The sequence below is a fragment of the Erinaceus europaeus genome, chromosome 22 (genome assembly GCF_950295315.1).
Source record: "Erinaceus europaeus chromosome 22, mEriEur2.1, whole genome shotgun sequence".
NCBI lineage: Eukaryota > Metazoa > Chordata > Mammalia > Eulipotyphla > Erinaceidae > Erinaceus > Erinaceus europaeus.
The window spans coordinates 16,093,895-16,232,011 of record NC_080183.1 but is presented as its reverse complement, the minus strand read 5'-3'; the positions used below and the strand labels follow the sequence as shown (position 1 = coordinate 16,232,011).

Here is a 138,117-nt window from a genome sequence, read left to right as displayed (position 1 = left end):
GCAACAAAAGGGAAAATAAATATAAATTTTTTTAAAAATTTAATAAAGATTCCCAACTCTCCACTCTCCCCCCAAAGCCCTCTAAGATCCATCTAAGAGGGTCCAAGGGGCTCCCCTGCAGCAGGGCTGGGGTGTCCCCAGGGGTGGGAGAGACTTGCGGCAACTGTCTGACTCTGTGGGGGCCAGGGTGCAGCAGGCCAGGGACACTGCCCATCCTGCTTCCCTGCGGGCCTGTGAGGGGAGGGTTTCACAACCAGAGCCCTGTTGCCCTGTGTGGTTGAGAAACCCCGGCTGACGGAATGCCTCTCTCTTTCTCTCTCTGTCTCTCCCTCTCTCTCTCTCTCTCTGTTTCTCATTATGCTCATCAGGGGTCAAAAGTATGGCACCTCAGGAGGCAAGACAAAACCAAACCAGAGCTCAGATATTCCAACTGTTTGTGACACTCTGAAGGTCATCGGACATGGGTATCAGGATAGCAAGGTGGGGGAGGCTTCTGGGGTGGGGGTGAGGGGGACAGGAGTCAGAGAAAAGCCAAGAAATCCCAGTCCACTGAGACCTCCATCACATAGAGGTAGGGTGTCTTCTCACTGTCTCTGCAGCACCCCCAGGTCCTAGCCCCTCTCCCTGCTCCTGACAGGCTGGCCCCTCATCTGGAAAGTGGGCAGAACTGGTCTGGCCTCCTGGAGGGGTCAGTACAGGGAGGAGTGGCCCCACCCCATGGCCCCCAGAACAGCCTGGATGAGAAGCTGGCCTGGCCCCAAGGGGGTGGGGCTGGACACTGGGGGCCTGTGTGTGCAGGGTGGCTAACCCCCCCACCCTACAGACCCTTCCGCCCTCCCCAGCTCTCATGTCCAGTGCTCCTTCCCTTCCCCTCCTCACTCACACCCCCTCCCCGTGTCAGTCCCCAGTGACCCGCCTTTCCCAGCTCACAATGACGGCACTGGAGGGGCTCCTGGAGTGTACCCCAAATGCTTCAGCCCTTTGCGGATCAGACCTTACGGGATTCCGTCTCCGGGAGGGTGACATCCCTGACCTCAGCCCTTGCAGCCTCTCCCACCCTCCCAGTCCTCTCATGGCGCTCCCAGACAGGTGGGCTGCAGCAGCATGGGGCCGGGTGGGAGGGAGAGTCTCTGCACTCACCTGCCCACCCGCTGCCCGCACTCACCTGCCGGGAGCCCCTCGGCCACCCGCACTCACCTGCCCACCCGCAGCCCTCACTCACCTGCCAGGAGCCCCCCGGCCACCCGCACTCACCTGCCCACCCGCCGCCTGCACTCACCTGCCGGGAGCCCCTCGGCCTCCCGCACTCACCTGCCCACCCGCCGCCCGCACTCACCTGTCTGGAGCCCCCCTCGGCCGCCCGCACTCCCCTGCCCACCCGCCGCCCGCACTCCCCTGCCCACCCGCCGCCCGCACTCCCCTGCCGGGAGCCCCTCGGCCGCCCGCACTCCCCTGCCCACCCGCCGCCCGCACTCACCTGTCGGGAGCGCCCCTCGGCCGCCCGCACTCACCTGCCCACCCGGCGCCCGCACTCCCCTGCCCACCCGCCGCCCGCACTCCCCTGCCCACCCGCCGCCCGCACTCACCTTTCGGGAGCCCTTCAGCCGCCGGGTCGAGACCGCGGGAACCGGGGCCAACAGCGCCGCCAGCAGCAGCGCGCCGAGCAGGAAGCGCGCGGAGCGGGGGAACCGAGGCATCGCGGCGGCGGCTCCGAGGCTGTGCCGGCTCCCGCCGAGCCCCGCACATTTGAGGCTCCTCCAGGGGCGGGTCCCGCCGCCGCCCCCGCCTCCCGCTGCGGGCGCCCGGCCTGGCCTGGGGCTGCGACCTGCTCTCCCGCATCCCCAAGGCCCCTCACTGCGCCTCCCACCCTGCACTTCAGCTCCCCCAGCTCAGCCCCCTATCTGCCCCTCACTCCTGCCCCCCTCCCCTGGCAGCCCACACCCCTCCACTACTGAGACCTGTCCTCCAAGACAGTTCCTGGGGGCCATGTGGGGACCCAGCAGCGATGGGAGGCCTAAAAGGCTTTGTCCCACATTTGCCCTGGGGTTGGGTTGTCCTCAGAGCAGACACACAGGGTGTCGCCCCAGGACAGCAAGGGGCAGGGGTCCAGGGGAGGGGGCGCCCCTGAGCCCTGGTTTAATGGGGGAGGCAGACATGGGGGGCCTCCCCTCAGCTAGACTCAGTGTGGGGGGGTCCTCATGGGTGTCACCTCTGGGGGCAGAGTGATCTGGTGGTCTCAGACTTCCAGGACCACCTTGTGTCTGATTTTGGGTGGGAGTTTGTTGTGTTACTCTTGTTGATTTTTATTCTTTACATATTTTTCTTTTCATTTTTCCTCACCTTCCTCATTCTCCATCTTCCTCTTCCTCTTCCTTCTCTTCTTCTAGAAGTTAAAAAAAATCTATTATTTTTATTCCTGTTTAAAAATATTTATTTTGGGAGTGGGGCAGTATTGTAGCTGGTTAAGTGCACGTGGTGGGAGTAATGATCCTGGTTCCAGCCCCCGGCTCCCCACCTGCAGGGGAGTCGCCTCACAGGCGGTGAAGCAGGTCTGCAGGCATCTGCCTGTCTCTCCCTCTCTCTGTCTTCCCCTCCTCTCTCCATTTCTCTCTGTTCTTTTTTTAAATATTTATTTATTTATTCCCTCTTTTTGCCCCTGTTTTATTGTTGTAGTTATTATTGTTGTTATCGATGTCCATGTTGTTGGATAGGACAGAGAGAAATGGAGAGAGGAGGGGAAGACAGAGAGGGGGAGAGAAAGACAGACACCTGCAGACCTGCTTCACTGCCTGTGAAGTGACTCCCCTGCAGGTGGGGAGCCGGGGGCTCAAACCGGGATCCTTAGGCTGGGTCCTTGCGCTTTGCGCCACGTGTGCTTAACCTGCTGTGCTACCGCCCGACTCCCTTTCCTTGTTTTTTTTTAATAGGTGTTGTGGTTATTATTGTTGTTGTTAATGATGTCGTTGTTGTTAAATAGGACAGAGACATGGAGAGAGGAGGGGAAGACAGAGAGGGGGAGAGAAAGACAGACACCCGCAGACCTGCTTCACCGCCTGTGAGGTGACTCCCCTGCAGGTGCCACAATCTCGCCCCTTCCTTCCTTCCTTCCTTCCTTCCTTCCTTCCTTCCTTCCTTTTCTTCTTCCTTTTCTTCTTTCTTTCTTTCTTTCTTTCTTCCTTTCTTTCACCTTTTCTCTCTCCCTCTAGCCTCTCTTTTCCTTCACATCATTTTATTGGTGAAATGCTGCTCTGCAGGACTGCTGATGTCACAGGGTGCATCCCACATCTCCCAAGACAGATGTCCACAGACCTCACCCTCCATAAAGCCACCCCCTTCTCACCAGAGACCAGACCCTCTGAGTCCCCAGGTCTGCCGAGACAGACTGCAGCACTCTGGCCGCCCGCCCCCACCTCCATTTAGCCCCTCGCTGTTTCTCAGGTCCCACGTATGGCTGACATTAACAGGTAATCGTCCTTCTGGCCTTTAAAAAAATTTTTAAAAAGAAGAAAGGGAAAAAAAAGGAAGGAAAAGGAGGAAGGAAAGCTTAAGAAAACAGAGACACTCCATGCGTGGGGACTCATGAGTCAGCGATGCCAGAATCACCTCGGGGGAGACGGCACAGAGTTCAGGCAAGTGACCCTCCTGCCTGAGGCTCCGAGGCCCCAGGTTCAATCCCTAGGACCACCATCAGCCAGAGATGAGCAGGGTCCTAGTAAATAAACAAACAAACAAACATTTATTTAAGAAACATAGGATGGGGCTGGGTGGTGGCTCACCTGGTTGAGCACACATGCTAAAAAACATGGCTTCCCCCAAACAGCAGCCTTTTGCTTCCCTTCTTTTTCCCCTCGCCCCTACCAAGGGCTGAAGGGAAGGGACCCATCTTTTTCAGAGGCACCAATTCCCACCCCTAAATAAGGCTGAGAAGGAAGTAGCCATCTCTAGTTTTTCTTTCCTACCCCAGCTTATATTTTGTTTTCCTCCTGCCCCTACCTCTGAAGCCAACTGTCATGTGTCACTGGAGCCTCCAGTAAAAAAACAGGCCAAAGGGAGTCAGGCGGGCGGGCTGTGGCTCAGCGGGTTAAGTGCAAGCACAAAGTGCAAGGACCAGCACAAGGATCCGGTTTGAGCTCCCAGCGGCTCCCCACCTGCAGGGGAGTTGCTTCACAGGCTGTGAAGCAGGTCTGCAGGTGTCTGTCTTTCTCTCCCCCTCTCTGTCTTCCCCTCCTCTCTCCATTTCTCTCTGTCCTATCCAACAATGACATCAATAACAACAACAATAATGAAAAACAACAAGGGCAACAAAAGGGAAAATAAATAAATATAAAAAAAATTTTTAAAAAGCAAAAAAAAAAAAAGACCAAGAAAAAAATACCGTAGATCTTTGTAAGTTCATTTTGTAACCAGCCACTTTGAGGAATTACTTATTACTCATAGTTGCTCAGTGGAACCTCCATTTTTTTAAATTCATTTTAATTGTGGATAGTATCACTATATTTCCTTTTTTCCTCACCACTCTGGTCACTAAAGGTCTGTGTCCCCATCCTCACCTCCGTAGATAACCGCTATAGTTCTCCCACAGTCTTAGACATAGGTTGACTTTCCCCATGTTCATATGTTCAGTGGTCTATACTCGGCATAGGAGAGAAACCATTCTGTCGTTGCCTTTTACCTCCTCACTGTCTTGACTGAGCATCATCTTCACCAGTTCCATCCACTTTATCCCAAAGGGCACTGTCATCTTTTCGTTGCCGAGTAATATTCCAGTGAGTAAGTGTCCCACAACCTGTTGAAGGGCGTTTTGGTTGTGTCCTGGTTTCCTCTCTTGTGCATAAAGCCACTAGGACACGGGGGTGCCTGTCTCTCCACAGAGTGCTGTTATAGCTTCTGGGTTAGCGCCTAGGACTCCTGTGGGACTATTGGGTCAGAAGGCAATCCCGCTTGTATTTGCTGAAGGAGTCTCCATGCTACTCTCCATGGTGGTTGTACCAGTTTCCATTCCCACCAGCAATACAGGAGAGTTGCTCTCCGCATTCTCTCCAACACTCCTCTCCTGTCGTTTTGTTAATGGACCCGTTTCCACACATGTGAGGTGGAATCTCTCTCAGTGTGGCTTTTACTCGCATTTCTCTGGTGATGAGTGAATTGGAGCTTTTCCACATGTGTATGGCCCATGTGTATCCCTTCTTCTCCTCCTATTTCTTCTTCTCCTTTTAAATATTTATTTATTTTCTCTTTTGTTGCCCTTGTTGTTTTTCATTGTTGTTGTAGTTATTGTTGTTGTTGTTATTGATGTCACTGTAGGACAGAGAGAAGTGGAGAGAGGAGGGGAAGACAGAGAGGGGGAGAGAAAGACAGACACCTGCAGACCTGCTTCACCACCTGTGAAGCGACTCCCCTGCAGGTGGGATCCGGGGGCTCGAACCAGGATCCTCCCACAGGTTCTTGCGCTTTGCGTCACCTGCATTTAACCTGCTGCGCTCCCGCCTAATTCCCTGTTCATTCTTGGTTTTGCTTCCTTCGTCCACGAGGTGGAGTCTCCAAATGTGTCTTTCATGCTGAGGTCCTGACATATTTTACCAGTGTATACTCCTAAGGTCCTGACATATTTTACCAGTGTATACTCCTGTGGTCCTGACATATTTTACCAGTGTATACTCCTAAGGTCCTGACATATTTTACCAGTGTATACTCCTGTGTATCGTACAGTTTCCATTCTGAGTTAATTTGGGACATAGTGTTAGGTAGTGGTCTAGTTTCATTTTTCTTCATGTGGTTGTCCAATTCACCTAACACCATCTATTAAACAGACTTTCTATTCCCCATTGGGCAGTTTTGGCCCAGTTAGTGTGTGTGTGTGTGTGTGTGTGTTTCTCATTTTCTGTCCTCTTCCATTGGTCGTCTATCCATCTTTGTTCCAATACCATGCTGTTTTACCTACTATTGCTTTGTAATTTAAACTGAAGTCAGGAATTGTGATGCCTTCATTTTCCTTCTATTTCTTCAGGACTGTTCCTGTTATTTGTGTGTGTGTGTGTGTTTATGGTTCCAGACAAATTTTTGGATAAGTTGTTCAGTATCCTTGAAATATGTCACTGGGATTTTACTAGGGGCTACATTGAATCTATAGATTGTTTCTGGCAGAATTGCCATGTTAATGATATTTACTCTTCCAGTCTATGAACAGGGGATATTCTTCCATTTCTTTGTGTCATCTTCTACTGTTTTCACAATATCATGTAGTTTTCATTACAAAAGTCCTTCATCTCCTCTGTTAGACTTACTCTCCTAGGTATTGGATCTTTTTGGATTCCCTTGTGTATGGGATTGCTTCCTTGAGTTCCCTGTCTGATGTCGTACATCTTCTGTAGAGAAATCATAGGTTTATGAGTACTGGTTTTGTAACCTGCTAGTTTACTGAATTTATTCATGATTTCCAGTAGTTTTTTGGCAGAGTTTTTGTGGTCCTCCAGGTATAATATCAGATCATCTGCAAATACTGATAATTTTTTTAAATCTATTGCCTTTTTTTTTTTTAAACCGGAGCACTGCTCAGCTCTGGTTTAAGATGGTGCGTGGGACTGAACCAGGGACTTTGAAGCCTCAGGCATGTGGGTCAGTGTACATAACCATTATGCTATCTAACCCTGCCAAAGAACTGATAATTTAACTCCATTCTTTCCTAACTGAATTCCTTTGATTTCTCTTTCTTGCCTGATTGCGATGGCAAGAACTTCTAGGACTATGTTGAATAGAAATGGTGACAGTGTAGCCTAGGTCAGATGTAGCCTAGGTCCTGATTTTAGTGGGAAAGATTTTGATTTTCCCCAGTTGAGTATGATGTTCGCCAGTGGTTTGTCAGATGTAGCCTTCATTATGTTGAGGAATTTTCCTTCTGCTCCCAATTTTTAAAAAATAATTTAGTTGCTTGTTTATTTATGAGAAAGACACGAGGAGAGAAAGAACCAGCTATCACTCTGGCACATGTGCTGCCGGGGATCGAACTCAGGACCTCCTTCCACTGTGCCACCTCCTGGCCCACTTTTTTATATTTTTAGAATTTATATATATATATTTAATTATCTTAATTAAATTAATTTATTTTCCCTTTTGTTGCCCTTGTTTTTATTGATGTTGCTGATGTCGTTGTTGGATAGGGTAGAGAGAAATAGAGAGAGAAGGGGAAGACAGAGAGGGGGAGAGAAAGACAGACCCCCGCAGAACTGCTTCACCACTTGTGAAGCAACCCTTCTGCAGGTGGGGAGCTGGGGGCTTGAACCTGCATCCTTGAGCCTGTCCTTGCACTTCGCGCCACCTGTGCTTAACCTGCTGCGCTACAGCCCGGCCTCCAGTTTGTGTGTTTGTTTTATAGATGGTGAGAGGAGAGACACCTGCAGAAGCTTAAGACCTCCCTGCAGATGGGACCAAGGGCTTGAAGCCAGGTCCTCAGGCAGCATGGTAGCATGTCTGCTCCAGTGGTCTGGGTGAACATTCTCAACTGTAAGATGGGTGTCATGGGCACCTTATGGGAGCAGCATAGATGGTGGCTGAAAAACAATAGCACCTGCTGACCTTGAACTCACACACCCACGTGTTCTCTTAAGAACTGCAGTCAGTCTGGGGGGCAGACGCCAGCTCCCCTGGTCAGCCTTGCAGCCTGGGCTTGAGCCCCAGCACCACATGTAAGTGCCTTGACCCTGGAAAACTGCAGAGCAGTGGCGCCCCGCAACCCCCAAATAAGAATGGAGGAAAGAAAAGGTCAGCCCAGAACTGGTACTGAGACAGGTGTGACAGTCCTGGGGACATCCCCAAGGGAGGTCTACACACCCAGCAGGGTCTGGGCAGCTGCTGCTTAGAGCCCGAGATGCCCCGTGCTGCGCTGGCGACCTTTCTGAGGGCAGCCAGAGACTGGGAGGGAGGGCAGCAGGGTGGCCCAGCGGATAAAAACCAGGGCTCTCAAGCATGAGGTTCTAAGTTCAAGCCCCAGCATCCAATGTGCTAGAAAGACACCCTGGTTCTCTCTCATTAAAGAAGTAAGTATTATAAAAAGGGCACCGGGTGGTTGCATACCCAGTCAAGCACACACAGTACTAAGCGCAAGGACCACACACGAGCAACCAGGTTCAAGCCCAGGGCTTGCCACCTACAGGAGGGACCCTTCACAGGCGTCTGCATGTGTCTCTCTTCTTCTCTCTCTCTCCCCCTCCTCTCTCAATTTCTCTCTGTCTGTATCCAATAATAAATCAATTTTTAAAAGCAGAGGGAAAAAAAAAAGACAGCTTCTGCCAAGTTTAAACACGCCCAAGTGAAACTTGCTGAATCCCGGAGGTGAGGAGAGGCTGCCCTGCGCCCGCTCTGACCTTGTAAGGTGTGGTTGGCACAGTGCTGGGGAGAGGGCACAGTGCTCTGCACAGACGCTTCTCTGGCTGGGGCTCCGTCACCACCAGAAGCCAGAGCTTTAACGAATGTTTCAAACCAACACGAAAAATAATACCATCCAGTGAGATTAGAGTGGGAGAGGGAGACCGAGAGACCCCTGCAGCCCTGCTCCACCACTCACGAAGCTTTCCCCCTGCAGGTGGGGGCCGGGGGCTCGAACCCGGGTCCTCCAGCCGTGCGATGTGTGCACTCTACCAGATGCACCGCGACCTGGCCCCCACCCCCTTCTTCTAGCGTTTGCCCTTCTTCCGCAGCCAGTCAACAGCGTCAGGTTGAGCCTGATGTAAAGTTTCGAGACCTCCTTAGAATCTGGAGAGGTGGCAGTCTTTGACTATGTGGGTCATAGTCTGTCTGGAGCCACAGGGGCAGTTCGGGTCGTCTCTGGCTCCCCAGCGATGGAACATAGCGGCGCACCGGCCATGGCCTGTTTGATAGCGATGGAGGAGGGCCCGATCATAACGTGCCAGGTCAAAGCCGGGTGGACGCTCGCAGGGGTCTGTGATGAGGTGTTTGTTCTTGACCTCAGCTGACTGCCAACTCTGTTTCCAAGAGTCTGGAACAGAGAAGTTCAGTGTAGGCGTAGGGGACCAGATTGGATGACGAGACGTCAAGCATTGGACAGGGTGGGCGAAGATCTCCGCATATGTTGGCAGGTCCGGTCGAGCGTAGACGTGGGAAATGAGCTTAGATGATGCCGCATCCCGACGAATATCTGGCGGGGCGATGTTGCTAAGAACTGGCAGCCAGACAGAACTTGAAAATAAAGTGCTTTATTCTCGGGGATGGCAGAGAAACTCCACCCCAAGGCGGCATGAGAGGCGCCGTGGCCCCCGCCCCGCCCCGCCCCGCCCCGCCCCGCGAGCTCCGTGCACCCGCAGAGCACGCGCCCGGCTGGGTGCTGGCGCTCAGTACTCCTGCGCCTCCCGCAGCTGCAGCAGGTACTCGCGGCGCCCCGGGTTGGCGGCGCAGGAGAAGCCGTTGTTGGGGGGCCGCACGGCGTGGTAGCGGCTCCAGTCGCCCTTGCAGTGCAGCAGCGGCAGCGTGTCGAACTTGTGGTGCAGCTCGGGCGACAGCGCGGACGACACGAGCTGCGCGGTGGCGGCGCCCCGGCCGCGGGTCAGCAGGCGGCGGCGCGCGTCGTAGCAGCAGAGCTGGGCCGCCAGTGTGCGCGCGCCCGCGCCCGGCTCTGAGCGCAGGCAGGTGCGCGCGGGCGGCGCCGGGCGCGCGCTGTCCAGCCGCCACCAGAAGTGCCGCCTGGTGGGCCCATCGCGCACGTGCACCGGGCCGCGCAGGGCGCCGCGCGGCAGCTGGCAGGGGCAGCTGGGCAGGTCTTCGGCCATGAGCTGCAGGTACAGCAGCAGGTAGGGGCTGCGGCACTCCAGCCACTTCTTGCAGCTGTCCACCTCTGCGGGGAGAGGGCGCGAGTCAGGCGGCGGCCGGGGCCGGGAAGGGGAAAGGGGTCGGAGAGACAGAGAGAAGGAGAGACAGAGATAGAGAGAAAGAGAGATGGAGAGACAGAGAGATAGAGGCACCGAGAGATAGAGGCATCGAGAGACAGAGATAGATGGAGAGACAGATAGAGGCATTGAGAGATAGAGAGACAGAGGCATCGAAAGACACAGAGCTGGAGAGACAATGAGATGGAGAAACAGAGATAGAGATGGAGAGACAGAGAGATGGAGAGACAGATAGAGGCATCGAGAGATAGAGAGACAGAGGCATTGAAAGACACAGAGCTGGAGAGACAATGAGATGGAGAAACAGACATAGAGAGATGGAGAGACAGAAAGATGGAGAGACAGAGAGATAGAGGCATCGAGAGATAGAGAGACAGAGGCATCGAAAGACAGAGATGGAGAGACAGGTAGAGGCATCGAGAGACAGGGAGTCGGGCGGTGGCGCAGCAGGTTAAGCGCAGGTGGCGCAAAGTGCAAGGACCAGCATGAGGATCCCGGTTCGAGCCCCTGGCTCCCCACCTGCAGGGGAGTCACTTCACAAGCGCTGAAGCAGGTCTGCAGGGGTCTGTCTTTCTCTCCCCCTCTGTCTTCCCCTCCTCTCTCCATTTCTCACTGCACCACCTCCTGGCCTGAGTGTCACTATTTTAACTACTGGACCCGCTCCCTACTTAAAGATTTATTTACTGAGGCCAGAGAGATAGCTGGCTGGCAGTGCAGAGACACCTCCACCCCCTGCCCCCAGGAGAGACAGTGGCCCTCGGCCCCCACTGACCTGGGTCCACCATGGCTGTGACATTGTCAGACAGTGGATGCTTTTTCCCCAGGTCCAAGGAGCCTTTGCGGAGAGAGGGGCCAGGTTAGTGCCCTGCCTGCCTGGGCCCTCGGTACCCACAGCCCACCTGCGCCCGAGTGCCCTGGGGACCCCGGGGTGACAGACCCACCCTGCCAGAGCAGCTCTCACCAGGGCAGGGGGGCAGGTCGCAGGTGGCCGTCTCCGTGGCAGTGCAGAGGAAGCCACAGTTGCGGGTCCTCTGCTGGGTGGCATTGCCACAGGTGGCGCTGCAAGGGGACCAGGGGCTCCACTGCTCAGACTCTTCCTCTGGGGGAGACAGGGAACTTGGTGAGCAAGGAGGCAGGAAGGCGGCGGGAGGGGGCGGCACAGGGCCCCCTGCAGCAGGCTGTGCCCAGGTCCTCAAAACCCAGGATGACAAGCAAAGTGCCCACTGGCAGATGAGTGGATTAAGAAGTGGTATATGGGGAGTGGGGCCATAGCGCAGCGGGTTAAGTGCAGGAGGGGCAATGCGCAAGGACCAGCGTGAGGATCCCAGTTCCAGCCCCCGGCTCCCCACCTGCAGGGGAGTCACTTCACAGGCGGTGAAGCAGGTCTGCAGGTGTCTCTCTTTCTCTCCCCCTCTCTGTCTTCCCCTCCTCTCTCCATTTCTCTCTGTCCTATCTAACAAGGATGACATCAACAACAATAAAAAAATTTTTAAAAGACACATAAGACTTGCAGCCCTGCATCAACACTCTTGAAGCTTTTCCCCTGCAGGTGGGGACTGGGGGCTTGAACCCAGTTCCTTGTGCACTGTTGTGTGTGTGTGTGTGTGTGTGTGTGTGTGTGTGTGTGTATGTATGTGTTCAACTGGTGTGCGACTGCCTGCCTCCTCCCGCTGAGCTTTCAGTGTGACACCCCAGTCAGAGTTCTGTAGAATAAGGGCTGTGCCATCTTCTATCTGACAGAGAGCAGCTGAGGACAGGAGACAGCAAGGCCCCCTCCCCAAGGCCACTGAGCTGGGAAGCAGCAGACCCGGGCCTCAGCCCCCAGTCTGGGGACAAGGCCAGCTGTGAGCAGTGGATTCACGTCTTTCCCCTGTGTCTGAGGAACCTGTAAGGCATCAGGGGCCAGGCGGTGGTGCACCCGGTTTATCGCACATAGTACTAAGTGCAAGGACCCATGCAAGGATCCAGGTTCGAAACCCTGACTCCCCACCTGCAGGGGGAAAACTTCACTAGCAGTGAAGCAGGTCTGCAGGTGTCTGTCTTTCTTCCCCTCCTTTCTCAATTCCTCTCTGTCCTAGCCAATAACATGGAAAAAATGTCTGCTAGGAGCGGTGGATTTGTAATGCAGGCACTGAGCCCCCATGATAAGCCTGGAGGCAATAAATAAATACATACATAAAGAAATGTGCATTTTCAGAACTGGGCACTTCCTGCCACATCTGCTCTGCTCAGGGCACTTTAGCACTTGGGGGGGTGGAGTCACTGCAGGTGTTTGTTCTATAAGCCCCTTCCCAGCCTCGCCCATAGCGCAGCTCTCCTGCACCCCTGCTTCCAGCCAGGCCAAGAGTGCTGCCCCACTCACCGCTGTCCTCCAGGGCCCAACGACTGAAGATGGACAACCCATCTTCGATGCTCTCCTGCGAGTCCGAGTCCTCCAGGTCCTCCAGATCATCCCTGGCTCCAGAGTGGTCCTGGTCCCCCTCCTCATCCCTCATCCAGGAGAGCTCCTTGGAGTGTGGGTGGTGATTATGCCATGAAGCCAGAAAGCCCTGCTCCTTCTCAGCCTGGGGGTCCTTCACCTCAAGGGTCGCCTGTGAGGGAAGGAGGTGGGCAGCCAGTGAGGCTCTGAGAGGACCCCAGAGGGAGGGGAGCCTCCAGAGCCTCCAAGCCAGCTCCTCTGCGGGCTCCTCTGATGGCCGCCCGCACTCACCTGCCCAGACACCTCCCGCACTCACCTGCCCACCCGCCACCCGCACTCACCTGCCCACCCGCCGCCCGCACTCCCCTGCCCACCCGCCGCCCGCACTCACCTTTCGGGAGCCCTTCAGCCGCCGGGTCGAGACCGCGGGAACCGGGGCCAACAGCGCCGCCAGCAGCAGCGCGCCGAGCAGGAAGCGCGCGGAGCGGGGGAACCGAGGCATCGCGGCGGCGGCTCCGAGGCTGTGCCGGCTCCCGCCAAGCCCCGCACATTTGAGGCTCCTCCAGGGGCGGGTCCCGCCGCCGCCCCCGCCTCCCGCTGCGGGCGCCCGGCCTGGCCTGGGGCTGCGACCTGCCCGGCCCCCAGGACTCACCGCCCCGCAGCCACCAGACCCCCGCCCCCGCCCCCGCCCCGTGCCAGCCCCTCCAGGCCTCCAGCTCCGGGCCCAGCACCCCAGACACCCCTAGGTCACCTGCCCTCCATTCTAGACCCCTAGGCTCGCAGGCCCCCAGCTCGTCCAGGTTCCCAGGCCCCCAGCCCCCTGGCTTATGCAGGCCTCCAGCCCCACCCTACATCTAGCTCCCCAGCTGCCGGTCCCCCCAGCACCCACCCTGGCCCCAGCTCCCAGTGGGCCGCCCACCTGGACCCCAGCCCCCAGTCCACCCTGTCCCCATCCCCAGCCCCCAGTCTTCCCCCCCACCAGGGACCCCAGCCCCCAGTCCATCCCACCCAGCTTCCAGTCAGGCTGCCCCACCTGGGACCCCAGCCCCTAGTCCATTCCACCCTCTCCCAAGGTCCCCAACTCTCAGTGGAGCCCCCACCAGGGACCCCAGCTCCCAGTTCATCCCAGCTCCACCTGGGTCCACAGCCCCCAGTCCATATCACCCCCCTCCCAAGATCCTAGCCATCCCCCCAACCTGGGACCCCAGCTCCCAGTCCATCCCACCCCTGGCCCCCCACCTGGGACCATAGCCCCCAATCCATCCCACCCCCCCTCCCAAGATGCTAGCTGCCCCCACCCACCTGGGACCCTAGCTCCCAGTCCATCCCACACCCATCCCCAGCTCCCAGTCCATCCCACCCCTTTCCCCAGCTCCCTGTTGGCCCCCCACCTGGGACCATAGCCCCCAATCCATCCCACCCCCCCTCCCAAGATGCTAGCTGCCCCCCCCCCACCTGGGACCCTAGCTCCCAGTCCATCCCACACCCATCCCCAGCTCCCAGTCCATCCCACCCCTTTCCCCAGCTCCCTGTTGGCCCCCCACCTGGGACCATAGTCCCCAATCCATCCCACCCCCCTCAAGATGCTAGCTCCCCCCCCCACCTGGGACCACAGCTCCCAGTCCATCCCACACCCATCCCCAGCTCCCAGTCCATCCCCAGCTCCACAGCACCACCAGGCCCCCAGCCCCCAGTCCCCCCACACCAACCCCCCAGCTGTCTGACCCCAGTCCCACAACCTCAATCCCCCAGCTTCCAGCACCCACAGCAACTCCCACTTCCAACCTTCCAGCCCCCCACCTTCAGGTCCCCAGGTCCTCAGCCCCCCCCAGCTGCTACCCCAGCACCCCAGCCTCTTCAGGGACCCCAGTCTGCCCACCCCAGACCACAAGCCTCCCCATCCCCAAGTCCCCAGCCCCCCAGCTCCTCAGCCCCTCCAGACTCCCAGCCCCCTGCTCCTCAGCCCCTCCCGACCCCCTAGCCCTCCAGGTCCTGAGCCCCAGACACCCCCACCTCCCCACCTGGCCTTCTGAACCCAGCCCTGCACCCAGAGTCCTGCTCTCCCACATTCCCAAGGCCCCTCACTGTGCCCCCCACCCTGCACTTCAGCTCCCCCAGCTCAGCCCCCTATCTGCCCCTCACTCCTGCTCTCCTCCCCTGGCAGCCCACACCCCTCCACTACTGAGACCTGCCCTCCAAGACAGTTCCTGGGGGGTCATGGGGGGACCAGGCAGTAATGGGAGGCTGGAAAGGCTTTGTCCTACATTTGCCCTGGGGTTGGGTTGTCCCCAGAGCAGACACACAGGGTGTCACCCCAGGACAGCAGGGGGGGAGGGAAGGGGGCGCCCCTGAGCCCTGGCTGAATGAGAGAGGCAGGCACAGGGGGGGGGGCAGGGGGCACCCCTCAGCTAGACTCGGTGTGGGGGGTCCTCATGGGTGTCACCTCTGTGGGCAGAGTGATCTGGTGGTCCACCCAGCCTGGGGGGCAGCAGGTGCGCCCACCCACAGAGCCAGGCACTAGGACCTCAGGAGTGCATTCCTGTGAGCCTGCTTCAAGTCCCTGTGTCTGATTTTTTTTTTTTAAAGATTTTATTTATTAATGATAAAGATAGGAAGAGAGAAAGAACCAGACATCACCCTGGTACTTGTGCTGCTGGGATCAAACTCAGGACCTCATGCTTGAGAGTCTGGTTCCTTAGCCACCTCCAGGACCACCGTGTGTCTGATTTTGGGTGGGAGTTTGTTGTGTTACTCTTGTTGAGTTTTATTCTTTACGTATTTTTCTTTTCACTTTTCCTCACCTTCCTCATTCTTCATCTTCCTCTTCCTCCTTCTCTTCTTCTAGAAGTTAAAAAAAATCTGATTTTTTTATTCCTGTTTAAAAAATATTTATTTCGGGTATCTGGCAGTAGTGTAGCAGGTTAAGAGCACATGGTGGGAGTAATGATCCGGGTTCGAGCCCCCGGCTCCCCACCTGCAGGGGAGTCACTTCACAGGCGGTGAAGCAGGTCTGCAGGTGTCTCTCTTTCTCTCCCCCTCTCTGTCTTCCCCTCCTCTCTCCATTTCTCTCTGTCCTAACAACAACATCAATAAAAACAATAACAACAACAACAACAAAAAGCAAAGGGCAACAAAAGGGAAAATAAATAAAATACAATAAAAAAATTAAAAGTACTTTTAAAACTGTATTTCTTGTATAGAGATAGAGAGGAATCTGGCCGGGTGGTGGTCACCTGGTTGAGTGCACGTTACGATGTACAAGGATCCAGGTTTGAGCACCCCCCCCTGCAGTGGGGAAGCTTTGCCAGTGATGAAGCAATGTTGTGGGTGTCTCTCTGTCTCTCTCCCTTTCTGTCACTCCTGTCTTCTAGATTTCTGACTGTCCCTATGCAATAAATAAATAAAGATTATAATTTAAAAAAGAGAGATAGGGAGTTGGGCGATAGCGCACACCTGTTAAGCACACGTGGCGCAAAGTGCAAGGACCAGCATAAGGATTCTGGTTCTAGCCCCGGCTCCCCACCTGCAGGCAAGTTGCTTCACAGGCGGTGAAGCAGGTCTGCAGGTGTCTGTCTTTCTCTCCCCCTCTCTGTCTTCCCCTCCTCTCTCCATTTCTCTCTGTCCTAGCCAACGACGACATCAATAACAACAACAATGAAAAAACAACAAGGGCCACAAAAGGAAAAATAAATAAATAAATAAATAAATATTAAAAAGAAGAAGAAGAAGGGATACACATGGGCCATACACATGTGGAAAAGCTCCAATTCACTCATCACCAGAGAAATGCGAGTAAAAGCCACACTGAGAGAGATTCCACCTCACATGTGTGGAAACGGGTCCATTAACAAAACGACAGGAGAGGAGTGTTGGAGAGAATGTGGAGAGCAACTCTCCTGTATTGCTGGTGGGAATGGAAACTGGTACAACCACCATGGAGAGTAGCATGGAGACTCCTTCAGCAAATACAAGCGGGATTGCCTTCTGACCCAATAGCCCCACAGGAGTCCTAGGCGCTAACCCAGAAGCTATAACAGCACTCTGTGGAGAGACAGGCACCCCCGTGTCCTAGTGGCTTTATGCACAAGAGAGGAAACCAGGACACAACCAAAACGCCCTTCAACAGGTTGTGGGACACTTACTCACTGGAATATTACTCGGCAACGAAAAGATGACAGTGCCCTTTGGGATAAAGTGGATGGAACTGGTGAAGATGATGCTCAGTCAAGACAGTGAGGAGGTAAAAGGCAACGACAGAATGGTTTCTCTCCTATGCCGAGTATAGACCACTGAACATATGAACATGGGGAAAGTCAACCTATGTCTAAGACTGTGGGAGAACTATAGCGGTTATCTACGGAGGTGAGGATGGGGACACAGACCTTTGGTGACCAGAGTGGTGAGAAAAAAAGGAAATATAGTGATACTATCCACAATTAAAATGAATTTAAAAAAATGGAGGTTCCACTGAGCAACTATGAGTAATAAGTAATTCCTCAAAGTGGCTGGTTACAAAATGAACTTACAAAGATCTACGGTATTTTTTTCTTGGCCTTTTTTTTTTTTTTTTTGCTTTTTAAAAAAATTTTTTATATTTATTTATTTTCCCATTTGTTGCCCTTGTTGTTTTTCATTATTGTTGTCGTTATTGTTGTTGTTACTGATGTCATTGTTGGATAGGACAGAGAGAAATGGAGAGAGGAGGGGAAGTGAAGGGACCAGTGCTAGGATCCCAGTTTGAGCCCCTGGCTGAGTCCCACCTGCAGGGGGTCACTTCACAGGCAGTGAAGCAGGTCTGCAGATGTCTATCTCCCTCTCCCTCTCTCTGTCTTCCCCTCCTGTCTCCATTTCTCTCTGTCCTATACAACAAGGACAACAACAACAACAATAAAAAGACAACAAGTGAAACAAAAGGGAAAATAAATAAATAAAGATAAAAAAACAAGGACAACAAAAGGGAAAAATAAATATTTTAAATATTTTTTTTAAATGATGATGATTGTGGTCCAGGAGGTGACACAGTGGATAAAGCATCAGACTCTCAAGTGTGAGGTCTTCAGTTCAGTCCCCAGCAGCACATGTGCCAGAGTGACGTCTGGTTCTTTCTCTCTTTCCTCCTATCTCTCTCATTAATAAACAAATAAAATCTTTTTTAAAAAATGATGATGATGGGAGTCGGGTGGTGGCGCAGTGGGTTAAGCGCAGGTGGCGCAAAGCGCAAGGACCGGCGTAAGGATCCGGGTTCCAGCCCCCGGCTCCCCACCTGCAGGGGAGTCGCTTCCCAGGCGGTGACGCAGGTCTGCAGGTGTCTATCTTTCTCTCCCCCCTCTATCTTCCCCTCCTCTCTCCATTTCTCTCTGTCCTATCCAATAACAACCACATCAATAACAACAACAATAATAACTACAACAACAATAAAAAAGACAACAAGGGCAACAAAAGGGAAAATAAATAAATTAAAAAAAAATGATGATGATGATGAGGAGGAGGATGTCACCATCCTGTCCAAAGCACTATACAGATTCAGTGCAATCCCCAAGAAGTCTTAGATGTCGCCATCCTGTCCAAAGCACTATACAGATTCAGTGCAATCCCCAAGAAGTCTTAGATGTCGCCATCCTGTCCAAAGCACTATATAGATTCAGTGCAATCCCCAAGAAGTCTTAGTGCCATTCTTTTCTTATTTGCCTCCAGGGTTATCTCTGGGGCTCCCGCAGCACTACAGATCTGCTCCTGGAGGCCATTCTTTCCATTTTATTGAGTAGGACAGAGAGACATTGAGAAAGGAGCAGGAGATCAAGAGGGAAAGAGAAAGATAAGACACATGCAGACCTGCTTCACCACTGTGAAGCATCTCCCCTGAAGGTGGGGAGCCGGGGGGCCAAACCCAGATCCTTGTGTTTAACCAGATGTTCCAAGACCCAACCCCTCACTGACATTCTTATTTTATTTTACTTTATTTATTTTATTTATTTTTGCCTCCAGGGTTATTGCTGGGGCTCAGTGCCTACACTATGAATCCATTGCTCCTGGGGGCCATTTTTCCCATTTTGATGCTCTTGTTGTGGTTGTTGTTGCTGTCATTGTTGGATAGGACAGAGAGAAATGGGGAGAGGAGGGGAAAACAGAGAGGGGGAAAGAAAGACAGACACCTGCAGACCTGCTTCACCGCCTGTGAAGTGACTCCCCTGCAGGTGGGGAGCCGGGGGCTCAAACTGGGATCCTTGTGCAGGTCCTTGTGCTTCCTGCCATTTTCATTTCACCTTCTGCGCCACAGCCTGGCCCCATTTTTTAAACTTTTATTATTTTTTACCAGGTTATTGATCAGCTCTAGTTTATGGTGGTGTGGGGGATTGAACCTGGAACTTCAGAGCCTCTGGCATGAGAGTTTCTTTGTATAAACATTATGCTATCAACCCCCAACCCCCACTGACATTCTTTAAGGACATGGGACAGTAACTAAAGTCAGTTTGGAACCACAAAATATCCCAAATTGCCAAGACAATCTTGAGAATAAAGAGACAGGAAGGGTGGTGGCATCACACTGCAGACTTCAAGCTATAGTGCAAAATTATGAAGATCAGAATGGTGTGGCACTGGAGTAAGTGTGGGCATGCAGGCTTCAAGCTATAGTGCAAATCATGGCAATCAGAATGGTGTGGCATTGGAGTAAGTGTGGGCATGCAGGCTTCAAGCTATAGTGCAAAATTATGATGATCAGAATGGTATGGCACTGGAGTAAGTGTGGGCATGCAGGCTTCAAGCTATAGTGCAAAATTATGATGATCAGAATGGTGTGGCACTGGAGTAAGTGTGGGCATGCAGGCCAGGGGAGTAGAATGGGAGCGCCTAGACAAGCAGTTAATTTACAACAGAGACAGCAAGAGCATAAAATGGAAAATGTGGAGAAAATTGGACAATCACAAGCAAAAGATGGAGCTAGATCACTGCCCTACCCGGTGCACCGACTTGACTCAGAGGTGAAAGGCTTAGCCAGCCGGTAGGGCTGGAGAGAGAGTTCCTGTGAACAGTGTGCTGCTTTGCTGTGTGTGTGTGCCTGCTTTTAGCCTGGCTCCCACTACATTGAAGGAAGTTGTGGTCTCCTTCATTGTCTCTCTCTGCCTTTCTGCTTCTAAGTAAATAAATGGAGATTTGGGTGTTAGACCCCAAAACCCAAGTGTACTGAAGCAGGTTAAATATACATGGATGTTTATCCTCAGTGATTCAACTCCAGGGGCAAAGGAAACAAAAGCAAGAATAAATAAAGGGACTCACAGTAAACTACAAAGTTTCAGGGGCCAAGGTGTGGCTTACCTGGTTAAAGGCACACATGACAGTGCACAAGGACCCACGTTCAAGCCTCTGGGTCCCCACCTGCAGGGGGGAAAGCTTCAAGTGTGGTGAAACAGGGCTGCAGATGCCTCTGTGTCTCTCTCCCTGTCTCCCCCATGCCTCTCAATTTCTGTGTCTATCCACTAAAAAATAAAGCAAAAAGATTTTAATTTTTTTAAAAAAAGAACTGGGAAAAAGAAAGCTTCAGCATAGCATAGCAAATTGTTGGTAGGATTAAAATACATTCCACTGAGTTGGGGATGCAGGAGAGCAGGACTCTGGGTGCAGGGCTGGGTCCAGAAGGCCAGGTGGGGAGGTGGGGGTGTTCTGGGGCTCAGGACCTGGAGGGCTGGGAGTCTGGAGGGGCTGAGGAGCTGGGGGGCTGGGGACTTGGGGATGGGGAGGCTTGTGGTCTGGGGTGGGCAGACTGGGGTCCCTGAAGAGGCTGGGGTGCTGGGGTAGCAGCTGGGGGGGCTGAGGACCTGGGGACCTGAAGGTGGGGGGCTGGAAGGTTGGAAGTGGGAGTTGCTGTGGGTGCTGGAAGCTGGGGGATTGAGGTTGTGGGACTGGGGTCAGACAGCTGGGGGGTTGGTATGGGGGGACTGGGGGCTGGGGGCCTGGTGGTGCTGTGGAGCTGGGGATGGACTGGGAGTTGGGGATGGGTGTGGGATGAACTGGGAGCTGTGGTCCCAGGTGGGGGGGGGCAGCTAGCATCTTGGGAGGGGGGGTGGGATGGATTCAGGGCTGTGGTCCCAGGTGGGGGTCCAATAGGGAGCTGGGGACAGGGGTGGGATGGACTGGGAGCTGGGGTCACAGGTTGGGGGGATGGCTAGGATCTTGGGAGGGGGATGGTATGGACTGGGGGCTGTGGACCCTGGTAGAGCTGGGATGAACTGGAAGCTGGGGTCCCTGGTGGGGGCTCCACTGAGAGTTGGGGACCTGGGGGAGAGGGTGGGATGGACTAGGGGCTGGGGTCCCAAGTGTGGCAGCCTGACTGGAAGCTGGGTGGGATGGACTGGGGGCTGGGGTCCAGGTTGGGGGCCGACTGGGAGTTGGGGACCTGGGGATGGGGTGGGGTGGGATGGACTGGGGGCTGGGGTCCCTGGTGGGGGGGAAGACTGGGGGCTGGGGATGGGGACAGGATGGACTGGGGGCTGGGGTCCAGGTGGGCGGCCCACTGGGAGCTGGGGCCAGGGTGGGTGCTGGGGGGACCGGCAGCTGGGGAGCTAGATGTAGGGTGGGGCTGGAGGCCTGCATAAGCCAGGGGGCTGGGGGCCTGGGAACCTGGACGAGCTGGGGGCCTGCGAGCCTAGGGGTCTAGAATGGAGGGCAGGTGACCTAGGGGTGTCTGGGGTGCTGGGCCCGGAGCTGGAGGCCTGGAGGGGCTGGCACGGGGCGGGGGCGGGGGCGGGGGTCTGGTGGCTGCGGGGCGGTGAGTCCTGGGGGCCGGGCAGGTCGCAGCCCCAGGCCAGGCCGGGCGCCCGCAGCGGGAGGCGGGGGCGGCGGCGGGACCCGCCCCTGGAGGAGCCTCAAATGTGCGGGGCTTGGCGGGAGCCGGCACAGCCTCGGAGCCGCCGCCGCGATGCCTCGGTTCCCCCGCTCCGCGCGCTTCCTGCTCGGCGCGCTGCTGCTGGCGGCGCTGTTGGCCCCGGTTCCCGCGGTCTCGACCCGGCGGCTGAAGGGCTCCCGAAAGGTGAGTGCGGGCGGCGGGTGGGCAGGGGAGTGCGGGCGGCGGGTGGGCAGGTGAGTGCGGGTGGCGGGTGGGCAGGTGAGTGCGGGAGGTGTCTGGGCAGGTGAGTGCGGGCGGCCATCAGAGGAGCCCGCAGAGGAGCTGGCTTGGAGGCTCTGGAGGCTCCCCTCCCTCTGGGGTCCTCTCAGAGCCTCACTGGCTGCCCACCTCCTTCCCTCACAGGCGACCCTTGAGGTGAAGGACCCCCAGGCTGAGAAGGAGCAGGGCTTTCTGGCTTCATGGCATAATCACCACCCACACTCCAAGGAGCTCTCCTGGATGAGGGATGAGGAGGGGGACCAGGACCACTCTGGAGCCAGGGATGATCTGGAGGACCTGGAGGACTCGGACTCGCAGGAGAGCATCGAAGATGGGTTGTCCATCTTCAGTCGTTGGGCCCTGGAGGACAGCGGTGAGTGGGGCAGCACTCTTGGCCTGGCTGGAAGCAGGGGTGCAGGAGAGCTGCGCTATGGGCGAGGCTGGGAAGGGGCTTATAGAACAAACACCTGCAGTGACTCCACCCCCCCAAGTGCTAAAGTGCCCTGAGCAGAGCAGATGTGGCAGGAAGTGCCCAGTTCTGAAAATGCACATTTCTTTATGTATGTATTTATTTATTGCCTCCAGGCTTATCATGGGGGCTCAGTGCCTGCATTACAAATCCACCGCTCCTAGCAGACATTTTTTCCATGTTATTGGCTAGGACAGAGAGGAATTGAGAAAGGAGGGGAAGAAAGACAGACACCTGCAGACCTGCTTCACTGCTAGTGAAGTTTTCCCCCTGCAGGTGGGGAGTCAGGGTTTCGAACCTGGATCCTTGCATGGGTCCTTGCACTTAGTACTATGTGCGATAAACCGGGTGCACCACCGCCTGGCCCCTGATGCCTTACAGGTTCCTCAGACACAGGGGAAAGACGTGAATCCACTGCTCACAGCTGGCCTTGTCCCCAGACTGGGGGCTGAGGCCCGGGTCTGCTGCTTCCCAGCTCAGTGGCCTTGGGGAGGGGGCCTTGCTGTCTCCTGTCCTCAGCTGCTCTCTGTCAGATAGAAGATGGCACAGCCCTTATTCTACAGAACTCTGACTGGGGTGTCACACTGAAAGCTCAGCGGGAGGAGGCAGGCAGTCGCACACCAGTTGAACACATACATACACACACACACACACACACACACACACACACACACACACAACAGTGCACAAGGAACTGGGTTCAAGCCCCCAGTCCCCACCTGCAGGGGAAAAGCTTCAAGAGTGTTGATGCAGGGCTGCAAGTCTTATGTGTCTTTTAAAAATTTTTTTATTGTTGTTGATGTCATCCTTGTTAGATAGGACAGAGAGAAATGGAGAGAGGAGGGGAAGACAGAGAGGGGGAGAGAAAGAGAGACACCTGCAGACCTGCTTCACCGCCTGTGAAGTGACTCCCCTGCAGGTGGGGAGCCGGGGGCTGGAACTGGGATCCTCACGCTGGTCCTTGCGCATTGCCCCTCCTGCACTTAACCCGCTGCGCTATGGCCCCACTCCCCATATACCACTTCTTAATCCACTCATCTGCCAGTGGGCACTTTGCTTGTCATCCTGGGTTTTGAGGACCTGGGCACAGCCTGCTGCAGGGGGCCCTGTGCCGCCCCCTCCCGCCGCCTTCCTGCCTCCTTGCTCACCAAGTTCCCTGTCTCCCCCAGAGGAAGAGTCTGAGCAGTGGAGCCCCTGGTCCCCTTGCAGCGCCACCTGTGGCAATGCCACCCAGCAGAGGACCCGCAACTGTGGCTTCCTCTGCACTGCCACGGAGACGGCCACCTGCGACCTGCCCCCCTGCCCTGGTGAGAGCTGCTCTGGCAGGGTGGGTCTGTCACCCCGGGGTCCCCAGGGCACTCGGGCGCAGGTGGGCTGTGGGTACCGAGGGCCCAGGCAGGCAGGGCACTAACCTGGCCCCTCTCTCCGCAAAGGCTCCTTGGACCTGGGGAAAAAGCATCCACTGTCTGACAATGTCACAGCCATGGTGGACCCAGGTCAGTGGGGGCCGAGGGCCACTGTCTCTCCTGGGGGCAGGGGGTGGAGGTGTCTCTGCACTGCCAGCCAGCTATCTCTCTGGCCTCAGTAAATAAATCTTTAAGTAGGGAGCGGGTCCAGTAGTTAAAATAGTGACACTCAGGCCAGGAGGTGGTGCAGTGAGAAATGGAGAGAGGAGGGGAAGACAGAGGGGGAGAGAAAGACAGACCCCTGCAGACCTGCTTCAGCGCTTGTGAAGTGACTCCCCTGCAGGTGGGGAGCCAGGGGCTCGAACCGGGATCCTCATGCTGGTCCTTGCACTTTGCGCCACCTGCGCTTAACCTGCTGCGCCACCGCCCGACTCCCTGTCTCTCGATGCCTCTACCTGTCTCTCCATCTCTGTCTTTCGATGCCTCTGTCTCTCTATCTCTCGATGCCTCTATCTCTCTGTCTCTCCATCTTTCTGTCTCTCCATCTCTCTATGTCTGTTTCTCCATCTCATTGTCTCTCCAGCTCTGTGTCTTTCAATGCCTCTGTCTCTCTATCTCTCGATGCCTCTATCTGTCTCTCCATCTCTCTGTCTCTCCATCTCTATCTCTGTTTCTCCATCTCATTGTCTCTCCAGCTCTGTGTCTTTCGATGCCTCTGTCTCTCTATCTCTCAATGCCTCTATCTGTCTCTCCATCTATCTCTGTCTCTCGATGCCTCTATCTCTCGGTGCCTCTATCTCTCTGTCTCTCCATCTCTCTTTCTCTCTATCTCTGTCTCTCCTTCTCTCTGTCTCTCCGACCCCTTTCCCCTTCCCGGCCCCGGCCGCCGCCTGACTCGCGCCCTCTCCCCGCAGAGGTGGACAGCTGCAAGAAGTGGCTGGAGTGCCGCAGCCCCTACCTGCTGCTGTACCTGCAGCTCATGGCCGAAGACCTGCCCAGCTGCCCCTGCCAGCTGCCGCGCGGCGCCCTGCGCGGCCCGGTGCACGTGCGCGATGGGCCCACCAGGCGGCACTTCTGGTGGCGGCTGGACAGCGCGCGCCCGGCGCCGCCCGCGCGCACCTGCCTGCGCTCAGAGCCGGGCGCGGGCGCGCGCACACTGGCGGCCCAGCTCTGCTGCTACGACGCGCGCCGCCGCCTGCTGACCCGCGGCCGGGGCGCCGCCACCGCGCAGCTCGTGTCGTCCGCGCTGTCGCCCGAGCTGCACCACAAGTTCGACACGCTGCCGCTGCTGCACTGCAAGGGCGACTGGAGCCGCTACCACGCCGTGCGGCCCCCCAACAACGGCTTCTCCTGCGCCGCCAACCCGGGGCGCCGCGAGTACCTGCTGCAGCTGCGGGAGGCGCAGGAGTACTGAGCGCCAGCACCCAGCCGGGCGCGTGCTCTGCGGGTGCACGGAGCTCGCGGGGCGGGGCGGGGCGGGGCGGGGCGGGGGCCACGGCGCCTCTCATGCCGCCTTGGGGTGGAGTTTCTCTGCCATCCCCGAGAATAAAGCACTTTATTTTCAAGTTCTGTCTGGCTGCCAGTTCTTAGCAACATCGCCCCGCCAGATATTCGTCGGGATGCGGCATCATCTAAGCTCATTTCCCACGTCTACGCTCGACCGGACCTGCCAACATATGCGGAGATCTTCGCCCACCCTGTCCAATGCTTGACGTCTCGTCATCCAATCTGGTCCCCTACGCCTACACTGAACTTCTCTGTTCCAGACTCTTGGAAACAGAGTTGGCAGTCAGCTGAGGTCAAGAACAAACACCTCATCACAGACCCCTGCGAGCGTCCACCCGGCTTTGACCTGGCACGTTATGATCGGGCCCTCCTCCATCGCTATCAAACAGGCCATGGCCGGTGCGCCGCTATGTTCCATCGCTGGGGAGCCAGAGACGACCCGAACTGCCCCTGTGGCTCCAGACAGACTATGACCCACATAGTCAAAGACTGCCACCTCTCCAGATTCTAAGGAGGTCTCGAAACTTTACATCAGGCTCAACCTGACGCTGTTGACTGGCTGCGGAAGAAGGGCAAACGCTAGAAGAAGGGGGTGGGGGCCAGGTCGCGGTGCATCTGGTAGAGTGCACACATCGCACGGCTGGAGGACCCGGGTTCGAGCCCCCGGCCCCCACCTGCAGGGGGAAAGCTTCGTGAGTGGTGGAGCAGGGCTGCAGGGGTCTCTCGGTCTCCCTCTCCCACTCTAATCTCACTGGATGGTATTATTTTTCGTGTTGGTTTGAAACATTCGTTAAAGCTCTGGCTTCTGGTGGTGACGGAGCCCCAGCCAGAGAAGCGTCTGTGCAGAGCACTGTGCCCTCTCCCCAGCACTGTGCCAACCACACCTTACAAGGTCAGAGCGGGCGCAGGGCAGCCTCTCCTCACCTCCGGGATTCAGCAAGTTTCACTTGGGCGTGTTTAAACTTGGCAGAAGCTGTCTTTTTTTTTTCCCTCTGCTTTTAAAAATTGATTTATTATTGGATACAGACAGAGAGAAATTGAGAGAGGAGGGGGAGAGAGAGAGAAGAAGAGAGACACATGCAGACGCCTGTGAAGGGTCCCTCCTGTAGGTGGCAAGCCCTGGGCTTGAACCTGGTTGCTCGTGTGTGGTCCTTGCGCTTAGTACTGTGTGTGCTTGACTGGGTATGCAACCACCCGGTGCCCTTTTTATAATACTTACTTCTTTAATGAGAGAGAACCAGGGTGTCTTTCTAGCACATTGGATGCTGGGGCTTGAACTTAGAACCTCATGCTTGAGAGCCCTGGTTTTTATCCGCTGGGCCACCCTGCTGCCCTCCCTCCCAGTCTCTGGCTGCCCTCAGAAAGGTCGCCAGCGCAGCACGGGGCATCTCGGGCTCTAAGCAGCAGCTGCCCAGACCCTGCTGGGTGTGTAGACCTCCCTTGGGGATGTCCCCAGGACTGTCACACCTGTCTCAGTACCAGTTCTGGGCTGACCTTTTCTTTCCTCCATTCTTATTGGGGGTTGCGGGGCACCACTGCTCTGCAGTTTTCCAGGGTCAAGGGACTTACATGTGGTGCTGGTCCTTGTGCTCCACCCACTGTGCTAACGCCCAGCCCTCACATTTTCCAAAGCTCCTAATTAGCAGCGCTCACCCAGCCACAGGCTCCAGAGCTGTGCATTTTAAAAATTATCTTTATTAAGCGTATGTACATACAAGAGAGAAACCACCCTTAGTTCCCACCCAGCCCAAACATGCACAAACCCAAGGTATATGTGGAGGGAGGGAGCCCGGGCTCCAGCCCCCTTATCTATAGGTCGATGGTGCGATCCTGTGAGCCGGATCCTCAGCTGGGGAGGGGGCCGGAGGGGAGAGGCCCTGCACTACCCCCTTGCCCTAGAACAAGCGCGCGCCATAGCCGAAGGTCTGCTTGATGCCCTCAAAGTAGTACCGCTGCCAGCCCTGCCGTGTCCGCTCCTCCTCGGGTGCAGGGATGCCGCGGCCTTCCATGCACAGCTCTGTCTCTCCGTTCTTGTCAGCGAAGGTCAGGGTGATGGTGGCGAAGTGCCCTGGGGGAGGCAGAGGGAGAGGCTTCAGGCCCGCGGCTCCCGGCTGGGTCTGAGACTAACAGGAGTGTCGGCAGCAACTGCCCGCTCACCTTCCGGCCAGGTCTTAAACCTCCACTTCATCACGATGTGTTTCTCAGGGGCCTGAAATGACAAGAGGCCGGTCTCTGAGACACACGCCCACCCGAGCGGAGTCCCACAGCCCATCTGTCTGTCTGTCTGTCGTGCGTGGCTGCTCCTCTTTCCCCGGAGCCAGGGCCAGCCCTCCTGCCCAGGTGACATGTCAGCACTGCAGACAGCAAACCACCAGCTACCACTATGCACAATGTCGTCCACTGTGAGCTCTTCAGAAAGGACTAATCAGTCCTGCTGGGGAACCTCTAGAGAATTCTGAACGAGGAGAGGATTCAACCTAGAACACTCTCTTGAACAGCATTCCCTACTTCCCCCACCCCCCAGGTACAAAATGAACCAGGATTCTTCTGACCAGGGTCCAAGCCGGGCCTGTGGCCGTCAAGGACTCACCAGATCCGTGAACTCCCCGGAGACATTGCCGTCCACGAGGTGGAACTTCCCGCCCTTGTCTGCTTCCAATACGGCGGGGGCGTGGGTGAAGGCCTGGACCAGCTGCAGGGAGAGGGCGAGGGAGACGGGGCGCAGGGTTCAGTGGCCCCAGGACCAAACGCCAGCTGGCACCGGCTGCTTCAACGCTCGCTCCCAAAATGTCAGCGTGTATGGTGACCAGGCTCAGGGTCAGCTCTACCACAAACCAACTTTCAACTCTCTGACGAGGAGAGCTGAGCCTTTCTGCATCTCTGATGCCATTACTTTAGGCTTTTTTTTTTTTTAGATTGTGATAGAGATAGAGACACCTGCAGCCCTGCTCTACAGCTCATGAGCCCCCCCCCCAACACACACACTGGTGGGGACCAGGGGCTTGAACCCCCAATCCTTGCACATGGTAATGTGTGCGTTTCACCACCTGTGCCACCATCCAACCCCTCCCCCAATTTTATTTATTTTAATGAGAGCGGTATAGGGAGGAAAGAGCAAGCTAGAGAGAGTTAAGAGAGAGAGAGGGAGACAGAGAGAGAGAATATGCCACTGGAGCCCTGCTCAGCTCTGGCAGATGGTGGTGCTGGGAATTGAACCTAGGACCTCAGATCCTCAGGCAGGAAAGTCTGTTTGCAGAACCCCTGTGCTGTCTCCCCACCCCACACCCATTTTTTGAGTATTTCATATATATATATCTTTTATCTTTTGTTGCCCTTTTTAATTGTTGTTGGAGAGGACAGAGAGAAATGGAGAGGAGGGGAAGATGGGGAGAGAAAGTCAGACACCTGCAGACCTGCTTCACCGCCTATGAAGTGACCCCCCTGCAGGTGGGGAGCTGCGGGCTTGAACTGGGATCCTTACGCTGGTCCTTACTGGGCTCTGCGCCATTTGCGCTTATAACCTGCTGCACTACCTTCTAACTCTCTCCCCATTTTTCCCCCCCTTTAAACAAGGATTCCCAGTGGTTCCAGTGGTTCCTGTTCTGTGACCCAACTGCAGAGGGTAGCAGCTGGGGTCAGCCCAGCTCAGCCCCCTGGAATGAGGGTCCCGAGGCTGAGGCCACACTCACCTCTTGGGTGGTGAGTACCCGATACAGCTCTTCTGGTGAGGTCAGGAAGGTCTCCTTCAGGCTGATCTTACACGTGGGGATTTTGACACCAACAGATTTGGCTTGGGCCTTTGAAGGAGCAGACACGGCCTGTGGAAGCGGCATCAAACTGTCAATTTAAACAGTGAAGGGGGCTGGGAGAGAGCTCACCTGGGAGAGCACCCCCATCACTATGTGCAGGGTCCTAGGTTCAAGCCCCCAGTCATGTCATGGGAGCTACACAAAAGGGGAAACTTGAGGAGTGGTGAAGCCACACTGTGGCGTCTCTTGTTCTCTGCAGCTCTTCTCTCTCCCTGTCTCTCACCTGGGGAGCAGGAAGCTCTGAGGGCAAACAAGAGGGCTGGTTACGCCTTAACTGACATCTCGGTGGAACTGAAGTCCCAGGGAGATGCGAGAAATCTATGCAGATGGGCATTTTGGTCAAGAGGGGAAATTTTCCAGAAAAATCCTCAATTATCACAAAAGACTCCTCCAGGGGAAGAAAGACTGGGGCTGGGCTGGGGCACACCCAGTTCCATGCACACATCGTCATGGGCAAGGGCCTGGGTTCAAGCCCCACTCCCCACCTGCAGAAGCTGCCTGAGCAGCGAAGCAAGACTGCAGGCGCCTCTGTCCCCACCACTCCCTCCCTCTCGATTTCTGTCCTGTTGGGGCGGGGTGGCGGTGCCCCTTCTCAAGCAGGTCCTTGCTGTGGTGGTGCCCAGAGCCCCTCGCCCCACCCGCAGTGCCCCACAGCAGGCTACGGCACGCAACGCAGTGCTGAGTCTGAATCACACAAGTTCCATTTCCAGAAAAAAACAGCCGCTCAGCCCGCAGACGGGGAAAAGGCCCATCAATTTCCTGAAGTTAGCTGCTGTCAGAATATGAACCATCAATACCCCAGCTGGAAACAACACTGGGAGCTGGGTGGGGGCATACACATTACCTAGCACAAGGACCCAGGTTCAAGCCCCCAGTATCCACCTGTGGGGGGGAGCTTCATGAGCAATGCTACAGATCTCTCTCTCTCCTCTCTCAATTTCTCCGTCCTATCACACTAAGAACTTTTTTTTTTTAAAAAAAATAAAGGTCTATTATAAATGAGCACAAAGCCAGCCACAGAGGGGGAGACAAGATGCCTCCATGCTGCGGGTGCTCCCAGGCTGAGAGGCTGGGGTGGACAGGAGGGGCTGGAACGCAGATGAGGCAAAGGAGGAGCAGTGGGAACACTGCCTCCAGGCAGCCCTCCAGGGAGCACCACTCACCTTGCGCTCCTCAGTTTTCAGTGCTGGCTGCACAGCTGGCTCTACTGTCTCTCCATTCACTGTGGGCAAGATCATGCCCTGCGTGAACTCTGCAAAGACAAACCCCCGTCCTGGGAATTTAGTTCCTGGTACCCGAGACTTAAGGCTCTGTGACAGCTCGATGACCTTGGCCAGCTTCACCCGCCGGGGGTGAGGACCAGACTGCACAGGTCTCTCTACGGGTCCCGCCAGCCTGGTGCGTCTACACTGGAGACCGGAACACGCCCTCGGGGGACGTGTCATGCCTCTGACTCTCAGGGGAGCACTACAGCTTGACCAGTGCTTGCTCGTGAGGTCTCCGAGGTGGTTGCTACTTCAGCGGCACCTGAGTGTCTTAAGGGAGGCGAGGGAGGGAGAGCAAAGCAGCTCACGGGGACAGTGTGCTGCTTCGCCATGTGCACAACCTGGGTTCGGGCCTGACCTCCATACACTGGAGGCAGCTTCAGTACGTGATCTCTTTCTCTCTCGCTGCCTGTCTCTATCTTAAAAGAAAAAAAAAAGGGGGGGTGGGCAGGTGGGTTAAATGCACATGGTGCAAAGCCAAGGACATGCGTAAGGATCCCAGTTCAACTCGACCCCCCCCCCCGCCCGAGTCCCCCACTGGCAGGGGGATCACTTGGCAGGTGGTGAAGCAGGTCTGCAGGTGTCTGTCTCTCTTCCCCTCCTCTCTCCATTTCCCTCTGTCCTATCCAACAACAACAGCTATAACAACAGTAACAATAAAAACAACAAGGGCAACAAAAAATGGCCTCGAGGAGCAGAGGATTCGTGGTGCAGACACCAAGCCCCAGCAATAACCCTGGAGGCAAAAAAAAAAAGGTGGTGGTAGTGGTGCAGGGGAAGCTTTGTAAGTGGTGAAGCAGGGCTGCAGGCGTCTCTCTCCCTTTCTTTTTTGCCTACAGGGTAATTACTGAGGCTCGGTGCCAGCACTACAAATCTACTGCTTCTGGGGCCTTTTCCCCCTCTTTTATTGGACAGGACAGAGAGAAATTGAGAGGGAAGGGGAAGATGGGGGGGGAAGACACCTGCAGACCTGCTTCACCTCTCTCCTGCAGATGGGGAACTGGGGGCTTGAGCCAGGATCCTTGTGTGGGTCCTTTTGCTTCATACCCTGTGCACTTAACCCAGTGCACCACTGCCTGGCTCCTTCTCCCTATCTTTCTGTCTCTTCCTTCCATCTTGATTTCTGGCTGTGTCTACCCAATAAAGAAAGACAACTAAAGATAATTAAAAAATAAAGAGGGAATGGAGATGAAGATACCTGTGGTCATACACTTATCAACAGCACCCTTTCTCCACTTTACCTAAGGCCTATCAGACAGCCACACCAGCTGACAGCATCAGACGCCACAAAGCACAAGGACCCAGGTTCAAGGCTGTGGGAACCATCTGCAGGGGAGAAGCTTCAGGATGGGTGAAGCAGTGCTGTAGGTGTCTTTCTTTTTCTCTACCTTCCTCTCCCCTTCAAAATCTGTCTCTATACAATAGTAAATCACACACACACACACACACACACACACACACACACACACACACACACACACACACGGTATCTCTCAGAGCACTTGTTCCGGCAAAACCAGTGAACACCTCCCAGAGGGCTCTGTTTCAAATGGCCACAAGCACCCTGGTCACCGCTGGACATCAGGACTCAGCAGACGTGGGACTCTAAATAGTCCTGGCGGAAGGACGCTTACTCAGGCATGGAGCCTGTGTCACTCAGCAGAAACATGCCACCGTCAAAAGCATCTTCCAGTGGCCAGGTAAACAAGCTGAATGAGCTGTAACAGCATGTTTGACGTGCCGTATCTGAACTACTGTTTAAGGCAACTGATATGTGACCAAATCTTCAAGACTAGTCCTTTTACGCTCGAGACACAGCAGCCGGGACTGACTACACCACAAGAGCTTGTGCTACTGTCATCTTTCAACACCTGCTGACTGACCAGAAGTAACCCCTCCCCCCACTAGCCATAAGAACACTGCCAGGCTCTTAAATCCGAGTCTGACAGGCAGAGAGTGGCCCGGTGAGGCCTCTGGAGGTCTGCTGGGATACCTGTTTTCAGGGTGCTGATGTAAATGCCCACTGCTTCTCTCAGAAGTTTCACCCCTTCTTCCTTCATTAATGCCACAAGGGTCGTGTCAGGCTCATCCTTGGCAAGGCTCACACTGATCTGAGGGAGAGAGCAGAAGGGTGGCGAGTGACTCAAGGGCTGTCGGCGCTGAGGGGTGGCCAGCGAGCAGTTGACAATGTAGAGGCGGCTTGAACTTGACTGCCCGGGCCCGTCTGGGTACTTCCTTCTAGAGTTCTCGCTGCCCAGGCAAAGGTGGCTAACGCTGGAAGCCACGTGATCGGCTGACACACAGGAAGCAAGTGGCACGAGTTGCCGGCAGCTCCCCTGGCAGTGCAGCCCTAGACAGAAAACCAGGTGTCGACCAGAGCCCTGAGTGGCTGGGTCAAGCCTGGGCCTTTAGCCAGTTTTCCTTCTTTTTCCCTTAAAGATTATTTATTTATTTAACTACTGAGAAAGATAGGAGGAGAAAGAACGAACCAGGCATCTCTCTGGTACATGTGCTGCTGGAGATTGAACTCGGGACCTCATGCTTGAGAGTCCAATGTTTATCCACTGCGCCACCTCCCGGACCACTAGCCAGTTTTCCTTTCCTTTCCTTTCCTTTCCTTTCCTTTCCTTTCCTTTCCTTTCCTTTCCTTTCCTTTCCTTTCTTCTTCTTTTTTCCCCCAAAGGCTCCATCCCCCAAAGCCCAAAACCATTGGGTAAGACGAGAAAGCAGTTACTTATAAATAAATAACAAAAATAACCATTACAAATAAGACCCGGACGGTAGCCCTGTCAGGCGGCAGGTCAGATGGCTCCGTCCCCGCTGGGGGTGGGCTGGATCTATGGGGGCTCTTCTCTTTTTAAGCAGCTCACTGCTCAGCAATGGCTGACGGTGCCAGACTGAACCGGGGCACCTGAACCTCAGGCATCCAAGTCTTTCGCAGAACCGCTATGCCCCCTCCCTGGCCCTATCCCTATCCCTTTTCTGTCTTTCTTTCTTTTTTTCTTCACCAGAGCTGGCTCAACTCTGGCTTACGGTGGTGTGGGGGGTTGAACCAGAGCCTCAGAGTCTGTTTGCAGAACCACTATGCTGTCTCCTCCAACCCCATCAATTTTCTTATCTGAGGAAGAGAGAACATGGAAGACTCAGATGAGGAGAAAGCTTCACAAGCGGTGAAGCAGGGCTGCAGGTGTCTGTCTCTATTCCCCTCTATCTCCCCTACCCCCTCGATTTCTGACCACCTCTATGCGATAAGTAAAGATAATAAAACTTAAAAAGTCAGGAAGCACAAACCTCCACTTCGTCGACGCTGTTCTCGTCAGATAAGTTGGGGATCTCCACATGTCCCTTGTACTGTACTCCGGTCTTCGAAGTACCTGTCAAAGCAGAGCAGTGTCGGCAGCCTCTCAAGTTCTGACAGCCACCCCCCCCCCCACACACACACACATCTCTGCGAAGACTGACGTGGCTCTTTGTTCTGGGAGAAAGCAACCTTCTCCCTCAGAAGTCTCTCTTCACGCTTCTTTCCCCTTTCAAAAAAAGACTTGGGAGGGGGAACGAAGGGCAGGAGAAAAGGAATACAGAAGAGAAAGGAACACCAGAGCTTCACTCTGACACATACACTGCCTAGGCCTGAACTCAGGACTTCATGCTTGAGAGTCCAACACACGACCACTGGGCCACCGCCAGGGTCTCTCCTCTCTTTAACCCCCTTTAAGGACAAAAACAAAGACTGACTTATTGTTGAGAGGACAAGAGTGTCCTTCTGGTATATGCGGCGCCAGGGACAGACGTGGGACCTCGTGCATCTACTGGAGGAGACCGTCTGCAAAGTGACCGCTCTGCTACCCCGAGGGCACGAGCTCCGTGAAGGCAGCACCAGAGCGAGCTCTGCCAGGGAGGTCTGGACACTCAGCTGACAAAGTCAAGTTTTACTGGGGAGCTTGCTTTGAAAATGTCAAGTTGCGCTCGACACTAAGGGACACCGATCATAACGTGACTCTCACAATGCGCTCTCTCTCTCTCTCTCTCTCTCTCCTGAAGCAAGCGGGTGTGACAGGCACGTCTCCCTGCCAGCAGTCTCGCCCCATCACTCGAGCCCCACAGTGCTTGCTGTTCGCCTGGATGCATGGGCCCCGTCCCCCACTCCCCAAGCTGCAGCCCTCTTGGTGACCCTGGCACAGGCACACTTCGGGCCTGTTCCGAGGTAAAGCAGCAAGCCGATCGAGTCATCGTTCAGCTTAAGTGCCACCGACCGTCACATTTCTAAATTTTAAAAAGCTGTCGCTGATGAGGCGGCCTGCCTGCTCCACAGACCCTGTCAGCCCGTCCCGCTCACTTGATGACTGCGTGGTGTGGTTTTTAAGAGCTGCTGACAGCAGGCCCGACCTTCTGCCCTGTGCCTGATCTCCTGGGTCCCTTACACGGCAGCATCCTAACTGGGAGGCCCGTCCAAGTCGGGCAAGCCCCTCACCACCACGCTCCTGATCTCTCACTCACAAGCCCCTCACCACCATGCCTCTGATCTCTCATTCACAAGCCCCTGGCTTTCTCCTGACACAGCCCAGAAGGGACGCTACTGAATTAGCCGTGCCAGGCGTCAGCCGCACGGCGCACAGACGAGATCATGGCCAGAACAAACACGTAAGTTCCCCTCCCCACTTCTAAGTCACCCGAGACAGAAGGAGCGGGTCCGAAGAAATGTCACCTCCTTGTCCCAACACAGACGCAGGGGGTCCAGCCGTGCGGGTACCCAGGGCAGGTCCCCACCGGCTCGGAACAGTCGGCCAGCCCAGGGACACTCACCGGTCCAGTTGAGCTTAACGCTCCACTCGTAAAAGAAGATGAGCTTGCCCTTGCGGTTGTTAATCGACGCCTCTCCGTCGAGCTTGTTCACCTCCGTCACCTCGCACTTGCCCTCCTCATTCTGCACCCGCACCGCCAGGAACAGCGTCTTCAGCTTCTCGGTGGACCAGTTGGAGGCATCTCTCTCTGTCCTGCAACAGAGAATAAGTGGCAGACAGACAGACACACACAGACCAGGGTCCCTGCAGGGCCGGGAGCGCCAGGCGCCAGACAGTGGGCACCAGCCTCACTTGGCCAGGGCACCCCCAGTGCAAGGGCTTCCGGGGGCTCAGGAGAGCCGGGCGGCAGGCGGCCCCTGCAACCAGTGCTGCTGGGAGGCTCAGCACCTCAAGCCTCGGCTCCAGCTATCGGTGCCCCCAGCTGTCAAACTAAAAATAATAAATACATAAATAAAAAGAAAAGAGAGACACCCCCCCCCCCCAGGAGGGTGCAAAGTTGGCGCTGGGAAACCAGCAAAAGCCAGATCAGGAAGGAAACCTGCAGCCTGTAGCTGGGAGGGGAGGGGAGAAGAGGAGGAGAGAAAAAGAGAAGAGAGGAGAGAAAGGGGAGGGGTGGAAGAAAAGAAACAGAGGAGGAGAAAAAAGGAGAGGAGGGGAAGATGAGAAAAAGATGAGAAAAAGAGAAGGGCTGCAGCAGAAGGAACTGTGACAAAGGGAGCGAGAGCGGGGTGGGGGGTGGGGGGTCCCGGCCCAGGCCGCTGCGAGCACCTGCCCGGAGCACCGGGAGCATCTGGGTCACCGGGAGCATCTACCGGGAGCATCTGCCGGGAGCAGCGGGGCCACCGGGAGCATCTGCCGGGAGCCCGGGAGCAGCGGGGCCACCGGGAGCATCTGCCGGGAGCCCGGGAGCAGCGGGGCCACCGGGAGTAGCGGGGCCACCGGAGCATCTGCCGGGAGCCCGGGAGCAGCGGGGCCACCGGGAGCATCTGCCGGGAGCCCGGGAGCAGCGGGGCCACCGGGAGTAGCGGGGCCACCGGAGCATCTGCCGGGAGCCCGGGAGCAGCGGGGCCACCGGGAGCATCTGCCGGGAGCCCGGGAGCAGCGGGGTCACCGGGAGCAGCGGGGTCACCGGGAGCATCTGCCGGGAGCCCGGGAGCAGCGGGGCCACCGGGAGTAGCGGGGCCACCGGGAGTAGCGGGGCCACCGGAGCATCTGCCGGGAGCCCGGGAGCAGCGGGGCCACCGGGAGCCCGGGCCGCACCCACGGCGGAGCCCGAGAGTCGCCGACCCCCGCGGCCACGTGGGGCGCCGCCAGGTCCTGCGCTCGGCCGCCGCCCTCCGGGCCCCGCCGCCCGCGTCCCCGGCCGCCCCTGCGCGACAGCCCCGGCAGCCCCGGCCCCCGATCCCCGGCCGCCCCCGATCCCCGGCCCCGCGGCCTGCCCGCCCGCCCGCCCGCCCGCCTCACCAGTGCCAGTTGTTGACGTTGGTGGCGTCCGCCCGCTCCTCCACGATCCAGCGTGGGTCGCCCTCGCCCCACTTGGCCATCGGCTCTCCTGTCGCGCCGCCACCCGCTCCCGAGCAGCCGCCGCCGCCGCCGCAGGCCCGCCCGCTCTCCTCCGCCCGGCAGCGCTGGAAACTACTAGAAGCGGCCCCGACGCGCCGGCTTGCTTTTCCCTCCACCCCCCGCCCCTCCCCGCCGCCACTTCCGGCTCCTCCTCACGCCCTTCGGCACTTCCGCTCCGCGCCGCCGGGCCCGCGCCGCGCCCCCTCGCTGGCCGCGGGACTCCCTGCGGGGACCAGGCCGGGAAGGCGAAGTGCCACGGGCCCCCCGCCACCCCTCCTCCCGCGAAGGGACAAGAGGGGGACGCCTGCTGTGTCCCGGGGGCGCGATGGGCCGCGCGGGGCCTCCTGGGAGTTGTAGTTCCGTCGGCTACCCCGTGGGCAACCCGGGAAGGTCGCGCAAACCGTACGGGACGCGCCCTCCGGGCGCCGCGCGGAGCCTTCTGGGAGTTGTAGTGCACGGACCTCCGAGGCCCGCCTGAGCGGCGCTGGACGGCGGAAGCGGAAAACGACAAGGCCCGGCATGCTTTGCGGCCCCTCCCCGCGACACCTGTGCCGACCGCCGGTGGCTCCCGGGACTCTCCGCTTCCGCCCTTTCAGATGCCGCGGAGCCCGACTAGAGAGGCCGGTCCCGCGGCGGAAGAGCCCGGCGTTGCTCCGAAAGGGAGCGCTCGGCGCGGCGGAGGTGAGGGGGACCCCGGCCCCGGGCGGCGGCGGCGGGGCGGCCAGGCTCTCGGCGTCGCACTGCTGTCCCCTCTCCCGAGCGTCCTCGGGGCGTCCCGGGAAAGCCTCCACGTTAGCTTTGGATGAGCGTCCGCGGGGGAGACGCCCCGCTTTGAGCCCGGGGCCGTGTAGACGGGGCCCGACAGACAACCGAGCCCGAACCGGCCCGGCGGGACCGGGGTGGGGGGCGCGGCGGCGGAGACTCCGCCATCCTTCTCTCCCCCGCCGTCCCCCTCCCCCCCGCCGTCCCCCTCCCCCCGCCGTCCCCCTCCCCCCGCCGTCTCCCTCCTGTCGGGTGCCCGTCCCTCTCTCAAACCTGTGGCTGCAGGGACCCCAGGCTAAGGCGAGTCGCAGCACCGCGTCCCCCACTTCCGGCCAGGGGTGACATGGCCGCCCCTTCACCCTGCAGGTGTCCGTGTCCCTCACTGCAGAGACGGGGCTGTCCGTGTCCCTCACTGCAGACACGGGGCTGTCCGTGTCCCTCACTGCAGACACGGGGCTGTCCGTGTCCCTCACTGCAGACACGGGGCTGTCCGTGTCCCTCACTGCAGACACGGGGGCTGTCCGTGTCCCTCACTGCAGAGACGGGGCTGTCCGTGTCCCTCACTGCAGACACGGGGCTGTCCGTGTCCCTCACTGCAGACACGGGGGCTGTCCGTGTCCCTCACTGCAGACACGGGGCTGTCCGTGTCCCTCACTGCAGAGACGGGGACTGTCCGTGTCCCTCACTGCAGACACGGGGGCTGTCCGTGTCCCTCACTGCAGAGACGGGGCTGTCCGTGTCCCTCACTGCAGACACGGGGCTGTCCGTGTCCCTCACTGCAGAGACGGGGACTGTCCGTGTCCCTCACTGCAGACACGGGGGCTGTCCGTGTCCCTCACTGCAGAGACGGGGCTGTCCGTGTCCCTCACTGCAGACACGGGGCTGTCCGTGTCCCTCACTGCAGAGACGGGGCTGTCCGTGTCCCTCACTGCAGAGACGGGGCTGTCCGTGTCCCTCACTGCAGACACGGGGGCTGTCCGTGTCCCTCACTGCAGAGGCGGGGCTGTCCGTGTCCCTCACTGCAGACACGGGGGCTGTCCGTGTCCCTCACTGCAGACACGGGGGCTGTCCGTGTCCCTCACTGCAGAGGCGGGGCTGTCCGTGTCCCTCACTGCAGACACGGGGCTGTCCGTGTCCCTCACTGCAGACACGGGGCGGCCCGTGTCCCTCACTGCAGAGGCGGGGCTGTCCGTGTCCCTCACTGCAGAGACGGGGCTGTCCGTGTCCCTCACTGCAGAGACGGGGCTGTCCGTGTCCCTCACTGCAGAGACGGGGCTGTCCGTGTCCCTCACTGCAGACACGGGGGCTGTCCGTGTCCCTCACTGCAGAGGCGGGGCTGTCCGTGTCCCTCACTGCAGACACGGGGGCTGTCCGTGTCCCTCACTGCAGACACGGGGGCTGTCCGTGTCCCTCACTGCAGAGGCGGGGCTGTCCGTGTCCCTCACTGCAGACACGGGGGCGGCCCGTGTCCCTCACTGCAGAGGCGGGGCTGTCCGTGTCCCTCACTGCAGAGACGGGGCTGTCCGTGTCCCTCACTGCAGAGACGGGGCTGTCCGTGTCCCTCACTGCAGACACGGGGGCTGTCCGTGTCCCTCACTGCAGACACGGGGCTGTCCGTGTCCCTCACTGCAGAGACGGGGCTGTCCGTGTCCCTCACTGCAGACACGGGGGCGGCCCGTGTCCCTCACTGCAGAGGCGGGGCTGTCCATGTCTCTGGGTGTACGTTGACCTGGGCACCCTGGCCACATCCATCAGGAGCCAGATCACCAGGGTTTCAGCTTCATCAGCGAACCAGTGTGACTGGTTCGGTTCCATTTGCTTTGGGTCTCTTGTTTGGTGTGTTTCTCCAGAACCCTGCTCAGCTCCGGCTGACGGTGGTGTTGGGGATTGAACCTGGGGCCTCAGAGTCTCAGGCAGGAAGGTTTTTTGCAGAACCACTGTGCTGTCCCTCCCCTTGGGAAAGGTCCCCTTGCGGGTTCATCTGCAGGTGGTTCTGAGGATGAATGAGCAGTAAGGTGTCTTGTTTTTATTTTTGCTGGGGCCAAGGCCTGGCGCCTGCGTTGCTTCGCTGCTTGGAGCTGCTTTCTCTTTGTCTTTTCTATTCTTAGTTTATCGATGGAACCTTGAGTGAGTTGGTGCAGGGCACAAAGCGTCGGACTCTCAAGCCCGAGATTGCGAGTTTGTCTGCCCTGAGCAGGAAGCAGCTAGACGGTGCCCACCGCCCTTTTGTCGTCTCTGCACCCCAGAAAGCGGCCGGGAAGTGACTGGGGGCTGTGTCAGGGAGCCTTCAGAAGCTTCCACTAGGGGCCCTTGGCGGTGTAGCCAGTAGAACATCTTGCTTAAGGACCCGCGTGCAGTGTGGCAGTCGTCTCCCTCTCTAGTTCTCTGTCTTTACCAACAAAGTAAAACGGGGTGGGGGAGGAGGAAGGAAGGAAGGAAGGAAGAGCGAGCGGGTCACCAGGAGCAGTGGACTCATCGTGTAGGCACCAAGCCCTGGCAGTAGCCCTGGTAGCAAAAACAAGAATAGGAAATCGAGGGCCTGGGTGGCGCACCTGGTTGAGTGCACAGGTTACAGGGCGCAAGGACCCGGGTTTGAGTCCCTGCTCCCCACCTGCAGGGGGAAAGCTTCACGAGTGGTGAAGCAGGGCTGCAGGTGTTTCTCCGTCTCTCTCCCTCTCTCTCTCTCTCTCTCTACCACCCCCTACCTTCTCTTGATTTCTGGCTGTCTGTATCCAATAAAGATAACAGTAAATTAATAAGGAATAGGAAAGATGGCCAGGGAGATGTCTACACTGATCATCAGACACTGAGCATCAGACTTTTGAGTCTGAGGTCCCTGGTTCGATCCCCTGGCATTGCATGTGCTAGAGTGATGCTTTCACTTCTCTCTATGCTCCCGTGAAATTCTGTTAGACGTCATAAATAAAATACATCTTTTAAGAAAAATACAGTCTGGTGATGGCGCACCTGGTTAAGTGCACAAGTTAATTGATCTTTGTTTAATTTTAATGGGAGAGGGCGACAGCTTTGACCAATGGTGGTGCTGGGGATTGAACACGGGGCCTCAGAAGCTCAGGCAGAAGAGTTTTCAGAGTCCTGGTGCTGTCTCCCCAGCCCACGTAGACCTGTTTTCACTCAGCTCTGGTTAGCATCGACAGTTTGGCCTAGTCTTTTTTTTTTTTTTTAATATTTTATTTTATTTATTTATTTATTCCCTTTTGTTGCCTTTATTGTTTTATTGTTGTAGTTATTATTGTTGTTGTTGTTGTTGGATAGGACAGAGAGAAATGGAGAGAGGAGGGGAAGACAGAGAGGAGGAGAGAAAGACAGACACCTGCAGACCTGCTTCACCGCCTGTGAAGCGACTCCCCTGTGGGTGGGGAGCCGGGGGCTCGAACTGGGATCCTTATGCTGGTCCGGTCCTTGTGCTTTGCGCCACCTGCGCTTAACCCGCTGCGCTACCGCCTGACTCCCCAGTTTGGCCTATTCTAAGGCAACTGTTTCTTTGCATAGTGAAATCTACTTTTAAGTGAGTTGCGTTTCTGACTCACTCTCTACTTCCTTTTCTTGGCCGTTAGCTTAGTTCCTCAATATTGGTCACAAGTTGTCGACGAGTAAGTAATGATCTGACGGACAGGCAGCGTAATTCTATTTTTAAAGATGGTTTTATTTATTTATTTATTATTGGAGAGGGACAGAGAACTTGAGAGGGGTGGGGAGACAGAGAGACACCTGCAGCCCTGCTGTCAGAGGTATGGTTTGAGCTGAGATGGGAGCATCTGGCCTGGCAGAGCAGACCGGGGACGTGCTGTTCCAGACCCTGTGACGCACCCTTAGTTCCTGGGGTCGGGGTGGGGGTGGCGGAGACGGAAGCAGAAGGTCTGGGGGCTTCCGGAGGGAGGGAGGCAGGCAGGAGCTTGGGTAGAGACACACCTGCCTTCCTCTCGCTGCAGATGAATCGCACAAAGGGGGATGAGGAGGAGTACTGGAACAGCTCCAAGTTCAAGGCTTTCACCTTTGACGACGAAGATGATGAACTCTCACAGGTAAGTTTCTGCGCAAGGCTGCTGACGGTCACACCCTCTCGCGGCATGGGGGGGGGGCTGTTCCTTCCCCTCGTACCCGTGGCAGCCCAGAATCTGACTCAAATACTGAGACTCAGGCATTCAGAACTGGAGAGGAGCTTTCAGAAAAGTGTTGTGGGGTGGCTGGGACTCTACAAACAAACCTTCTTGTTCTGTGCTGCAGGCATGATACCCCAGCACAATATTTATTTACTTCTCTTACCAGAGCGCTGCTCAGCTCTGGCTTATGGTGGTGCAGGGGACTGAACCTGGGACTCTGGAGCCTTGGGCCTGAGAGTCTCTCTGCAGAACCACTGTGCTGTCTCCTCAACCTTTCTCCCTCCCTTCCTTCCTTCCTTCCTTCCTTCCTTCCTTCCTTCCTTTCTTTTTCTCCCTCTCCTTCTCCTCCTCCTCCTCCTCCTCCTCCTCCTCCTTCTTCTCACTGCTCAGAACACTGCTCAGCTTTGGCTCACAGTGGTGTGGGGGATTGAACCCGAGACTTTGAAGCCTCAGGCATGAGAGTCTCCATAACCGTTATGCTCTCTACCTTTGCCCTCCCCGCCCTTTCTTTATTTTTATTGTTTTACTCGTTACTGGGGTTTCGCCGCTCCGAGCTGACTTTTTTCAGATAGAGGGAGACAGAGACAGGGAGAGAAACCATAGCACCGGGCTGCTTCCCATGCGGGGACACCTATGCTCAGACCTGGCAGGTGACAAGCACACTGTCACACTGTCCCAGTGAGCTGTCTTGCTGCACCCTTACCCAGTTTTTGCTTTTTTCTTTTTTTTGCATCCAGGGTTATCGCTGGGACTCAGTGCCTGCACCACAAATCCACTGCTCCTGGAGGCTATTTTTTTCCCTTTTGTTGCCCTTGTTGTTTTATCATTGTTGTGGTTATTGTTGTTGGATAGGACAGAGAGAAATGGAGAGAGGAGGGGAAGACAGAGAGTGGGAGGGAAACATAGACACCTGCAGACCTGCTTCACCGTTCGTGAAGTGACTCCCTTGCAGGAGCTGGGGGCTCGAACTGGGATCCTTGCACCAGTCCTTGCGCTTTGTACTATGTGCGCTTAACCCGGTGTGCTACTGCCCAGCTCCCTGTTATTTTTATATTAATGTATTGTGGGTAGAGATCGAAATTGAGAGGGAAAGGAGAGGTAGAGAGGGAGAAAGAGAGAGACTTGCAACACTGCTTTGCCACTCGTGATGCTTTCCTCCTGCAGGTGGGGACCAAGGGCTTGAACCTTGGTCCTTGCACATTCAGCCAGGTGCACCAGTACCCAACCCCTCCCTGATTTATGCTTTTTATAAAGATGGACTTGATTGGAAGGTTTGTCGTCACTGTATCTATTTCACAAGTCGGGAAACAGACCCCTTTTGGAGGGGGAGTTACTCCCCCAGGTTTGTACAGCAGGTCACCACCAGGAACTACTCGGGTCAGAGGTGGCTCAGAGCCCTCACGGCACTTTGGCTGCCAGGCTGCGGAGCCGACGGATGGAGAAGCAGTTTGTTTCCGGGGAGGTCTGTAGCAGGCGAGGCTTTCAGCTCAGAAGGCGGAAGTGTTGGCCCTCTCCAGGTCCCACTTCCTCCGCCGCCTTGGCCATCAAAGCACAGGTAAAAAGCAGGGGTGGACTCAGTGCGTTTGCCGTGTCCTTCCACAGCTAAAGGAATCCAAGCGGGCCGTGAACAGCCTTCGAGACTTCGTGGACGATGACGATGATGACGACCTGGAGAGAGTCAGCTGGAGCGGGGAGCCCGTGGGCAGTGAGTAGGGGAGGCTCAGGAGGGGCACTGCCAGTTGTCCCAGGTCCTTGGCACTGGGGAAGGTGCCAGTGGTTTGCTCTCATGCCTGGGTGGAAAGAGAATGAGCTTAGACTCTTAGGTGAGCACGCCTCTGGAAATTTAACCCCAGCAGAAGAAAATTACCTGGAGAAATACAGCACCAGTCCCATATGTCTGTGGAGGTCTGCTGTCCCAGGGCCACTGCTTGGTTGGCTCTTTCAGACTTCCTGGGATGCCTGTTCAAATTAGTCATTGGGGGCTGAGTGGTGGCGCACCTGGTTAGGCGCACATGTTATAGTACACAAGGGCCCAGGTTCGAGCCCCCGGTCCCCACCTGCTGGGGGAAGTGGTGAAGCAGGGCTGCAGGTGTCTCTCTGTCTCTCTCCCTCTCTATCCCCTCCTCCCCTCTCAATTTTTCTCTGTCTTATCCAATAAATAAAGGTAATACATTAAAAAAAATGTAAAAAAATTAGTCTTTGGCTTTACTCCAGGGACTGTGAGTCAGTGGCCTCAGAGGTGTCGCCATGCACACACACATGTGTCTGGGTTGGTCAGACAGCTCATTTGGGCAGTGCGCTGCTGTGCTGTGTGCAGAATCCAGGTTCCAGACCTGTCTCACTGCATTGGAGGAAGCTCTGATGATAGCCTGCTCCCTGGAGCACATGTCAACCAGAGGGTCAGGATGTCTGGCTTAAAAAAAAATCATGCAGGATTTGTTGGAGTGCTTGTCATCATGGTTTATGTGAGACGAGAACAACTGATCTGATTCTTACTCTCCCGCAGGTATCTCATGGTCCATCAGAGAAAATGCTGGTAACAGCATGTCCAGCCATGAGGGTCGAGAACAGCTCAAGGGCCGAAACAGCTTCTCCTCTTATGCACAGCTGCCCAAGCCAGCTTCCACCTACTCCCTCAGCAGCTTTTTCAAAGGTGAAGCGTGGCAGTACGGGGGAAGGGGCATCTTTTTCTTTTTCTTTTTCTATCCATCAGTTGATGAGTATAAGCAACATAAGAAACACTTTTTTTTTTTTTTTTTTTTTGCTTCTATGAATCCACTGCTCCTGGAGGCCATTTTTTCCCTAAGTTTTGTTGCCGTTGTTGTTGTTATTGATGTTGTTGGATAAGACAGGGGGAGAGAAAGATAGACACTTACAGACCTGCTTCACACTCCCCTGCAGGGCGAGAGCTGAGGGCTTGAACTGGGATCCTTAAGCCGTTCTGTGCACTTTGCACCATGTGCACTTAACCTGTTGTTCTACCGCCTGGCCCCCAAAGAACACAATTTTAATTTTAATTAATTAATTAATTAATTAATTATTTTCCCAGAGCACTGCTCAGCTCTGGCTAATGGTGGTATAGGTGACTGAACCTAGAATCTTGGAATCTTAGACATGAGAGTCTGTTTGCATAACCATTATGCTATCTACCCACCGTCCAGATCACAATTTTTATACATGCTACAATTAACCTTCAGGATTTTGTGCTAAAGGAGAGCTAAGCCAGGCACAAAAGGACAGATGTTGTGACAGAACTCTATTGCTATGTCATGCCTACAATATATAGACACAGCAAGGGAGGGAGGGAGGAGTTACTGAGACCTTGGAGATAAGGAAGAATGGGGTGTGAGTTAGGCACAGAATCTCAGTGTCAGGTAGTCAAGTTCTAAAGATAATGTGACGGTTGAAAAATATGAATATATTTAGTGCCACTGAACTATAGGCTTGAAAGTGGCCAAATGGAAAACAGTATATTTAACAGTTTAAAATCTTTCTTTTCCTGCATTTTTTTTTTAATGGCACCTCAAAATTCTGAATTTGACTTAGAACTTTTTCAGCCTTATGTTCTCTCCTTTGGCATAGAAAAGATTTACCCACCGTGTTCTTCACTAAGCATGACTAGCTCTGACCTCCCCTCCCTCATCTGTTCTTTCCCTCTAGGGAGAGCTCGACCTGGAAGTTTCCAGTCTCTTTCTGATGGTAGGTATTGACCCTCTTGTCCTGGGTGCTGTGGGAGGTGTTACTGCCAGGGGATATAGTCTGGGGAGTCATGAGGACAGGTGACTGTTAGATGACAGAGCACATCCCTTGCCGTACATGTGGCCCAGCCCCTCCATTCTGTTTACACATGGGATCAGAAAAGATGAAAAAATTTGCATGTGAATAAGGCACCACACAGGCAAAGTGTAAGCGTGTGTGCGTACTTGTCCGTACACATGGGATTTCTTCTGAATCAGCCATTTCAAGAACTGCTTATTTACTAAAAAAAAAAATAATAATAATAATATTTATTTATTGGGTAGAGACAGCCAAAAATTGAGGAGGACGGGGATGATAGAGAGGGAGAAAGACAGACAGACACCTGTAGCCCTGCTTCACCACTTGCAAAACTTTCCCCTGCACTTGGGGCCTGGGGGCTTAAACCCAGGTCCTAGCACTTTGCTCAGCAGGCCTCCAAAATATTTATTAATGAGAGCAGTAGAAAGAGAACCAGATTGTCACTGGCAAATTTGGTGTCAGGAATTGGATTTGGGACCTCATGTTTCAGGATCCAGTGCTCTTACCAGCTGCGCTGCCTCTTGGGCAACTGAATCTACATTGAAAAAAGATGTGCTTGTTTGTTTATTTTTATGAGATTTTTAAAATCTTTATTTTACTTGATAGAACAGAAAGAAATTGAGAGGGAAAGAGAGACAGAGAGACATCTGCAGCCCTGCTTCACCACTCATGAAGTTTCCTCCTTGCTGGTAGGGACTGGGGACTTGAACCTGGGTCCTTGGGTATGGTAATACATGCACCTAACTAGGTGCATCACCACCTGGCTCCCTTATTATTATTATTATTTTTTAAATAAAATATTTATTCTATTTATTTATTCCCTTTTGTTGCCCTTGTTGTTTTATTGTTGTAGTTATTACTGTTGTTGTCGTTGTTGGATAGGACAGAGAGAAATGGAGAGAGGAGGGGAAGACAGAGAGGAGGAGAGAAAGATAGACACCTGCAGACCTGCTTTACCGCCTGTGAAACAACTCCCCTGCAGGTGGGGAGCCGGGGTTCGAACCGGGATCCTTATGCCGGTCCTTGTGCTTTGCGCCACCTGCGCTTAACCCGCTGCGCTACAGCCCGACTCTCCCCTTATTATTATTTTTAAAAGATGTGTCTATTTATTAACACGAGAAAGAGGAGGGGGCCGGGTAGTGGCGTATCAGGTTAAATGCACACAGTATAAAGCGCAAGGATCCTGCTTTGAGCCCTTGGCTCCCCACTTGCAGGGGGGTTGCCTCACAAGTGTGAAGTAGGTCTGCAGGTATCTCTCTCTCCCTATCTCCCCCCTCCCTCTCAATTTTTCTTTGTCCTATCCAGTAAAGTGACCTCCAGGAGCAGTAGATTCGTAGGGCAGCCATTGAGCCCCGGCAATAACCCTAGAGGCAAATAAATAAACAAATGAAATAACAAAGATGGACAGAGACAGAGAGACAGAAAACCAGAGCATCACCCTGGCACATGGGATGCTGGGATTGAATTCAAACCTTGTACTTTGAAGTTCAGTACTTGACTCACTATACCACCTCCCAGCCCACTTGTATCTAGGTTGTTGTGTTTTTGCCACCAGCTCGCATGACTCCCAGTAGCTATTTTCCCCTTTTTGACAAAGGAGGAGATGTAGGGAGGGGGAGGAGAGACACCACGATACTGTTCCACTGTTTGTGAAGCTTCCTCTGACTGACACCTCTCCCATGTGGTGGCCAGAGGTCAGCCTGGACCTTGGACTTGGTAATTATTGTGTGTGCTCTGCTGGATGAGCCACCACCTGGCCCCTAAACTCTAAGGTTTGTAAGGGCTGTTCTGTTACTTAGTGTAGAGAGACCATCCTGACCAGGACCAGTGGGAGACTTCTAGTGATGCTGTCTTCAGGAAGGAACCAAGATCTATTTTGTACTATTACAGACACTTGGAGGTGGGGAAGACAGCATAATGGTTCTGCAAAGAGACTCTCGTGCCTGAGGCATTGAGATCCCAGGCTCAGTCCCGTGCACTGCAATAGAGCTGAGCCTGGCTCTGGTGGGAAGATCAAGCAAACAGGCAGACAGAAAGTTGGGAATACCCTCCTTGGCTCTGGCCTCCTCCCCTGCAGAGAGAGCGAGAGAGAGCGAGGGAGACAGCGAGAGAGGATATAAGAAGGAAGCAATAGAGGAAAAGAAGGCCAGGAAGGTGGTATTGTTGTGCAGTAGCTGTCTGCTCTCTTCCAGCTCTGTCGGACACGTCAGCCAAAAGCTACGCTCCTGAGCTGGGCCGGCCCAGGGGGGAGTTTAGGGTAAGTTCTCCACTGGTGTGGTGTTTTTATAGAGTTGGAAATGCTTTGACATATGTTGTCTTATCTGATCTTCCCGACTTTTTGAGTAGACATTACCTTTATCTCTTCCAACAAATAAGAAAACTGCATTTCCAAACCAGACAGGAGGGCCTGCCTAGCATCTCACAGATAGAAAAGGTAGAATCTGGACCCAAGAATCTGTCTCCTGATGCAGTCCTGTCTCCTGCCCGTGACGCTGGCTGCTGAAGGCTGTACTTTGAAACTTTTGGTCACAAGTGTTAACCTGGTAGCATTTTCATTCCATAAGGCACATTAAGAGGGCACATTGGGGGCGGGTGTAGATAGCACAGTGGTTATACAAAGAGACTTTCATGCCTGAGGCTCCGAGGTCCCAGGTTCAATCCCCCTCACCACCATGAGCCAGAGCTGAACAGTGCATACGAGGGACCTGGTGGTGGCACTCATGGTTGAGTGCACACATTACCATGAGGAAGGTCCAGGGTTCAAATCCTTGGGCTCCACTTGCAGGGGGAAAACTATATGAACAAGGAAGCAGGGCTGCAAGTGTCTCTCTTGTCTCCTCCCCTCTCAATTTCTCTCTGTCGAAAGACAGAGGAAAGAGAAAAGTGGCTGCTGGGAGCAATGGATTTGTAGTGCCATCACCGAACCCCAAAGATACCCTAGTGGTCCTTTATTTTTTTTTAATAGTTATTTACTTATTTTCCATTTTGTTGCCCTTTTTTATTATTGTTGTTATTATTGATGATGTCGTTGTTGGATAGGACAGAGAGAAATGGAGAGAAGAGGGGAAGACGGGGAGAGAAAGATAGATACCTGCAGACCTGCTTCACCGCCTGTGAAGCGACTCCTCTGCAGGTGGGGAGCCGGGGGCTCGAACCAGGATCCTTAGTCGGTCCATGTGTTTAGCGCCACCTGTGCTTAACCCACTATGCTACCGCCCGACTCCCCCCTAGTGGTCCTTCACCACTCTGCCCTCACCCCATCCCTCATTGATAAATCCGGGAATACTTCTTAAAAGGATATGATTCATAATGAAGAGAGCACATCGTAAGGCCCCGCAGAGGAGCATGCCTCCATCTTTTGGCAGAGCCGCTGAGTTAGTGACTCGCTGTGTCACAGGGTGGTTGCCTCCTTCCGTAAGACGGCGGCTGCTGGCTTCGCCCGCTGCTGTGCTGCAGCCCCTCCTTTGTGCGCCTCCTCATTCTAGCCCCTCACAAACTCGCAGCAGGATTACCCCAGTCTTCATTGTGCAGAATGCCTTCCTTGCTGCAGAGCATTTCCCCTTCAGGGACCGAGACTGTGCATTTGAGGGGAGGAGCTGGCGCACTGACTGGTAAGTCTGACGCCTTAACGGAAGTCCTGGGACTCACGTGTTGCTCATGTTCCAGGATTACAGCAACGACTGGAGCCTCAGCGACACGGTGCGGCGCCTCCACAGGGGCAAGGTAAGGCCGGCTGGGAAGTATTTCTGGGTCTCTGTCTTCAGGTGTACTGTGAAGCCAAATGGTTTTCAGGAGGAAGGCAGATCCAGTCTGGAAAGTCAGCTACACCGTTTCTGCCTCCCCAGTGTCTCTGCGGCAGGGCAGTGGGGAAGAGTGATGCTGAGAGAACGGCTCGCTCGCTCGAGGCTGAGCAGGGCCGGCAGGGTAGCTCCCTGGGGTGGCGTGCACTCAGGCTCCTCATTCCCTTAGCTGTGACAAGTTACTGGGGATTAGTCACTAATCAGAGCTTACTAGTGCCTTTAAATAGAGCTTTTACTGCACGGAAGTCATACCTCACTGTGAACAAGAGTAAGGTCTCCGCACCCACTGGGACCGGGACGGCGTCCCCAGGCATGTGCTGACCTGGACAGGTGTGACGTGCTGCTGTGCTCCTCCGTGAGAGGAGCACAGCAGCACGCGTGTGGAGAGGAAGAGCTGTCGGGGCCCCTTTCCTCTAAGAGTTCCCACCTTCACTTTCCAGCAGCAGAAATGTAGGAATGGTCTTTGCCATACTCGCTGATTCTGTTCCTCCTCGGCAGGTCTGCTCCCTGGAAAGATTCCGGTCTCTGCAGGACAAGCTCCAGCTTCTGGAAGAAGCAGTAAGCATGCATGATGGGAACGTCATTACTGCCGTGAGTTGTGGACTTTGTTGTTTTCATTCATTTCTGGAATTCTAGCCGGAATAGGCCCTGATGTCATAGGCTCTCAGTGTCAAGTAAAAATGCTCAGTTTGTCTGTGTAGTTGTTGGCACAGGAGGAGTTGTACCGCTCCTGGGCTAAATCTTCATAGAGACAGAAAGTTAAGTGGCGCACCTGGTTAAGCGCACACATTATAGTACACAAAGGACTCAGGTTCGAGTCCCCAGTCCCCACCTGTAAGGGGAAAGCTTTACAAGTGGTGAAGCAGAGCTGCAGGCGTCTCTGTCTCTCTGTAACTATATCTCCTCCCCCCTCTCATTTTCTCCCTGACTCTGTCCAATAATAAATAAATGAATGAAAAAGGAGACAGACCCCGGTGGGACTCTGGTGCTGTGGTGCTGCCATGGAGATAGATTTACATGTTTGGGTTTTTTCTCTCTCTTTCTATTATTATTTTTTAACCAGAGCACTGCTTAGCTCTGGCTTGTAGTAGTGCTGGGGATTGAACCTGGGACTTTCTGGACTTCAGGCATGAGAGTCTCTACATAGCTAGTATGCTATTTCCCTGCCCCTAGATTTACATTTTTTTTTAGTGCTGCCAAGAAATTCTGCATTTTTCTTTTCTTTTCTTTTTTTTTAGTTTTTCTGGGGGGGTGCCAGGCAGTAGTAGCACAGTGGTAAAGAGCACATGGCATAAAGCGCAAGAACAGCGTCAGAATTCTGGTTTGAGCCCCTGGCTCCCCACCTATGGGGGGGTTGCTTCACAAGTGGTGAAGCAGGCCTGCAGATATCTATCTTTCTTCCTCCCCTCTGTCTCTCCTCTTCTCAGTTTCTCCCTGTCCTATCCAATGACAACAACAACAGCAATAATAATAACAAGGACAACAAAATGGAGGAAAAACTGTCCTTCCAGAGCAGTGGATTCATAGTGCAGGCACTCGGCCCCAGTGGTAACCGTGATGGCAAAAAAAAGGGGGGGTGGAGGGGAGACGGCATAATGGTTATACAAAAATGGTTATACAAAAATGGTTCCCAGGTCCTAGGTTCAACCCCCTGCCCTACCATAAATCAGAGCTGAGCAGTGATCTGGTGTCTCTCTCCTCCTCATTGAAATAAAATTTCTTCTAGCGTTTGCCCTTCTTCCGTAGCCAGTCAACAGCATCTGGTTGAGCCTGATGTCAAGTTTAATTTTAAATTCTCTTTATTTATTGGATAGAGACATCCAGAAATCAAGAGGGTAGGGGAGGTAGAGAGGGAGAGAGACAGACACCTAGAGCGCTGCTTCACCACTTGCAAAGCTTTCCCCCTGCAGGTTCAAGTTCCCGGCACTGCTTCACCGCTTGCAAAGCTTTCCCCCTGCAGGTTCGAGTTCCCGGCCCTTGTGCATTATTACATGTGTACTCAACCAGGTGCGCCACCACCTGGCCTCCCTAGACTTACTTTTGAAGTGTAGCATTCTTCGAAATTCTGTTCTGTGGCTCAGCTGTCAGGACATGTGTTAAATGCAGAACTTTTGATTATGGCCAAGAAGGAGCAGGGCTGCCCTGGATGTAGCACTGTGGATAAAATGCTGTGTTCACAAGCTGGAGGTCCCAGGTTACATCCTTGGCATTGAATGTGCCGGAGTAATGCTCTGCTTTCCTCTCTCTCTCTCTCTCTTGCCTCCAGGGTATTGCTGGGCCTCGTGTTGGCACCATGAATCCACTGCTCCTGGTGGCCTTTTTGGTTTTTTTTTTTCTGTTTTATATAGGATAAAACAGAAATTGAGAGAGGAGGCGAAGATAGAGAGGAGGAGAGAAAGACACCTGTAGATCTGCATCACCACTTGTGAAGTGACACCCCTGCAGGTGGGACATGGGGGCTGGAACCAGGATCCTTTCATGGGTCATTGCACTTAGTACTATGTGCGCTTAACCTGGGGCACCATCATCCTCACCTCCACCCTGCTTTTGTGCTGGCGTGCACTGTCCCATTAACAAATAAATGTTTTTTTTCCCTTTTTCCATAGCACTGAGCAGCTCTGGTTTATAGTGTTGCAGGGGGTTGAACCAGGGACTTTGGAGCCTCAGACTTGAGTCTCTTTGCGTAACCATTATGCTGTCTACCCCTGCCCATAAATAAATCTTTGAAAAATGAAAGTTGTATTTTAATTCAAGAGATAGTATAACACCCTTACTTAAAAAAAAAAAAAAAAGCAAGAAACAGTAGACTGACTACTTTTTTCTGAGAAATAATCTGAGGGAGGGAACTCTCTCCTAGAGAGAAGTGTCTCGCCAGTACAGGCATGGGATATGGGCAGTCAGAGCTCAGCTCATAATGCCATCATCATATGGAAGTCTGTTTCATGACCCTGAAGAACTAAATCTTCCAAAACCTCATCAGAGCACAGCTGGGACTTCTGCACATAGCCCTGAAGCGCTTCCTTGGGCTGCTGACCTCACTCCCTCACAGCAGGTGCTCAGGGCGGAGCTTGCACAGAGAAACTCACCCTCTGCTCTCCTTTCCTCCAGGTTCTGATCTTCCTGAAGAGGACACTGAGCAAAGGTGAGCTCGGAACTCCTTCAGTGTCTGCTCTGTCTGAAGGGAGGCTGGCCCTGTGGCTTTCATGCCGGAACTCAGCAGCAGGAAGTCTGCCTTAGAGACACTGCGGCTGGCCCGAGACTGCAGAGGACGCATGACTTCTCTGAGGACTGTTGTCCTTTGGGGTGGTAGAGAGATGACAGTGTTGGTTTGAGGAAGGCACAGTCTATGTGAGATGCCTGCTGTCTAGGTTGGTGAGGACTGGGGACGGGCTGAATGGCCGGCCGAGAGTTGCCCTGGGCGGTAGGTATGCTGATGGTGGAGTGAGCCATAGGGACAGGCACCTTAGGACCCCCCCCAGCCCTTGGTAGTCGGGCGGTAGGTATGCTGATGGTGGAGTGAGCCGTAGGGACAGGCACCTTAAGATCACCCAGCCCAGGAGCAGAGGCGGCAGCCTCACAGGAGGGGTGGGCTCCAGTCTTTCCCTGTGCAACTGCTGCTTCCTGCTCGCCAGAGATCCTCTTCCGAGAGATGGAGGTGCGGCAAGTGGCCCTGAGACACCTCATCCACTTCCTTAAGGAGATCGGGGATCAGAAGATGCTCTTAGACCTCTTCAGGTGAGAACTCATCGCCTGGCCACAAGAGTGCTCTGCGGGGTAGAAAGTAAAGAGAAGACATGGGGGCGGGTGGTGGCGCACCTGGTTGAGCACATGCTACAGTGCACAAGGACCCAGGTTCGAGCCCCTAGTCCCTACCTGCAGGGGGAAAGCTTTGCGAGTGGTGAAGCAGGGCTGCAGGTGTCTATCTCGCTCCCTCTCTATCACCCCTCCCCTCTTGATTTCTGGCTGTTTCTATCCGATTAGTAAATAATGAAAAAGAAAGATAGCTTTTTTTTTTTTAAATAGAAATAAGATCTGAACTAGGAGGGGATAGTCGTAGTGATAGAAATAAGAGCGGAACTAGGAGGGGGTAGTCGTAGTGATAGAAATAAGATCTGAACTAGGAGGGGATAGTCGTAGTGATAGAAATAAGATCTGAACTAGGAGGGGGTAGTCGTAGTGATAGAAATAAGATCTGAACTAGGAGGGGGTAGTCGTAGTGATAGAAATAAGATCTGAACTAGGAGGGGGTAGTCGTAGTGAAGTTTCACAGCCTTTGGTGAGGTGACAGCAGAGCCAGGGCTTTGCAGTCAAAACACTTGAGATCTTTTCTACCAGACACTTTAGCAGGTTGGTCATTTTCAATAATTAAAGTATATATGTGCACATTTGTATACATATAGAATCATTTTACAGGGAAGCTGATTTCCAAGGTCGGTGTTTCCCATGTGGGCAGTTCCTTATCTCCTCACAGTAGCTGCAGCACACCCCTCCCTCCCTCCCTCCCTCCCGACCGCCCTCCCGACCGCCCTCCACCATCGGAGTGTGCGGATCTCTTTGCACCTGAGACTGGAGCTGATGGTCCCTGCCTACAGGGCCCTGAGAATGAGAAGAGTGTGTGTGTCAGAATGCTCTGCAGTAGTGATCCATACTTATTGCCAGTTTCATAAAACACCAGGAAGGGTCTAGCGCTAGTGCAGTGGGTTAAGCGCACATAGCATGAAGCTAAAGGATCCTGGTTCAAGCCCCTGGCCCCACCTGCAGGGGAGTCGCTTCACAGGCGGTGGTGAAGCAGGTCTGCAGGTGTCTGTCTTTCTCTCCCCCTCTGTCTTCCCCTCCTCTCTCCATTTCTCTCTGTCCTATCGAACAACAATGACAGCAATAACAATAAAAGTACCAACAACAATGATAAGGGCAACGAAAGGAAAAAAACAACCTCCAGTAGCAATGGATTTGTAATGCAGGCACCGAACCCCAGTGATAACTCTAGGAAAAAAAAAAATGGGACTAGGAGTCAGGTGGTGGCGCAGCGGGTTAAGTGCAGGTGGCACAAAGCACAAGGACCGGAGTAAGGATTCTGGTTTGAGCCCTGGCTCCCCACCTGCAGGGGAGTCGCTTCACAGATGGTGAAGCAGGTCTGCAGGTGTCTGTCTTTCTCTCCCCCGCTTTGTCTTCCCCTCCTCTCTCCATTTCTCTCTGTCCTATCTAACAATGATGACATCAATAACAACAACATTAATAACTGCAACGATAAAACAACAAGGGCAACAAAAGGGAAAATAAATATTTTAAAAAATCAAGAATAAAAGCTTTTTTTTTTTTAAATTTTTTATTTAAGAAAGGATTAGTGAACAAAAGCATAAGGTAGGAGGGGTACAACTCCACACAATTCCCAACACCCAATCCCCATAACCCACCCCCTCCCATGGTAGCTTTCCCATTCTCTATCCCTCTGGGAGCATGGACCCAGGGTCGTTGAGGGTTGCAGAAGGTAGAAGGTCTGGCTTCTGTAATTGCTTCCCCGCTGAACATGGGCGTTGACTGGTCGGTCCATACCCCCAGTCTGCCTCTCTCTTTCCCTAGTAGGGTGTGACTCTGGGGAAGCTGAGCTCCAGGACACATTGGTGGGGTCTTCAGTCCAGGGAAGCCTGGCCAGCATCCTGGTGGCATCTGGAACCTGGTGATTGAAAAGAGAGTTAACATATGAAGCCAAACAATTTGTTGAGCAATCATGGATCCCAAGCTTGGAATAGTGGAGAGGAAGTGTTAGGGAGGTACTCACTGCAAACTCTAGTGTAGTCCTGCTTTCAGGTATATATTTTGCAGTAGTTTATGGATACGTGTGCACATAAGCTCTCTCTCACAGAAATTGGTGTATATCTAGGTCATGGGACTTTGTTGGAAAGTGAACCACCTGAGATGAAATTAGAGTGTACTATTAAAGGAAAGGTCTCACCCGAGTAATGAAGCTGAAGGGTTGTCATTCCACACGTGAAGTCTCTGGATACATTCTGAGGTGAAGCATGTTGAGGTAGCAATCGTTGCTTTGAAGAATAAAAGCTTTTTTAAAAAATATTTTATTTTGCTTTTTGTTGCCCTTGTTTTATTGTTGTAGTTATTATTGTTGTTCTTGATGTCATCGTTGTTGGATAGGACAGAGAAATGGAGAGAGGAGGGGAAGACGGGGGTGGGGGAGAAAGACAGACACCTGCTTCACAGCTTGTGAAGCGACTTCCCTGAAGGTGGGGAGCCAGGGGCTGGAACCAGGATCCTTACACGGTCCTTGCGCTTTGCGTCATATGCTTTTAACCCACTGCGCTACTGCCCGACTCCCAAAAGTATCTTTTTTTTTGTTTCCAGGGTTATCACTGGGGCTCCGTGCTGGCTGACAGTACAAATCCGCTGCTCCTAGCAGCCATTTTTTCCATTTTATTAGATAGGACAGAGAGAAGTTGAGAGAAAACAGGATGATAAAGAGGGAGAGAGAAAGACGCCTGCATATCTGCTTTGTGGCTTGTGAAGCTTACCCTCTGCAAGTGGGGAGCTGGGAGCTCGAAGCTGGATCTTTATGCAGGTCCCTGCACTTAGTACTATGTGCGCTTAACCAGGTGCGTCACTGCCTGGCCCCTGCACTTAGTACTATGTGCGCTTAACCAGGTGCGCCACTGCCTGGCCCCTGCACTTAGTACTATGTGCGCTTAACCAGGTGTGCCACTGCCTGGTCCCTGCACTTAGTACTATGTGCGCTTAACCAGGTGCGCCACTGCAGGTCCCTGCACTTAGTACTATGTGCGCTTAACCAGGTGCGCCACTGCCTGGCCCCTGCACTTAGTACTATGTGCGCTTAACCAGGTGCGCCACTGCCTGGCCCCTGCACTTAGTACTATGTGCGCTTAACCAGGTGCGCCACTGCCTGGCCCCTGTACTTAGTACTATGTGCGCTTAACCAGGTGTGCCACTGCCTGGTCCCTGCACTTAGTACTATGTGCGCTTAACCAGGTGCGCCACTGCAGGTCCCTGCACTTAGTACTATGTGCGCTTAACCAGGTGCGCCACTGCCTGGTCCCTGCACTTAGTACTATATGTGCTTAACTAGGTGCGCCACTGCCTGGTCCCTGCACTTAGTACTATGTGCGCTTAACCAGGTGCGCCACTGCCTGGCCCCTGCACTTAGTACTATGTGCGCTTAACCAGGTACGCCACTGCCTGGCCCCTGCACTTAGTACTATGTGCGCTTAACCAGGTGCGCCACTGCCTGGTCCCTGCACTTAGTACTATGTGCGCTTAACCAGGTGTGCCACTGCAGGTCCCTGCACTTAGTACTATGTGCGTTTAACCAGGTGCGCCACTGCCTGGCCCCTGCACTTAGTACTATGTGCGCTTAACCAGGTGCGCCACTGCAGGTCCCTGCACTTAGTACTATGTGCACTTAACCAGGTGCGCCACTGCAGGTCCCTGCACTTAGTACTATGTGCGCTTAACCAGGTGCGCCACTGCCTGGCCCCTGCACTTAGTACTATGTGCGCTTAACCAGGTGTGCCACTGCAGGTCCCTGCACTTAGTACTATGTGCGCTTAACCAGGTGTGCCACTGCAGGTCCCTGCACTTAGTACTATGTGCGCTTAACCAGGTGCGCCACTGCAGGTCCCTGCACTTAGTACTATGTGCGCTTAACCAGGTGTGCCACTGCCTGGCCCCTGCACTTAGTACTATGTGCGCTTAACCAGGTGTGCCACTGCAGGTCCCTGCACTTAGTACTATGTGCGCTTAACCAGGTGTGCCACTGCAGGTCCCTGCACTTAGTACTATGTGCGCTTAACCAGGTGCGCCACTGCAGGTCCCTGCACTTAGTACTATGTGCGCTTAACCAGGTGTGCCACTGCCTGGTCCCTGCACTTAGTACTATGTGCGCTTAACCAGGTGCACCACTGCCTGGCCCCTGCACTTAGTACTATGTGCGCTTAACCAGGTGCGCCACTGCCTGGCCCCTGCACTTAGTACTATGTGTGCTTAACCAGGTGTGCCACTGCCTGGTCCCTGCACTTAGTACTATGTGCGCTTAACCAGGTACGCCACTGCAGGTCCCTGCACTTAGTACTATGTGCGCTTAACCAGGTGCGCCACTGCCTGGCCCCTGCACTTAGTACTATGTGCGCTTAACCAGGTGCGCCACTGCAGGTCCCTGCACTTAGTACTATGTGCGCTTAACCAGGTGCGCCACTGCCTGGCCCCTGCACTTAGTACTATGTGCGCTTAACCAGGTGCGCCACTGCCTGGCCCCTGCACTTAGTACTATGTGCGCTTAACCAGGTGCGCCACTGCCTGGCCCCTAAGGTAGCTTTTACTACTTAGTCCCCAGTGCAGCTAGAGAATATTACCATGAAAACCAGAGAGAGCAAATAAAGATGTCCTTTGTCAGGACAGCTGGGGAAAGTGTCAAGGACTGAGCTGGACCTCTGGGGTGGCACGGGGTTCTGCTGGGGGGCCGTGGGGTCAGAAGGGCGTAGTCTGCCATCACATGCTCCTTCCCCGTCTCACTCCAGTTACTCCTACCATTAGATTAAACTGTGTGTGTGCTGAGTGACTTCTCCAGTGTCAGAGAAGGGTGGAGCCTCTGTTCAGGTGGACACGTAGCCTAGGGTACCAGATTCCTCCTGACCCAGCCAGGCGGCCCCAAAGGCATAAGAGGGAAAGCCGGCCACCTAGCTGGGCCAAGGTTCTACAGATGGAGAGCTGGGGATTTTAGAAGGTGTGTCCGTGAAGGAGTGCTCCCTCCCACCCGCCAGTGCTCTCTCCTTTCTTCCTTAAGTGTCAACTCCATGCCAAGGCAGGGGTGGTAATCATAGCCCTCCACTTGGAGAAAGGCATCAGAAGGCCGATGTCCTGGTGCTCCAAGGCCTTGTTGGAGAGGTAAAAATAATTTATATGCTGTATAAACAACAGAACAGAACAGAACAGAAGAATCTGTTGACAAGACTATATTGACAGAAATTCATGAATCTGTTTATTAAAAGTCCCTTGGAGTGCTGTGGGCTAAGGCTTTGTGGAAACAGCCTTTCTGTCAGCCCTGCTAACACACAGACACACAGGCGTCAGTGCCCTGCTCTGCCTTCTCGGCCTTGCTGGTTTTTTCCTTTGCTTCCAGGGTTGTTGCTGGGGCTCAGTGCGGGTACTGTGAGTCTACTCCGGGCGGCCACTTTTGCATTTTGCTGGACAGGAGAGAAAAATTGAGATGGGGAGGTAGGGAGAGAGACAGAGAGACATCTGCAGCTCTACTGCACCACCTGTGAAGCGACACCCCTGCAGGTGGGGAGCCGGGGGCTCGAACCCGGATCATTTCGCTGGTCCTTGCGCTTTTTGTTATGTGCACTTGTCCTGGTGTGCTACAGTGCCCGGTCCCGCAGCTATGCTTTTGTCTCAAAAGGATCAGAGGAGCAATGACAGATCTTTCCAAGAGACTGCTGATGGTAAAAAAGTAAAAGAAAATTAAAAGAAGACCTTGCCTTGTGCATGAAGGGAAACGGGTTTGCATTGTGCGTCTTGTAGAGTGGGCGTCCAGTTTTGTGAGGTTACACTGCCACCGTCACTAGATAAAAATGCCCTGCCCCCTCTGCTTCTCTCCAGGTTCCTGGACAGAACAGAAGAGCTTGCGGTAAGTGTGGCCTACGCTTCAGCTGGGGATCTGCTTAACGGAAATCTCCACTCGCCCTCGGCCTCCAGACGCCAGTCTGGCTAACCCCTCTCTGTTCCTTTGGGATTGATTATAGCCCGAGAGGAGAGACGTCTGGGGAGCACGAGCTTGTGAGAGGAAAGATAGACTGTATTGTTTCTGTATCTTCTTTTCACTGCACTTGTGAACTAATTACTTTCTTTTTATTTATTTTTTAAAATTAATTTTTAAACTAAATTGAGCTCTGGTGGCTTCTAGTGGTGCTAGGGATTAAACCTGGGACCTTTGGCGCCTCAGGCATGAAAGACTTTTTGCATAACTATCATGCAATACCCAGCCCAGTTTTTTAAAATAAACCAAATGAAAACAGGCCTGATAAATATATCATTGTTATTTTTTAATTTCTAGCTATTTCCAACTCCTGGTTTATAGGAATTTCTGGATTTTGGCTCTATTCATAGTAGCTGAGAGGGATGAGAAAGTGCACTTAAGGGCCAGGTGGCGGTGTACCTGGCTAAGTGCCCGCACTAAGTGCAGTGCACAAGGACCTGGGTTCAAGCCCCTGGTCCCTACCTATAGGGTGAAAACTTCCTGAGTGGTAGAGTTGCAGGTGTCTCTCTCTCTCTCCCTATGTCCCCTTCCGCTTCAGTTTTGTCTCTGTCCAATAATTAATAAGTAATTAAAAATGAGACAGAAAAGGAGGGAAGGAAAAACGAGTGAAAGAGAGAGGGAGGAAGGAAGGAAGGAAGGAATTAACTTTAGCAGCCTGGGAGTTGGCACTGTGGCAACATGCTGGGCCCTCAAGCTTGAATCCTGACTCCAGTCCCTGCATCACGTGTGTTAGACACTCCAGTGTTCTCTCCTTTCTATTGTATATAAAGGAATCTTTAAAAAAATGCTTTTACATAAAATTCCTACAACACTCTAATGTGGGTAAAAAAGGAAGAAGGTGAAACTGATGGTTAACAATTGAGTGTTGAGTGATGGTCAACCTTTCGGCAGATTTTCTCCGTTATAGAATTAACACCTTGTATACAAACATAAATCAGAACTTTTGCCAAAGGTGTAATCACTCCACTAAATCCTCAGTGACGCGCTCTGAAGAGTGGCATAGGAGCACAGGTGCCCGCGTCTCGGAGTGCTCTGGCTCCAAAACTGTCTCCTCCGTCACCGCGCTGCAGCTGTGGCTGAGCGCGCAGTGGGCGCATTGCTGGTGTCCCCTTCTCTGCACTTCATAATGTACTTCAGGAAAAGGGGTTGCTCAGGTGGTCCACAAGGTGGCGCAGTGGATAGGGCGCTGGATTCTTAAGCATGTGGCCTCAAGTTCAACCCCTGGCAGTACATGTACACATGTACCATGTACCGGAGTGATGTCTGGTTCTTTTGCCTCCAGGGTTATCTCTGGGGCTCGGTGCCAGCACTACAAATCCAGTGCTCCTGGAGGCTATTTTTCCCATTTTGATGCCCTTGTTGCCCTTGTTGTGGTTGTTACTGTTACTGTTGTTATAGCTGTTGTTGTTGTTGGACAGGACAGAGAGAAATGGAGAGAGGAGGGAAAGACAGAGGTGGAGAGAGAAAGACAGACACCTGCAGACCTGCTTCACTGCTTGTGAAGCGACTCCCCTGCAGGTAGGGAGCCGGGGGCTCAAACTGGGATCCTTATGCCGGTCCTTGCACTTTGTGCCATGTGCGTTTAACCCTCTGCGCCACCACCCAGCCTCCAGTGTCTGGTTCTTTCTCTCTCTCATGAATAAATAAAATGGAATCTTAAAAACAAAAAAAAGGAAGAGGGATTGGGGAGGGAAGATAGCATAGTGGTTATGCAAAGAAAAGAGACTCTCGTGCCTGAGGCTCCAAAGTTTCAGGTTTAATTCCCTGCACCACTGTAAGCCAGAGTTGAGCAGTGCTGTGGTTAAAAAAAAAAAGGATCTTCAGTAACAATTTATATAAGCAACTTGTACTCAGTATTTAAGGCATGGAAAAAGATCTTAATTAAGAAAAATTCTTGTGGGCCAGGCAGTGGTGCATCCAGTTAAACGCACATATTATCAAGCACAAGAACTGGGGTTCAAGCCCCTGTTTCCTACCTGCAGGGGGTCAAGTTCACAAGTGGTGAAGCAGGGCTACAGATGTCTGTCTTCTCTCCCTCACTCTATTTCCCCATCCTCTCTCAATTCCTCTCTGTCTTATCTAACAAACAAAAAAAGTGGCCACAGGGACCGGTGGATTCATAGTGCCAGTACCAAGCCCCAGCAGTAGCCCTGGTGGCAATTAAAAGAAATTCCTTATCTGGGCCAGGAGATAGCTCACTGGAGTCTGAGACCCCAGCCACTATAAAAGGTACTAGAACTAAAGCCAGATTTCAGAGCAAAGCTTTGTCTGCTGAGTGCTTCACCATAGATGAACATGGTCCAAGAGAACTTCTGTGATGGACTCACATGTTCATTGAACACTTGAAAGATGACTAGTATAGCGAATGACCAGGCTTTTTAATGTAACTAACTTAATTATAAACAATCAAATGGGGGTTAGTGGCTGCCATATTGAGTATTGCTGCTATAGATGAACAAAATGATTTTGAATCTCCCCTTCCCTACCCACATCCACACCCAGAGGGAATCTCTCTCTGGTCATGAAGAATTTTACTTTTTATCATGGCAAGTCTACTTATGAAAAGAACCTTGACCTTCTAAGACAAAATAGCTCAAAATCTTTCTCTATTTTTATAGCTATCCCACTACCGAGAGCACTTGAATATTCAGGACCCTGAGAAACGAAAAGAATTTCTTAAAAGCTGCATTGGGTAAGTATAGGGGAGAAAGAGTTTTAAGACAAAAATGTCTTTTTTTTTTTTTTTTTAAGATTTATGTATTAATGAGAGAGGAGAGAGAACCAGAGTATCACTCTAGCACACAAACTGTTGGGGATCACATTGAAACCTCATGCTTCAGCTACTGTGCCACTTTCCAGGCCAGGTGGGGACCAGGGGCTTGAAGCCAGGTCCCGGAGCATGGTAAAATGTGTGCTCTGCTCAGTATACCTGTAATTCTTAATGTCGTGCAGCCTCTTGCACACACAAAACAGAGTCAGAATGGTGCAGTAGATGGAACCATTTGCTCCTGTCTCTTAACCTCTTCTAAAAGTTGGCTGTTGTTCACCCTTAAACCTAGGACACAGTAATTTACTTTCAGGATTTTTTCTCATTTTTTAATATTTATTTATTGGATAGAGACAGCCAGAAATCAAGAGGGAAGGGGTGATAGAGAGGAAGAGAGACAGAGACACGTGCAACACTGCTCCACCACTTGCAGAGTTTTCCCCCTGTATGTGGGGACTGGGGGCTTGAACCCAAGTCCTTGCATGCTGTAACAGGTGCTCTCAACCAGGTGCAGCATCACCCCACCCCTAGTTTCAGGATTCTTCCTGGAGCGAGTGAGGCAGAAGGTGAGGTGGCACTCTGTAAAGATAGCTTTAGGCCAGGCGGTGGCGCACTTGGCTAAGCGCAGACACTAAAGGCTAACTTTGGAAACTGGAGCTTCAGTGAAATCTGCTTTCTATTCCTGGCCTCACCCGTGTGGCTCCTTGTCAAGTCATTGTTTTTGCCTCCACTTTTTCATAACTCCTATTTAAAAGCCTACTCCATTCCCTTCATTCCCTGCCTTTTTGAGGCTAATCTACAGGTAAACCGAGGATGGATACTTGAAGCACCGTGAGCCTCTTACAATGGTGCTTTCATTGAATTTGTCTCCTCTGAGTAGAGAAAGTAGTGACTCTGTGACCCTCTCCCAGTTTGCCATTTTCAGGAGAAGATTCTGCACACATTCAGGACCACTACACACTCCTGGAACGTCAGATTATTATTGAGGTGAGACTGTCTCTTTCTTGCTTCAGTGCCAGCACTCAACACCATTCAGTCTCTGTGAGGTTTCGGTGTCCTGCTCCAGTGTTCTCGCGATGGCTTCTCTCTGTCTTCCCCTGCGGCTGGGAGGAACCATTTATTTTTGCTCTCTGGATGATGCCTCTTTCCCTGCGCTTTTCCTCACCACCTGTTCACCTGTTTGCCTCTTCATCCAAGAATTCCTGCCTTAGCCTCACTTCTGGTCTTTCTCCAATCCAACTTGAGTCCAACATCATTACATGTTTTTTTAACTCCCCTGTGGTCACCGTAAGCAATTTATTTCCTTTTTTGCCTCAGTCCTGCATTAGGAAACACAGCTTCTGGAATATTAAAGGTCTCTCTCTTATTTTAACTCCAAGAACATTGTTCTGTTCTCTTTCCTCCCATTCACTCTTCCCACCACAGGCAAACGATCGACATCTCGAATCAGCAGGACAAACTGAGATCTTCCGGAAGCACCCCCGCAAAGCCTCCATCCTCAACATGCCACTCGTGACCACACTTTTCTATTCCTGCTTCTACCACTACACAGAGGCTGAGGTACTGGCTAAGTTTGAAAGAAAGACCCTGCACACTCCCACTGCACAAAAGAAACAGTCCTGTCAGGGTTGTGGTGAACTGTTAGCGGCAGGTGCGTGTAGCTCTCAGAATCCCATGTGCTCTCCTGCCTGAGCCATGAGCGGTAAGGGGGCCGCCCAGCTCACATGACTTCCGGTGGCTTGGCACATGGGACGTCACATTCCGTCTCACCAGAGCTGGTCCCATAGCTCTGTCCAAAGGGTCATGACTTCTGATGTCATGGCACAGTACGGAGAAAAGCAGGATACTAGGTAGCGTTGGACACTTAAGACATTTCCGAAGAGGGTTAAGTTTAATGACCACTAGATTAGCATAAGCACGGGAAACACTACCATGCTTTTAATCTGTCCCATTGAGAGGGGTGGGAGCGATAGACCAGTTAGACCCGCTGGAGCTTCTGTCTGGAAATAATTTCTGGGTAAGGTGACTAAAGTGTGGACTGTTAAAGTTGTGGAAAAGAAAACGGGAGACCAGGAGAGTCAGTAACTCTGGAATTCCTTCTCCACTTGTAGGGGACATTCAGCAGCCCCGTCAACCTGAAGAAGACATTTAAGGTAGGTATGAGATGGTCAGTCCCCTCCCCACCAGCTCTTTGGTTTCACTGCTCCCTGGCCTACTCTTCCAGTCAGAGTGTGGAGAGACAGCACAGCACTAGCGTTTTCTGGTGCCATGGCTCTAGCCTGGGCTGTGCATGTGACAGAACACCTGCCTTACCCGGTGGGCTCTCCCGCCCCGGCATTATTTTGATAAAAAGTACCTGCGGGTAACTGTATGGAGGAATGTTGCTTGTGACCCCACCAAGTATGTCCTTTGGTCCCAGGGAATTCTTATTTCTGCCTGTCTTCTCCAGAATTCTCAAGCAGCTCCCCATATCCACTGCGGCTTCCCTTGACTTTCTCTGCTCTCTGCTTCCTAGATCCCTGACAAACAGTATGTGCTGACAGCCCTGGCTGCCCGAGCCAAGCTCCGAGCCTGGCATGATGTGGATGCCCTCTTCACCACCAAGGTGGGTGCTGCCGACGCCTCGGCCTTGTCACCTCTGGCCCTGTGTCGTGGGAACCTCACATTTCTCGTTACTGGGCAATAGTTTCTCTCCGACTCATGTTCCAGAATTTCAACCTAAAGAAAAGCTAAATGACCAGTATAATACGCACTTACGGTAGTTCATTTCTTTTTCTTTCTTTTTTTTTTTTTTTAATTTTTTATTTAAGAAAGGATTAGTGAACAAAAGCATAAGGTAGGAGGGGTACAACTCCACACAATTCCCAACACCCAATCCCCATAACCCACCCCCTCCCATGGTAGCTTTCCCATTCTCCATCCCTCTGGGAGCATGGACCCAGGGTCGTTGTGGGTTGCAGAAGGTAGAAGGTCTGGCTTCTGTAATTGCTTCCCCGCTGAACATGGGCGTTGACTGGTTGGTCCATACCCCCAGTCTGCCTCTCTCTTTCCCTAGTAGGGTGTGACTCTGAGGAAGCTGAGCTCCAGGACACATTGGTGGGGTCTTCAGTCCAGGGAAGCCTGGCCAGCATCCTGGTGGTATCTGGAACCTGGTGATTGAAAAGAGAGTTAACATATGAAGCCAAACAATTTGTTGAGCAATCATGGATCCCAAGCTTGGAATAGTGGAGAGGAAGTGTTAGGGAGGTACTCACTGCAAACTCTAGTGTAGTCCTGCTTTCAGGTATATATTTTGCAGTAGTTTATGGATACGTGTGCACATAAGCTCTCTCTCACAGAAACTGGTGTATATCTAGGTTATGGGACTTTGTTGGAAAGTGAACCACCTGAGATGAAATTAGAGTGTACTATTAAAGGAAAGGTCTCACCCGAGTAATGAAGCTGAAGGGTTGTCATTCCACACGTGAAGTCTCTGGATACAGTCTGAGGTGAAGCATGTTGAGGTGGCAATCGTTGCTTTGGTTAGGTTGTGATCGGCGGATGCAATATTATTTGGTTTGGATTGGGAGATGCATACGGGAAAGTGGGCCCTATCCAAGGGTTCCAGGACTGGGGGAAGTAGGGGCTCTATAGTGAAGATGTGAGGTTCCTGCTGTCTTAGGGTTCAAAAAGACAATCAATAGTTAATATTATCATCACATTATTTGTTAATTGGGTTAACTTTGAAAAGTCCCTTTGTTATGGTTTGCTGGACAGTACCCGGTATCTTGTATATAGCTGTGCTATTGGAAGCTTCTAATCTACTTGGTCTAGGCTTTTGAGAGAGTCCGCATATCAAATACATAGCCTATATATTAAAAAGATTCAGTTTGTCTTTTGAGAAACTTTGAGACATACAATTGATTTCCCCCTCTCATATTAATTAGCTCCTGATTTATATGTCTACGTTTTGCTAGGAGTGTACATAAACACCATTCCCACCACCAAAGGACTGTGACCCATCCCTCCCGCCCACTCCCACCCCCCACTGGCCCAGGAAGCTACATGCCTACCCCTCACCACTGGGTTTTTACTTTGGTGCCCTAACGGTAGTTCATTTCTTACCCGTGCAATATCAGAACGTTTGTTAACATAGTGCAGTAAACTAGCTACTTGACTCCCATTGGGAAACAGTGAAAGCCGCTGTGCTTGCTTCTTTTAGGAAGCCTTTTGCTCCTCTTAAATACTTAAGCATCTAGCTCCTCAGAGTGTTTTTCCTCTCGAGAAATCTAATATTTGCTAATGAGGTATCGAAGGGAGCCTTTTGGAGCTGTTTTGTTTCTGTTTGCTGTTAGTCCAGCCAAGGACCTGGCATTGCATTTGTGGTCACTGACTTTCTGGTGTGGGGACTGAAGCCAGGCCCTCATCCAGGAGAGGGGTGCCTTCTGCCACTGAGCTGTGTTCCCAGTCCCTGGCTCACACTTTGAATGGCCTCTTTTTTCATTGTGAGTTTGAGAATTTCTCTTATTTGCCCCTTTGTTGGTTATTTAATTAGCTGTATCAGCTATCAAAACAATACAAGGCTGTCAAAAGCAAACACTGTGTTTTCTGTTTAAAGACACAAAGAATGATGGCGGGGGAGACAGCACAGTGGTTCTGCAAAGAGATTCTCATGCCTGAGGCTCCAAAATCCCAGGTTAAACCCCGCGCACCCCTGCCCATAGCCGGAGCTAAGCAGGGCTCTGGAAAAATAATAATAATAATAATAATTAATAATAATAATAATAATAAAATAGCTAAAACAAAGCAGGCCTAGGCAATGAACCTTTTGAGAGTAAATTGTAGACTCAGGATGACTCCTGTTGGTCTCTATCCAATAATAAATAAATAAAGTATTTAAAATAAATAAAAACTATTGAACAAAAACGTAGATCTTGTTTCACATCTCTGGCTTCTTTCTGCCCTGTAAAGTGTCTCAAGTTTAGATTCATTTCCAACCTCTCCCTTCCTTGGATTTTTCTGAAAATCTTCTCGCTCTGTCTCTACCACCCACCCCATCCATCCACCATGTTACTCTGGCCTGACTGTAAATGCAAGAAGCCTTGGCCGGAGTGCACTGCTGCGTGTGTCTGACCTCTGCTCTGCCCCACCTCCCTCTCAGAACTGGCTGGGCTACACCAAGAAGAGAGCACCCATCGGCTTCCACCGGGTCGTGGAGATTCTGCATAAGAACAGCGCCCCTGTGCAGGTACCGGCTCCCACAGACAGCTGGCTGCCGCCTCTGCCGGGAGACCTGACTGCTGTCTGCGCGAGACCCGTCCCGAGGCTGACCTCGGGTTCGGAAAGACTGAGGAGGGAGGGCTGTGGGGGCGAGCACAGTGCTTATGCAAAGAGGCTCACGTTTGAGGCTCCGGAGTTTAGTCCTCACCAACACCCTCAGCCAGAGCTGAGCTATACTCTGGCTATGAAAAGAAGAAGAAAAAACAAGAGAGAAAGAAAGGGGGAGGGGTTTGGGGAAGGCTGGAGAGGGGAGTTCTCTGTTAGCCTGTTCTCTGGAGGACCATCTGTGCCAGCCTGTATAGAGTGTTGCGGCGCTCATATACCCCAAGAGGAGGCTCACTGAGAAAGTGCCCTGGGGGACAGTGGGCAGAGCACTGGAGCAGGTGCACAGCAGCCTGCCGCTGGCACGAGCACGGGGCTGTCAGATAAGAAGGAATGTGCCTGCCTCCCTTCCTGCTGGGGAGCTTAGAACCTCCCTCGTCTCCCACCTCCCACCGTAGAAGCTATCCTGTGACCGTGATGGGAAGCACAGATGCTAGATGTCACAGGCAAACCCTTGGGTACTTACAGAGCTCTGCTTTATGAGGCCAAGGAAAATTAATCGAAGCGCCTCCTCCCACAGGTCCTGCAGGAGTACATCAATCTCGTGGAAGATGTGGACACAAAGTTGAACTTAGCTACCAAGTTCAAGTGTCATGATGTTGTTATCGATGTGAGTCCTCAAGCAGTTGACCCTGAGTTTGAGTTGCAGTGCAGAGTGGGGAATCTCTGGGTCCTCGATCCCGAGAAACTTCCATCAGCTTTGACTGAGAGGCAAGATGTCCTAACAATAGTTAGTTTAGAGAACAGCTATCTTGTATTGCTTTACCAATCTTTTTATTTTTATTTTATTTTTGGTCATCTCGGGCCTCATTGCTATTTTCAGATAGAGACAGAAAGAGAGCGAAAGATTCACAGCACCAAAGCTTCCTTCAATGTGATGGGGGCCAGGCTTGAACCTGGGTCATGCACATGGCAAAGCAGTGCACTGTCTAGGTGAGCTGCCCCCCCCCCCAGCCTTCTTACTAGTTTGTCTGCTTCTGTAAATTTGGTGCGTTAGAATTCGTAGACCTGAGTCAAACCACCGAAACTCTGCAGAGTCTTCTCCTGCACTAGAACTTGCAGTCCTCTGCAGCCTCCCCCTCTCCCCAGACCTCGGCTCAGAGTGGGCGAGAGAAAGGTAGAGGCCTCATGGAGGCCGCTGTTGGGGGCTGGTCTCATCTCTTTGTCTCGCAGACCTGCCGGGACCTGAAGGATAGACAGCAGCTACTGGCATACAGGAGCAAGGTGGACAAGGGGTCCGCCGAGGAGGAGAAGATCGACGCCGTTCTCAGCAACTCGGTGAGCAGCCCCAGCCCCCGCACCCCCCAGCAGCCGCGGGAGAGAACTGATCACAGATGGACATGAGAGGGCATCCCCGCAGCCTGGGCAGGATGCAGAGACAAGCAGCACTTCCTCCTAGACGTGGGGTCAGATAAGCGTGACTTGCGCACTCGCCACCTGAGCACTCTGGTCTGTGTCTCTCCTGGCAGGTGGCAGGAACTAGCTAATGGAAGCTGCAGGAGCAAGCGGTTAGATTCCAGATGTCTGGGCAGTGGGGACAGGCCTGACCTGCCTGTCTGAAATAAATGTGTAAGAAAGATTTCAGCCATAGGGGAGCGTGACTCATGTCTCTCAGTGTGACACTGCTGAGCTCTTAATATGCGGAGACCTACCCTGGGTCATCATCTAAAACAGCTGACTCTCCAGGGGATGGACACCGGCACCGTGTGGCTGACACAGCAGCACGATGCTCTGGCCTCTCTTTTTAATCAATGTATTATTCGACAGAGACAGAAATTTAGAAGAAGGGGTCATTGAGAGAGGAAGAGAGAGAGAGATACCTGTAGCCCTGCTTCACCACTCAGAAAGCTTTCCCCCTGTAGGTGGGGGCCAGGGGTTTGAACCCGGGTCCTTGTGCAATGTAATGTGTGCTCTCAACCAGGGGTGTCGCCACCTGGCCCCTGATCTCTCTCTATAGAGCTGCTTTGAGGGGGCTGGGAGGTGGCTCACTTGGTAGAGTACACACGTTGCTATGCATGAGGATCTGGGTTCAAGCCCTGAGCCACCACGTGGGAGCACCTGCAGGGGGAGCTTCACAACTGGTGGAGCCCTGCTCTCTCCCTCTCTCTCCCTCCCTCAATCTCCCTTTCTGTTTAGAGGAAAGGAGAAGATAGTCACCAGCAGCATGGAGTCATGCAGGCACTGAGCCCCTGTGATGCTACTGGTGGGAAAAAAAATGTGTAAATAGTATTGACATCAAAATATTTAAAGGGACTGGGAGGTGGATCCCAGTAATGTGCATCCCTTACCCGTGCGCAAGGCCCTGAGTGCTGTGGGCTTCACGCAGATGCTGCCTGAGAGCACCGGGATATAGAGCACATGGGAGTGGGCTGTGCTGTGGTCTCTCTCTCTCTCCCTCTCTCTCTCCCTCTCCCTCTCTCCCTCTCTCCCTCTCTCCCTCTCTCCCCCTCTCCCTCCCCCTCTTCCTCTCCCTCTCCCTCTCCCCCTCTCCTCTCCGGGACAGCACCAGCTGGAGGCCCACAGGAGTAGGATGTGCTGTGGTGTCTCCTCTTTCTAGCCCTTTCTCCTCTCCCTAAAATAAAGAATGGAAAAAAAAAGAGAGAGAGAGACTTGGCCAGGGGAAGCTGCTCAGTAGTGAAAGGCCCTGGGTTCATTCTCTAGTGTCACACCCAAGTGAATCTTGGTTGAGTCAGACTTGTGGGATACAGAATAAATGAATTCCTCCACATACTAGAAGAGAGATACAGACAGACAGAGAGACAGACTTCTGACTTGGGAGATAGCATAATGGTTCTGCATGCTTGAAGCTCCAAGGCCCCAGGTTCAATCCCCAGCACCACTATAAGCCAGAGCTGAGCAGTGCACTGGTATCTATTTCTCTGTCTAATTAAAATAATAATAATTTTTTTTTTCTTTAAAAAATCATTTATTTATTTATTTTAAAATAATTTTCCTCCCTGTCATCTCTGGGGCTTCACCACTCCAGGCTGACTTTTTTTTATTATTATTTATTTTCCCTTTTGTTGCCCTTGTTGTAGTTAGTGTTGTTGTTGACGTCGTCATTGGATAAGACAGAGAGAAATGGAGAGAAGAGGGGAAGACAGAGGGGGAGAGAAAGACAGACACCTGCAGACCTGCTTCACCATTTGTGTAGTGACTCCCCTGCAGGTGGGGAGCCAGGGGCTTGAACTGAGATCCTTACACCAGTCTTTGCACTTTGAGCCACATGCGCTTAACCCGCTGCGCTACAGCCCGATCCCCTAAAAGTAATTTTTTTTATTCCTCCTCCAGGGTTATTGCTGGGCTCGGTGCCTGCACCATGAATCCACCGCTCCTGGAGGCCATTTTTTTCCCCCCTTTTGTTGCCCTTGTTGTAGCTTCGTTGTGGCTATTATTATTGCCCTTGTTGACGCAATTCGTTGTTGGATAGGACAGAAAGAAATGGAGAGAAGAGGGGAAGACAGAGAGGGGGAGAGAAAGACAGACACCTGCAGACCTGCTTCACCGCCTGTGAAGCGACTCCCCTGCAGGTGGGGAGCCGGGGGCTCGAACCGGGATCCTTATGCCGGTCCCTGCGCTTTGCGCCACATGCGCTTAACCCACTGCGCCACCGCCCGACCCCCTAAAAGTAATTTTTTAAAAGTCTTTTTAAACAAAGTAAATAAGTTAAAACTCCTCCTCTTCCTGCTCCACTCTTTTTAAATTTTTTGTTTGTATTAATTTAATAAGAGAAATACAGAGAAAGGTAGAGAGAGACCAGAGCCTTGCGCATCTTTGGCTGGGGACTGAAGCTGGGACCTCAGAGCCTTAGGCATGGGAATCTCTTGTGGGATCACTGTGCTGTCTCCCAGCTCACCTCCATTCTTTATATGACCTAGCTATGTGTCTTTTTAATTTTTTAAAAGTTATTCCTTTATAATGATAGAGAGGAAGGACACAAACCAGAACGTCACCCTGGCACATGCAGTGCCAGGAACTGAGCTCAGTAGCTCATGTTCGGCAGGCCCGTGGCTGTACCCACTGCACTCCCCAGCCCACCAGGCTGCACCTGAGCCTGTGTTCCACCCCTCCTGCCTCTCAGGGACCAGCCAAACTGACCATCATTTTGTTCTTTCCACAGCAAATTCGATGGAAGAACTGAATGATGTTAGCCCCCGACACTAACGCATCATCGCACCCTTTCCTGCCGTGAGAGTGGGCAGAGGGCTCCTCCGGGAAGGCCCGGCATCTCCTCAGCCACGCCAGGCATCGCAGCCTGGCCTCTGTCCAAGGGCCAGGACTCACGAGAAAGAGTTTCTCCACCTGGTGCTCATGTGACGGTGGGAGGGATTTCTTAATGGGGCCTGTATTGGGCAAGATCTCTCCTGGCCTGACAGAAGTGACTGCTGCCAGAAACAGGTGTCTTGGACTAAGGCCGAGGGTCACAGCGCGGCTGCTCCCTTCCTTCTGAGCTGCGACCATGGACCCTGTGCTGGATGTTGGCATTTCTGCACTGAAGGAAGTCAGAACAGACAGCCATGGCTGTGTATCTGCCGGAGGCCTTGCAGAAGGGGCAGTGTGTCCAGGACACTGGGCGCGCCTCGAGTCTTCTGCATGCTGACAGGGGAGGCCTATACGCTGAGTTTTTCCTGCCAGCGTCCCTCTGCTGCCCCCATCTCCTCTGACCAAAAGCGTGTGGCTCCTCTGTCTGCACATTGAGGGCACACACACACACACACACACACACACACACACACACACACCCTTCCCTCCACTACGCGAACCCAGGACCCATCACCTTAGATGGAACTGGGACTCAGCAGTGCTGGAGAGCGGTCGCTTTCTGCACACACCTTGTTATTCCAGGAGCAGACTCCAGAGGGCCCACCCACTCACCCTGGCATTAGCCCCAGCCTTGCTTTTCACGGGGATGTCCTGTAACGAGAGGTCCCCACGCGTGTCGATATCACCTCCTTTCTCTGGGCCTGGTTTTCCAGTTCTGCCTTTACTCCCAATAAAGCTGTTTCTTCTCTCTCCCTGCTGGTGGCTGTGTGCAGAATCGTGAAAAATGGCTGTGTCTCAGGACTTCTGTGAACCTAGCTCAGAGATATGGTCTGCCCAGCTCTACAACTTACAAACTAGCCACATGTGCCGTGCCAGGCACGTCCCTGAAAGGGAATTCTGCCCATATCTAACAGGAAGGCAGGACAGGCTGAGCTCTGGAGAATCCTCTTCTGTGGCTGGAGGGGTGGAGTGGTGGGAAGGGGAGAAGGCGCTTGCTCGGACAGATTCCCACATAGGCTCTAAAAAAAGGGGCTCTTAGCGAGGCCATTTTGCCCCCAGGAAGCAGGTGTCAGCACCTACAGGTCCTTGTACCAGGACTGAATGACGCTGCGGGCCCCCAGCGGACAGAGGCGGCTTGCTGCTAAACGCCCTAGAATGCGCAGGTTCAACCCACAGCCGATGACTCTGCCCAGATCAGTGATGCTGGCACCTGCTTTAGGGGCATCAGATTCCACCTTTTGCTCCCACTTTGCAGAAACCTCATGCTTGGCTCCTATCTGTGAGTGCATTTGCATTTCCCTGATCATAAATGATGAACAGACTTGTCATGGTACCATTTCCCCCCCACTATTTTTTAAAATTTTATTGCAAAATTTAATATTGTCTCTAATTGAAGCTTCACAATGGAAATATGAATTTAGTTCATGACATTAAGATGAACACTGAGAATGCTAACAATTTATTTTAAAAAAATAGGTGCAGAGGAGATAGCATAGTGGTTCTGTAAAGAGACTCATGCCTGAGGCTCCAAAGTCTCAGATTCAATCCCCTGCACCTATGGTGATAAGCCAGAGTTGAGCATGCTCTGATAAAAACAAACAAAACCCACCTGGCTCCCTTTTAAAAGCCACGTTAACCTTTTTATTTAAAGGTAAATTATGAGTGCACTGGTGTTTCTTCATCTCTCTCAAAAATAAATATATTTTAAAAAGGTAAACTATTTTGTTGGTTTTCTTTTAAAGATTTTATTCATTTATTAATGAGAAAGGAGGAGAGAGAAAGAACTAGACATCACACTGGTACATGTACTGCCAGGATTTAACTCAGGACCTCATGCTTGACAGTCCAGTCCCCTATCCAGCGCACCACCTCCCGGACCACTTCTCCCTACTTTTTAATTGGCTTACTCAGTTTTCTGATGTTGAGTTGCATGAGTCTTGTTTTGCATACCTAAGGTATTGGATTCTTTTCAGCTGTATAGTGTGCAAATATCTTCACTCATCCAGTTTTTAAAAATCTATTCATTATTGTACAGAAACAGAAATTGGGGGGGAGGAGATCGGGAGAGACACCGACAGTGACAGAGACACCGATAGTCCTGCTTAACCGCTCATGAAGCTTTCCCCCAGCAGGTGAAGACCAGGGCCTTGAACCTGGGTCCTTGTGCACTGTAATGTGTGCATTCAACCAGGAATGCTACCACCTGGCTCCTCTTCTCCCATTCGGTAAGCTGCCTTTTCTTCTGCTAATATTTTCATTTGCTGTACAAAAGCATTGTAATTTGTTATAGTCCTATTTATTTTTGCTTTCATTTCCATTATGTTTTTGTTTTTCTTTCTCCTACTATTCTGTGCCTCCAGGGTTATCACTGGGGCTTGGTGCCAACACTACAAATCCACTGCTCCTGGAGGCCATTTTCTCCATTTTTTTACTGGATAGGACAGAGAGGAGGGGGAGACAGGGAGAGAGACATCTGTAGACCTGCTTCACCACTTGAGAGACCTCCCTGCAGGTGGGGAGCTGGGGGCTCAAACCGGGATCCTTGTGTGGGTCCTTACACTTTACTGGTGTGCCAGCGACCAGCCCCCCATCTTATTATTTCTTGAGCACAACAAGAAGGGGTTTGAAAAATTATTTAATAAAAGATGGCAGGATAGTTCATCTGGGGAGGTGCCTGGTTTGAAGCTAGACCAATACTCTGGGGGCAGCTCTGGGGTGCTGTAGTGTTGTTCTCTTTTAAAGATTTATTTGCGGGTGGGGGCAGATAGCATAATGATTATATAAAGAGACTTTCCTGCCTGAGGTTCCAAAGTCCCAGGTTCAAGCCCCCACACCACCATAAGCCAGAGCTGTGCAGTGCTCTGGATTTAAAAAAAAAAAAAAAAAAAAAGATTTACTAGGGGTCTGGGTGGTGACTTACCCAGTTAAGTGGACATAGTACTATGTACAAGGGCCTGGGCAAGGAACTGGGTTTGAGTCCTCACTCCCCATCTGCAAGGAGATATTTCACAAGTGGTGAAGCAGGTCTGCTGGTGTCTCTCCCCTACTCTCTCCCCTCCCCTCAACTTCTCTCTGTCCTGTCAAATAAAATAGAAAGACCAAAAAAAAAGAAAGAAAAAAAAAAACAGGTCACTGGGAGCAGTGGATTCATAGTGCAGACACCGATCCCCAGTAATAACCCTGGAGACAACTAAAAATGAAATAAAAGATTCATTTATTTATGTGAGAGAACCAGAGCATCACTCTGGCACATACGATGCCAAGGATTAAAGTCAGGACCTCATGTTCTTAACTTCAATGCTTTGGCCACTGTGCCACCTCTCTTCTCTTTTTTTCCCCTAAAGGTTTTTATTTATTTGAAGGATAGGAGAGAAAAAGAACCAGACATCACTCTGGTACATGTGCTGCTGGGGATTGAACTCAGGACTTCAGGCTTGTGAATCCAAGGCTTTATCCACTGAGCCACCTCCTGGACCACCCTCTATGTATCTATATGTCAAAAGAAGTCAGGGAGGTCCCAGGCAAACGCTAGAAGAAGAAGGGAGGTCCCAGTGACAGAAAATTGAAGGAAGGAAAGAAAGAAAGGACAAGACTTCCTAACAGTATTACAGTCCATATGCTATTCAGTCTGCAAAAGGTAACCCAGAATTCTAGAACTTTCTGCTGGAAAGAGAAGTGTCCCACATTGCCTTTGTACGAAGTGCTGAAGGGAATTCATGTTCTCACTTTGCAGGCTGGGCAAAGTGGGTGGGCAGGGCCCTTTAAGAGTCAGGCTGAAAGTGCCCTGGGAGCTAGGACATCACAATGCAGAAAATCAGGCCCATTATCTCCATTTGGTTGGTGAGAGATATCAGTAAGTGGGTCTGTTCATCTCTGGCTTAGCTGTTTTTTTTTTTTCCCTTTTGTTGCCCTTTTTATCGTTGTAGTTATTGTTGTTGTTACTGATATCATAATTGTTGGATAGGACAGAGAGAAATGGAGAGAGGAGGGGAAGACAGAGAGGGGGAGAGAAAGACAAATACCTGCAGACCTGCTTCACTGCTTGTGAAGTGACTGCCCTGCAGGTGGGGAGCTGGGGGCTCAGACCAAGGTCCTAACGCCGGTTCTTGCGCTTTGCGCCACGTGTGCTTAACCTGCTGCGCCACCGCCCGACTCCCTCTGGCTTAGTTTTATAAGCTCTTAGCACGAGATAGGACTGTGGTGTTGAATTGGGCTTTTTCCTACCTTGTGGGGCAGGGAGAGTTGAGTGAAAAGGTGTTTGTCTGACACATGGTCCGTGTTCTGCCCTCTTTCTAAAAGCTTGGAGAGGATGGAAGGGAGGTGCTGGCCTGCGGGTTGGCGTGAACTCCACTGCTGACAGATACCTGCACACCCCATGTGAAGGATCATGGCTAAAGACCTTTGCTCAAGTGTTTCTTGACTCTGATCCTTGGTCTGCCCTTCCTTCCCTCCTCCCTCCCTTTCCTTTTTCCTCTGTTTTTTTTTTTTCCTTTTCTTTCCCAGAGGGTCAGCTCTGGCTTATGCTAGTGGCTAGTGGTGGGGATTGAACCTGGAACCTTTGGTACCTCAGGCATGAGAGTCTTTTTGAATAATTACTGTCTCCCCAGCGGTTCCAAGTATTCCTAGTGCATGCTCAGCTAGTGTTTGGAAGTCTCCAGGATGCAGACCCTGGAGGACAGAGGAGCTGAGGCCTCCATCACGAGGCCCAAGACCTGGACCCTTCCCTTCCTGTCAGCTCCCTCTCCCTCTGGGGTAGGGGGCCAGGCTGACCCTCCCATCCTTGCAGGAAATGGTGACTTAGCGATGGACTTGCTCGAGGGCCTCAGGTCCTTTCAGTTTGAGTCTGAGACTGAAGATGAGAACTACCCGTGGCTCTACTTGAAAGGCCGCTGCCGCGGCCTGATGATCGAGGGCTGTGCCCATGCCGTCTTCTTCTGCAAGCTCATCCAGAACCTGAGGTGAGCGCCGTCTGTCTCCACAGTCAGGCTGCTCAGGAAGGGGCCGCGGAGGAGAGTCTACAACCTTGAGGTGTTTATTCTCCCCACTGTGTTCATAACACTGATCAGCTGATTTTGTTGTCACCAGGGCTTCACCACTGCGGGCTGACTTTTTCAGATAGAAAAGAGTTTGAGTGCTCCCCTCACTGCAGGGGGAAAACTGGGGGAGTGGTGAAGCAGGGCTGCCGTGACTAGTGACTCTCTTTCTCCCTCTCTATCTCCCCCGCCCCTCTCGATTTCTGACTGTGTCTATCTAATAAAGATAATTAAAAACATGTTTTAAAGAAAAGAGAGACAGGGGTGGGGAGATGTCCCGTCCTGCGGGACCTTCAACGTGGGTTAACCTAGGAGAGGGAGTGAGGACAAGGAAAGAAGGGAGAGGGAAGGGGACAAGACGCGCAGAGAAATGAGACAAGTCAAGATTCTGATCAAGTCTGTTTATTAGCACCAAAGATGCTGCTTTTAAGGCCAGGGCAAGGGGGGGAGTTAGCAGCTGGGGGCTGTTGATTGAAGTGGTGTGTTGTCATGGTGATCAGCTGTTATCTGGAAGGTCCTGGGTGATTCATGGGGAGGTGGAATTGGGAGACAGGAACTTATCTGTGAACAAAGACTCTAAGGTGTAATGAAGCAGGAACTTCACTTTTAAGCAAGGCTTCTGTGAACAAAGACGCTGTGGTCATGCCAGTAGCAACCTGGAGGGCACATGTGGCTCCCCACAGGGAGACAGCACAGCAAAAGACTTCCCTTGCCTGAGGCTCACTATCCAGGTTAGCTATTTTGCCGCTCACAATAACCTGAATTCATCTCACAGCTTATAGACATCTATGGCGTTTTTTTTTCTCTTCCTTTTTCTTGACTTTTTTTTTTTTAATAAAAAAATTTTTTTGGCCTCCAGGATTATCGCTGGGGCTTGGAGCCTGCACTATGAATCCACTGCTCCTGGAGGCTATCTTTCCCATTTTGTTGCCCTTGTTGCGCTTATTGTAGTTGTTATTGTTGTCATAGCTGTTGTTGTTGGATAGGACAGAGAGAAATTGAGAGAGGAGGGGAAGACAGAGAGGAGGAGAGAAAGACAGACATCTGCAGGCCTCCTTCACCGCTTGTGAATTGACTTCTCCCTGCAGTTGGGGATTCGGGCTTAAACCAGGATCCTTATGCCAGTTCCTTGTGCTTTGCACCATATGCGCTTAACCCACTGTGCTACTGCCCGACTGATGCCCATATGAAGTTTTTAAATTTTTTAATTAAAAAAATATTTATTTATTCATTTTCCCTTTGTTTCTGCCCTTGTTTTATTGTTGTAGTTATTATTATTGTTATTGATGTCATTGTTGTTGGGTAGGTCAGAGAGAAATGGAGAGAGTGGTTTTGCAGTGGTGCAGGCCCCAGCATTAACCCTGGAGGCTACATATACATATATATTCACAAGACAGATACATAGAGAAAGACACACAGCTCTGGCTAACGTTAATGCTGGGGGTTAAACCTGGTTTCTCAGAGCCTCAAACAGGAGAGAGTCTTTTGCAAAACCACTGTGTTGTCTTCCCAGCTCCCTCCAAAGAAACACTTTTAATGTTTTAAACAAGTTTTAGGCGTGGTCCAGGAGGTGGCGTAGTGGGTGTAGCATTGGATTCCCAACCATGAGGTCCTGAGTTCAGTCCCTGGCAGCACATGCACTAGAGTGATGTCTGGCTCCCTCTCTCTCTCTCTCTCTCTCTCTCTCTCTCTCTCTCTCCTCCTATCTTTCTCATGAATAAATAAATAAGTTCTTTAAAAAATAAAATAAAAAACGAGTTTTGGTCCCTAGAGGGTATGCCACTGCCAGGCAGGACTGTGTGCTCACTCATGCCCACGGGTCCACTCTCCAGAGAGCAGGTCAGGGAGCAAGAATCTCCCAAGTACACCTGGGCCGCGTCGAGTGAAGAACAGCCTGAAGACAAGGACTTGAAGCTGGGCATCATCGGAGGCGGGCACCTGGGGAAGCAGCTGGCCCTCACGCTGCTACAGCTCGTGCCCGTCGCCGCAGAGAACTTGCGCATATCCACCCGGAGGCCCGAGACCCTGGGTGAGCGGAGGGTCTGGTGGGCCCTGCAGAGACGGGAGCTCAGGCGGGGTGGCTTGGAGAGGGTCCCTGCTCGAAGGGTAAGGTTCTCAGGATACTCCATCTCAGGACAACTACAGAGATGGCCCTTCAGTGAATTCCTTAAGGGACCGCAGTGGTGGCACACGTTCCCATGCACGTGGACCCAGGTTCAAGCCCCCAGTCCCCACCTGCAGAGGAAACTTCACAGTGGGTGGAGCAGGGCTGCAAGGGTCTCTCTGCCTTACACTCTCCCTCTTAGCTCTTCCTCACTCAATTTCTCTCTGTGTTTATCAAATAAAAGTAATTCATTTTGAAGACTTTGAAGAATAATAAATAATATCACTTCCTGGCTTTTTTTTAAATCACACCAATTTTTTTTTTTTTTTTTTGTCTCCAGGGTTATCGCCGGGGGCTCAGTGCCTGCACTATGAATCCACTGCTCCTGTGGCCATTTTTTCCTTTTTTTTTTTTTATAGAACAGAGAGAAATTGAGAGGGGCAGGGAAGAAGATAGAGATGGGGGGAGAAAGATAGACATCTGCAGACCTGCTTCACCGCTTGTGAAGTGACCCCCCTGTAGGTGGGGAGCCAGAGGCCTCAGACTGGGATCTTTGAGTGGGTCCTTGCATTTTGTACTATGTGTGCTTAACCTGGTGTGCCACTGCCCAGCCCCCTCAATCCTTTTTTTTTTCTTTATTGGGGGATTAATAGTTTACAGTTGACAGTCAAATATAATAGTTTGTATGTGCCTAACATTTCCACATGACAATACAACCCCCACTAGGTCCTCCTCTGCCATCATGTTCCAGGACCTGAACCTCCCCCTACCACAGAGTCTTTTTTTTTTTTTTTTAAAAAAAAAAGTTTTATTATCTTTATTTATTGGATAGAGACAGCCAGAATTCAAGAGGAAGAGGGAAATGAGGAGAGAGACAGACACCTGCAGTCCTGCTTCGCTTGTGCAGCTTTCCCCCTGAAGGTGGGGACAGGGGGCTTGAACCTGGGCGCTTGCACATTGCAACATGTGACAATAAAAACAAAGCTTGATTTATTTGTAAATCAGTGGGGAAGCCAGGAGAGAAACAGCATGATTCTGGCACATGTGATTGAAAGGCTCGAACTCGGGCCCTCCTGCTTGAGGATCCAGCACTTTGGGCGCTGTGCCACCTCCCAGGCCACTCAGAGGCCTGTCTCCTTCACCCCTTAGAGGCGTTTCAGAAGCTGGGAATCCACTGCTTTTACCGCAACACCGCCCTGGTGCAGTGGGCTGACGTGATCTTCCTCTGCTGCCTGCCCTCCCAGCTGCCGAACATCTGTGTGGAGATCCAGACCTTGCTGGCCAAGGAGTGCATCGTGTACAGCTTCGTGGCTGCCGTCCCCATCTCCAGGTAAAGTGGCAGGCTGACAGACCCTCTGGGAAGTCGCCTCAGCCTCCTCCTCTCTGCCTCCCGCTTCCCACCTCTGCCCCGGCCCCTTCCTCTCTGAGCTGGCTGTGTGAAGGAGCCCCTTCCTCTCCGGCCTGTCTGTCTGATGATCTTCCCGACGCCCCCACGAAGAGCACTGGTGGTGAGTCCTTTCTCAGACGCAGGAGCGTCAGACTGCCCCATGACCACTGGCCACCCCCCTCAGGCGTTAATGAGAAGGGAACCACCACCCAGTGTAGGAAGATGACAGTGTGTAACAAATATTTCTGAAAAAATTTTTTTAATTGCCACCAGGGTTATCATGGGCTCAGAGCAGGCACCACAAATCCATAGGCCCTACTGCTTCTGGCAGCCATTTCCTCCCCCCCCTCCCCCTTCCCCTCCCCCTCCTCCTCCCCCTCCTCCTCTCCCTCTTTCTCTCCCTCTTTCTCTCCCTCTGTTATTGGATAGGACAGAAACTGAGAGGTATGAGGGGAGATAAAGAGGGAGAGACCTGCAGACCAGCTTCGCCGCCTGTGAAGAGTACCCCTACAAGTGGGAAGTGAGGGCTTAAACCCAGGTCCTTGAGCATGGTAACATGTGCCCTCAACTGGGTGCACCACTGCATAAACCCCTCTGAAATATTTGAAAAATATATTTCATTTGCTTAATTCAATGAGAGAGATACAAAAAGACACAGAGAAAGACCAGAGCCCTGCTCAACTCTGGCTGATGGTGGTGCTGGGGCTCAAACCTGGGACCTCAAAGTGTCTTTGCAGAACCGTTCTGCTATCTCCCCCCACCCTGGATTGATTTATTTATTGCACAGGACAAAGAAAAATTAAGAGGGGAAGGGGAGATGGAGAGGGAGAAAGAGAGATACTTTTAGCACTACTTCATAGTGAACTTCCCCCACTGCAGGTGAGGAGGGAGGTTGAGTCAGGATCCTTTTGCACAATGACGTGTCCACTCCCCACTCGTTTGTTTTTAGACAGAGAGGCGGAGGGAGAGAGAGGGGAAACACCACAGCACCTCAGTGCAGAGGGGACTGGGCTTGAACTTGGGTCACTCATGTGGCAAAGCAAAACACTAGCCAAGTGAGCTATTTTGCCAGCCCTCTGCTCTTTCTCTTTAAAATTTTGCTATTATCTTTATTTGTTGAATAGAGACAGCCAGAAATTGAGAGGGAAGCGGGTATTAGAGAGGGAGAGAGACAGAGAATCACCTGCAACACTGTTTCACCACTGGTAAAGCTTTCTCTCTGCAGGTGAGGCGGGGTGGGGGGGTCGAACCCGGGTCCTTGCTCACTGTCACATGTGCACTCAACCAGGTGCACCACTACCCGGTCTCTCTCTCTCTCTCTCTCTCTCCTTTTTAATGTTCAATTTTATTTTTCTTATATTAGAACAGAGAGAAAGGGGGAGACAGAGAGAAAGAGAGACACCTGCAGACCTGCTTCACCTCTTCTGAAGCTTCCTCCCTGCAGGTGGGGACCGGGGTCTTGAACTCGGGTCCTTGTGCGTGGTAATGGGTGCACTCTACCAGGTGTACCACCATCCAGCTCCCTTGCTCTTGTCTCTTTTATTATGGGGGTGTCAAGGATGGAATCCATGACATCACGCAGGCAAGGCCCATGCTCGGCCACTGAGCCAGCGCCCTTAGTGCTGAGCTCAGTGTTGGGCACAGGATGGCCCTGGGGAACTGTCTGCTGACTGGCTGAAAGCAGCGCCCAGAGTGGGGGCTGGATCGGTGGTGGACTGTCCCAGTCCTGACTCGCCGCCCCTCCTGCCCCGTGGCCTTTCCGCCAGGTTGAAGATCCTTCTGAACCACACCAACATCCTGCGGCCTCAGTACCGTTGCACCAAGGAATTCGAAGACTTGTGGGGGGCCAATGAGGACATCGTCACTTCTCTCCGCAACCCTGGCATCATCCAGGCCACCTGCCCCTACAACCCCGCTGGTAGTGGCGTGGGAGATAGGGGCACTCTGGAAACTGGCTGGACTCAGCCCAAGACTTGGTCGTTGCTGGGGCTCCCAGCAGCCTTTTTTTCCCCTTTTTTTTTTCTTTTATTTGATAGGACAGAGAGAAATTGAAGGTGCAGAGGAGAGAGAGAGAGGGGCAGAGACACACCTGCAACCTTGCTTCACTGATTGTGAAATGTCCCCCCTGCAGGTGGGAACTGGGGACTTGAACCCAACTCCTTGTGCTTGGTAACATGTGCACTCCATCAGGTCCACTGATGCTGTCTTATTAACCGTGTGTGCGTGTGAGTCTTGTGGTGGGTCTGGGTGGGGGTAAGGCCAAGCTATATATATATTCTTGACTATTAATTTATTTAGGTAGAGACAGAAGGAATCAAGAGGGTGGGAGAGAGGGACAGAGAGAGAGAGAGAGCCCTGCAACCCTGCTTCTCCTTGTGGGAAACTTTCCCCTTGCAGGTGGTGACTGTGGGCTTGAGCCCGAATGCTTGTGCACTGTGACGTACATTCAACCAGGAGAACCACCGCCTGGCCCCGACATTTTATTTACTTTATTGTCACCAGGGTTATTGCTGGAATATGGTGCCTACACAATGAATCTACCAGTGGCCGTTTTTTCATTTTCCTTTCTTTTTTTCCTTTCCTTTTATTTCTTTTTTAAAAAAAATATTTATTTATTCCCTTTTGTTGCCCTTGTTTTATTGCTGTAGTTATTATTGTTGTTATTGATATCACTGTTGTTGGATAGGACAGAGAGAAATGGAGAGAGGAGGGGAAGACAGAGAGGGAGACAGACCCCTGCAGAGCCACTTCAGCGCCTGTTCCTGACGCCGGTCCCTGCGCTTTGTGCCGCCTGCAGAGCCGCTTCAGCGCCTGTTCCCTACGCCGGTCCCTGCGCTTTGTGCCGCCTGAGCTTGATCCGCTGCCCTACTCCTTTTATTTCTTTTTTCTTTTCTTTTTTATAATCCAGAGAGAAACTGAGAGAGGAGGGGGAGGTTGAGAAGGAGAGAAAGACACCTGTAGACCTGCTTTACCACTCTCCCTCTCTCTCTCTCTCTTCCTCCCCTCTTGATTTCTCTGTGCTGTCAAATCAAAGGAAAAAATGGACTAAACCCAGGTCCTTGCCCAGGGTAACGAACAGTATGTTCTGCTATAGTTAGTGGTATACACCGCTGCCACTCTCCCCCCTCTTTTTGTTCACTTAGTTCTGACTTGTGGGGGACTGAAGCTGAGACTTTGGAGCCTCAGGCATGAAAGTCTTTCTGCCTCATGTGCTACTCTCTCCCTCCCCTTCTTGACTATTCAGGTCCTTTACAGGCCTCTTCCCCAAACTGGTCTTTGCTAGGTACAAAGCGACCTTTATCAGGGAAGATGGGGACGTGATTACTCAGACCCTCTCAGGATTAATTAGAAACCACTGGGGGCCGGGCGGTAGTGCAGCAGGTTAAGTGCACATGGCGTGAAGCACAAGGATCGGCTTAAGGATCACGGTTCGAACCCCTGGCTCCCTACCTGTACGGGGGTTGCTTGACAAGTAGTGAAACAGGTCTGCAGGTGTCTGTCTTTCTCTCCCCCCTCTGTCTTCTCTTCCTCTCTTGTTTTCTCTCTGTCCTATCCAACAACAACGACAGCAATAACAATAATAAACAACAAGGGCAATAAAAAAGGGGAAAATGGCACCAAGCCCCAGCGATAACCTTGTAGGAAAAAACAAACCAACCACCAATGGGGGGAAGGGAGGAGGGCAGGCGGGGCTGGGTGGTGGCACACCCAGTAGAGCGCACACAGTGCCATGCTCATGTCTGAGCTCGTGATTCCCAACTGCAAGGCAGAGAAAGAAGCTTTACAAGTGGCGAAGCAGTGCTGCATGTGTCTCCCTCTCTCTGAAATCAGTAAATCAGTGAATACAGTCCTGACCGGGAGAGCCTATTCAAGCAGGAAGCAGTATCTGGGGCAAAAGTAGCCTTTCCCTCTCTCTAACCTAGAATATTCTCCAGTCCTCTCTCCTTATGGACAAAGGGCTTCCCACGGTGCCCTGTCTGCCCTCCTGTGGCAGGGCCAACGCAGGCTGGGTGAGAGGCTAACATCCCTTTGCCCGGGCGGCGGAGAAGGCCAGCTCGCTTTGTCTTGCTCACTGCACTTTGCCTTGGCCCTGCAGGTGGGATAACCCTCAGCAGTAAGTGGCTGGAAGGCATCGTCTACGCAGTCCTGAACATCTGCACTAGCAGGGGCATGCCCACCTCCCACGCGCTGCTGCTTGTAAACAAAGTCTTCCTCACTTCGCACTTTGCAGACTGCGGGAAAGACAGACAGGCTTGCCCGAAACTTCAGCTACTGTATTTTGTCAACAAGATCTATGCCAGGAACGTATCTCCACGAAGGTAAGGTCTCAAACAGCTCTGCCTTCTGACAGGTGCTGCCCTTGTTACCACTAGCGTCCATGCCGCATGTTCACTAGATGGTTTGTTTGTTTTTTGTTTCTGCATTATTTGGCCAGGAGATGGTACACCTGGTGGAGCACACACTTTACCATGTGTGAGGAACTGGGTTCACGCTTCCTGCCACCATATGGAAGCTTCATGAGTGGGTTTTTGTTTGTTTGTTTTTTGCCACCAAAGTTATCTCTGGGCTTCTGATTGTAAACTACACCTGCCTCCTTTTTGGTGGCATACTTCCCCTTATACCCCCTCTTTCCCCCCCTTCCCACTCTTCCCCCTCTCCTCCCTTTTCCCCCTTGAATTATGTCATTGGGAATTTAATAGGAATTGTACTGAATTTATAGATTGCTTTTGGCAGAATTGCCATCTTAATGATATTTATTCTTCCAGTCCGTGCACAGGGGTTGTTCTTCCATTTCTTTGTGTCATCTTCTATTTCTTTAAGAGTGTCACAGTTTTCCTTAAAAAGGTCCTTTAATCCTCTGTTAGATTTATTCCTAGACATTTAATCTTTTTGGACTCAATTATAAATGAAATGGTTTCCTTGAATTTCATTTCCTCTGGCCCATCTTTTGCACAGAGAAATGACACAGATTGTGGGTACTGATTTTGTGTCCTGCTACATTACTGAAATTATTGATGATACCCAGTAGTTTCTTGGCAAAGTTTCTGGGATCCTCTAGGTTTTTCAACATATCATGGTATGTTAAAATACCTATAATGATAGTTTAACTTCATCCTTTCCAATTTAGATTCCTTTGATATCTCTTTCTTGCCTGATTATGATGGCGAGTACTTCTAGGACTATGTTGAATAGAGTGTCTCTCTCTAAAAGGTGGAGGGAGGGACCATGGGATGGCCCAGTAAACAGGAGTCTACGTAGGGCATCTAGTCTTAGTGTGTGGGGACTGGAATGCACAGCCCAAGCATGAGGTCCTGAGTTCAATCCCCTGCAGCACGTGTACCAGAGTGATATCTACTTCTTTTTTTTTTATTCTCTCTCTCTCTCTCTCTTCCTATCTTCCTCATGAATAAATAAAATCTTTATTAAAAAATCAGATGCTTTGAACAGATATACAGCAGGAGCATTTTTCTCTTCGTTTTTCTCTTCATAGGCCTTTCCCCTGGTTCGAGCTGACCACCATTCAACACAAGGAAAATCCCTTCACGCAGTGTCTGTCCGGCAGCACTGCTCTCCAGGAACACCTGACCTGGAGATACTGTGACTTACTGGGCATCCCCCTGACCAGAGAGCATCTCCCAGAATGCTCCCCTGGCTCTTAGTCCTAGTAGGAGACTCAACCCTGGGAGTCAGTAGCTCTGCCTTCCTCTCCAATGCAGAGCTCCGCCCTGACTGTGCCCCATCCACTCAGTGAGTGAGTCACATGGCCACACTAGGTATAAGGAAGCTGACACTTCTATTGCTGGATCTTTAAACTATAAACTGGAATAAGCAGTCCGTTACACTGCTGTCTTTGAGCATGTCTGGCTCCATAACCTGACAGTTAAATAAGTGACTTCCTCGGGGAAGCCTCCCACTGCCCTCGACCCCCTTCTGAGTGTGACCCTCAGTTGTGATGTCACTGTCAGATGGTTGGCTGCTGCTGTCCCTTTGCTCTTGTAGTTTGAGGCTGACAGGTGACATCATGCTTCTTCCACCATTTTGGATACAAAGGTCAAGTGTACTGTAAATAACCTTCACTGGAGTACGACTCATTCAGTACTTATTATCTTTATTTATTTATTTATTGCACAGAGACAGCAGACATTGAGAAGGGAAAGGTAGAGAGGGAGAGGAACAGAGAGACACCCGCAGCCCTGCTTCACCACTTGTGGAACTTTCCCCCTGCAGGTGGGGACCGGGGCCTTGAACGTGGGTCCTTGCGCATTGTGATATGTGCGTTCAGCCAAGTACAACACCATCCGGCCCCTTCATGATAGATTTCTGTTCTGGAACTGTTCAAATGGTTCCCATTTAAACCGCTTTAAACTGTAAAACTGTAAGTAAGGGGCGTTCATGTGAAATGACTACAAATAATCTTGCTAAGGCAGATTGTTTCCCCACACTGCCGATTCTTCACCTCTGTGCATCTCTTCTGTTCTGTACTTACTCATGTTATAAGAGTAGAAACTAGCAACAGCAGATTCATGCCGGTGAGAAAGGAGGCCGCTGCTCTACACAGGACAGGACCGTTGCTGAGCACAAAGGTGCTTCTGAACCGCACTGTCTACTCCACGCGTTGAGGACCAGGGCTTCAGGGCATGCACGTGCACCCTGCACAGTTATGGGTCAGGCCAACTTAACGGTGTGGAGTTAGTCTTTGCCACTTTAGCCCTGGCACCCAAGCTCTGCTAACTAGTTTCCTGGGACAAGATGCAAGTCAGCCAAAGGGCAAACTCTGGCGGCCTGGGAGGTGGTACAGAGGATAACATGTTGGACTTTCAAGTGTAAGACCCCAAGTTCAGTCCCTGGCATTGCATGGGCCAGAGTGATACTCTAGTTCTCTGTCTCTCTGTCATTAATAGATAAATCTTTAAAATGATATTCTTAAGGCTGGGGAGATAGCATAATAGTTTGCAATAAGACTTTCATGCCTGAGGCTCCAATGCCCCACGCTCAATCCCTTGCACCACCATAAACCAGAGTTGAGTAGTGTTCTGGTTAAAAAAAAAAGTAATAATAATAAAAAGAGCAAGTTCTGAAGAACTCCTTTCTTTTCTGGCCATACTTTGTAACGCATGGAGTCATACTGCTTTGATATGTGTGTGTGATGTGATGTGATGTGATGTGATGTGTGTGTGTGTGTGTGTGTGTGTGTGTGTGACAATGAGGATACCAAGTCAAGTGCTTCAAAAGGCAAAGAAAAAATTTTTGTCGTATTTGGGAAGAAAATTAGCTTTACATCAGATGTTGACACTTGGTATCAATGCTAATTTGAACCACAATTCTTTTTTATAGCAATTTAAAAAAAAAGGAAAAGAAGGCTGGTGAAACAGCTCACTGGGTAGTGTGCTGCTATGCCGTGGAGGTTTGAGCCACCCAGGTTTGAGCCAGGCTTCCACAGCACTTGAGGAAGCTGCAGTGCTCTCTCTCTCTCTCTCCCCCCTCCTTTATCTGTCTCTGAAAAAGTTGGCCCATAGCAGAGGATTCCCTTTGATAATGAAAACAAAACACACAAATGACTCCTCTGACCACTGCTTTGGGGGCAGGGAACAGAACTGAGTCATCCTGGCTTCCTTGGTGACGCTGTACTGTAGTGGACTTGGGCTTAGAAGGACCACTGAGAAAGAGTGGTCGTGAGACTACAAGTAGAGAGGAACACCAAGTGCTTCGTGACTTCTGGGAAGTTTAGTCATGAGCTGGCTCTGGTCTGATTCTCTTTTTTTTTTTTTTTTTCTCCTCCTCCAGGGTTATTGCTGGGCTCGGTGCCTGCACCATGAATCCACCGCTCCTGGAGGCCATTTTTCCCCCTTTTTGTTGCCCTTGTTGTAGCCTCGTTGTGGTTATCATTATTGCCCTTGTTGACGTAATTCGTTGTTGGATAGGACAGAGAGAAATGGAGAGAGGAGGGGAAGACAGAGAGAGGGGTAGAGAAAGACAGACACCTGCAGACCTGCTTCACCGCCTGTGAAGCGACTCCCCTGCAGGTGGGGAGCCGGGGGCTCGAACCGGGATCCTTACGCCGGTCCCTGCGCTTTGCGCCACATGCGCTTAACCCACTGCGCCACCGCCCGACCCCGCTGAGTCTCATTTTATAAAGGTTTGGAAAGGATCACATAGAAAAGTCTTCCTAGGAAGTTGGGCAGTAGCGCAGCGGGTTAAGCACATGTGGCGCAAAGCACAAGGACCGCGTAAGGATCCCGGTTGGAACCCCCGGCTCCCCGCCTGCAGGGGAGTCACTTCACAAGTGGTGAAGCAGGTCTGCAGGTGTCTGTCTTTCTCTACCCCTCTCTGTCTTCCTCTCCTCTCTCCATTTCTTTCTGTCCTATCCAACAACGATGACATCAATAACAAACAATAATAACTACAACAATAAAACAAGGGCAACAAAAAGGGAATAAATAAATATTAAAAATTAAAAGAATCATTTAGGATCAGAGACATGCTCACTAGATAGAGGGTATGCCTTGCTGTGCACGCAGCTTAGGTCTGAGCTCTGGCAGCACATGGGAGCTGCTGTGGTGTCTCCCTCTATCTGAATGAAAAAGCAGCTCAGAGCCATGGACACACACACACACACAGGAGATTTAGCTATTTTGTGTAAGAGAGAGGGCAAGAGCACTGCTGTCATATGCTCTGCTGAAAATCAAACCCAGGGCCTCACTGCAAGTCCAGGCCCCTACCCCCTGGCCACAACAACAAAAGAACAAATTTAGAAATTTTCTCTGAGACCAAAAGGGAAAGAGAAATCTCCCTTTTCTCTTTCTATAAAGCGTTTCTTTTAGAAACTTGTGATTCAGAAAGATCCCAGGCTCAATCCCCAGCACCACCATAAGCCAGACCTGAGCAGTATTCTGGCTAAAACAAGAAAGAAGGGGCTGGGCAGTGGCGTAACAGGTTAAGTGCACGTGACACAAAGTGCAGGATGGGCACAAGGATCCTGGCTCGAGCCCCCGGCTCCCCACCTGCAGGGAGTCGCTTCACAAGCGGCGAAGCAGGTCTGCAGGTGTCTATCTTTCTCACCCCCCCCCCATATTCCTCTCCTCTCTCTATTTCTCTCTGTCCTATCCAATAACAATGACAGCAATGAGAACAACAATAAACAGCAAAAGGGAAAAATTGGCCTCCAGGAGCTGTGGATTTGTAGTGCAGCCATAATCCAAGCCCCAGCAATAACCCTGGAGGCCAAGAAAAATGGAAGGAAAAAAAGCTTGTGATTCAAAACCCCATCTCCACGTTTCTGCCGTGTGTGTAAGCCATCAAGAAAGTGGAATTAGCCTCTTGCCAGGCTCAGACCTCAGAACTTTCTTTAGTGGGGTCTGGGAGCCATCTCTCTTGTAGGGAAGCATGCAGGTGACTCTGGGAGGTAAGCCCAAGGGACGGGCTCCCAGCAGTAACTTCCTGCCGGGCACAAAGCTGTGAGGAGGTTTGTCTCCCTTTGCTGGAGTGGTTAAGGTGCCCGTGGGAGGCCTGTGGTCCCTGGCTATGCAGTGGGGTGAGAAGTCCTTGTCTCTGCAGGCTCTTCAGCCTGTCGCTGATGGTGTACGCTAACCTGAACTGCCGCCTCTGTGATGAAACCACTGTCCTCTTTCTGCACTTGTGGAGAGGACTGTCCGGGTTGACAGATGTTTCTTACTTTTAATTTGACTTCCCCAAATGCTCATTACCAGATGCATTGCTGTTGCAGAATGATATTTTTTTAATATTTTATTTTTGAGAGAGATGGAGAGAGAGACAGACAGACAGACAGACACTGAGACCACAAGACCAGAGCACTGCTCAGCTCTGGTGGTGGTGGGGGTGTTGAACCTGGGACTTTGGAGCCTCAGGCATGAGTGTCTGTTTGCATAACTATTACGCTGTCTCCCCCACCCTGCAGAGTGAATTTATCAGGAACTTGTTTGCTTTAATGAGAACACTGCTCAGCGCTGGCTTTTGGTGGTGCTGGGGAGTGAGCTTGGGGCCTTTAGAACCTCTGGGTTTTTTTGCATCACGATTCTGCTGTCTCTCCAACCCTACTCTTACACTCACTGAGAAGGAGAAGCACTGTTATGTCTTACTGAGGGACTAGAGAAAGTAGGGATCATTCTAAGCAAAGCTTCAAAGATTTAAGAACCAGCTGGGGGGTTCTTAAAACAAAAACCGGCACACACAAGGCATGCACTCTACCACTGAGCTATCTCCCCCCCACACACAAGGCATGCACTCTACCACTGAGCTATCTCCCCCCCACACACAAGGCATGCACTCTACCACTGAGCTATCTCCCCCCCACACACAAGGCATGCTCCCTACCACTGAGCTATCTCCCCCACACACAAGGCATGCACTCTACCACTGAGCTATCTCCCCCCACACAAGGCATGCTCCCTACCACTGAGCTATCTCCCCCACACACAAGGCATGCACTCTACCACTGAGCTATCTCCCCCCACACAAGGCATGCTCCCTACCACTGAGCTATCTCCCCCACACACGGCATGCTCCCTACCACTGAGCTATCTCCCCCACACACAAGGCATGCTCCCTACCACTGAGCTATCTCCCCCACACACGGCATGCACTCTACCACTGAGCTGTCTCCCCCCCACACAAGGCATGCTCCCTACCACTGAGCTATCTCCCCCCCACACAAGGCATGCTCCCTACCACTGAGCTATCTCCCCCCACACACAAGGCATGCACTCTACCACTGAACTATCTCCCCCACACACAAGGCATGCACTCTACCACTGAGCTATCTCCCCCCCACACAAGGCATGCTCCCTACCACTGAGCTATCTCCCCCACACACCAAGAGTTTTATGACCTACTTTCTTTCCCCTTGACTTCCCAGAATAACTTACAGACCTGTTCCAGGAAGAGATCCCTCCTACAGATAAGTGCAGAATTCTAAGAGCGAGGTGTGTAGCCAGGGAGGAAGCCAGCAAGGTCGGTCAGTCACAGCTGCTTTCAGTGTCCTTTTGTTTCTGAGTGACCCAGCAAGGGGGTGTCCCCACCATCTTCCCTTCTTTTGAAGTCTCTGAGCCCTACCTACTTCCCCTCAGCCCAGACTGGTCTACATACTTCATTTTGCCTGAATGTCTTCAGGCGCCTCTTATCATGATGAGACCCCCCCCACACATGCTTAATTAAGTCTGTGTCCTCCTACTGAGCTGCTAATTATCTGGCCAAGCATCAGAACTAGTAAAAGCAGGAGGGACTAAAAAGAAAAGGGACTCGGATGGCACTAGCCAGCAGTTTTTTTTTTTTTTTTTTTTTCCTTTTTGCCTCCAGGTTTATTGCTGGGGCTCTGAACCGGTACTGCGAACCCACTGTTCCTGGCAGCCGTCTTTCCCCATTATTGTTATTGATGGATAAGACAGAAATTGAGAGGAGGAGGAGAAGACAGAGGGGGAGAGAAAGCGAGAGACACCTGCAGACCTGCTCCATCGCCTGGGAGCTGGGGGCTGGAACCAGGATCCCTGCTCCAGTTCTTGGTCTTTGCACTATGTACGCTACCACCTGGCCCCCACTGGCCAGCAGTTCTAAAAAGAGGAAAAAGAAAAACCCGCAGAAGACCACACTTCTTCCCCCAAGGAGTTTAGTTTCATTTCCCGGGTGGGCAAGATGGCTTTTCCCTGCCGGTCTCCTCAGGGGTCTTCCTCCTCCAACCCAGCTGCCTCCATGAACTCAGACAGGGTCAAGGCATCAGACTTGACCCCAGTGTGGCTTTTCTGCTCTAAAAACAAGCCAACGTTGTCCCTGTGGGGGAGGCTGATGCTGCGGCTGAACTGCGGCTCCTCAACCCCCAGCAGCTCCCGCGTGTGCCAAGAAATCACCTGGAAGGCAGAGAGGGTTTTTACTGGGTCTAGTCGGAAAATACTCGAAAGGAGAAGAGGCAAAAAGTTCGTGGGGGCAGGGCAGTGGCGCACCTGGTTGAGCGCACATGTTAGAATGTGCAAGGACTGGGGTTCGAATCCCTGCTCCCCACCTGCAGGGGGAAAGCTCCACGAGTGGTGAAGCAGGGCTGCGGGTGTCTCTCTGTCTCTCTCCCTCTCTATCTCCCCCTTCCCTCAATTTCTGACTGTCTCTATCAACTAAAGATAATTTTTTTTTAACAAGTTCACTAAGTTTTGCAGATATCTAAGGAGTGTTAGGAACAATTTAAAGTGATACATGGCTTTATCAAAACAAAGTTCTTAACAGAAATGCCATGTGATTTGTTATCCTTAAAAAATCATTTGGAGAAGTTTCTAGGCCCATGGGCCAGATGTTCATGGATTTGTTCATTCATTCATTCATTCATTTTTTTTTTTTTTGCCACTATGCTTGGTGCTCACACAACTAATCCAGTGCTTCAGGAGGCCAGCTTTCTCTCCCTTTTTTATTAAATTTTTTTATATTTATTTATTTCCCCTTTTGTTGCCCTTGTTTTTTTTTTATTGTTGTAGTTATTATTGTTGTTATTGATGTTGTCATTTTTGGATAGGGCAGAGAGAAATGGAGAGAGGAGGGGAAGACAGAGAGGGGGAGAGAAAGACAGACACCTGCAGACCTGCTTCACCGCCTGTGAAGTGACCCCCCCCCCACAGGTGGGAAGCCGGGGCCTCGAACTGGGATCCTTACACCAGTCCGTACACTTTTTGCCACCTGCACTTAACCCGCTGTGCTACTGCCCGACTCCCTCTTCTTTCTTTTCTTTTAATTATATTTATATATTTGATAGAGCCAGCCAATCAAGAGGGAGAGAGACACAGAGAGACACCTCCAGCACTGCTTTGCTACTTTTGAAGCTTTCCCCCTGCAGGTGGGAACCTGAGGCTTGAACCTGGGTCCTTGCGCACTATAACATGTATGCTAGACCAGGTGTGCCACCACCTAGGCCCTCTTTTTTTTCTTCCAGGATTATCTCTGGGGCTTGGTGCTGACACTTCAAATCCACAGCTCCTGGGGGCCATTTTTGAATAGGACAGAGAAAAACTGAGAGAGGAGGAGGAGCCAGAAAGGATGAGAGACAGACAGACACCTGCAAACCTGCTTCACCGCTTGTGAAGTGACTCCCCTGCAGGTGGGGAGCCGGAGGCTTAAGCTCGGGTCCTTAATGTTATGTGCACTCAACCAGGTGCACCACCGTCCGACCCCCACTCCTTTTATCCTCTGGTCAGCAATAGGGAGAGGAGAGATTTGCAACACAGCTGCACTGCTGGTGAAGCTTCCCCCATACAGGTGGGGACTCAGGACTTGAACCCAGATCTTTATGCCTGGCAACGTGTCTGTTCTACCAGGCTACCTTTATTTGGCTGAGCTATCTGACCAACCGTATGAGCAGATGATATGTTTAGATTAGGACCCATGGCTATCTCTGGGGAGGTTAATACATAACGTGTGTACAAAGGGCTCAGTTAATGTGTAACAAGAAAAAAGCAAGATCACCACCCAAATAGTTATTCAGTTCATTCGACTGAAAATCTCAAATACAGAAAATCAGATATTAAAAAAGTTCCAGAGGGCTGAGTGGCGGCACACCTGTTTAAGCGCACAGTACTCTGTGTGGAAGAATCCACTTAAGGACCCAGGTTCAAGCCCCCTCCCCACCTGCAGTGGGGACGCTTCACAAGTGGTTTAGCAGGTCTGCAGGTGTCTTTTCCCTTCTCCCTATCTCTCCATCTCTCTCAATTTCTCTCTGTCTTATCCAATAAAATAGATTTTAAAAAGTTCCAGCTGTGGGGCCGGGTGGTGGCGCACCTGGTTGAGTGCCCATGTTACAATGTGCAAGGACCAGGGTTCGAGTCCCTGGTCCCCACCTGCAGGGAGAAGCTTTGTGAGTAGTGAAGCAGGGCTGCAGGTCTGTCTCTCTCTCTCACCCTCCTCTCTACCACCCCCTTCCCTCTTGATGTCTCGCTGTGTCTATCCAATAAATAAAGATAATAAAAATAAATTTTTAAGAAGTTGGGAGTTGGGTGGTACTGCGGTGAGTTAAGCAAGCGCACATGGCGCAATGTGCAAGGACCGGAGTAAGGATCCTGGTTCGAGCCCCCAGCTCCCCACCTGCAGGGGAGTCGCTTCACAAGCGATGGAGCAGGTCTGCAGGTGTCTGTCTTTCTCTCCCCCTCTCTGTCTTCCCCTCCTCTCTCCATTTCTCTCTGTCCTATCCAACAACATCAATAACAAAAACAATAACTACAACAATAAAACAAGGGCAACACAGGGAATAAATAAATATTAAAACATCTTAAAAAAAACTTGCGGCTGTTTTTCAGTATCCATATTTGTATATTCTTTTCGTTCCCCTCTCCCTGACACCCACTTTACATTCCTTTTTTTAAAAAGATTTTTAAAATATTTACTTATTTATTCTTTTTTGTTGCCCTTGTTGTTTTATTGTTGTAGTTATTGACCTTGTTGTTGTTGGCTAAGACAGAGAGAAATGGAGAGAGGAGGGGAAGACAGAGGGGGAGAGAAAGACAGACACCTGCAGACCTGCTTCACCGCCTGTGAAGCGACTCCCCTGCAGGTGGGGAGCCGGGGGCTCGAACCGGGATCCTTACGCCAGTCCTTGTGCTTTGTGCTACCTGCGCTTAACCCGCTGCGCTACCACCCGACTCCCTCTACATTCTTTGAGCTACCAAAGTTTTCACTATCTTTAAAACACAAGTTGCTTTATCAAAGGAGAATGAGGTCAGGCTGGAAGATTCTACTATTTCCTTGGGAGCCACTAGTGAACATTTTATACCCCAGTGAAATGGTCACTGATAGGCTTCAGAAACTTTCTGATCACAACTTCCTGAGATTTCTAGATGGTGCCCAGTCATAAATGCATCATTCATTGTTAATCAAAACAGCTGTGTGTTTGGAATTTTCCTTTTTTTTTTTTTTTTTTAAACCAGAACACTGCTCAGCTCTGACTTATGGTGGTACGGGGGATTGAACTTGGGACTTTGGAGCCTCAGGCATGATAGTTTCTTTGCAGAACCATGATGCTACCTCCCCTGCCCCAATAGCTATGCATTTGCTGTGTTGTCTAGTTTAAAATATAATGCAGGAATTGAAAGTGTTAATAAAGGCTCATCAGTGGATTGTGAGGCTTATAAATCAATGAAGAACTTTCATTCTGATGAATGAATAGCAACTGAGGGATTTTATTTTTTGCCTAAGATTTAGAGAAACTCATTAATAACTTACTAGTAATAAAGATGAATGAAATAGATGTTTGTAATGAATATTGGAATTTTTTTATTATCATTTATTGGATTGAGATGGCAAAGCTTTCCCCCTGAAGGTGGGGGCCAGGGACTTGAACCCAGGTCCCTGCACATTGTAACATGTGAGCTCAGCCAGGTTTGCCGCCAGCTGGGGCCCCCAAGTGATTAGAATTTTCTGAGGGCACTTAACTCTACATCCTGGGGTGCTGGCCCACACTCAGTGCCAGTAGGCGGAGCACCTGCCCCAGGAGCCTCCAGCTGGTCCTTGTGATGCCACAAGGTTTCCAAGAAGCTCTATCGCTACTGTGTCATCATTGAACCTTGTGTCTCAAGGTTTCCAAGAAGCTCTATCGCTACTGTGTCATCATTGAACCGTGTCTCAAGGTTTCCAAGAAGCTCTGTCGCTACTGTGTCATCATTGAACCTTGTGTCTCAAGGTTTCCTGGGGCTTTTTCTTTTTTCCCTTCAGTCAGTGTGTATTTAATTCATGAATGAATACAGCCAGCCCTTGACTTTCATCGACTCAGTTTATATGTGCCTCTCCCATACCAAAGTCTGTGCATAGGCAACAGACAGTAAAATATTTATCATGGGACTTGGAGCACATTGAAATCATAATGAAAAAGGGGAATTTGGCCATTATATTAGAGATTAACATAAACATTTAGAAAAATGGGTGGTAGGGGGAGTCGGGCTGTAGCGCAGCGGGTTAAGCGCAGGTGGCGCAAAGCACAAGGACCGGACCGGCATAAGGATCCCGGTTCGAACCCCGGCTCCCCACCTGCAGGGGAGTCGCTTCACAGGCGGTGAAGCAGGTCTGCAGGTGTCTGTCTTTCTCTCCTCCTGTCTTCCCCTCCTCTCTCCATTTCTCTCTGTCCTATACAACAACGACAACAACAATAATAGCTACAACAATAAAACAACAAGGGCAACAAAAGGGAATAAATAAATAAAAATAAATATTTAAAAAAAAATTAAAAAAAAAAAAAAGAAAAATGGGTGGTAGGAAGCACACACATGCTCAAGGACATGCTCAAGGACCCGAGTTCAAGCCTCCTATCCCCACCCGCAGTGAAGCAGGTCTGCAGGTGTCTTTCTCTCTCTTCCCCTCTTTACCTATCCCTCCCCTCTTGCTTTTTTTTTTCTTGTTCATAAACTTATAAGTTACAGAAAATTCTCCAATTTCTGTGCCACAAAATGACAAGTTAGAATTTAAAACCCTAGTGGTCCGGGAGGTGGCGCAGTAGATAGGGCATCGGACACTCAAGGATGAGGTCGAGAGTCCAGGTTCAATCCCCGGCATCACATGTACCAGAGTGATGTCTGCTTCTTTCTCTCTCTCCTATCTTTCTCATTAAGAAATAAATAAACTATTTTAAAAAATAAACACTATCATTAAAAAAACCTAGTTTTGTTTTGTTTTACCAGAGTACTGCTCAGTTCTGGTTTATGGTTGTGTGGGGGGATTGAGTCTGGGACTTTGGAGCCTCAAGCATGAGAATCTCTTTGCATAAAAAAAAAAAATCTTATTTTTTTAAAATTGCAACCAGGGTTATCACTCAGACTTGGTACTTATACAATGAACCCACTGCGTCCAGCAGCCATTTTTATTTCTTTTGTTGACAGAGACAGAAAGAAATTGAAAGGGATTGAGGGTGGGGGATAGGGATGGAGAGAGAGAGACACCTGCAACTCAGCTTCACTGATGGTGACGCTTCCCTCCGTGCAGCTGGGAACTGGGGGGTAATGTGTGCGCCCTGTTGGGTGTACTACTGCCTGTCCCCCGAAACTGAGGTCTTATGGCAGTGACAACATGAAGCTAGTGCGGACAGGCTAGACTAGAAACTATTCTAAGTACTTGTCAACTATTGGCTTATTTCAGCCTTTCTACAGTCTTTTTTTTTTTTTACTTTTTTCTTTTTGCCTCCAGGGTTATCGTTGGGGCTCAGTTCCTGCACTACAAATCTACTGTTCCTGGAGACTACTTTCCCCCCTTTTGTTGCCCTTGTTTATTGTTGCTGTTGTCATTATTGTTGTTATTGCTGTCACTGTTGGATAGGACAGAGAAATGGAGAGAGGAGGGGAAGACTCAGAGGGAGAGAAAGACAGACACCTGCACACCTGCTTCACCGCTTGTGAATCGACCTCCCTGCAGGTGGGGAGCCGGGGGCTCAAACTGGGATCCTTACGCCAGTCCTTGTGTTTCACACCATGTGCGCTTAATCTGCTGCACCACTGCAAGGCACCTACCTTTCTACAATCTTTTGAAGGAGGTTTCCTTTGTATCCAGAGGAGGAAACTGATGTTGTGGAACCTGATGTCATGCGGCCTGTGGTCACAGATGAGCACACACTGGGCCCAGTTTTTGCAGCAGCCTATCTGACCATAAGCTCGGCTTGGGTGCTGCACATGATGCCCCTCTAGGGAGCTCTTATGGCCAGTGGGCTAAGTGCTGACCATTTCTTGAGGTCCATGAAATCCCAGCATTCCTCTGTGAAGATTAAGGCTGTTTTGAATGCTTTTTTTTCTTTTCTTTTCTTTTCTCTTCTTTTTACCAGAGCACTGCTCAATTCTGGCTGATGGTGATGTGGGGGATTGAACCTGGGATGAGTGGTGAAGCAGGGCTGAAGGTGTCTCTCTGTCTCTCTCCCTCTCAATTTCTCTCTAATAATAAATGAATAGACAAAAATAAAAAAATAAAAAAGAAAAGGAAGCATAGGGAACTGAGGCCCAGGAAAGTGAAGGAATTTGCTTCAGAGTTAGGCAGTTAAGTCAGTCAAACACAGATTGTGTCATAAAAGTACCAGGGAGATGTAAGACGCATACAGGGATGAGAGCTTGGGAGCAGAGGTTGTTATGGGCTGCAAAGTCAGGAAAGAAAGGAGAACTGACCTGGTCCTGAGAGTGACTAGGACCCATACTAATCAGAGAGAGAGAGACTGAGGGTCTGAGTCTGACTGAGAGGCTGGCACGCAGGTGCAGTCGAGGAGAGGCCAGGGAAGATTAGTGGCTGAACATGTGGGTAACACCTTGAGGCCTAAACTAAGTAGCTGACACTGTCAATTAAGTTAAATTAAATTAATTACTGGATAGAGACAGAGAATTTGAGAGGGGAGGGAAAGAGACAGAAAGACATCTATAGCCCTGCTTCACTACTCATGAAGCTTTGCCCCACCTGCAGGTGGGGACCAGGAGCTTGAACCCAGGTCCTTGTTCACGTAATGTGTGCACTTAACCAGGTGTGCCACTGCCTGGCCCTTCCTCTCCCTGTCTCTCCCTCCTCCTCCCTCTCAATTTATCTCTGTTCTATCAAATAAAATAAAATTTTAAAAAAACTTAAAGTGAAAAGAGGAAACTACTGGAATGTTCTAGTTGTAAAGCGATAAAGGTTTGCGCGAGTGAGAGCAGAGAAAGCCGGACCCTGGGACTGACTGACGGGGGAAAGCGCGAGTGAGAGCAGAGAAAGCCGGACCCTGGGACTGACTGACGGGGGAAACTGACAGTCCTAGGATCTTCGTGGGAATCAAAGAAGACTGTGGGGCTGGGCTCCCAGGATACCAATGCTGACAGGAAGCAGAGGGCAGGCTGGAAGGAAAGGAGACTGATGAGAGACAGAGGGCCGAGTTCTTAGCGTGTCCTCCACAGAAACCCCATACAATACTCACCTTCATGTCATTAAAATCTGTTACGCCTATCTGAGGGAGGTTTGAGCAGTTTATATGGATCAGCTTTCGACCACTGATGAAGTTTGTCGTGAAACACTCCTGTGAAGATGAAGTGCAAGTAGCAGGGGAATTAGTCACATTTGTTTATGCTTCTAGAAAATTCTTACTTGAGGGGGCTGGGTGGTAGCACACCAGGTTAAGCGCACATAGTACGAAGCGCAAGGACCCACTCAAGGATCCTGGTTTGAGCCCCCGGCTCCCCACCTGCAGGGGAGTCGCTTCACAAGCAGTGAAGCAGGTCTGCAGGTGTCTGTCTTTGTCTCTCCCTCTCCTCTCAATGTCTCTGTCCTATCCGATAAAATGGAAAAAAATGGCTGCCAGGACCAGTGAGTTCGTAGAGCAGGTGAGTGCCAGTGAGTGCCAGCGATAACTGTGGAGGCAAAGAGAAAAAGTTCTTGATTTTAAATGAAAGAATTTATAATTATTTTAATAATGCCAGATTTCCCCCTAGCTCAGCGTAAAGGAAGAAGAGATGGAATGATGAAATAGATTTTTTTTGAAATGTTGTATTTGTATACCTTGTATTGTGGGAAGCCTAGCTGGCCAATCCACTCTGCAACATTGTCTGGGCTCCAGTTAAGAAACTCAAAGTGTGAATCAGTCTGTTTGGGGGGTTTCTTTTCCATATCTTCAGGTACAAGTTTCTTCGACTCTGAGGACAAATCCTTGTCCTCGTCCTCATCACTTAGAGACTCTGTTAAATCACCCTGAGACTCATGCAGGAGGTTCACCGAGTCTACTCGACTTCTTGGGAGAGACCACGACACAGAATCTCTTGGAATTTGCTTTCTTTCTTTTCCTGATATCCCTTGAAGGGGGAGGGACTCTAGTTTGTCTCCTACAGAATCCAGATGTTTGAGTGGTTTTGGCTCATCCTCTCGGGCAAAATGTTTGTGTGTTTCTCCCTTTTGCCTTGAGATGGCAACATCTGGCAAGCCTCTTTCTTTCCTAACTGGCTCTGTCTGGATCTTTTGTTGAACCTCTGGCTTGATTTCCAGCTGGGGCAACTGACTTGTTTTCTCAACTGAGTTTCTTCGTTCTTTCATGGGAACCTCTGCCTTAGGCTGTTTCGGTGGTTCTGGACCTTTCCCTTCAGTTGACTGTCTTCGTGTCTCCTTTCCTGTGAACGTCTGTGGTGGTGGCAGCCTTGTCTCTGCCTCAGCTAATTTGCTCTGCTTTTCTTTCTGACCTTCAGAGTTAATGTCCTCTGGTGGTGCTAGAACTTTCTCTTCAGGCAATTTTCTTTCTGTTTCCTGTTGGACTTCTAGAGTGGTCATTCCTAATGGCTCAAGACGTGTCTCCTCTGCTGGCTCTCTCCATTTTTCTTCAGGAAGCTCTGTTTTTTTCTCTTCCAGTGGCTCTGGAACGTTCTCCTCAGTTGACTTCCTGTGAGCTTCCTCTGGAATCTCTAGATCTATCTTTCCAGTAGATTCTCTTGGCCTCTCCTCTGGTAACGCTGGTGTGACCTGCTCTGATAACTCTCCTTTTTCTTCCTCTGGTGGCTTTCTTTGAGTTTCTTCGGGAACTTCTGGTGTGACCATCGGGGGTGGTTGTTGATCTACTTCTCCAGCTAACTGTCTTGGGGATTCTGATCTGGTCTGCTGGAGAGGTCCCCGCCCAGTCTCACTGATGGTGGCTTCCAGAGCCTTTGACTCAGTTGCCTCTACTGCCTGTGGCTCTGCTTCCCTGGGTGTCTCTATGGGGGCACCGTCTGCATCATGTGGTGTGGCCTCTGTCGGTGCCTCATGGTTGTCATCCACAGTGAGCTCTGAGTCCTTGATAAGCTCTTCTTCTATTTTTCTGGCCTCAGGGGTTTCTGTCACAAAAAACTCCAAGTCTTTGAAAGAGTCTTCTTCCTTCTCTCTGAGTTCAGGGGCTTCACCCCTAGAGGGTTGCAAGTCCTTGGAAAAATCTTCCATCTCTGTGGGCTTAGCGGCTTCCTCTGGGAGCAGCTCCAGGTCTTTGAAGAGCTCACCTCCCATCTCTCTGGGCTCCTGAGCTTCTGCCTCTGAAGGCTCCAAGTCCGTGAAAAGGTCTCTTTCCATCTCTCCGGGCTCGTGAGTCTCTGTCACAGAAGGCTCCAAGTCCGTGAAAAGGTCTCTTTCCATCTCTCCGGGCTCGTGCGTCTCTGTCACAGAAGGCTCCAAGTCCCTGAAGAGCTCACCTTCCATCTCGCTGGGCTCCTGAGCTTCTGCCCCTGAAGGCTCCATGGCCTTGAAAATGTCCCCTTCCATCTCTCTGGGTTCATGAGCCTCTGTCCCCGACGGCGACGGCTCCACGTCTTTTAAGATGTCGCTTTGCACCTCCCCGGGCTCCTGAGCTTCTGCCCCAGAAGGCTCCATGCTCTTGAACATGTCACCTCCAACCCCTCTGGCCTCATGTGTTTCTGCCCCTGCAGGCTCCAAATCTTTTAAGATGTCGCCTCCCATCTCTCCGGTCTCATGTGCTTCTGTCCATGCAGGCTCCGAATCTGTTAAGATGTCGCCTCCCATCTCTCTAGCTTCATGTGTTTCTGTCCCTGCAGGCTCTGTGTCCTTGAAGATGTCGCCTTCCACCTCTCCGGGTTCCTGTGCTTCTGTCCCTGAAGGCGCCATGTCCTTGAAGGCTATTTCTTCCCTCTCTTCGGGCTCCCGGGCTCCTTGCACAGAAAGCTCCACGTCCTGGGGCAGCTCGCCTTCCTCCCCAAGCTCCTGGGTGCCAGGCACCCACGTGGGGAGCTCAAGCACCTGGGGAAACTCAAGCCCCAGGCTTCCCGGGGCTCCCGGGGCCTCGTCGGGGGGCCCAGCCGCCTCTGCAGGCAGCTGCGGGCCGCCATCTCCTTCCGAAGGAAGGGACTGCCGTCTCTTAAGCTCTTCTTCCGAATCCGAGTGGTAATCCTCCGGGACATCAGCCATCACGCAGCCTCCAGGACTCGCCCCGGCTCCTAGCAACCCCAGCTTCCGACAGCGTCTCCATGGCTACCGCGGCTTCCGGTGTTCTGTTGGCATAGTCCACGCTACGAGTCGAAGAGCCTGCCAAGCACAGAGGCAGCAAGCCTCCCCGCGGCCGCATGGCCAACCTGGGCCCGCCAGAACTCTGGCCAGCTCTCGGCGGGCCAAGAGCGGCCACTTCCGGCCCCCGGGCTCCGCTCTGCTGGTCCCCGCGCCCGGCCGCAGCGCTCGGCTGTTTCCGGAGCTGCCCTCGGCAGTCTCCGCACGCTCGAGCGACCTTCGGCTGTTTTCGGAGCTGCCCTCCTCGGGCGGCAACCTTCGGCTATTTCCGGAGCCGTCTGTGGCTGGCCCCGCCGCTCTCTAGCGACCTTCGGCTATTTCCGGAGCCATCCTCGGCTGGCCCCGCCTCTCTCGCTCCACCTTCGGCAGTTTCCGGAGCCGCCCGCTGCGGGCCCCACCGCGCTCTCGCCACCTTCGGCAGTTTCCGGAGACGCCCTCGGCTGGCAGCGGAGCGCTGCCCGCGCGGGCTGCAGATGTCGGACCTGCGGGCGGCGGAGGGGCCGGGCTTCTGGAGCCCCGCAGCCGGCGGAGGGCCGGCGGGCGGCGGCGGGGACGGCCCGGAAGGCCCGGAAGTGGAGGGGAGCCAGGTGGCCGGCTCAGGTATGCAGGGCCCGGGCGCCGGGTTTGGGGGGCGCCCCTGTCTGGGCCCCGCGGCTGCCCCGCGCCTCTCGCTGAGCCTCCGCGGCCTCGGGGCCTGGACTCCGAGCCCCGCCCGCACCTGCCCGCATGGGTGGGGGTCACCCCCTTCGTGTGGGGGCCGGGGGCCGGCCTGAGTGCTGACCAGCGCCGCTGTCACCGCGGGTGCGAGTGACCTGCAGTCGGGGGCCCTCCACGTGGCCCCTGTCTGGCGGGAGGCCCCCCGCGCTCTGCAAATGGGGGGCAGCTCCCCTCTGCCGCAGGTGGGCGCGGACCGTCCAGGTGACACGGGGACCCGTGTGGCTGCCTCCTGGGGGCCGGGGGGGCTGGGGGCCTGGGCCCCTGTGCAGGTGTCACCCCGTTACTCTTACTCCGAGGCCCCTGGACCTCGCTCCTCCACCCGGCGCTGCTCCGGTCTCCGCACACACCTTGGATCATGCAGGTTTCCCCCTTTTGTGACTTTATGTCTCTGACTTGAAAGCATCTGACACTTCTGTGCCACCCATCGCCTCCCTGTGCACGTCGGTTCACGCTTCGCATTACACTCGATCTTGACAGTTTTGACAGTGGAAACTCCAAGCCCAGTTTGCTAACTGACATTCAGGAAGTTTCACTTGCCCCCTGCGCTTATCTCTATTTGTAAAGTTGAGAGGGTTTTTTTTTTTTTTTTGCCTCCAGGGTTATCGCTGGGGCTTGGTGCCTGCACTACAAATCCACTGTTCCTGGAGGCTGATTCTATATTGTTTCCAATTTTTTAAATGGATAGGACAGAAATTGAGAGAGGAGGGGGAGAGAAAGACAGACACCTGCAGACCTGCTTCACCGCTTGCGAAGTGACCCCCCCTGCAGATGGGGAGCTGGTGGCTCGAACCAGGGTCCTTGCGCGGGTCCTTATACTTTGCCAGGTGTGCTCAACCTGGTCCACTCCCCTCCCTCATTTCTCTCTCTCTCTCTCTCCCTCTGGTTCTGTGCCTTCTGTCTCTTCCTCTGTCTCAAGGAATCAACCGGGAGTACTGAAGCCTCGGAGTTGACCAAAATAGCAATAATAGTAACAATATTACTACTACTAATTTACATAGAATGTTTTCTTTAATCTTTTTTTTTAAATATTTTTTTTTTTTTTTTTTATTTTTTATTTTTATTTATTTATTCCCTTTTGTTGCCCTTGTTTTATTGTTGTAGTTATTATTGTTGTTGTCATTGTTGGATAGGACAGAGAGAAAAGGAGAGAGGAGGGGAAGACAGAGAGGGGGAGAGAAAGATAGACACCTGCAGACCTGCTTCACCGCCTGTGAAGCGACTCCCCTGCAGGTGGGGAGCCGGGGTTCGAACCGGGATCCTTATGCCGGTCCGGTCCTTGTGCTTTGCGCCACCTGCGCTTAACCCGCTGCGCTACAGCCCGACTCCCTCTTTAATCTTTTTAACAGGATAGAGACAGAGAAGTTGAGAGGGTAGGGGAAGATAGGGAGAGAGGCACCTGCAGCCCTGCCTCACCACTTGTGGAGCTTCCCCCCTGCGGGTGGGGACCCGGGGATTGAACCCCGTTTTTGAGCATGGGACACCAGTGTTTACTCTGTGCTAGCATGTGGAAGAAGATGGACTTGAATTACCTAACTAGTCTTATCAACAACCAGTTTCTCTCCCCATTTGTCACAGGGACAAACTAGAGCTCAGAGAGGTCAGTGTATTTACCCCACTGCCTTGTTATGGTAAAGCTGGCAAGAGGTTCTTTTTATTGGTGCCCCAGGGCAGACTGTGGGCTTTGCCTTGAAGGTGTTTTTATTTGGTAAGAAGAAAGTGCCACCAAGTGGGTCCAGGGTGCTGCTGGACAGTTACCCCCACCCCCATCAGTGCCTTACCTGACCCCCCAGCACCAGCAGCTCTGTTGCTGAGAAGCCTTCACTTGGTTTGGCTCAGTTGTATAATTTGGAGTTGACCAAAAAATTGCTTCAAATAAGGATTTAAAAACAAACCAAAAAAAGAAAAACTGGATTTTTCCACCACCAAGTTTTTTTTTTTCTTTCCTTCTTAACGAATTGACTCTTCTACTTTCTAGAAAATGATCCAGTGAGTAAGAACTAGAGACCAAAGAAAGAGTGAGATTGAAAGGCTTCTGGTCCCCTTATTTGAGAGGGAAATTGCTGTCAGAAATGAGGTGGAGGGTGAGATGTGGCTGAGTCAAGGCTTTTGATCTTCCAGGCCCTGGCCCTTCAGAGCAGGGGTTTGTAGTAGTTCAGAATAACTGTCATTTAAAAAGTCTGCTCTACAGAGAGTATTTTTTGAGAGCCTTCATGTTTGTCCACTAAGGTTTTGGTGAAAAGTACTCATGTCCTTCGAAACTAGACTTTTTTTTTTTATCTTTTTGCCTCCAGGGTTATTGCTGGGGCTTGGTGCCTGCACTATGAATCCACTGCTCCTGGGCCATTCCCCACCCCCCCACTTTATTGGACAGGACAGAGAGAAATTGAGAGAGGAGGGGGAGGGAGAGAGAAAGACACCTGCAGACCTGCTTCTCTGCTTATGAAGCACCCTCTCCCCCTGCTGGTGGGGACCAGGGCCTCGAACCCGGATCCTTGAGCAGGTCCTTGTACTTTGTGCTATGTGCTTGTAACCAGGTGCATCACTACCCAGCCCCACTGAACTAGATTCTTGAGCAGTGAGTCTTCTGTGTTATGAACTGGAATGGTTTCCCTTTGCTTCTCCCCTGGGGCTTCACTGCCCCAGGATGTTTTTGTTTTTGTTTTCCCCCAGAAAGACAGACAGAAATGGGAAACCCCAGGACCAACTCTTTCTTTGATTGTAGCAGATGTGGAGCTTGATCCTGGGCGGCACGCATGACAGAGTAAGCACACTAAGAGGAGCTGTTCTGCTGGCCCTGTAAATTGTTTTTTTAGGATTCCTTATTTATTTAGGGCACCTGGGTTCTTCAGTTCCCAAGAGGAGGAAAACATTGCTCTTTCCAGAGTTCAGCCCTCTAGGGCATACGTGTTGCATCATCTAAAAGTAGGCCTCTAGAAAATCAAGGACAAGTTCTGTTCTGACCCTGATGCCAGCACTCGGAGGCATTTGACCGTGAGAGCTATCAGTGCATTTACATGTTAGCAAGCAGACGGGTCTGGTGTGACCTTGTCGGTGATTTTTACATGGACCTCGCAGTAGTGCAGCCTGTCAGAAATGGAGAAGGAAGTGGGTGATACAGAGACAGAGAGACTCCTACAACGCACTGTTTCACCACCTGCAAAGCTTTCCCCTGCAGCTTGGGACCAGGGGCTCAAACCTGAGCCCTTGTGCATTGTAACATGTGTGCTCAACCAGGTGCCGCCACCCGACCCCCAGTCTGTCTTTCTGTAGGGCTGGTAATGTTACATACCTGTGGCTCTGCCAGCTAAAATGAAAGAATTGTCGGATACTAGATTGGATGGAACAAAAAAATGGAAGCGACTTTGACAGAATGTGTTGTTTGGTTTTTCTGTGAAAATGGAATAATTTGCTTGCCTGTGGTGATTCTTTTTTTTTTTTTTTCCCCCTTGCAGTTGGTTCTGTCTTCTCGGGGCTACTTAGTCTTGTTATATCAATAATTCAGGCTGTGACAGTGCAGCCCAAGGTCTGTAATCTGAGTGACGATTGAGTATGACCCACGCAGAAGGGAGGGCTGAGGGGAAGTTAGATGGGGTGGGCTCTGTATTGGGTGGACTATATACTCAGCATTACGTTTTTTCCGTTTGAACCTCGGGGCTTGCTTTAGGCTTATCGGCCCTTGAATCTGAAAGGCCAAGCTACGTGGTTGAAATTACAAGAAGCGTAGTAGAAGGAACATCCCATGACACCCATTATAAAGAGCTCTGCTCTGATATTCAAATGCCTCTGAAAACAACTTGCTTCTTTATTCTCTTTGCAGAGGAAGTAGATGGTCAACTTAAACCTCTTGCGTGAGTGGAATATCTTGAATAGGCATTTTAGTATTACAGAAAGAAAACATATTAAAATACCTTTATTTTTATTTTACCTAGAGAATTTTACCTATAGAAATATATATATATATATATATATATATCTGGTAGAAGAAAAACACAACTAAATCTTATTCTGAAAATTGGAATTTATCATGATTACAATACATCTAACAGTGTTATTAATTTTTACCTACTGAATATTAATTTTTCTTACTGTCAGGAAGAAATATTATGACAAAATTATTACAGACAAGTCTGTCAGATACTTTCTGAGCCTTTTGAATTTTATTTTATTTTTTTGTTGGGAGATTAATGGTTTCCCTTTATTTTGAAAGGGCTTCTTTCCTCCTCTCTTTGCCTTTGTTCCTCTAGAATGTCCATGCACCTGCTCTGCTCCTTGTTTTCAAGCCTCCTTCCCTCAGGTGTCCCAGTGACTTTTTTTTCATGACTTCACCACATACCTGCATGATTCCACTGCTGCTGGCTGACATTTCCCCCTTTTAAACTCCAGGTAAAAAAGAGAGAGAAGCAGAGACAGAGAAGGAGAGATAGCATAGTACCTCTCCTCTGTCCACAGAGCTTCCTTTCGGTGCCATGCTTGGAACTCCTTGGTGGTTCAAACCTGGGTCCTCGTCCCTGACAGAGTGTGTGCCCTGCTGGAGATGCTCTCTCCCAACCCACAATAATGATTTCTACCACATTCAAGATCCATTTCTCATGTTAATTTTTTTTTTTTTTTTTTAAACCAGAGCACTACTTAGCTCTGGCTGATGGTGGTGCTGGGGACTGAACCCAGGACCTTAGAGCCTCAGGCAGAGTCTCTTTGCAGAACCACTATGCTGTCTCCCCCGCTCATGTTATTGTTTTACCCAGCATTTAAATTTTTGTTTCACTCTAAATACTTATCAACTATGTTGCTAGTTTCATATATTAGCATACACATTAAAAAAGCTACCTATCCATTAAAACTAAAAACCTAGGGAATCGGGCGGTAGCGCAGCGGGTTAAGCGCACGTGGCACAAAGCTCAAGGACCGGCATAAGGATCCCGGTTTGAGCCCCCGGCTCCCCACCTGCAGGGGAATCGCTTCACAGGCTGGTGAAGCAGGTCTGCAGGTGTCTCTCTTTCTCTCCCCCTCTCTGTCTTCCCTTCCTCTCTCCATTTCTCTCTGTCCTATCCAACAACGACAACATCATCATCAACAATAATAAGTACAACAATAAAAAAAATAACAAGGGCAACAAAAGGGGATAAATAAATAAATATTAAAAAAACTCCAGGGTGGGGGTAGATAGCATAATGGTTATGCAAAGACACTCTCATGCCTGAGGTTCTGAAGTCCCAGGTTCAGTCCCCCGCACCACCATAAGCCAGAGCTGTGCGGTGCTCTGGTATTTCTCTCTGTGTCTTACTCTCTCTGCATCTCTCTCGAAAATAAAATAAATAAAATACTTAAAAAAAAAAAACCCAAAAACCTAAAAACCTCTCAGGACCCAGCCTGGAACCCCCAACATTACATGGGTGCACCATGCACAGTACCAAAGGAAGCTTCATGAGGGCAGAGCAGTGCTGTGGTGTCTCTCCTCCCCCACCCTGTCTATGCCGTTAAAAGGAGTGGTGAGACTATGTTGGCATAAAGCCCCGGCAGGCAATAAAATAAAACGGAGCATTTCCTGTCTCCTGTCTACATCTGCAGAGTTTGTCCTGGTTTCTGGTCTCTTCTAGGAATACTGTGGAGATAGTCTATGCTTGGCTGACATATTAAAAGCTCTGCTGTGGAGAAATAGGCTGGTTCTAGTCTAAATTTAGACTCTAGTCTTTTTAGCCTAATTTCCACTAAATATATGTAGGAGATCTAAAAAGCTATGCTCATGATTGTCTTTTCACTCTCTAAAATAGAAATGTGCCCTCCACACTTCATGCTTCTGTAAATAAATTTAGATATTTACTACTTCCTTTTTTCTTTCTTTCTACCCCCAGGGTGGTTTTTCTTGTTGTTGTTGATTGGGGCTCAGTGCCAACACTTCGAATCCACCGCTCTTGGCAACCATCTTCTCCTTTTTTTTTTTTTTTTTTCCTTCTAATTTATGTTAGGACAGAGAAATTGGGAGGGGAGATAGGGAAAGGGGGAGAGACACCTGCAGTAATTTTGTAAATCAATATTAAATCACTAATAAAAAAGAGAGATACCTGCATACCTGTTTCACTGATTGTGAAATATCCCGCCTTCAGATGGGGACCGGGGTCTTGAACCCTGGTCCTTGCACTTGGTAATATGTGCACTTAACTAGGTTCATCACCACCCAGTTCCTACTATTTCTTTTCTTTTTTTTTTATTATTTATTTTCCCTTTTGTTGCCCTTGTTGTTGTTATTGATTTCATCATTTTTGGATAGGACAGGAGAAATGGAGAGAGGAGGGGAAGACACAGGGGGAGAGAAAGACACCTGTGGACCTACTTCACCGCTTGTGAAGCGACACCCCTGCAGGTGGGGAGCCTGGGGCTCGAACGGGGATCCTTATGCCCATCTGTGCGCTTCATGCCACGTGCGCTTAACCTGCTGCGCCACCGCCCGACTCCCCACTACTTCTTTTCTTCCTGCCTCTAAATCTGTTTCCAGATTGTCTTCCTAATAGTCTTGGCATCATTAAGTGTATACCTTTTACCTTAAAAATCAAATGCCAGGAGCCAGATGGTGGTGCACCTAGTTGAGCGCATATGTTACAGTGCGTAAGGACCTGGGTTCGAGCCCCCAGTCCCCATCTGCAGGAGGAGAGCTTTGTGAGTGGTGAAGCAGGGTTGAGGGCGTCTCTCTGTCTCTTTGCCTCTCTATCTCCCCATTCCTTTCAATTTCTGGCTGTCTTTACCCAATAAAAATGGAGATAATAAAAAATCAAATGCCAGATCTCTCTTTCCTTTTTTCCCTGCACACATCAGGAAATGGTCCTTGACAAAGGAAGACACTCCACCTGGCTCACAGTGAGGGGAATAGGAATAGAAAGTCTTCTCTGGGTGGTACAGTAGCTCACTGCCTGTCAAAGACAGATAGGAACCAACACATTTGTGCGCTGCTGGTAGGAGCGGACCGTGAATTGGTACGAAGACCTGTGCAGAGTAACTTGTGGGTTGCCGTCAGACCGTCACAATGCCAAGTGTGTGCCCTACTGGCCCCCGTTGCTCCCAGGATCTTCCCCTGTAGATTCATTCATTTACGTCAATATGAGGTTATTAGAGCACTGAGGGTGATGGTGAAGATTACAAAGGAGGGGCCTGCAGTGACACCAGGTAGAGCACACACATCCCCTCTCAAAAGGACACAGGGGTTCAAGTCCCCTGGACCCCATGTGCAGGGAGGCAGCTTCATGAACGGTGGAGCAGGGCTGCAGGTGCCCCCCCTTCTCTCTTCCTCTCCTCCCCCTTTGCCTCCAGGGTTATCACTGGGGCTCCTTGTCTGCACTAGGAATCCACTGCTGCGGGAAGCCATTTTTTTTCTTTTGTTACCCTTGTTGTTTATCCTTGATGTTGTTATTGATGTCATTGTCGTATAGGACAGAGAGAAATGGAGAGAGGAGGGGAAGACAGAGGGGGAGAGAAAGACAGACACCTGCAGACCTGCTTCACTGCCTGTGAAGTGTCCCTCCCCCCGCAGGTGGGGAGCTGGGGGCTCGAACCTGGGTCCTTACACCTGTCCCTGCACTTTGCACCACGTGCTACTACCTGATTCCCTCTCTGCTACACTATTGGGAAAAAAGAAAGCAAAAGCAAAAGCGACAAAGGAAAGGTAGCCCCCAGGAGTGGTGGAGTTATATTGCAGGCACCAAGTCTCGGTAATAACCCTGGCAGAATTTTTTTTTTTTTTAGAAAGAACATAAATATCCACTGGTAGGGGAATAGTTAATAAATCGTGGAATATCTATCCAATGACATATTAACCAGCTGTAGGAAAGAATGAAGAAGCTTTTCATATATGCTTACACAAATATCTCCGAGCTATAATTAGAGGGGGAATGAAAACAAAGTATTGTAGCAGGTATCGCATGCTCATTATTTGTTTACTTTTTCTTTTCTTAGCTAGAGACAGTGAGGGGCCAGGTGGTGGTGCACCTGTTTGAGCTATGGTGATTATGGACCCAGGTTCGAGCCCCTGGTCTCCATCTGTAGGTGAGGAAGCAGTGCTACAGGTGTCTCTGTTTCTCCCTCTTCAAGACCATTCTCTGACCTATCAAACAAACAAACAAACAAACAAACAAACAAACAAACAGGTGGTGAGGCAGGGAGAGAGTGTAAGAGATCACAGCACCAAACGTTTCCTTCCGTGTGGTAGGGTCGGGTTTGCACCCAGGTTGTGCATGTGGCAGGGGAGCTGTCTCACTGCCCTCTTTCTCTTTCTGAGTGCTGTCTGTCTTCCAGTGAAATTGAGTCTTCCTCTTAAGACTGGAAATAAGACAAAGTACACCACTTCTGTTCATCATCTTACTGAATATTCTAGCTTGCACATTTAGGGAAGAACAATAAAAGACGAGTTAAAGAAAGAATTCTTGAAACGTGTTGTTTGTAGATGGTGACTATGTATGTGGCCAATCTCAAACTAATAAACTTCTCGAATAGTAAATAGTTTGGCCAGACTGCTGGCTACCGAGTCACTGTGCCTAATTCCCGTGCATCTGCATCTGAGCGGCTGTGAAGCGAAAGAAGCAGCACGGCCGGGGGGTCTGCACTGTCGCGAGGCTGCTCCGCTTGGCAGTGAGGCCTTGACCTTGATCCCCTGCGTCCATGCTCCAGAGCAAGGCTCTCATTACTGCCCTCAGCCATCCTGTGTTAACAAATAAATATGGTCTTTTAAAAAAAGGAGGGGGGGTCGGGCGGTAGCGCAGCGGGTTAAGTGCACGTGGCACAAAGCACAAGGACCGGCGTAAGGATCCTGGTTCGAGTCCCCGGCTCCCCACCTGCAGCGGAGTCTCTTCACAAGCAGTGAAGCAGGTCTGCAGGCGTCTGTCTTTCTGTCTCTCTGTCTTCCCCTCCTCTCTCTATTTCTCTCTGTCCTATCCAACAACATCATCATCAACAACAATAACTACAATAACAATGAAAAAACCAGGGCAACAAAAGGGAAAATACATATATATATATATATATATATATATATTTTTTTTTTTTTTTAAAGTAGCTTAGGATATTATGTACCATAAATAATTCAAGTTCGGTAATTGATGAAAAGCTGTCTGTGGGTATTCTAGTTGGATCGATCAGCTCACAGTGAAGCACCACCCAGCAGAGTGTAGGCTCCCCACGAAGTTGTTGGCTGGGTCTGGGGGAGGAGGTAGATGCCTGTATGTACACACACACACCTCTGTAATTGTGTGTACGCACAAATATATTTCTGAAGGGTGTGCACCAAGCCAATAGGAGTGTTTTTTTTTTCTTGAGATTATTTAATTAGAGAGAGGGAGAGAGAATATCACGATAGCTGTATGTGGTGCTAGGATCCAAACCCAGGGCCCCAGGTCTACAAAGCATGCCACCTCCCTAGCCACTCTGGACTTTATGCCAGTTTAAGTATCATTTGTATATCAAAGTCCAGAAATGCAAAAGCGAAGTGTTTCCTTCCCTGTATTTACTTTGCCCTACCACAAATGAAAGCAGATGTTAGTGTAATTTCACAAAGTTCATTGGAAATAACCCCAGCGGACTTGTAAAGTCCAGCATTTAAGTTAAAAGGTCAAAAACTTCCCCAAAATCTTGTTTTAAAAATAGAGCATAGAGAGCCTAGGCTTGGAAAAAAGTTATTTTTGTAAAAGCCTTGAGAGCTCCTGACTGACTTATTTAGGCCAACAGGTTAAGTTAAAAAAAATAAAAAAGCCTGTAGTGCTTGGTTAGGGGAGGCACTGTGTCCTTAGTGAGAGAGAAGTCCTAGTGTGTGCCGCGGGGCCTAGGACACACCTGAAAGGCTGTTGAGCGTGTGACAAGAACAAGGCCAGTGTGGCCACACGTTACCTAACGGATGACGGAGAGCCTGCGACGGTCAGCTGGCCAGAGACTTGCCAGAGATGCGGGAAGTGCAGGTCGCAAGTCTCTGTCAGCAGATGGAGGGAGGGGTGATCACAGAACAGAAGGGGGATTAAGAAGCAGGTGTTGTTTTGCCTCCAGGGTTATTGCTGGGGTTGGGTGCCTGCACTACAGATCCACTGCTCCTGGTGGCCATATTTTAATTTAATATAATTTTATTGCATAGGACAGAGAAATTGAGAGGGCAGGGGAGATACAGAAGGAGACAGACACCTGCAGACCTGTTTCACTGCTTGTGAAGCAACCCCCCTGCAGGTGGGGAGCCGGGGGCTTGGACCAGGATCCTTGCACTTTGCACTATGTGCCCTTAACCCACTGCGCTACCGCCTGGCCCCTGAGACCAATATGTCTGTGCTTCCTGTTATATCACAAGAGGACAAGTAGGTGGCATATGCTCTGAGGTCTTTCTGCCCACCCATATGAACAAGTTGACGGAAGTGGGAGGATTGGCTGTGACACACCTGGTTAAGCACACACGCTACCAGGCGAAGGACCCAGGTTCAAGCCCCTGGTCCCCACCTGCAAGGGGGGACGCTTCATGCTGTGAAGCAGAGTTGCAGGTGTCTCTCTGTCTTTCTTCCCCTCTACCACCCCTCTCCTCTTAATGTCTTAATGTCCCTATCAAATAAGGAAAAATGCCTCCAGGAATGGTGGGTTTGTCATGCAGGCACTGAGCCCCTGCAATAGCCCTGGTGGCCAGAACTCCCACCTTCTGCTCCCCATAATGATCCTGGGTCCAGGCTCCCAGAAGGTTAAAGAACAGGAAAGCTTCCAGTGGAGGAGATGGGATACGGAACTCTGGGTGGGAACTGTGTGGAATTGTCCCCCTATTATTCTACAGTCTTGCCTATCCTTATTAAATTAATTTTAAAAAAGAGAGAGAGAAAAAAAGAGAAAGAAACATAGCGAGGCACCATACAGAGGAACAATACAACATGAAAATACAGGGCAGGGGAGACAGCGTAACGGTTCTGCAAAGAGACCCTCATGCCTGAGGCTCTAAAGTCCCAGGTTCAATCCCCTGCACCACCATAAACCAGAGCTGAGCAGTGCTCTGATAAAAAAAAAAAAAGAAAAAATACAAATTACAAATACAGAGGACAATACAAAAGGAACCTGTCATCTATTTCAGGATGCCGAAGCGGAGACAGGAGAGGGCTGATGGGGTCTGGGGGTAACTCTGTTGGAGGGAGGTGACTGACTTTATGAGGTGTGAAATTACACCCTGGGAGAAAACAGTCTTTATTTCTTTCTTTATTTATTTTTTAAATTGCTGGGGCTCAGTGCCAGCACTACGAGCCCTCCACTCCTGGAATCCCCCCCCCCCACTTTTATTATATAGGACTGAGAGAAATTGAGAGAGGATGGAGAGATTCAGGGAAAGACAGACACCTGCAGACCTACTTCCCTGCTCATGAAGAGTCCCCCCTGCAGGTGGAGGGTAGTGGGGGCTCGAACTCCGGTCCTTGCCCTTGGTAATATATGCCCATAACCAGGTGTGTCACCACCTGGTCCTGGGAAAACGGTCTTGTAAATCATTCCCTCAATAAAAACAATGAATAATTATAGACTTGCGGTGATAATACCAGCTAGCTGTGGGCTTGGGAACTTGAACTTGTGTTAATTTCACCTGGACATTTACTTGAGGCACCTCTTTCACAGTTAATAAATAAGTCACTGGAGCATGAATGAGTGAGTGGAAGGGATTTGAAAACTACTTCACCTGGCTTTCTCACCGGCTCCGTGAGCTGTCTGAGGGTAGACTGGAATTACGTTTTGGTGCTGGGCTTCAGTTCATTTCATTCTGTCGGCCCTGCGTGACTTAGCCTCTTGCTTTCTGGGAAGTGTGACTCTTGAATTAAGATTCTGATGAGTTCTGTGGGAACTTATTTTAGAAAAATGACTTTTTTTAAAAAAAAAAAAAAACCAGCAGGTTATGACTATGAGAATCCTTGAATCCAATGACAAATACTCTCTAACTGGCTCCCAGAGCATACGTTAATGCTGGGAGTATTTTTGCGAGTAAGAAGTTGGTCAAGTGCCAGATTTAAACAAATCTATATGAGGCCATTCTGCTTGTGTTTCCTCTCAGACACTGAATTTTTCTCTCCATGATTTTCTAGAGAATGAAGATCTGGAAAACACCAAGGTTTCCCCTCCAGTGGCTTCTGCCTCAGATCCAGAACCCCAGTCCTCACCCTTCAGGTAGGGATGGCAACAGTTTGGGACAAAATGCCCTGTCTAAGGTGTCAGGGAAGTGGATGGCTTTGAAGGTGCATCTTGAAGATGGTGTGACAGCCCTTCAGTTGTGGCTGGGAGACAGTGTCAGATGTATGTCAGGCTTCCACAGCTTTTAAAGCCTGAGAGCACAGAAGTAAGAAGCAGTGTAGTGTCTTCATTTCTCTTCTCCTGAAGGACTAAGTTCAAGTGTGAGAACAGCTACGGTGGATCCCACGTAGACTTTCAAAATAATGTGTGTTTGGTCTCTACCCATGAAATCTTGAGCACGCACAGATACACAGATAGACATACACTCGCGCGCGCGCGCACACACACACACACACACACACACACACACACACACACGAACACAATACTGGAAGCAGTTTTATTATGCATACATTTTAGATTGAGCTACTGTTTTGATCCCTAGGCCGTCATTCCTTTTCCTTTCCTTTCCTTTTCTCCCCCCTCCCCCACCTTCTTTCTGTATTAATGAGAAAGAACCAGGTTGTCTCTCTTACACATGTGATGCCCAGGGTCAAACTCAGGACCTTGCGCTTGAGGGTCCAACTCTTGATCCACTGTGCCACCTCCTGGACTGCCAGGCCTGCCTTGCTCTATGGTGATCTTCCTGTTTGCGGTCTGCATGGAGTCAAACCCAACAGCTCTCAGTGGGAGTTTCCTCCACGCGGTTTATCATCAGCATCAAGTGACTCTGATTCCTCAGAGCATAAAACCCTAATGAGAAAATTCACTGTAGGGGCTCTTGTAGGTCCTGTTTGAAAAGAATTTGTATTAGCAGAATCAAACTTGTGCACAGTGGCACTAGGACAGAGAAGGGGCTGAGCCGAGATGCCTTTCTCAGGCCAGCCAGTGAGGAGGCGAGCTGCTGTGTCCTCCCTCCCAACTGTCACTGCTAGTCTGAGCCAAAACAACAACAACAAACCCAATTTATTTATTCAGTACATATTTACTGGGTGTCTACTATTCATCCATTCAGCAGATACTTGTCTACAGCCTGCTAGAGATAGCCAAAAGAAGCAACTTTCCATGTCCCCTGTTTCATGGAACTAACATTCTAGAGGGAGAGACATTGGCGGGGGAGACAGCACAGTGGTTCTGCAAAAGACTTTCATGCCTGAGACTCTGAGATCCCAGGTTTAATCCCCAGCACCACCATCAGCCAGAGCTGAGCAGGGCTCTGCTCTTTCTCATTAAAATAAAATAAGTAGGGGGTCGGGCGGTGGCGCAGTGGGTTAAGTGCATGTGGCGCAAAGCGCAGGGACCGGTGTGAGGATCCTGGTTCGAGCCCCCGGCTCCCCACCTGCAGGGGAGTCGCTTCACAGGCGGTGAAGCAGGTCTGCAGGTGTCTTATCTTTCTCTCCCCTTCTCTGTCTTCCCCTCCTCTCTCCATTTCTCTCTGTCCTATCCAACAACGAATTGCGTCAACAAGGGCAATAATAATAGCCACAACGAAGCTACAACAAGGGCAACAAAAGGGGGAAAAAAGATGGCCTCCAGGAGCGGTGGATTCATGGTGCAGGCACTGAGCCCAGCAATAACCCTGGAGGAGGAAAATAAATAAATAAATAAATAAAATAAAAAAATAATAAAATAAAATAAGTATGGCATATGGATCCCGGTTTGAGCCCCTGGCTCCCCACCTGCAGGGGAATCGCTTTACAGGTGGTGAAGCAGGTCTGCAGGTGTCTGTCTTTCTCTCCCCCTCTGTCTTCCCCTCCTCTCTCCATTTCTCTCTGTCCTATCCAACAACAACAGCATCAATAACAACAACAATAACTACAACAATAAAACAAAAAGGGCAACAAAAAAGAATAAATTTGAAATAAAATAAAATAAGTAAAATATTAAAAAAGAAAGAAAGAAAACAGTTATGTATAAGGTGCCATTAATTAGAGGGTATACTGATATCCTCTGATATCCTCTCCCAGATCAAGCAAGGAAGAGACTTTAGTGAAAGACCCTCCCTGTAGAGCTGGTACCCCAAGAGCCTGCACTTCAAGGAGTGATAACCAAGTGATACCCCCCCCCCCAAATAATAATAAGACAGCGAGGAGACTTGACTGTCTCAGCCTGGATGGTGTCTTCCCCAGGGCATGACTCACAAGTCTGCAGCTGCCAGTTTGCTGTCTTCTCTGCCAACGTGGTCAAAACAACACCCAGCGGGGGGGACTGCAGCTCACGCTGTCACAGTTGGTAGCCTGCCCACTGGGGCGCTGGCAGCGGCAGAGGCAGACCTTCTGAGAAGGACTCCAGCAAGGCCCCTGGCGGTCTCAAGGCCCCAGCAATTTTGGGACATCCCATATTCTAGCTGTGTTAAGAACTGAAAACAAATCTGTATCTTGCAGTCAACAAGTTGTAGGCGTGGTCCGTCAGGCGGGAGAAAGTGCAGGGGGTGTGTGTGGGTGCCTGCTGGCAGAGGCTCCCACTGGGCCCCGCCACCCAGCACCGCTCTTGATAGAGATGACGGAGGCAAAAACAGACTGTGATCACTATGCTTAAGAGGATGAAGTAGGCTTATTGCCTGGGCCTGTTTGCAATTTACTCATGCTACCCAAATAGCTACAAAAATCAGCAGCTTCCATTTTTTTAAAAAAATATATATAACATTTTTTAAAAAGATTATTTATTAGCATGAGAGAGAGAAAGAGCCAGAACATCACTCGGGCACCTGCAGTGCTGCGGGCCCAGCTCGGGCTTCCTACACACGAGCCCACTGCTCGGCCCACTGCTCGGCCCTCTGCAACACCTTTAACTTTTATACTGAACCAGCTCTTGTGTATTCTGAGGTAGATTGGAGTCACTTGAATATTCTAAAAGATGCCTCTGTTTTATTTGAAGAAGAGATCATTTATAAAACAAGACGTGTTTTTTTTTTTTCCCTTCTTGTTTATGTTAAAAGAAAGGAAAGTGAAAATGAAAAGAAACCACAGTAGTTAAGAGTCATTAGGGAAAATGTTTGACTTAACATGGTGCTCTGAAAAGGGTGCTGGAGTCCTCTGGGGACCCCGCAAGACAGAGAAGGAGGAAGACCAGAAGGGGCTCCAGAACAATCCCTCTACTTCCTCATGTGCTCATAGCACTACCAGCTTTGTAAGTCCACGTCGTCCAAAAGCAGAAGTTCAAGACCAGGCGGTGGTACTCCTGGTTGAGCAAACATGTTACCTGGGTTCAAGCCCCCAGCCCCCACCTGCAGGGGGAAACACTTCACAAGTGGTGGAGCAGGGCTGCAGGTGTCTTTCTCTCTTTCCCTCTCTTCTCAATTTCTGTGTCCTGTCAAAGAAAAATAAAGGCTACCAGGAGCAGTGGATTCGAAGTGCCAGCACTGAGCCCTAGTGACTGTAGGCAAAAAAAAAAGAAAGAGAAAGAGAACCTCAAAGAAGTTGTGTTTATGTAGATTCTACTTATCAGTGTTTACCATTAGAAAATATAACTGAAGAATTAAAAATTAGTTACTGATTTTAAAAATGACAATAACAGACTCACTGCATGTTAATTTTCTAATGTAACATTTCGTACATTAGGAATAACTCTAGGGGGCTGGGCAGCCCCAAAAATAACCCTTGTGGCAAAAATAAAATAAAAAGAAAGGAAAGGAGAAAAGCAACTGTATTTATCCTCCCTTGGCCTCTAACCTGTCACTCTCTCTGTGTAGAACCCAACAGGGATTTGAACACATCTCTTGTTGAAAAATCTAGGTGGGGGGCCTTGTAGTGGCGCACCTGATTGAGCACACATTGTAGAGCACAAGGATCCAGGTTCGACCCCCTGGTCTCCACCTGCAGGGGGAAAGCTTTGCGAGTGGTGAAACAGGGCTGCAGGTCTCTCTCTCTCTCTCTGTGTATGTATCACCCCTTCCCTCTAGACTTCTGGCTGTCTCTTTCTAATAAGTAAATAAAGATAAAATAATAATAATAAAAAAGAAACAGTGGGTTATTTGGTTTAACAAAAAGAAAAGAGAGGTCTATATGGATCAAGTAGAGTACATCCCAGAATTCGGAGTCAATTTTTATTTTCTTGTAATTTTTTCCATAGTCCTGCTCAGCCCTGGCTGATGGTGGTGCTGGGAAGTACACCTGTGACCTTTGGTGCTTCAGGCATGAAAATCTTTTTTCAGAACCACTGTGCTCTCTCCCCAGCCCTCCAGAATTGGGAATGATGCCAGGCCTGCAGTCCGTCTCAGATGACGGAGCTGGGTATTGGTCACTGACTCCAGGGAGACCGTGGGTCAGTTTGGTTGAAGGGACAGTAGGCCTGGGTGCCGAGGAGGGGTGTGTGAGACTAGGACTGGCCTGCCTTTGCAGAGTCCTGGGACTGACACTCTTTCTTCCCCTGAGAGGCCACAGATGGTGTGCCCGGTGAGTGAGGATGCCACAGAAGGCCCGCAGAGAGCAGCCGGTGCCCAGGAGGCCCAGGCCCTGGAGGAAGAGGACTCACTGCCTGCAGACCGAGCCCGGGTCCTCAACAAGGTGGGGTACCCACATCCCCTGTCCTTGGGAAAGGAGGTGTCCGTGTGCCCGCTGTAGAGGGCTAGAAGTTGCAAAGCACCATGGGGGCTCCCAGAATTCTCTTGACTCTTTAGGATGTCTCATATTTAAAAATTCAATTATTTAGGACTTAGAACAGAGAGGGACTGACATGAGACAGAGATGGTGGGACACACACACACACACACACACACACACACACATATGCCAGAACACCACTTTGGCACAGGTGGCACTGGGAATCAAACCAGAAAGCCTACTCTACCAGCTGAGCTATTTCCCTGGCAGCTGAGTTTTCCTTCTTTGGAAAACGGCCATTTGTGTTGCCCACAGGGCCCGTCCTGTCCCAGCACCCAATGAGCGCCTGTTCAGGACACGCTGGGTCACTACTTCCTAGACGCTCCCTCCTATGGGCACCAGCCTGTGCTTCAGCCTCCCCCTACTTCTGTGTTAGCTCTCACTGGGGGCCAGTGGGAACGACCCCACGGGGCTCATGAAGCTTCCGCCCTGCACGTGGAGATTGGGGGCTTGAACCCTGGCACTTGTACACCGACGTGCGCTCTACTGGGTGCACCACCACGGGGACCTTTTCTTTATTTTTTGCGGGAGACAGGGAGGGAGGGATGCATAGACAGCACTGCCTCACTGCTGTGGAGCTCCCATGTGGAGTCTCAGACCCTGGAAGGCGTGTGCTCTACCTGGCACACTATCTCCCAGCCCCTAGTTCTTGTTTCTGAACCGACTGTCGTGTCACTGATGTGCTTTCCCGTGGGGGTGGTGGCTGCACACTGCTGCCTGAGCTCCCCTTAACTGGGGTGCTCTTGTATAGATGGCCAAGTACCAAGTTCCGCAGAGATCGGGGGACATGGTGGTGATCCAGTCCGAGCACACCGGAACCGTAGACATTCTTTCGGCTGATCTGGAGTCTGCAGACCTCCTGGGGGACCACAGGAAAGGTGAGGCCTTTGGGGGTGTGGAAGGCCCCCAGCGTGTCTTTGAAAGGCAAGCGGGGAGGCAGGAGAGACGGGGCCGGATGGGGAGGCGGAGGAGCCAGTAGAAAGAGCCGGCAGCTCCGAGTGAGCCTGCCAGCCGTGGCGGCCTCCCCTCTGGGTTCTCGGCCCTCAGCTGCCTGTCCTTGCAGTCTCCCCACCTCTGATGGCGCCTCCCTGCGTCTGGACCTTTGCCAAGCTGAAGGAGTTCAAAAGCAAGCTGGGCAAAGAGAAGAACGGCCGCTTGGTGGTGAAGAGGGGTGAGGTGGTGACCATCCGCGTGCCCACCCACCCGGAGGGGAAGCGTGTCTGCTGGGAGTTTGCCACCGACGACTATGACATCGGCTTCGGCGTTTACTTTGACTGGACACCCGTGACCAGCACGGACATCACCGTGCAGGTCAGTGACTCCAGCGAGGATGAAGACGAAGATGAGGACGAGGATGAAGAGATTGAAGGTATGTGTCGTGCTGAGGTAAATCGTGGTTTCCCTTTCTGACTCGGCCTGCTGCCCGCGGCCACTTGCTGGGCTGCACCAGCTCCTCTGCCTCCAAGCTCGGCCAGAGAGGCCCTTTCTGTGTCGTTCGTGAGCTGATCTGAGTGAAGAGGCCAGAGCAGCCCTCAGAGAACGCTCTGGTGGACTTAGTATCTGTTCCCCAGTGGGTCCTTTTCATCCATCCGCACCTAGCAGTTTCCTCAGTGTCTCCTTGGAGACGGGTGGCCGGGGTGGGTGCTGGGGGAGGGACAGGAGGGACAGGAGGGTCCGTGCTGCCCTGCAGAGAAGTATTTTTCAGCTCACAAATCAATCGGAAATTGTTTTTCACGTCTCTGGCCAAGTTTGGGGAGTTGCATGTTTATTCTTGACCTGGAGCCAAGCCAAGTATTTTCAGTTGACTAACTGTACCCTTCTCTCCTTCCCTAATCGGACGCACTGACGGCTGCTGCCGTCTTTTCTGCCTCATTCCCAGAGCAGTTTGCTCTGTCCTAGTTGTTACTACAGACTTACCCGGAGAGGCCCTGACGTTTGGGGGTGGGAATTAAGTCAGCACTAGCCTGTCTTCCCTGGTTTGCCCACAGGATCCTGAGCCAGTCCCTTAGTTTGCTGCCTTGTGGAGAAGTAAGCCTGCAGGGAAATCTTTAGGAGCCGAGGGAGGAGGGCCCCATGTCTTGTTTGTTGTTCTTCCAGAGGCCAACTCAGAGTGCTAGGTCAGTCCGTGCAGTGTGTGTGTCTGCGTTCCCCACGCCCAACAGCTTTTTGTTTGCTTGTTTGTTTGTTTTCAAGATTTATTTATGATGAAGAGAGGGAGAGCGAGCCAGAGCCTCACTCTGGCACATGTGCTGCTGAGGATTAAACTCAGGACCTCAGGCTGGAGAGCCCGACGCTTTATCCACAGTGTTACTTCCCCAGCCACATACCACCACCTTTTTCTTTTTTAATGTGGGGTCAGAGATTGGACTGAGGGCCTGGCGTTTGGAGTCATGCACTCACCACTGAGCCACCTCAGTGGTGGGAAGATTCCGAAGGCAGCTTCCCTTCGGAATGTCTTTCTCCCCCCTGGGAGTGAGGCCCCCGCAAGGCCAGCTCAGTGTGCTCAGCATCCCTGTGTGGGCACTTGGTGTTGTCCTGATGTGGGGCACGCCTGTCCCTTGGCACTAAGTGCCAGCACCACCCTCTTGTCTCTGAGGGTCTGGAGGCCAACCCTGGGGGTCGGGGTTCGGGGGTCGGGGTAGGGGTCGGGACCACAGCTGCCCCCACCCCTGGGAAGCTGCTGGCTCGCCTGGCCCACCCCCTCACCTCGGGGCAGACCTGGCCTGTCCCGCCCTGCCCAGGCTCACCTGCACACTCTGTCACTCTGCCCGCAGACATCGTCCCGGTCGGCGACGTGGAGCGGGGCTCGCGGAGCTCGCTGCGGGGCCGCTATGGGGAGGTCATGCCCGTGTACCGGCGGGACAGCCACCGCGACGTGCAGGCCGGCTGCCACGACTACCCCGGCGAGGGCATCTACCTGCTCAAGTTCGACAACTCGTACTCCCTGCTACGGAACAAGACGCTGTACTTCCACGTCTACTACACGGGCTGAGGCCCTGGCCGGTGGCGGCCTCCAGCGCTGTCTCAGTCACCCGACGGCTGAGCGTGGGCTCCCGCCTGGCGTGCCTGCTGCCGCCCCGTAGCTTTGCCCCCTCCTTGGCTTCTGCGGGTGGTCCCCGGCTCAGCGCTCCTCTTGCTTCAGACTCGGTGGATCTCTCTTTGAAGGAACCGTCAGGCAGAAGCCGAGAGGGAACCGGGTGTCGCTTACTTTTGGGACCAGGAGTATTCTTCCCTTTGCTGCTCTCTCTTCTCCTCCTCCCAGAGCCTTCACTGCAGACGTGGCCAGTGACAGCCAACTCACTCCACGTTCTGGAGGTGCCAGAAGAGGGAAAGCATGCTGTCCGGGGGGGTCCCCGCCCCTCGGGTGGAGAAAGCTCTGGCCAGCCTGTCACCACTGCCGTCTTTCCGCCTGTGGGGTCCCCCTGGTCTCTGGCCAAGGCTGAGAGCCCTCACTGCCTTCAGAAGGTGTGGTTGGCTCTGCCCATTTGACTTCGCCGCTGCTCCTCCTCTCTTCCCTTCTTCCAAAAGCTGTGTGTGCCGTGGAGCCAGAGCCCCACGCCGTCCAAAGTGCTGGTTAGTGTCCCGGAGCCTCTGTCTCTCCTGGGGTCTGGAGGGAGCTCTTGGCCCAGGGCACTGAGGTGGGGGCTGTCAGGCATGGGGTCGAGCTCCGAGGCCACATCTTTGAAAGTCGAGTGTTGCTGAGTTATTTCTTCATTCATGATCAGAGGAGAAGGGGTGTAATCTGAAAGAAAGTTAAAAGAGAGCAAAACAAACAAAGAAACAACAACAACAAAACAAATCCAACAAAAACAAATCCCAACCCGGATTCCCTGTCACATCTTCCCTAAGAGTAGTAGCATTCCTTAGAAGCTTTTCTTTGGAGCCACTCTGGTTTCCAGAGTTCCTTGACTTAGTTTTCTCACATCGAGGGTGTTAAGCTTCCGGTGTGCAAAGGCTCTTGGGAAAGGCGGGAAGAGGCCTCACTGTTGCCGCTGGTCAGATGTGCTCTTTCACAGCCATGTTTCCCTGGCAAGGGCCTTTGCCCTCCTTTCAGCCCTGAGGTGCTCCAGGCCGTTGGGGTTATATGCTCTCCTCTTGTCTTGTCTTCTCAGTCTGTTACTGCCTTAGAATTTTGAAAAAGTAATTAGATTTATTTATTACCTTATTTATTTTTGAAGCGCATTTCATTTTGCCTTCAAAACAGTCTCCCTCTGTTTCTCAGAAGGCTCTGAGCCACTGCGGCCACCTCATCTAAGAGTGAGAGTGAGAGGTGATCATTTGAGGAGGACTTGGGAAGTGATATGGTTCCTTTCCTGCTGGTCATCCTGTGGCGTTCTGGGAGAAGAGGCTGCCCCTTCTCAGCTGGATGACACTTGTGAGGGTATCTGGGGGGTGAGGGGACCTGCCTGTTTGCCAGGATTGACACTCCGTGAGGGCGTCTGGGAGGTGAGGGGACCTGCCTGTTTGCCAGGATTGACACTCCGTGAGGGCGTCTGGGGGGTGAGGGGACCTGCCTGTTTGCCAGGATTGACACTCCGTGAGGGTGTCTGGGGGGTGAGGGTACCTGCCTGTTTGCCAGGATTGACACTCCGTGAGGGTGTCTGGGGGGTGAGGGGACCTGCCTGTTTGCCAGGATTGACACTCCGTGAGGGTGTCTGGGGGGTGAGGGGACCTGCCTGTTTGCCAGGATTGACACTCCATGAGGGTGTCTGGGAGGTGAGGGGACCTGCCTGTTTGTCAGGATTGACACTCCGTGAGGGTGTCTGGGAGGTGAGGGGACCTGCCTGTTTGTCAGGATTGACGCTCGTGTGTCTGGGATTAAGAGCAGAGAAACAGACTAGCCAACCCAGGTGCCCCGGGGCTCTGGAGTGGAAAGGCCTTGGGCTTATCCCTTCTTAGTATGGGGACCTCACATGGAGGAGGAACCCAAAGGACAGGACCTCACAGCAGATCTGTGGGAGTAGCTTGTGAAGAGAAAGGGAGACACAGCCTGGGAGCAGGGTCCTGGCTGACACAGCACCCCCCCCCCCCCATTCTCTTGGGGAATCAGGCCTCCATTACTTTATATTTGAGTAAGTTTTGTAGAGGATGACACTGGCCAAAACGTACATACCTTGTAAGACATTAGAAATTATCCTAGTGACAACTTGAGATAATGACAACTGTCTCGCCCATCAGGCAGCCGGACGACCGGCCTTCCGCCACTGGTATTGGACTGTGTGTCCTCTGGCTGTGTCGAGTCTTTATGAAGGGATTATCTGGGCCTTGCTTATGCCCCTGATTATTACTGTCTGACTTCCTCGTGGGGAAGAAGGTGGGCCCTAGCAACTGCTGCCCGGGGCGACGTTTCTTTTTGCGGTGAGCTTCTGTCCTTGTTGTCTCTGTCTCCGGACTCCTCTTTCTGGTGCCTCAGGAAAGCCCGAGGGACTTGCCTCCATTGCCTCCTTGTGCCTCTGACTGGCGGTCACTTGAGTCCTGGACATGGCGATGGCTTTTTCTGTGCTGCTGTCCCCTGGCAGTCGGGATGTCTTCGTTCCATGAGTGCAGAATCCCCCAGAGATGTTTTCATGTCTCATCCATTCATTAGTCTTGAATTAAATTTCTTAAACAGTTGAGCTCTAGGGACAGAATAGTATTTCCTGAGGCATCAGTCAGTTCTGAGAAGTTCATCTTCCTGCAAACCCCAAGACACTGTCATTTCCTCAGTCTGTCTCTCCGTCTGGGCTTATGGAGCCAAACAACCAAATGAAGCCACTTGCCTTCACCCTCACCTGTTCTGGGGAACAGAAATAAAAATTCACTCCCAAGATAATACTTCATAGCGGGAGGGAGACCGTAATAGGAGGGGGGCTGGAACCCCCTTTGCCTGGTGGCTGAGTTCTAAAATGCCATTTGTTTGCTTAGCTTTGCAACTTGGTTGGCACAGAGAGGGTACTTTTAAGAAAAGGAGAAATATTGAAAATAAAATTTCCTCAACATTTTATTACAAAAAGATTTCAGTCTGTTATAATCTTTTAAATCAATATTAAATCACTAATCAAAATAATACATTCAGGAAGCTGTTAGGGACTGAGTTGGACAAGAAAATAAACATTTCTTAAAAATAAAAAAAAAAAGAAAGTAATTTCGGGGCCAGTTGGTGGCGCACCTGGTTGAGCGCACATGTTACAGTGCACAAGGACCCGGGTTTGAGTCCCCAGTCCCCACCTGCAGGGGGAGAGCTTTACGAGTGGTGAAGCAGGGATGCGGGTGTCTCTCTGTCGCTCTCCCTCTCTATCACCCCCTCCCTCTCAATTTCTGGTTGTTTCTATCCAATAAATAGATAGTTGTTTTTTTTTTTAAATTCAGCCAAGTGAAAACTTAAAAGAAGTAAATAGCAAACATCCATGTATGTACCACATGGATTAAAATATTTACAAACTGCTAATTTTTAAACAAAGATGCTTCCCCCACTCTGCTATTTGACAGGTGTCCAGTTAGAATGTGTTGCCTGCACAGACATCAGCCCTCTGAGGTCAGACAGTCCGGGTTTTTTTTTTTTTCCCAGGAGACTTGTCTCATTCCACAGGGTTCTCTGGCAGTGGTCCGCAAAGAAACCCATCTCTCCCCGTGTGCTCCCGCTATGTTTCCCTCCCGCAGGCCTTGGTTTCTGCCATTCTCTTCTCTAGCTGGCGTGTTGGAGTCAGCTGCTCTAACCCCTGCTGCTTGATGACACATTCTCAGATGAGAACTCAGTCCTCAGGTAATATGTCACTTTAGAGTGGAAGCAGGTACGTAGCAAACTGAAATTAGACCACCTTTAGCTGTTTTTCTCCCTAACTGATTGGTGCACTTTGAAAATGCATTTCCTGCTATTTAGAGAAGAAAATCTTAGACTTTAAAAAAAAAGTCTTGATTGTCTCTGATATTCATTTGGAAGAGTTAATCTGAATGTTCAGTGTCGTGTGAATCACAGGGGTTCTGTCATGACATTTATCATTTACAGAAAATGACTGTCTGTCTGGCAGGCATTGTGCAGTTCCTTTTTGAAAGAAATATGTGACACGCAAGCCCTAAAGTCTGTATATATATTTTTTGAAAAGATTTTATTTATTCATGAAGAATAATAGGCAGAGAGGGAGAAAGAACCAGACGTCACTCTGGTACATGTGGTGCCAGGGATTGAACTCTGGACTTCACGCTTGAGAGTCCAACATTTTATCCACTGCACCACCTCCCGGACCACTAAAGTCTGTATTTTTAAAAGGTCACTTTTCTGCAAACACTTGCCTTTAAGCCCAAAGCATATAGTTCTAAGGGTGAGTTAAGTAACCCTGATATTTCCTTAAGAGACCCTACTATGTGCTTTTGGAGACAGATGAGGGTGGGGTATGGATGAAACCATTCTGAGTAGCTTGAGAACCACTTTTTAAAGATACCAAGGAATAAAATCAGAATAAAATGAATAGAACACACACAAAAAAAACAACTACTAAGTGTGTCTCAGAGTTTTGCTCCTACCCCAATTCATTCATTCATTCATTCATTCATTCATTCATTCATTCATTCATTCATTATCTCCCTCCTTCTTTTACCGGAACGTTGTCCACTTCTGCTTTATGGTGATACTGAGAATAAAACTTAGAACTTCAGAGCCTCAGGCATGACATTCTTTTGTAAAACCGTTATGCTGTCTCCCCAGTTTTACTTTTTAATTTATATTTTATCACTTGGAACTCTTCTTTAAGCTGGAAAGTTGACTCGCTTTCACTGCTAGTTGGAGAAACTCTGAGCCTTAAGCTGTCGTTTCCCACAGTGGCTTTAGACATGCAGTCCAGTCGGTCTCTGCTCTGTGTGACCTGTAGACATGCAGTCCAGTCGGTCTCTGCTCTGTGACCTGACGTGACGGTCGAGTCCTCTCTGCACGCCGGGGCTCAGGGTCAAGTGTTGGGAGCTTGGTGGGGTGACTTGTGTCCCTGAGGCTTTGGCTGGTCCTGATGACGGCTGAGAAGGGGATGAAATGGGTTAGTCCAGACCAGAGTCATGGAAGAGCCTCCAGCCACAGGAGTGAGTGTGTGTGTGTGTGTGTGAGTGTGAGTGTATGTGTGTGTGTGTGATTGTGAATGTGTGTGTGTGAGCGTGTATGAGTGTGAGTGTGTGTGTGTGAGTGTGTGTGTGAGTGTGTATGTGTGTGTGTGAGTGTGTGTGTATGTGAGTGTGTGTGCGAGTGTGTGTGTGAGAGTGTGTGCGAGTGTGTGTGTGTGAGTGTGTTTGAGTGTGTGTGAGTGTGTATGTGTGTGTGTGTGAGTGTGTGAGTGTGTGTGAGTGTGTGTGTGTGAGTGCGTGTGTGTGAGTGTGTGTGTGAGTGTGTGTGAGTGTGTTGATTTTTGCCCCCTCTTAAGGCTGACCCTCACCCTGAGGTGTGGGAATTGCATCTCCTGTAGCCTTTCTCCCAGGCTAGAGGTGCAGCTCTCCTGGGAAATGGACTCTGTCCTTGGGGGTCTCGGGTGTCTGTTTTCTCGCTGTCAGTAAGGGATCTGCACTGTTGAGGTCAGGCCATCATGGTCACTGTGCTCAGGGTGTCTCGATGCATGGCCCCTTGGGGTGTCAGTGGGGATGGGGTGCCTAGACCTAGTCCCAAGCCTGGAGTGTCTCCAGAGGAGTCCCTGTCTGGTCTAGTCTCCCTGCACCTAGGACGCTACCCTGAGGTCCTCACAGCTGAGAGACAGAGAGGGACTAGCCTCCCTCCATTTCTGTTCACGGCATCGTGTCACACTCACAGCATGGGACCCTCGGCCGGCCAGAGGTGAGCAGCCTGTGAGCTGAGTGAGGACCGCAGCCAGGCCTGGCCAGAAGTGCACTGGGGGCTGGGGCTGGGCCTGGGCCTGGGGAGGTTTCTACTTCTAGCCCTTTACTGGGGCAGCTGGCTGGCTTGTGTGTATGACTGCTGCCGGACACCGAGGGCAGGGAGGAAATGGAGCAGGTCTCCACAATGGGAATTTCAGTCGGTCGCTCACTGATGGCAGTTTCGCTGTGAGTTGGCGGCTCTTCACATGCGCTCAGAGCCTGGCCCTGCTGGTGGTGACTGAGCTTCCTCATGCTGGAGTGGCTCCTGGTGGCCTCTGTTCTGGCAACATGAAAGGCACGCAGGAGAGAAGTCCTCTGGCTCAGCTGGCCCCTAGTTATGGTGACCATCACTCTTCTAGGTCTTTCTAACTTGTGCAACACCTGTGACTTGTACCCAGTTATTTCAATAATGAGACCAGGGACTCCAAGAGTGAGAGCAACTTTGCTGTGTATTCATGTGGTCAAGTACCTTGGAAGACCCCGCACTGTCACTGCCTGAAGCAGGAAGGCTCACACAGCCCCTGCTGTTTGAATCTCTCACCCCTGAGCTCAAGGAAAGCCTTGCCTAACACCTTGACAGGGTTAACTCACAGAGACCAAGTCCATAGGTGAGATCAGATGTCGGCTCTGAAGTTACTTGTGGTCCAGATCAAGGTTTGAAGTTGTGGTCTGAGTTGTGTTGGCTGTACCATCTGAAGAGGTAAAAATGATGTATGTGAAACAGTTTTCAAAGTCTATTTTCTGAGAGTCCTGATACAGGGCTGTGAGCAGTTGGAAAGATTTGGTTGAAATCTGGCAGCATATAGGGTGACGAGCCCTCAGCTCAGTTTCAGGAAGCTTCTGAGCTCTCTTCCTCACTCAGGTTCTGTAATGTTCCTTGTGACAGATTCATTACTGTGATGTTGAACTTCAGGCCAAGAATCATCTGGAAAACATTATCTTCCGCTTTTTGTCATTGCCTCCGCTACTGTGAAATTCCACGTGTAAAACTCTGCTAATATCCCTTCCTGGGATTATTGTCACACAGATAGTTTTGTTTTCATCTTATCAGAATCATTTCTACTTAAGTATGTTGAAGAGCATAAGGTCTGGAGAAATCCATCTCTCAACACACGACAGCTTCACCGATGTTCTCTTACCAGTGGAAGACGTGATTCCCAGAAGGAAACTGCTCTGTAATCAGTGAGTTAAAAAAATAAATAAATAAAAAGCCAGAGTCTGGCTACCAAGAATTGAAACGGAGGAAGGAGGAAGGCACTTGCAGATTCTCTAAATACTTCCTACCCTCAGCTCCTGTTTCTGAAACGTTTTGGTGCTATGCGCTGGAATCTGTCAGTTGATGATCGGGAGATGATCCTGCTTTCTTGGCATTCTTCCCTTCTTGTTTCAAATCTTGTCCTGGTACTAACACTGGGGGTGGGGGGGTAGGGGAGAGAGAGGGAGGGAGGGGGATGTCTCAAAGGAAAAGTGAGTATGAAGTTCCCCAGCAAACCTGCCCTACAGTCACCATTTTCTATGTCCCTCCTTGTGACAAAATGCTGTCAGTGTCTGCTGTGACTTCTAAGAGCTGGGTACCAAACTGTCACTTAATTCTCCTGTCCTGGTGAGTGATCTTTCTTTAACGATACCTGACCCTCCCCCCCCCCCGTGGCCAGTGTGTGTTGCTGAGACACAGGGTCCTGAGCTGAGCTTCTGTGAAAGCTTCGCTCTGTGTCTTCACACTGTGGAACTGTTTCGTGATGCTTTCGTGTACTCTTTGTCTTCTGAGTTTTGAAACCTGTCATAAATAAACTTTTTCACTATGCACCTGAAACGTTTTGAGATCTATTCTAGTGAGCCTGGCTTACATTAATTTTTTTTTAAATCTCTCGTCTCTCCTCTGCATTTTAAGAGGGACAGCTTTTGCATCTGCATGAATCGTTTTTGATCTATTCGGGTTATTGACATCAAGAGACAATGACAAGAACACACTGAGGCTGAGATTAAATTCATGCCGGAGGATGGTGAGGGGGCTGGGCTGGGCTCACAGCCAAGAAACTGGGGCACAGACACTGCTCAGCTTTAAGCCATTACTTGATCTCCAGCACTGCCCATTTCCCAGGGAGCACACCTACTCTGTTCACCTCTGGAGCCCGTCCTTTGGACACCAAGGTGATCAGTAAGTCAGGGTGCTACTCATTCAGCTGGTTTACACAGACCGTAGTGACACCCTAAGATTTAACTTCTCAGCAGCCTGGAAAGTGGTGCCACGGGTGGAGTGTTGGTTCCTCACACATGAGGTCCTGAGTTTGATTCCCCTGGGTTGAACTTGGAACCCCATGCTTCTTGAGAGTCCAGTCTAATGCTTTCTCCACTGTGCTACCTGCTGAGCCACAGGGCCCATTTGTTTGTTTACCAAAGCAGTGCTCAGCTCTGCTCCATAGTGCTGGGATTGGACCTGGGATCACACTACCTCCTAGGCCCTGGAAAACGGACCTGACACAGAATTTTCCAAAGGATTACTATAAGAGAAAAAGTCACTTGGAGAGTTCATTCTCAAAAATAATAAGTGGGGGCTGGGTGGTGGCACACCTGGTAGAGCGCACATGTCACAGTTCACAAGGACCCAGGTTAAGCCCATGGTCCCCACCTGCAGAGGAGAAACTTCCATGAGTGGTGACGCAGAACTGCTTCTCTCTGGCTATCCATCCCTTCCCTCTGAGTTTCTCTCTGTCTCTATATTCAACAAATAAAATAGTTTTAAAAATAATAATTGAAAGTTGTAAGTTTCTTTTTTAATTTGATTAGTGATTTAACATTGATTTGTAAAATTATGAAATAACGCGTATAATTCCACACCATTCCCACCACCTGGTTAAGTGCACATAGTAGAAATGCAAAGGTTGGGGTTAGAGTTCCTGCTCCCTAGCTGCGGGGGGGGGGGTTTGCTTCACAAGCAGCAAAGCACGTCTGCAGGTGTCTTTCTCCCCCCCCCTCCCCCTCTCTCAATTTCTCTCTGTCCTAGCCAATAAGAAAAGTGGAGTTTTTTTTTTTTTTTTTTTTTTTTTTTTTAGCTAAGGGAAGTGGTAAGAGCTGCAGCCCTGGAGAGGTTCCAGAGAATACTCTTGTCACACATGAAAATGGTCTATAAATCTTTCTCTTTCTTCTCTCTCTTGCCTCCAGGGTTATTGGTGGGGCTCGGTGCTGGCACTATGAATTCACTGCTCCTGACTGCCATTTTTTCCTTTTTAAAATTTTATTTATTTATTACTGGATAGAGACAGAGAGAAATTGAGAGGGGAGAGGGGGATAGGGAGGGAGAGAGACACCTACAGCCCTGCTTCACCACTCAGAAAGCTTTCCCCTTGCAGGTGGGGACCAGGGGCTTGAACCTGGGTCCTTGCGCACTGTAGTGTGTGTGCTCAACCAAGTGCATCACCACCAGGACCCCCATTTTTTCCTTTTTGTTGGATAGGACAGAAAGAAATTGAGAGAGGAGGAGGAGATAAAGAAGGAAAGAGAGAGAGAGAGATACCTCAGACCTGCTTTGCTGCTTGTGAAGCTTCCCCCTGCAGGTAGGGAGCTGGGGGCTTGAACCGAGATCCTTGCACGGGTCCTTGCACAGGTCCTTGCATATATAAAACCACAAGGGCAACAAAAGGGAATAAAAAAAACCTGGAAGGATGAAAGTCACCAGGCTGAATGACTAAGCACCATTCCTGCCCCGTCCGCCCCGACACACCTGCCTTGAGTTTATTCCTCTGCGCCAAGTGATTAGTTGACAGCTAAGTGCAAACACGTGTGAAGCCGGTGTTTAATTTGCACCACTCTGATTTCACATAAACTAAATTCCATCCAGTCGTGTGTGTGTGTGCTCCAGTGATTCTCTGACTGCCTCACAACCTCATGAATCAATAAATCCTTAAGGGATTAAAGGAAGGGGACAGGCCCCTCAACAGTGTGCATGAAGCGAGTCGGGGTGCGTCCAGTTTGATATGTAAAGGGGAGAAAGCAAGTCCCTTTCAGTCCTAATGTATGGATGTCTCAATTCTTATCTCTCTCCGTCTCAGACTTCTGAGGGGCGGGAGAAGCAAGCAATGGGATCATCCTTTCTCAGCCGCTTGTCAGTTTGCAAACACATTGAATTAGACGCATGATAAATTTCAAATGCTTCAGTGCTCAGTGCTTGCTCAGAATTGGGGTGGGAGCCTCCCAGCTCCTGCAGAGAATGTGGCCTGGGGGCCCCAGGGCCTGGGCCCCAGGAGTCATCCCAGGATGCTGCCGTGGCTCCAGTGGGCGCTAGAGGGCGCGGGTGGGCGCTGGTGGGGCGGGACCTGGAGAAGCAGGTGCAGCCGGGCCAGGAGCCTGCGGACATGCGCTGCGTGTCCACCTTCCTGCTTCCGGGGCCCCGTCCCAGGGCCAGAGGGACACAGCCCGCAGGAACTGGGGGTCTTCCTCAACTCTGTGCCCCTTCCATCAGGCCGTCTGCTCCTCTCAGCACAGGTAAAGTGGAATTCAGTCTTACTGGTTGATTTGCTTGTCTTTTGCCTGTCTTGCTTTAAGGTTTTGTAGCAAAACATGACATCAGCGTGTGTGCATTAAGTGTGAAATTTCAGGGGTAGGTGCTAGGAGTGGTGGATTCCTAGTGCTGGCATCGAACCCCAGTGACAGCCTTGGTGGCAACTAAAGAAAAAGAAAGAAAGGAAAAAGAAAAGAAAAGAACAAGGTCCTGTCTACAGAGAACAGAGATGGCCCCGCACTCTCCTGACGGGGGAGGGAGCAGGCTACCCACCAGGACTTTTCTCTCTTGCTGTTCACATGTCATCATTTTGCCAGTAAGTAGAAGTGGATCGGGGGTAGACAGCATAATGGTTCTGCAAACAGACTGCCATGCCTGAGGCTCCAAAGTTCAATTCCCCACCCCACCATAAGCCAGAGCTGAGCAGTGCTCTGGTTAAAAAAAAAAAAAGTAGAAGTTGTGGAGAGTCTAGAGAATTCCCTCGGCCTCCCGTAGGTAACATGCACTGCCACCCCTAAAACAATGCCCCGCGTGTGTTTTTGTAGCTCCAACTTTCCCAGTTTTGCGCTGACATCTTCTGGGAGTTCTTACTATTAACTATGTGTAAAGACTTCTTAATGAGAAAGATAGGAGAGAGAGAGAGAGCAAGAAAACCAGACATCACTATGGTACATATGCTGTCGGGGATTGAACCTGGGAAAGAGAAGAGACCAGAGCACCTCTCATTTCTGGTTTCTGGTAGCTCAGGGATTGAATTTGCGCCTTTGGGGCCTCAGGCATCAAAGTTTTTTGCAGAACCATTATGCTGTCTCCCCAGCCCAGGACATTTTTTTTTAAAGAAAAAAAGTCACTTTATTGGTGGAAATGATCTCTGAACCAGTTGTTTTCACAGACATACCTTCTGGCCCCTGTAAGCATCTGCTACCCCATCCTGCCCCAGCCTATAGCAACCCCACCACCTCGGTCCTGTGGTGCGGCCAGGAGGTGGCAACAGAACCCGAAATTCAAGGGTCTGTGATGACCGACCATTCAGATACGGTCTGTGGAATCAGGCCCCCAAAGATCAGGGAAGCTGCCCTTCTCCTGAGGCTACTGCTCTCTGGTGTGTGTGTGTGTCTACCTCCCTGTGGGCTCAGTCTAAGAGATGGAGACAGCACTGCATTTCCCCGACCCTGTGAAACTTCCCCTGTGATGTTGTTCTTTGGAATCTGATTGAATTTTAAAAAGAAAAAAAAAAGGAAAAGGAAGTGGTGAAACAGGGCTGCAGGTGTCTCCCTGTCTGTCCCTCTCTATCTGCCCTCTCTCTTCTGCCCTCTCTCTCAATTTCTCTTTCCTATCAAATTAAAGAAAGTTAAAAAATTATTTTAAAGATTAGAATATTAAGAAAGAGGGCCAGGACAGACATTGATCTGGACTTTGATCTAGAGATGGCTTAGTGCTAGAGGGCCCAGATGTTCACCTCTGAGGCCACACTGCCTGCAGCTGCGCCAGGCACACAGAGTGGGCTGTGAGTGCCACTGTCTCAACTATCCAGCCAAGACTGAATAATCTCTGTAAGCATTGTCACAGAAAACAGCTGCAAACATCACAGTCCAAACAGAATCCAGATAGCAGATTTTTTTCTTTTAAAAGAAGAAGTGTCATGGGGGGGAGTCAGGCGGTAGCACAGCAGGTTAAACGCACGTGGCATGAAGTGCAAGGACTGGCACAAGGATCCCAGTTCGAGCCCCCAGCTCCCCACCTGCAGGGGAGTAGTTTCACAAGCAGTAAAGCAGGTCTGCAGGTCTGTCTTTCTCTCCCCCTCTCTGTCTTCCCCTCCGCTCTCCATTTCTCTCTGTCCTATCCAACAACGACATAAATAACAACAACAACAATAACTACAACAACAATGAAAAACAATAAGGGCAACAAAAAGATTCTGGGGAATGTTCCTCCTGCCATCGGCTCTCATGTGGTGGCTGGGTGCTTGGTCTTGAACCTCAGACGTTCAAGAGCAGCCGTCCACCGGGCACTCAGCTCTCCAGCACCTCTCTTATTTCCATATGATGTGGCAAGTCTGTGAAGATCAAACACAACCTGGGAGTCTGAGTTTCTCCCCAGTCAGGTGCACTCTGCAGCGTGTCCACAAGGGGGCGGCAACACACCACCATGCAGGTCCTGTCTCCCAAGTACTAACCAGGCCCGACCCTGCTTAGCTTCCGAGATCAGACGAGATGGGCGTGTTCAGGGAGGTCTGGCTGAAGCTACTGCTCTCTGGTGTGTTGGTCGACCTCCCCGAGGGCTCAGAGTTTCTGTCCTGAGAAGCCTGTATTCATTCCTGAGCAGTAGGCCTGTATTCATTCATTGAAAACACTTTCTTTGGGGTATTGCAGCAAAGTAAAAGACTCTGGGGTATGTGTGTGTGTGTGTGTGTGTGTGTGTGTGTGTTCAGGTCCTGGAACGTGAAGGCAGAGGAGGCCCTAGTGGGGGTGAATTGTTATGTGGGAAACAGGGAAATGTTATACATGTATAGCTATTGGTTTTTACTGTCAACTGTAAATCATTAAACCTCCAGTAAAAAAATGAGAGAAAGAAAGATACAGAGCGAGAGACAGAAAAAAAAAGCACCTTCTGTTCATGTAGTGAAGGAAAGGGCTCCAGAGGAGCAACCAAACCAGGTGTGGCTGCAGGAGAAGCTGGGTTCACAGATTCATCACCTGCTCTCCACCACTGAGCAACCACCCAAGATTCGCCCTCATTTTAAATGAAGACATGGAAGGACCACTCTGGGAGTTTCTCAATTTGTCTGCTCAGATGCATTCTATGGCGTCTCCACTAGGTGGCAGCAACACACCACACCCAGGTTGTTTCTAAGCGTTTTGTGGGTTTCTAAACAATTTGAGGAAAGGATCTTTCAGGTTTTGTACACAGTGCATTTTTAAAATACATTTTTAAATGAATTTTTCCTGTAGATATTATTTATTATCTAAAGAAATTTTGGAGAGTGATGAACTTTCCTATTCAGATGCATTCTGCAGCATGTCCACAAGGTGGCAGCACAACACTACAACCCAGGTTGTTTCTAAGCATTCAGTATAATGTGGCTTTTTATTTATTATTATTTTTTGTTGTTTGTTTTTTTTCCTCCAGGATATTGCTGGTGCTCGTTGCCTGCACTAAGAATCCACTGCTATTGGAGGACATTTTTCCTATTTTTTTCCAGAGAGAGAGAGGGAGAGAGAGAAAATGTCATTAAGGAGGGCTGGTGTAATGTAATGGTGTAACAGTCCTGGTTGTTTCGTGTTTTTTTTTCATTATTATTATTTATTTTCCATTTTGTTGCCATTGTTTATTGTGGTGGTAGTTATTGTTGTTGATATTTTCGTTGTTGGATAGGACAGAGAAAAATAGAGAAAGGAGGGAAAGACAGAGATGGGGAGAAAGAGAGACACCGGCCGACCTGCTTCACCGCTTGTGAAGCGGCTCCTCTACAGGTGGGGAGCCTGGTCTCCAGCCGGGATCCTTACCCTGGTCCTTGTGCTAAACGTCCTGTGCGCTTAACCCGCTGTGCTACTGCCCGACTCCCAGTCCCTGTTGTTTCTGAGGAGTCTGTGGATTGAGGGCGACCCAGCTGTGTCTCTGTTCAGATGCATTCTGCGGTGTGTCCACAAGGCGGCAGCAACACACCACAACCCAGGTGGTTTCTAAGCTCTTTGTGGGTTTCTAAGCATTTTGTGGGAAGGAGCTTTCAGGTTTTGTACACAGTGCATTTTTGAAATAATGTTTTTTAAATTAATTTTCCTGTAGATATATTTATTATCTGAAGAAACTGTGGAGAGTCATGAACTTTTCTATTCAGATGCATTCTTCAGCGTGTCCACGAGGTGGCAGCAAAACACCACAGGCCAGGTTGTTTCTAAGCATTTTGTATAATGTGGCTTTTGATTTCTTTTGATTTTTTTATTTTTATCAGAGCACTGCTCAGCTCTGGTTTACGGTCTTGCAGGGGAATGCACCTGGGACTTTGGAGTGTAGTCATGAAAGTCTCTATGAGAGTCTCTGCATAACCATTATGCTGCCTTCCCCCCTCCCTAATGTGGCTTTTTGCACAGTGGCCTTTACTATGTGAACTGCAAAGTTGCTGTCAGAAACCATCTCTTTGGTTTGCTCCTTATGTTGTATTGAGTACCTGGTGTTTAGAATATATCAGTTCATTTCCCATGATCATCTTTCTTTAGTGAGGCACCTGGTAGTTTCCACGGATCATGATTGACTGCTTTTTTGTTTTTAATTTGGAGCTGAGAGCCAATGAGGGAGAAATGTGGACAGGAAGATATGAATGTAGATGGGGGAGAGAGAGACCGACCACAGTATGGCTCCGTCTCCTGTGAAGCTTGCTCCAGGCAGGCTTTCTCATCTGGTGACTGCCTTCCCCATCTGGTGACTGGTTGTAAAGGACATTTGCAGTCTTTCTCTCCCTGCCTTTCTTTCTTCTTGTATTCCTCTTTCCTGTTGCCACCTGGGTTATTCATTGGTCTCTGTGATGATGGGATGAATCATCACTTCCACCAGCCATATTTCCCCTCCTTTTCCTCTTCTTTTTTCTTTTTGTTTGATAGGGCAGAGAGAACCGTGTCAGCAACTGTACTGTGTAGTTGTGAACCTTCCCCACTAATGAGGGTTGGTAAAAGCATCACCCAGAGCTGACTGAGGAGCTAAGTCTGGGGGTCAAATAGTAGCACCTCTGCTCCGCTGATTCTGCCTGTGCTGAGAGACAGTTGCCAGGTTTGTCTGTTTTTGAATGTGTGAGATGCAACCACTGACTTTTCATTCTTGAGCACAAAATTCCTGCTGCAAAGAACTTGAGCCTGAGAGAAAGAGAGAGAGGGATAGAGGGAGAGACAGAGACACACACACACACACAGAGCAGGTGTGAGACACCTTCAGCCTGGGCCTCAGGTGAGGAAGGGCCCATGCCTGAGCTGCTCTGAGAATCTGCTCCTGCCGCCTGGGGCTGCCTCATGTGCCTTGAACCAGACAGCTCTAGAAGAAAGATGACCCTTCTGTTTTCCTCTGTAACACTCTTAAAGATAAAGAGAGTCAGCTTGGCAGAGGGAGACCACTCTGCAGGGAAGCTTCCTTCACAGTGCTGGGGGTAGCCTTGAACCTGGGAGGCACATTGGGGGAACCACAGACCATTCCAGTGAGCTGTGTTTTAATTATTGGATAGGGACAGACATTGAGATGGAGGGGAGACCGAGAAAGACACCCACAGACACCTGCAGCCCTGCTTCACTACTCGTGAATGTTTCCCTCCGATGGTTGGGGCCGGCGCTTAGAACCTGGGTCCCTGTGCACTGTAGTGTGTGCACTGAACCAGGTGAGCCACCACCTGGGCCCCCTCAAGGGAGCTATTTTGCGGACCCCGAGGAACTTTTTCATCTCCCTCCCTGGCTTGCTGTGTTTTAAAGGCAGAAACAATAAAGAGTGGATGTGTCTGGGAATGGCATGGCCTCCAAGGCAAACCAGGCAGGTTTAAGTAAACAGGCCAAAGTCAGGTTTCAAACTAAATGGGGCAATTAGCATTTCTGAGACTCCTTTGACTTGACTTTAAAAATAAGGACTCAGGGGCCAGCACAGGTCGCTGGGTTAAGCACACACAGTACTAAGATCAAACACCTGCACACAAGGTTCCAAGTTCAGCCCCCAGCTCCCCACCTGCGGGGATTGATTCATAAGTGATGAAGCAGGAGCAGGGCAGCAGGTCTCTCTCTCTCTCTCTCTCTCTCATTCTCCATAATCGCTTTATTTCTCTGTCTTATATGTAGTAAGGAAAATGGCCACCAGGAGCAGTGGATTCATAGTGCAGGTACCAAGCCCCAGTGATCCCCCTGGAGGCACACACACAGAAATGCAAACTTGAAATGTTACAGTTAAAAACTATGTTCTGGCCAGAGGGTAGATAGCGAGTGTAGTGGTTATGCCACACAGACTCCCATGTCTGAGGCTCCAAAGTCCCAGA

The 138,117-nt window shown here is 51.2% G+C and overlaps 5 protein-coding genes and 2 long non-coding RNA genes across 10 annotated transcripts; 4 read left to right on the top strand and 3 right to left on the bottom strand.

Moving 5' to 3' along the window:
• Positions 1-10,674: 10,674 nt before the first annotated feature.
• On the bottom strand, positions 10,675-12,320 carry LOC132535407 (uncharacterized). Its single transcript, XR_009547185.1, has 3 exons — positions 12,259-12,320; positions 10,858-10,995; positions 10,675-10,731 (listed from the first exon to the last, which is right to left on the bottom strand). It is a non-coding gene; the product is annotated as an uncharacterized LOC132535407 (long non-coding RNA).
• Positions 12,321-21,726: 9,406 nt separating this feature from the next.
• LOC132535406 (uncharacterized) lies at positions 21,727-23,374 on the top strand. Its single transcript, XR_009547184.1, has 3 exons — positions 21,727-21,788; positions 23,054-23,191; positions 23,318-23,374. It is a non-coding gene; the product is annotated as an uncharacterized LOC132535406 (long non-coding RNA).
• A 3,097-nt stretch (positions 23,375-26,471) lies between these two features.
• Positions 26,472-36,303, bottom strand: AHSA1 (activator of HSP90 ATPase activity 1). Its single transcript, XM_060181341.1, has 9 exons — positions 36,137-36,303; positions 34,674-34,864; positions 33,162-33,244; positions 31,864-31,981; positions 29,769-29,857; positions 28,486-28,614; positions 27,387-27,488; positions 26,954-27,005; positions 26,472-26,864 (listed from the first exon to the last, which is right to left on the bottom strand). The coding sequence occupies exons 1-9, from the start codon at positions 36,214-36,216 to the stop codon at positions 26,692-26,694; spliced, it is 1,017 nt and encodes a 338-aa protein (XP_060037324.1). The 5' UTR covers positions 36,217-36,303; the 3' UTR covers positions 26,472-26,691.
• Positions 36,304-36,757: 454 nt separating this feature from the next.
• VIPAS39 (VPS33B interacting protein, apical-basolateral polarity regulator, spe-39 homolog) lies at positions 36,758-71,619 on the top strand. Its single transcript, XM_007531185.3, has 20 exons — positions 36,758-36,916; positions 40,951-41,043; positions 42,724-42,826; positions 43,628-43,774; positions 44,782-44,820; positions 47,091-47,155; positions 48,565-48,621; positions 49,197-49,289; positions 51,807-51,840; positions 52,331-52,433; positions 58,320-58,347; positions 61,095-61,168; positions 62,155-62,230; positions 62,669-62,803; positions 63,355-63,396; positions 63,759-63,848; positions 66,384-66,470; positions 67,125-67,214; positions 67,778-67,882; positions 70,725-71,619. Exons 2-20 carry the CDS (start codon positions 40,951-40,953, stop codon positions 70,743-70,745), a joined length of 1,482 nt encoding a protein of 493 aa, XP_007531247.1. The 5' UTR covers positions 36,758-36,916; the 3' UTR covers positions 70,746-71,619.
• A 148-nt stretch (positions 71,620-71,767) lies between these two features.
• NOXRED1 (NADP dependent oxidoreductase domain containing 1) lies at positions 71,768-85,231 on the top strand. Of its 2 annotated transcripts, XM_060181340.1 has the most exons (7): positions 71,768-73,092; positions 75,654-75,825; positions 77,733-77,929; positions 79,154-79,334; positions 81,158-81,309; positions 83,488-83,710; positions 84,883-85,231. In XM_060181340.1, exons 1-7 carry the CDS (start codon positions 73,041-73,043, stop codon positions 85,049-85,051), a joined length of 1,146 nt encoding a protein of 381 aa, XP_060037323.1. In that variant the 5' UTR covers positions 71,768-73,040; the 3' UTR covers positions 85,052-85,231. The 2 variants fall into 2 exon arrangements, with proteins under 2 accessions (XP_060037323.1, XP_060037322.1); XM_060181339.1 differs by lacking the exon at positions 71,768-73,092 and having other exon boundaries at positions 74,975-75,825.
• A 5,645-nt stretch (positions 85,232-90,876) lies between these two features.
• Positions 90,877-101,264, bottom strand: SAMD15 (sterile alpha motif domain containing 15). The gene is made up of 3 exons (XM_060181336.1): positions 98,856-101,264; positions 98,278-98,376; positions 90,877-91,249 (listed from the first exon to the last, which is right to left on the bottom strand). The coding sequence occupies exons 1-3, from the start codon at positions 101,229-101,231 to the stop codon at positions 91,061-91,063; spliced, it is 2,664 nt and encodes an 887-aa protein (XP_060037319.1). The 5' UTR covers positions 101,232-101,264; the 3' UTR covers positions 90,877-91,060.
• A 104-nt stretch (positions 101,265-101,368) lies between these two features.
• TMED8 (transmembrane p24 trafficking protein family member 8) lies at positions 101,369-124,883 on the top strand. 3 transcript variants are annotated; one of them, XM_060181338.1, is made up of 8 exons: positions 101,369-101,927; positions 114,107-114,188; positions 118,567-118,696; positions 119,544-119,670; positions 119,856-120,161; positions 121,567-122,430; positions 122,465-123,389; positions 123,551-124,883. In XM_060181338.1, exons 1-6 carry the CDS (start codon positions 101,387-101,389, stop codon positions 121,782-121,784), a joined length of 1,404 nt encoding a protein of 467 aa, XP_060037321.1. In that variant the 5' UTR covers positions 101,369-101,386; the 3' UTR covers positions 121,785-122,430; positions 122,465-123,389; positions 123,551-124,883. The 3 variants fall into 3 exon arrangements, with proteins under 3 accessions (XP_060037321.1, XP_060037320.1, XP_007531250.2); XM_060181337.1 differs by having other exon boundaries at positions 122,465-123,443; XM_007531188.3 differs by having other exon boundaries at positions 122,465-124,883.
• The last annotated feature ends 13,234 nt before the right edge of the window (positions 124,884-138,117 follow it).

What these genes read in the sequence shown, in the direction of transcription:
- SAMD15 (XM_060181336.1), bottom strand. Translation starts at nt 101,231, where the DNA reads ATGGCTGATGTCCCGGAGGATTACCACTCGGATTCGGAAGAAGAGCTT. An exon ending in TAGGCTTCCCACAATACAAG is followed by an intron (nt 98,377 to 98,855) that starts GTATACAAATAC and finishes TCATCTTCACAG; the next exon opens with GAGTGTTTCACGACAAACTT. An exon ending in CAGATTTTAATGACATGAAG is followed by an intron (nt 91,250 to 98,277) that starts GTGAGTATTGTA and finishes TCTGCCTTCCAG; the next exon opens with GTGATTTCTTGGCACACGCG.
- TMED8 (XM_060181338.1), top strand. Translation starts at nt 101,387, where the DNA reads ATGGCCAACCTGGGCCCGCCAGAACTCTGGCCAGCTCTCGGCGGGCCA. An exon ending in GAGCCAGGTGGCCGGCTCAG is followed by an intron (nt 101,928 to 114,106) that starts GTATGCAGGGCC and finishes ATGATTTTCTAG; the next exon opens with AGAATGAAGATCTGGAAAAC. An exon ending in CCTGGGGGACCACAGGAAAG is followed by an intron (nt 119,671 to 119,855) that starts GTGAGGCCTTTG and finishes CTGTCCTTGCAG; the next exon opens with TCTCCCCACCTCTGATGGCG.
- NOXRED1 (XM_060181339.1), top strand. Translation starts at nt 75,527, where the DNA reads ATGCAGACCCTGGAGGACAGAGGAGCTGAGGCCTCCATCACGAGGCCC. An exon ending in AAGCTCATCCAGAACCTGAG is followed by an intron (nt 75,826 to 77,732) that starts GTGAGCGCCGTC and finishes TCCACTCTCCAG; the next exon opens with AGAGCAGGTCAGGGAGCAAG. An exon ending in CCGGAGGCCCGAGACCCTGG is followed by an intron (nt 77,930 to 79,153) that starts GTGAGCGGAGGG and finishes TTCACCCCTTAG; the next exon opens with AGGCGTTTCAGAAGCTGGGA.
- AHSA1 (XM_060181341.1), bottom strand. Translation starts at nt 36,216, where the DNA reads ATGGCCAAGTGGGGCGAGGGCGACCCACGCTGGATCGTGGAGGAGCGG. An exon ending in ACAGCGTCGACGAAGTGGAG is followed by an intron (nt 31,982 to 33,161) that starts GTTTGTGCTTCC and finishes TCTCTCCCTCAG; the next exon opens with ATCAGTGTGAGCCTTGCCAA. An exon ending in GGGTACTCACCACCCAAGAG is followed by an intron (nt 27,489 to 28,485) that starts GTGAGTGTGGCC and finishes CTCTCCCTGCAG; the next exon opens with CTGGTCCAGGCCTTCACCCA.
- VIPAS39 (XM_007531185.3), top strand. Translation starts at nt 40,951, where the DNA reads ATGAATCGCACAAAGGGGGATGAGGAGGAGTACTGGAACAGCTCCAAG. An exon ending in GGCCCAGGGGGGAGTTTAGG is followed by an intron (nt 47,156 to 48,564) that starts GTAAGTTCTCCA and finishes CTCATGTTCCAG; the next exon opens with GATTACAGCAACGACTGGAG. An exon ending in ATGGGAACGTCATTACTGCC is followed by an intron (nt 49,290 to 51,806) that starts GTGAGTTGTGGA and finishes CCTTTCCTCCAG; the next exon opens with GTTCTGATCTTCCTGAAGAG.